At 35.4% G+C, this 144,179-nt stretch overlaps 1 protein-coding gene across 2 annotated transcripts; it reads left to right on the top strand.

The window, feature by feature from the left end:
* The first annotated feature begins 39,537 nt into the window (after positions 1-39,537).
* On the top strand, positions 39,538-114,938 carry CDH17 (cadherin 17). 2 transcript variants are annotated; one of them, XM_051970851.1, is made up of 18 exons: positions 39,538-39,634; positions 50,822-50,892; positions 70,152-70,253; positions 73,030-73,164; positions 74,969-75,107; positions 75,786-75,944; positions 76,104-76,303; positions 79,534-79,665; positions 80,951-81,101; positions 85,855-86,070; positions 86,814-86,890; positions 92,438-92,629; positions 96,778-97,022; positions 103,616-103,746; positions 106,379-106,618; positions 107,878-107,994; positions 108,579-108,695; positions 113,902-114,938. In XM_051970851.1, exons 2-18 carry the CDS (start codon positions 50,842-50,844, stop codon positions 113,994-113,996), a joined length of 2,499 nt encoding a protein of 832 aa, XP_051826811.1. In that variant the 5' UTR covers positions 39,538-39,634; positions 50,822-50,841; the 3' UTR covers positions 113,997-114,938. The 2 variants fall into 2 exon arrangements, with proteins under 2 accessions (XP_051826811.1, XP_051826812.1); XM_051970852.1 differs by lacking the exon at positions 39,538-39,634 and having other exon boundaries at positions 49,052-50,892.
* The last annotated feature ends 29,241 nt before the right edge of the window (positions 114,939-144,179 follow it).

Here is a 144,179-nt window from a genome sequence, read left to right as displayed (position 1 = left end):
TTAATCAAAAATCATCTTTTCCTTTCTTGGAATCTTTAATGATCATTTATACTTCTCTAAGTTATAATTGAATTAAATGTTGTTTAACAAATGTTTATTTTGTATCATGATTATACTTATTATCTGTTTTACTTCCTTGGGCCCAGTTGCCTCATTTTAGAATGGGAACTAAATAGCCTTGAAGTTCCTTCCACTACCACTTCTATGTTACTATTTTCTAGCATAGAAGTATGCTAGACAGAGTACATTTTATTTCCATCAGTTGTTAAACATGCATTCGCATATCTATTACTTAATAAAATATGTTTCTGAATTTAACATTCAATACTTAGTTTAAATATTAAGTATTGGATGTTAAATTCAGAAGCATATTCAGAACCTTGAAGGATCAATTTGAATAACTCTTCTAGATGTTATAGGACAGGGATAATGGGGATTAAAAAATTTTTAAATCTCCATCAACTATGCCCAAAGGGCATATCCTTTGATCCAGGAATACCACTGCTAGTTCTGTATCCCAAAGAGATTTTTTAAAAGAGGAGGCTGAATCTATTTGCACATAAATACTTATAGCAGCTCTTGTGGTAGCTAAGAATTAGAAATTGATGAGATGCTATGTATGTATGATGTAATGAAAGATTATAGTGCTATAAGAAATGACAAACAGGATAATTTCAGAGAAACATGGAAAGACTTACATGAAATGATGTTGAGTGAAGTGAGCAGAACCAGGAGAACATTGTATATAGTAATAACAATATTGTATATATAATGAAGAACTGTGAATAAGTAGTTATTCTCAAATATACAACAAACTAAAACAATTCCAAAAGATTCATGATGAAACCTTCTATCTGCCATCAGAGAAAGAACTGATATTATTTGAATATAAATTCATGTTCAGTGCTCTTCAACTGTATTATCTAGCTGCTCCTATTGTTATTATTTTAAAAAATAATTTTCTCCAGTACACATATTTGGAAAAGACTTTTTTTTTAAATCACCGTAGGGGATGTCTATTGTGGGAATTTCCTCTGCCATCATAGGGCCTATTTATGGCTTAGTAGATAAGTCTTGAGGAATGGCTTGAGGAAAATCAATATTGAGTGACTTGCCTAATAACACAATAAATGACAAAAGTGAGAATTGGAACCAGATCTTTCATAGTATAAGATTCTATCCAGTAGGCAATTCTGCCTCTATGTCTTATAAATAATAAAGAGTTTAAATATCAGTAGTATTCTATAGCCATCTCAAGTTGGTTTGAAGAGCTTTTGTTAAATTTGTAGTGCAGACTAAAAAAAGTGATCAAGAAAATATTAATTATATAGATTAAACTTACAAGTATGTCAGCTGGATCATCTAGATGGTGGAGTAGATAGAACACTATTCCTGAAGTCAGGAGAACGTAAGTTCAGATCTAGCCTCAGACACTTAACATTTCTAGCTCTGTGACCCTAGGAAAGTCACTTAACCCCAATTACCTAAGGGCCAGGTGGGAGGTGGGGGAGAAGTATGCTAGACAGAGTACATTTTATTTCCATCAGTTGTTAAACATGCATTAGCATACCTATTACTTAATAAAATATGTTTCTGAATTTAACATTCAATACTTAGTTTAAATATTAAGTATTGAATGTTAAATTCAGAAGCATATTCAGAACCTTGAAGGATCAATCTGAATTAGTCAATGCAGTGCAAATTTTCATCCAAAGTCAAAGAAAAATAGAGATGAGATGAAAATTCTTATTTTAAAGTAATATTATAAATTTTTTTTGGATCAATTGATGTATCTAGTCCATCTATGGTGAAGGACCAACTATGTACCAGGTATTGTATTAAGTGCTGAAGATAGAAAAAGAAGGCAAAAAATAATTCTACTATCAAGGAGCTCATAATTCAATGGAGAAAAAAACAAAACATGCAAACTAGTATATAGAAATAAGATATAACTGGTGATTGTTATCCTTTCTATCAAAGAGGATCAAAATGACATAACTATGTAGGGGTCAAGGTGCAGTGTGTCTGACAGTAGCTTGGAAGGCTTGGAAGGCCCTACCATGGGTTGGGCACAAATAGTTCATCTGAACATTTAGAATAGAAATGGCTTTAAATGTGCACATCTCTTGTTGCTTTGGAGCTCCTGCAATTCTGTTTTGTTCATAGAGCATACTTCCTTTGATGTGGATTCCCCAATCATGTGGGTGATCTTGTGCCAGGGTCTCTCATATCTCACAATCAATTTCAAAATTCTTCAGAGAGACTTTGAGAGTGCCCATGTACTCTTTGTTCTGAGCTTTTAGTGTATCCTATGAAAAAAAGAGTTGGGATTGGTTTGAGATGAACTCTTCATGATGAAGCCTTATTGCTACGAAATGATCATGTCATTTTATTTTTTTTATCATTTAATGTTATTTTATTTTTTCTAATTACATGTAAAGATATATTGCAACATTCACTTTTATAAGATTTTGAGTTTCAATTTTTTTCCTCCCTTTTTCCTCTCTCTTATCCCCAGTACAGCAAGTAATCCAAATATAAGCTACATATTTACAAGCCTTTTAAACATATTTCCACATTAGTCATATTGTGAAAGAAGAATCAGAACCAAAGAGAAAAACCACAAGAAAGAAAAAAAACTAAAAAAGTGAAAACATTTTTCTTTGATCTGTGTTCAGACTCCATAGTTCTTTCTCTGGATGTGGAAGGCATTTTCCATCATGAATCTTTTGGAATTATCTTAAATCATTGTATTGCTGAAGAGAGCTAAGTGGATCAAAGCTGATCATCACACAATATTGTTATTACTAGATTATGCCAGTTCCATAAGATCTTACAGACAGAATTTTGCTAGGAATGAGTCAAACTCCTCTAAGCCAATAGCTTTTATTCTTTTTTTCCTCAATAGTATTTTATTTTTCCAAATCCATATAAATATAGTTTTGAGCATTCATTTTTATAAGATTTTTGTGTTCCAATTTTTTTCTCCCTCTCTCCCTCCTTTACATCCTTCCTCCTCAAGACAGCAAGAAATTTCATAGATTAAATATGTGCAATCCTTTTCAACATATTTCCATATTTGTCATGTCATGCAAGAAAAATCAGACCAAAAGGAAAAACCATGAAAAAGAAAAAGCAAACAAATAAATAACAAAAAAGGTGATACTATACTATTCATATTCAGTCTTCATAGTTCTCTCTTTGGATGTGAATCTCATTTTCCATAAGTCTTTTGGAATTGTCTTGAATCACTGAATTTTTGAGAAGAGCTAAGTCTATCATAGTGGATCTTCACATAATCTTGTTGTAATGTGTACAATGTTCTCTTGGTTCTGCTCACTTCACTCAGCATCATGTAGGTCTTTCCAGGCTTTTCTGAAATCATCTGAAATCATCAATCCTGCTCATCATTTGTTATATTACAATAATATTCCATTACATTCATATACTATAATTTATTCAGCCATTTCCCAACTGATGGTCATCCACTCAATTTCCAATTCCTTGACACTACAAAAAAGCTGCTACAAACATTTTGCACATGTGGATTTTTTCCTCTCTTTTATGATCTCTTTGGAATATAATCCCAGTAGAGACACTGCTGGAAGAAAAGGATGGCATAGTTTTGGAGCCTTTTGGATCCCTTTTGACAGTTCCAAATTGCTCTCCAGATTGGTTGGACCATTTCACAACTCCATCAACAATGCATCAGTGTCTTAGTTTTCCCACATCCCCTCCAACATTTATTACTATCTTTTCTTGTCATCTTAGCCAATCTGAGATGTGTGAGGTGGTACCTTAGAGTTGTTTTAATTTGTGCTTCTCTATTCAATAGTGATTTAGAGTATTTTTTCATATAACTATACATAAACCAATAGTTTTTTTAAAAAATAAAACTTTTTTTTTCCTCCTGTATTATACCCATTTTTCTCTTAGGGCAAGCATCTCATATATATATTTTAAATTTTATTTTATTTCACATATATATTTTGATTGATTCTTACATCAATATTTTTAGTGCACATCACAAATATACATAAAAGGTACAGAGCTGACTTCATAGCAAGGAAGACTTGTCTTCAAGTCTTACCTATGAGACACAACCAATTCAAACATGTTATAGATGATAGAAATGCTGGAGGCATAATTGACAAGATTTGACAACTCATTATATATATGGATTGGAATCAGGGAATATTCAAAGTCTGAGAAAACATCAAAGTTGTGAAAGTTGGGTGACTTGAAGTAACAGTGACAGGGAAGTTTGGGAGAAGGATGTGTACAGAGAAAGCTAATGCAATGATGTTTGTAATCTATAACTGATTCATTCTTACTCATACTATGTGACTCATTCTGTCCAACTCAAAATTAAAAGGGGAGGTAGTCTTATTCTTTGGATTCAGAATTACAAGAGCTACCTGATGCAGCCACAAGATGATGGGGAGGGGATGGAATGGAGGAATCATTTCCCATTGATATCTCAAGAGATAGTATGACTAGTAGCTAGTTTAGAAATGCTCCACAAGATTGGCACCTTATTAAAGACAGTAGGGTGAGAGCTTGCACAGCACTAGGAAACAAAGGAGTGCAAGAGGGATAAGGATATATATCCATTGTGTCGGAGTCACATTCCACAATTAGCTTTTACAACAAGGGAAACTGTCCTCTCACCCTCACATGCCCCCTGGAGTGACATTGCATCCCCTATGGTGACTCACTTGGATGACCACTGTCTGTAGTACCAGCCTCATCAGATCTCTGTGGGTAGTTTTCTCCCTAATCCTCTGCAGTTTAAAGCCCTCTTGACTTGATTCCCAAGATCTTTAGTAATTTTTTTTTTACCAGCTCTTGTTAGGGACCATCCATCCTGGACAAGAGCCTCTCATTCCTATGTTTTTATTTTTATCTGGAAATCCTAATCTATATCATACTTAGTCACCATGTCTTTAACCAGCTTCTAAATCCCCAAATGTGCCTTTTTCTGCTTAATTGCATACCTTTAATCTACAGAAGTGATTATACCGATACCTGTGCCCACAAGGTCTTTGGGGTTTTGTTTAAAAAAATTTTTTTGCTTATTTGTTTTTTGTCCAGGCACTTATAACCCCTACTGATATTTTCTAATCCTTTTTTTTTTTCTCATGGTACTATGTGAAATTAAACATGGTAATTTAGCCTCTCTGAGTCTTGGATTTTTCATCTTTTAAATAAGAATACTAATACTTTCTTCTTCACAGATGATTGTTCACAATATGCTCTGTAAACCATAAGGTAATGTAAAAATATAAAAATTGCTATTGGACAATAGTTGGTTCACCTTTCCATACATGCACATAGTGTTCTTGCCATCCCAGTTTTTCCATTTTAGCTCAGAAATGTGCAGTAAGGATCTGGGAAATAATCCAAAGAGTGGAAAAACTTTTCAGTTATCACTCTTACTGAGGGGATCTTAATTTTTCATTTGGGCTTTCTTATGTCACTCACAGTCTCTAACAGTAAGGATCTGGGAACAAATCCAAAGAGTGGAAAAACTTTTCAGTTATCACTCCTACCAAAGGGATCTTAATTTTTTATTTGGGCTTTCCTACAGCACTCACAATCTCTAATCTATAGAGCCAATAATTGGGCAGATTAAATTTAATGAGTCAATATCCATTGGGGGAAAAACGAAAGGCATCTACGGCTGAATTATGTAATCTCCAAAAATGCTTGGTTGTTATATACTGCCAAAGGTGATGATTTGGAGGAGGAGAGTTGGAAATCAGCAATGATACTTGTTCACCTGATGCTAACCTCTTTAATTTTGCTTTGCTCATATAACATATTTCCTTCATTGATGCAGACATGCCATGCTGGGTGGCCGCCCATGTCTCCCAATCATTTCAAAGTTCTTCAGAGAGCCCTTTAGTGTGTCCTTAGATCCCTTTTTTCTGACCTCCATGTGAGCACTTGTCTTGTGTAAGTTCTCCATAAAAGAATTTTTAGGCAAACACATGTTTGACATTCAAACAATATGGACAGCTTCCTGTAGTAGAGATTGAATCTTTAACAGATAGGCTCAAAAAAAGACCTCAGTTTCTCCATCTCCTCTTGCCAGGTGAACTTGAGAATCTTCCTAAGAGTTAAAATGAAAGTAATTCAGTTTTCTGGCATGCCACTGGTATACAGTCCATATTTCACAGACATACAACAATAAGGTTAGCACAACGGATCTGTAGAACTTCAGTTTGGAAGACAGTATAATACCTTTTCTCACCCACACTTTCCTTTAGTAGTTATGGCAATGTACGTGTCAATCTGATTTTTAGTGTGCACACCCCTGAAAAATAAACTGTCAATTTAAGTGAACTTATCCACAATATTCAAAATTTCTCTACCTGTTGTAACTGATGATTCCATGTATGGATTGTGTTGGTGCTGTGTTGTTTTCTTAAGGTTAATTGTTAGACCAAAATTAGCACAAGCAGGAGAGAATTTATCCATATTTTGTGGTATTTTGTCTTTGGAGGCTGCATTGAATACATATGAGAACAAAAAATAATGTACCAACTTTTCCTCTACTTTAGTCTTGGCTTGTAGCCTTTGCAAGTTAAAGAATTTACTATCAGTAGCTGTTGATGCCATTTTCATTCCTTTGAAGGTATCTGACAACATTACTGAAAACAAGTGACCTGGGTCTAGCAAAAGTGAGTTCAACATAGTCCAACAGGTAGGAGGACAATCAGAAGACAAGTGTCATGGAAACCCAGAGAGAAGAGAATATGAAGAAGAGGGTTATTAGCAGAGGCAAAGGCTGTAAAGATAATTAGATGGTGATAGAATACCGAGTTTATAGTAAAGAAGATCTGAGTCCAAATCCATGGACATGTCAGCTGAAATTTGTCCACCTCAATTTCCTTAACTGTAAAATGAAATAATATTATTTGAAGGCTGATGTAAGGATTAAATGAAATAATATTTGTCAAGTATTTAGCATGGAACTTGGAATATAATTAACATTTAATAAATGTTTATTTTCTTCCTTCTAAAGAGCTCAAAGATTATGAGGATTTAGATAAGTCAATAAACAGATAGATCATTGGTAACTTTTGCAAGAGAAGTTTTCAGTAAAATAACAAAGTTGGAACCCAGACAGAAGAGATCAAGAGAAAAGGAAGTAAATGTATATATTATAGGCAACCTTCACAAGGAGTTTGAGCTGAGAGAGATATGGGAAGACTCTTAGCCAAGATGGATGGATTAAGGGGTCTTTCATTTCCCAGCTGTTAGAGTACTTCTAATATGTAATAATAAAATGGGTGTTCACTTGTTAGAGAATTAATAACTCCTTGGGAGATGACCTTGAGGCATGCCTTAATTTGTCTCTAATCTGCCTTTTTAGCATTATTTCACTGTTCAGCAACACATATTTCTATTTATAAGGTAAATACCAGTGACAATTATAGTTACTGAGTGGACTCTCTTAATCTATATATTCTTTCCCAGTGCCATCCACATTCAGAGAGAGAGAGAACTACAGAAATTAAATGCAGATCAAAGCATGGCATATTTGCCCTTTTTTGTTTGTTTGCTTTTTCTTTCTCATAGTTTTCCCCCTTTTGGTCTGATTTTCTTGCACAACATGATAAATATAGAAATTTGTTTAAAAGGATGTTTAGCCTATATTGGATAGCTTGCTGTCTTGGAAAGGGAGTAAGGAAAGGAGGGAGGGAAAAAAAATTTGCAACACAAAATCTTACAGAAATGAATGTTGAAAACTGTCTTTACATATGTTGGAAAAACAAAATACTCTAAAGAAAAAAATATTCTTTCCCACAGGTTTGGGATGATGTTTATGAATATAAATGATCACTGTACTATGAGATCATTTTCCAAAAGATGGAATGCCAGATAAAATTCTTTAACTTCTATGCACTGTTTACCACAGATAGGAAAGACTGCATTAAAAAAATTATTTGGTATCACTACTAGCTTTGCACTTTGCAAGTATCAGTAGCTTGTTGCTGATAACACATAGTGAGCAAAAGGGGATTTATTAAATGATCTTCCTGTTTACTCACTGTCTATCAACCAGGGAGGATTATACTGCCTTCCACCCACACAGGGCTGTGGTGAGCCAGAAGTCCTTTCTTCCAGATGCAGTCAGGGAGTAAACAAAGGCAACGTCACGGGTGGCTGAAAACTCATAGGTCTTCCGTAACTAGGACACTCATCACTTATGGGATCAGCAAAGTTGCCTCTACAGCATGAGCTGACACTGAAGAGCTCCTAAGCATTATATGTTTCCTTCCTGGCTCCTGAGGTGACTGATGTGGGCATTTGCAAGCACTGGAGCTGATATTTATATAGTGCTGCCACACAGTCCTGGGTCACATCATAAAACACTCAGAATAATTAATAAAACACAGTCTCCCCAGTTCCTTCTCCTTAGCTCTCCCAGCTATAGGTAATTGAATATAGAGACTATAGAATATATCATGAGAGAGAAAGGAGTGTGTAATGAGTGAATGAATGTGTAATAAGTATAATAGGGGCTCTATTCAGGAGTCTTTGCTGACCTGGTGGACTTAGAAATGGGTCCAGTACAAGGTTTATACTAGAAAGTTAAAATAAGCATAAGATGAAAAAGGATGGTAGACTGATGGTAGCCTAGAGGGCTTTTACCTTACAATAAACAACCAATGAATCAACAAGTACTATTAAGGACTTACTATGTACCAGATACTTTGCTCAGCACTGGGGATAAAAGAGCAAAAATGAAATTGTCCCAGTCCTCAAGAGTATTACATGCAAGAAATTTCAAATTATTTCACTGGAGAGCATTCGATGACGATCAATGAGGGAAGACACAAAAGTAATTTTGTCATTGGGGGATACCACAGACCACCTGGGGAAAAGAAAGAAATGGATGAGGAGTTCAGAATTAAAAAATCGCATACTAATGCAGAAGTATAAGCTTTGGAACACTGATTTAGAAGGCAAAGGTTCTGGATTCAAATCTCACTTTTGACACTACTGGTTTGGTCTTGATTATTCACCCTTTGTTCTAGAAGAGGACCAATGATGTAAGGAGGGTTTTGTCTTGACTTGCAAGTGAATTGGATTTTAAATGAGTCAGAGCTTTGCAAAGTCATCACCACGCCCTTAGGCTGTGGTCCCTCCTATCACTAGATGTGTGATTTCATAAGTCTCATAAAGAAGATTTCAATTATTCCAATAGGTTCTGGAGAACAGTGATTATTCTTTCCTAGAGTTTGTGATAAATAGGGGAAATCTGAATTTAGGGTGACATGTACCTTAGATTGTGAGAGGAGAAATTTCAATGGCTTCAGGAGGAAGCTAGATAAGCTACTATGGGCTGGTATTCTACAGAAGAGATAGCAAGCTCTTCACAATAAAATCTTGAAGTCATAAAGAGAAACAATTCCAATAAATAGGGAAAATGGAAATTGTCTGAAGAGACTTAAATGGATACACAGTGAATCCACTTACCAACATCAAATTTTAAAAGATGTGTACAGAAATTTAAAACAGGAGAAGGTAACAGGATGAATACAAATGTGACTGAGTCCTGTAAAAATAATTTCTTGTTTTTAAGGCTCAAAATGGATTGATAAGCAAAGGATATGAGAAGATGTTTTTGTTTTTTTGTTTTTGTTTTAGCTGTATGGGGAAAGGTAAGACTTGAGAGATGGATAAGATAATGTTATTGACACAGAAAATGCAAAATGTCCATTTCTTGTTTTGTTTATGGTTTCTCCACTAAAGTCAAGGACTTTTGTGCTAGAAATGACAGCACAAACAACTAATAGGGATTTGATTTCCAAGAAAAGTATGAAGACACTAAAAGAATATCTAACTGTTTTTGATTAATTCAAGTCATGCAGCTCAGATGCACTCCTTCTTTAGGTCTTTCAAGACAGGTACTGTGATCTTAGAGTCACTTTTACTGATAGATGAAAGACTGGAGAATGGAAAATATTGAAGGACTAGGAGAAAAAGGGAAGAGTTTGCAAATTATAGGTCAGCAAGCTTGATTTGGACTCTGGGAAAAAGTCTGAAATGGATCAATTAAGGGATGATTAGTGAACATCTGGAAAAGGAGATAGGGACTTGCAAAAGACCATATGACTTTTTAAAGAACAAGTCTTGCCAGCCTAAACTTATTTTCTTTAAAAGAAAAATCATCAAATTGGTAGATCACAAGAATTTTGTAGATTTAGTTTCTTCAGAAACTAAGGAAACTTGTAGGATGGGTTTCTCCTCTTCAAGGTATTCAGTGAGTCTACATTAAAAACCATAGCTCACAAGTCTCCATTTATATGTTTATCTTTAATAGTCTGAGGACAAATTTAATTAAAAGCAAAGGTATTTAATGGAATGGCAGAATAGGAAAAAGAGCAACTAAATGTTCTCCAACAGATATGGGGTAACTGTCTCATAAATTAACATTAGTGGAAGAGTGAACATACATGTACAGAAGCACATGTGCCAGGAATAAATGTAGCCATGGTGCACACAGAGGAGACATGAAGATGGAGACATGCACATGAAGGAAAGATGAGGGTCTAAGGTGTACGTGCATCTCACATATCTGACAGCTGCAGAGCCATTGGTTGTGTTCTGATGATATTATTATCCTGCCCCCATTCAGCTCACCTGGAGCCAGTTGTTACTCTGTAGGACACCACTCTTTCCAGTTTATAGTTCAGGTGACATCCTTGGCTATCTCTTTCTCCAGGGAAGAGTGGATGCTATCTTGCTTTTTGAAATTAAAGCTTAGGGCAGCTATAGGATACAGGGGTAGAGCACTAGTCCTGAAGTCAGGAGGACCTGAGTTCAAATCTAGCCTCAGACCCATAACACTTTCTAGCTGTATGACCCTGGGCAAGTCACTTAATCCCAATTGCCTCAGGGAAAAAAAGAAATTAAAACTCCAAGACTATTTCCAACTCTTTTAGAAAAAGCAAAAAACTTTGCCAGGGACCAGAAAATAATAACAACAACAACCTTTTTCTGGCTCTTTCAGTTTTGTTCATTCATAATATTGAGTCTCTCAGCTCACCAATAAGAAGGCATCAAGACATAAGAAAACCAACAGGGCTTTTCCAGGTACCCAATGGCCCAAGTTTTTAACTTTTCTGTTGCCTTTTCTTCTAAAAAAAAAAAAAGAATCATCTTTCCTCCAATGCCCTCCTCCTTTCCCAAATTCCCTTCTGTTGCCAATGGGGCCACCATCTTACTACTCACCTAGGCTTGTATCTTTGGTATCATTTGTGACTTCTCATTTGAACTCTTCCCGCATATCTGATCTGTTGCATGATGCTGTGAATTCTACCTTTTTTTCACATATACCTCCTTCTCTTCACAGATATTGCTACCACCCTGACATAGATCGTCATTACTTTTTTCTTAGACTATTGTAATAATCTGTGGTTGATCTTTCTGCCTTATTTCCTTCCCCCAGTCATTCTCCACTCAATTACCAAAGTGTTTTGACTGATGTGTGGTTTTGATGATGCTACCTCCTATTGAATAAACTCATTGGCTTTTTATTACTCATGAGATTAAATATAAAATTGTCTGTTTGGCTCTTGAGGTCCACAAATTGACACAACCAATTAAAATCTATCTTAAAAATCAATTTCTCTGGTATATTGCAAACTTATATACCTACAGTTTAAAGTCTTGAAGAGAAAATATTTTTAGAGTTCCCATAAATGAGAAAGGCCTAAATTTAGCAACTTGGTTTCTCTCCTCTCTCTCCCCCCATCTGAAGGGCAGAGCAATTTTGTTTTACCCCTCAGGGTTCTATGGTATCTCAGGAGTAACAAGGGACCTCTTTTCTTTGTCATTAGTTTAAAGGAAATAGTTCTATTTCCTTATTTTTAGAGTTTCAAGAACTAGCATCTCAGTTGAATTTAATCACTTAATATTTTTTAGACAAACATACAAATATTTCATTCCAAACCTCAAGGGTATGACCTACCCTCCTCCCATTAAAAAATTATTAAAGCTTTTTATTTACAAAATATATGCATAGGTAATTTTTCAACCTGACTCTGGCAAAACTTTCTGTTCCATATTTTTCCCTCTAGATGGCAGGTAGTCCAATACATATTAAATATGTTAAAATATATGTTAAATACAATATATGTATTGGCAAGTAGTCCAATGCATGTTAAATATGTTAAAATACATGTTAAATGCAATATATGTATACATATTTATACAGTTATCTTTATTGCACAAAAAATGGATCAAGAAGGAAGAAAAAAACTGAGAAAGAAAACAAAATGCAAGCAAATAACATTAAGAGTGAAAATGCTATGTTGTGATCTACACTCAGTTCCCACAGTCCTCTCTCTCTGGGTGTAGATTGCTCTCTTCATCAATGAACAACTGGAACTGGTCTGAATCATCTCATTGTTGAAGAGAGCCATGTACATCAGACTTGATCATCATATAGTCTTGTTGTTTCCATGTATAATGATCTCCTGGTTCTGCTCATTTCACTTAGATGACTAACAAATCATCTCTGCCATTTTCTGAGAGTTAAACAGTATCAGTAATGTTATACATTTGGAAAGAAGAAGGATGCGATACTTTAGGTCAATGCAACAAATGTTTGCAATAAAAGAATGTTAACAGCACTACGGAGAAAGATGTAGACTATGTTGGAATGGATATAATAATCTGTTCAGATATGTAGAGTAAAAGAATTCCCAATTTCTTATTTGGAATTTTGGAAAAGAGGTATTTTTGGTAGTAAAGTGGCCCAGTGGTAGCAGTAACTACTGTTTGTTTGACCTCAGACATTTCCTAGCTATGTGAAGCATATCAAGTCAATTTGCCTCTGCCTATCTCAATTTCCTCAGTGTAAAATGGAGATCATAATAGTACTCACCTCCCAAGATTATTGTGAGGATCCAATGAAATAATATTTTTAAAGCACTTAGCACCATCCCTGGAATACATTGTCTAGGCATTTAATCATATCCAAGTCTTCATGACTCCATTTGTAATTTTCTTGACAAAGATATTGGAGTAGTTTACTCTAGCTCATTTTAGAGATGAGGAAACCAAAGCAGACAGTGTTAAATGACTTGTTTAAGATCACACAGCTTTAGTAAATGTTTGAGGTCAAATTTCAACTCAGGCAGATGAGTTTTCCTCATTATAAGCCGGCACTCTATCCATTGTACCATCTCGCTACCTGGCACATAGAAGAAAATAAATACTTGTTCCCTTTCCTTTTTTTTTAAACTAAAAAAAAACTTTTATTTAATCATAATAGTTTTTTATTTTTCAAAACACATGCAAAGATAGTTTTCAACATTAATCCTTGCAACCTTGTGTTCTAAATTTTTCTCCCTCCCTCCTACTCTGCCCCCTCCCCTGGACAGCAAGTAATTCAATATTCTCTTTTCCTCTTATGATAATCATCTGGGATATATCTTTGAGAGACAACAAGCCTTGCTATCTTTATCATGCTTTTCTTGAATGCATCAAGTCATATCCACAGTGTAGCTGACAGGATCATCACTGTGGCTAAAAAAAACCTGACAATTTGGTATTTTTCTCATGAAGAGAATGTAGGATTTCTAAGTCACATTTCCAGATATGACTAACAAGTCATCTCTTTCATTGTTCTGACAGTTAAATGGTATGGGTAATGTTATGCATTTAGAAAGATCAAATGAAAGTTGCTATTGGAGTTCGGAGAAGAATATTATTATATCTTTTTTTTTGGTCTGGATTTATGATTTTGTTGGCAAAGGGAAGTTAAAGTAGGGACATTCCCTTTATCAACACAAATCAGACCCATTCTGCAACTAACAATATTAGGGAGTTGGCTGGAACACTGAAAGATTGATTTCTTAAGTGAATGGCCCAGGTTCACACAGCCAATTTGTTTAAGAAGAGAGAATTGAATCTAGGTTTTCTTGGCTCCAAGTCTAGCTCTTTATCTGCCACATTCTGTTGCCTATCACATAATTAACAGTTTTTGTTACTACACAACTAGTGTATTTTAGTCTCAAACTAGAAATGTCAGTGTATTTTGTAAAAAAAATTCTTAATATGCAATGGTACTGTATTGAGTCTAATAGATTAGGGTTAGAAAACTCTTAATCATTGGCTGAATTAGAGTAGTTCAAGTGAACAAAAATTAATGCTGACTTCTAACTCCTCATCTCCCAAAACATCGCCTTTGGTATTAAATGACGACAAAACATTTTTTGAGGAATACATAGTTCAGATATTAATGCCTCTCATTTCTCCCTCCCCAATAGGTTGTCTACTCAATATATTTAATCTATTCATTTATTGGACCTGTATATTAGAGATTGTGAGTGACATAGGAAAGCCCAAGTGAAAAATTAAGAACCTCTAGATAGAAATGATAACTAAAAAGTTTTTCTTCGCTTTGGATTATTTCCCAGATTCTTACTGCACACTTCTGAGCTAAAATTGGAAAATGGGTTGGCAAAAACACTATGTACATATATGGAAAGGTGACTCAGCTATTGATAAACTATTATCCAAAACCAATTACTTATATTTTTATATTACCTTATAGTTTACAGAGTACATTCTGAATAATCATCTGTGAAGAAGAAAGAGCTAGTACTCCTATTTAAAAAATGAAGGACCCAAAGCTCAGAAAAGCTAAATTATTGTGATTAATTTCACACAGTACCACAAGAAAAAAGATGAGAAAATATCAATAGGGATTATGGTTCCTGGACAAAAAACAAGCAAAACCCTAAATACCTCATGGACATAGGTGGTGGATCACTTCTGTGGATCAATGGCAGATAATTAAGCATAAAAAAAAGCAGATTTGGGAATTTAGCAGCTGGTTAAAGATATGGTAACTGAGTATGATATGGACTAGGATTTCTAGATAAAAGTTTAAAATATAGGAAGGAGAGACTCTTGTCTAGGATAGATGGTTCCTAACAAGGGCTTGTAAAAAAAACACCAACCAAATAAACATATTTACTAAAAATCTTGGTAGTCAAATTGAGAGGGCTTTAAACTGCAGAGGATTTGAAGAAAATTACCCATAGAGATCCAACCAGGTTGGTACCACAAGCCAGTGGTCATCCAAGTGAGGCACCATAGGAGCTATAATGTTGCTCCAGGGGGCATGTGATTGACCAATCAGGGGTTAGATGAGAGGTTGTATTCCATTCTTGTTGTGAATGTCAATTGTGGGGTATTACTCCTTCTTTTAATTCCTTTTGCCATGCAAACTCCCATTCTTCTCCTTCAGGTGCCAGTCTTTCATTGAAGCTCTAATGAAAACTAATTGCTACCTATATTTCTGCAGATACCATTGGGAAATGATGTACCTATTCCCTCCCTTCCCCCCATCATCTTGTGGCTGCATTAGGTACTTGTAATTCTGAGTCCAAAGAATAAGATTATTCTCCCTTTTAATTTTAGATTGGACAGAATGAGTCATAGAGTATGAGTAATAATGAATTTGGTTATAATATAGATTACAAATATCATTCCATTAGCTTTCTCCCTAAACCCATTCTTCTTCAAATTTCACTGTTACTATTAAAAGAACCACCATATTTCCAGAGAATCAAATTTCACAACCTTGGTGTCTTCTTAAACTTTGAATATTGCTTATTTCAATCCAGGTATTTAATGAATTGTCAAATCTTGTCAGTTATTTCTCTAAAATATAGATATGAATATCTATAAATAAATCAATATATTGACTTATATGTAGAGAAAGGACTTCAAGGTTTGCAAAAAAAAAAAACAAAAAACCAAATTGTACATATATTATCTAGTTTGATCCTCATGCCAACTCTGTGAGGTGCTGTTATTATCCCTATTTTATTGAGCTAACTGAGGCTAAGAGAGTGATGTGACAATAGTCACACAGGTAAGAAAGTATTTGAGGCAAGATTTCAGTTGAGGTTTTCCTGATTCTAGGCCCAAAGCTTTATCTTTTGGGCTACCTAGCTTCTCAATGACTATCACACACATCCCCTTTTTTCTTCCCACTCTACCTTTATATTAGTTTAGTTATCATTTCCTCTTGCTTGGACTATTGCAATAGCCTTCCAATTGGTCTTCCTCTCTATAGTCTCTTCAAAATTCAATCTATCTTCTCTATGGCTGCTGTCAAAAATGATTTTCTTAAAGTGCCAGACTATTTAATAAAGTTCAGTGGCCCCATATTCATTCTAGAATAAAATATTATTTTATCTTTGCTTCTTCCCTTTAAAATATCTAGTTTGGACACATTTTTATGTACATGATTATTAGGATAAAAGCTAATATATATAATTTGTAGGGACAAAGACTGACCCTATGATTTTATTGATGTGGGGACCTCCCGGGTGAGGAAACTCTTACCAATTCAGTTTATCACTTTCTCTGTAACTTAGAATCTGAGAGAATTTGGAGTAGTTAGGTCATTCACTCAGAGTCACACAGCCACACACAGTCTGGAGTAAGACTTGAAACCAGGTCCTCCTTGCTATGAGACCTGCTCTGTATCCATTATGCATATTTGGGGTGTGTACTCAATAATACTGATAAGGGAATCAATCAAAAATATTTATGAGACCATTGCCCTAGAGAACAATGGTTACAACACAGGAGTAAATACAAATATTCCACTTTAAAAAAATGTTATTAGTTTGGGAGAATTTGACTTACTCTTAGAAAAATTCTTGAATAATAAGATGACTGTCAGTGAGCCCTCGGATTTAGCAAATTCCTGACAAAATATATAATGCTTTGCTTGTGGACAAAAAATGTATTCTTTGGACTAGATAATAAATGAACTAGAATCTCAAAAGGATGAATAACCAGAATCCAAAAATAATAAGTTGTGGGACAAAGCGAACTTGAAAGAGAGCCTCTAATTCAGTGGTTATGGGAATTCTCCATGGCCTTGGGCTATTCAATATTTTTATTCTTGATGTAGAGGAAGCTATAGAAAGCATATTTGCTTATCTGAGCTGCTATTGACATACAGTTGGGACACTTAAGCTAATGTTTACAATATCAGAGTCTATAACCTACACATTGGTTGGGCTAGAATCATGGGATAAATAAACTAAAATGAAATTTGGGGGATAAATGTAAAGTTCTGCAGTTAGGTTAGAAAAGTTTCTTAATGCACAAAATGGAGGAAGACAGCTATTTTATAGATTTTGTGGACAAGACCTAGATATTTTGTGCTTTACAAACTCAATGCAAGTCCATATGATAGCCAAGAAAACTAAATGAGCGCTCAGGCTTCATGGTAAAAGGAGTGCTGTGCAAAATGAGGACAGAATAATTCTTCTCTACTTTGCCTTAGTCAGATTATACTTGGGACCTGTATATTGTGTCCACTTTGGGGAGCTACATTTTAGGAGAGAAATAGAATAACTAGAGTGTGGCCAGAAGATGGGAGGGGAAGAAAGGGAGATAGTGAGAGACAGAGAGAGAGAGAGGCACAAAGGAGAGAGAGGGAGAGAGAGAGAGAGAGAGAAAAAGAGAGAGAGAGACAGAGAGAGACAGAGAGAGATAGACAGACAGACAGACAGGCAGGCAGACAGAGACAGAGGCACAGAAACAGAAAAAGGAGAGACTGGCAAAGATAGACAGAAAGAAGAGAGAGAAACACAGAGATAGAGAGAGATAGAGACAGAGAAAGAGACACATAGAAAGAGACAGAAACAAAGAAAGGGAGAGAAAGAGATAGGACAGAGACAGAGAGACAGGCAGGCAGCCAGAGACAGAGACAGATTGACAGAAACAGACAGCACAGGGACAGAGAGAGACACAGACACACAAAAAGGAGAGAATGGCAGAGATAGAGAGACAGAAAGGAGAGAAACAGAGAGATAGAAACACACAAAGACAGAGAAATAGAGACAGAGAAAGACATACATAAAGAGACAGAGACTTAAAGAAAAGGAGAGAGAGAGAGAGAGAGAGACAGAGAGAGACAGAGAGAGACAGAGAGAGACAGAGAAACAGAAACAGAGAAACACACAGAGAGACAGAGAGACTTAAAGAAAAGGATAGATAGAGACAGTGAGAGAAAGAGACAGAGACAGAGACAGAGCACACAGAAAGTGAGTAGGATTGTGAGAAAACTAGAAAAATCCCTGGATTTTGAGTAACTAGAGGTTTTAGCTTGGATAAGAGAAAACTTGCTCCCAACACATATTACAATAGTCATTTAGTCTATCTGCTCCAGGTCTCTCCCCACACTGTACATCCTTCACTTAGCTATTAAAGTGATATTGCAGAATTGAAAGTTTGATCATTTCATGTCACTTCTCTCCATTTAATAAAGTCCAGTGAATATTCCCTATTATCTCTAGGATAAAAAATTAAATTCTCAATTTCACTTTTTAAATCTTTCATAATGTGGTCCCTTCCTATCTTTATAGTTTTCTTATACCTTATTTATCTTTATGTACTCCAAGATCCAGTGACACTGCCCTGCCTTGTTCTTCCTGCCATATAATACTTCAATAATTAACTCCATGAATTTTCACTGGCTGTCCTTATGTCTGGAATTCCCTCTTTCCCCATGTCTTCGTCTTGGCTTCTCTGACTTCCTTTAGATTTTAACTAAAATCTTACTTTCTATGAGAAGCCTTTCTTAATGTCTTTTAATGGTAATGTCTTTCTGCAGTGATTATATATAAATATATATAATGTATGTGTATATATATATATATATATATACACACATGTATACGTACATATGTATCTTTTTGAGTAATTTTTTATTAATGTTTTTTGTTTATTTTCATCCTACATGGGAAAATTATACCTACATGTTAGATTTTTTTTCTTTTTATATTGGTATAGTGATTGTGTAAATGAAGTTTTCTGTTTTAACAGTTTCTTATAGAAGAAATTGAGCATAAGCAAATTTAAAGTTCAGATTATGCTCAAAATGTTTCTAAATACATCAGTTGAGTTGGAGCAATTTTGTGTTTTCAAAGCATATGCTATATGTATATATTATAGCAATTAGCATTATATATTGCATGTTCTTTTTTTAGGGTTTTCTTTCTTCACTTTGCATCAATTCGTGTATCTTTCCTTTTTTATTATTTTTTTCATTTTTTTCATGTATCTTTCCATCCTTCTCTATATTTATTACATTTGTTACTTCTTACTGCACAATAATATTATATTACTTTGTTGTACTACATTTTGTTTAGCTATTTCCAAATTGATGGGGATTTACTTTGTTTCCAATTTTTGATCATAAAAAGTACTGCTATAAATATTTTGGTGTATGTGGGGACTTTCTTCTTCTCTATGACCTCTTTGGAGTATAAGCCCAGTGTTAGATTTTATGGATTGAAGAGTATGGACCCAGTCACTTTATTTACTTTATTCCAAATTGTTTTCCAAAGTGACTGTACTGATTCACAGTTTTACCAGCTGTGCTTTAATGGACTCTATTCCCCCCATAATATCTCCAACATTGTTTATTCCCATCTTTTGTGATCCTTTGGTAATTCATGGGATATGGTGTGAAACTTCAGAACTGTTTTGATTTGCATTTCCCTTAATTTTAGTGATGTGGAGCATTCTTTCCTATGTTATTAAAAGTTTGAAATTATTCTTCTGTTATGTGTTTATATCTTTTGACAACTTCTTTTTTGGGAATTTCTTATTGCACATAATAATTTGTATGTTGTCTCCTCCATTAGATTGTAAGTTCCTTGAGAACATGGACTGTTTTTGGCTTTCCACTGTGCTTACCACTTAAAGGTTTTAGCTTGATAAGAGAAAACTTGCTCCCATCACATATTGCAATAGTCATGTTGGTTTATCTGCTCCAAGTCTCTCTATCTGGCACATAATAGTCACTTAATAGATACTTGTTGACTTGGATGGGTGAGTAAATTATAGTTGTCTTGAAACATTTAAAGAGTTGTCATAGGAGACTTATTCTGCTTGGCCCTATAATGCAGAACTAAGAACTCTAGGTAGAAGGGCAGTTAGAGGCAGATCTTGGCTTGAAGCAAGGAAACATTTCCTTACAGATAGAACTCTCCAAAAGTGAAATTGATTTTTTGGAACTTAGTGAGTTCTCCTTCTATGAAGGACTTTAAGAGGCTAGAGTACAAGTCATTGGGGACATTCACTGGGGAATAGTTTCTTCACCTAGTACAGTCTGTACTGGATGGCTTCTGAGATCTTTTTCAAATGAGAAATTCTGTGAATTTGTGAGTATAAGTGGTAAAACTGGAACTTTATTCCAGATACTTTTTCTCCAGTTCCACTGTTCTTTCCATTACACACAGCTGACTTTTGTGAATGTGGATTTATGAAGCTGCTGTCAAACAGAAAATCTGGAAATAGAAATAATTTCTAAACAAAAGATGAGCTTTTTTCCGGAATGGTTCCGCGTTATGCTTGCATTTGAAAACTTAGAGGAGAAGTGATGACTGTCTTTAAATATTTGAAGGGCTGTCAAATGGAAGAGGGATTCAAATTATTCTACATGTCTCTAATAGATAGAACTAATGAGTGAAATCTACAGGAAGGCAGCTTTCCATTGACTCTAAGAAAAAAATTTCCAAACATTTAGAACTGTCCAAAAATGGAATGAGTTGACTCTAAAGGCAGTACATTCCAAGTCATTGGTATTCAGGCTGGAGGATGAGTTGCTAAGAATGTTGTGGAAGAGAGTCAGACGTAAGACAGGAGGTTAACAGATACACAGCATCACAGAATTGTAAGATATCTACTTAAGAGATTTCCCAATACAGACTGCTGGAGTACCCTCTTCAACATCTTCCCAAAGTAATCATCATAATAATTTATATTTATAATATGACAAGGTTTACAAATTTCTTTCCTTAGGAAAGCCCCTTGAGATAGTTAGATAATTAGGTAAAACTTTCTAAATCTAAATTTAAAGAGAGATAATTAGATAAATACTATTGTCATTTTGCATAGGAGAAAAATGAAGCTTTGAGAAGTCAGTTATCTTGTCCAAGGTCACACAGCAATTAAATGTCATATTAAGGATTCAAATAAAATTTTCTGATTCTAAGTTCAGCACTATAGCATATTTTCTCTTTAGCCTTCACTTGAAGACTTCTATTGAGGAAAAGCTTATTATCTCCTGAGGTTATTCATTATGCTTTTAGATAGCTCTGTTAAAATGTTTTCCCTAACATGGGGCCAAAAATCTCTTTCTTCATTTTCTGCCTGTTGCCCTTAATTTTGTGTTCTGTTATCGAGCAAAACAAGTACAACCTTTTTTCCACATTTAATACTCCCCATCCCCCTTTTCCCAACCTCACAAATATTGGCAGGTTGGGTTGCTAGAGGGAAGGAAGTGAGCACTCCTGTTCCTCTCATGTTGTTAGGGGAAACCCTGAGGAGTCACACATTTTCACTAGTATTATTACTTACAATTATGCTCACATTTAATCAGCTAACATTTACTCTAACCAAAGAACAGGTCAGTTAGCTTTCATCGATAAAGTATAACAAAACTGAAGTAAACATTCTCCCTTCCCCAAATCAGGAGGTGGATTCTCACCTTTACATATTTGCTGGAGCACACTCTTCTTCCTGACTACATACAAGGCCCTGGGGCTCAAACTTGAAACCTAAAAGCATTAAGACACATACCCTGTGACCATGTGTGGATGAGGGTTACTTCTCAACTCTTGATCTTAGGAGTATTTTATTTTTCTTTGAGGAGTCCCCACTGAGTTCACTTTGGGACAAGGTGCTCCCTTCTTCAGCTGGGCTTTCTCCTTGAAATACATGGTGACTCAGAAACTTGGTCAAGCTACTGTTGATTTGGGTCAAGTGGGTCATTCCTCAAGGAATGCTATTTGCTGGATTCAGCTATAATTTTGGCAATATCTGCTACTGACAGGAACATTGCTTTGTCATGGTGAAAGGGCTTGCATAGGTCAATGAAACTATGAGCTATGCTGTGCAGAGTTACCCAAGACAGATAGGTCATAGTAGAGAGTTCCCAAAAAAAGGTAATCCACTGAAGAAAGAAATGGCAAACCTCTCCTGTTGCCAAGAAAACCTCACGGATAATGCTAAAATGACAAAAAGAGATGACATCAGAAGATGAGCCCCTCAGGTCAGAAGATGTCCAAACTGCTATTGGACAACCATGGAGGATGACTGTAAGTAGCTCCAGAATTGATGAAATGGCTGGGCTAAAGCCAAAAGAAAGCTCAGCTGTAGTTGCATCTGGTGAAAGTCCAACTTGATAAAGATTAATATTGCACAGGAACCAGGAATGTAAGATCTATGAAGTGAGGTAAACTGACTATACAGGAGATGGATGTGACTAAATAGGAGATCAATATTGATATTTTGGGTGTCAGTGAACTTAGATAATTGGGAATGGGTGAATTTAATTCAGAAAATTACTATATATACTACTGTGGGCAAGAATCCCTTAGAAGAAATGAAGTAATCATTCTGGTCAATAAAAGGGTGAGAAAAGCAATAATAGTGTATAACTTCAAAAATGACCAAATGACATCTGTTTTAATCCAAAGCAAACTGTTCGACATCACAATAATACAGGTCTATGCTCCAATCACTGATGCTGAAGATGCCAAAACTGATCAGTTTTATGAAAACCCAAACATCTTCTATTTTTTTTTTAATTTTTTATTTAATAATTACATTATATTGACACTCATTTCTGTTCCGATTTTTTCCCCTCCCTCCCTCCACCCCCTCCCCTAGATGGCAAGCAGTTCTTTATATGTTGGATATGTTGCAGTATATCCTAGATACAATATATGTTTGCAGAACCGAACAGTTCTCTTGTTGCGTAGGGAGAATTGGATTCAGAAGGTATAAATAATCCGGGAAGAAAAACAAAAATGCAGATAGTTCACATTCGTTTCCCAGTGTTCTTTCTTTGGGTGTAGCTGCTTTTGTCCGTCATTTATCAATTGAAACTCAGGTCTCTTTGTCAAAGAAATCCACTTCCATCAAAATATGTCCTCATACAATATCGTTGTCGAAGTGTATAATGATCTCCTGGTTCTGCTCATTTCACTTAGCATCAGTTCATGTAGGTCTCTCCAAGCCTCTCTGTATTCATCCTGCTGGTCATTTCTTACAGAACAATAATATTCCATAACATTCATATACCACAATTTACCCAGCCATTCTCCAATTGATGGGCATCCATTCATTTTCCAGTTTCTAGCCACTACAAACAGGGCTGCTACAAACATTTTGGCACATACAGGTCCCTTTCCCTTCTTTAGTATTTCTTTGGGATATAAGCCCAATAGAAACACTGCTGGATCAAAGGATATGCACATTTTGATAATTTTTTGGGCATAATTCCAGATTGCTCTCCAGAATGGTTGGATTTGTTCACAACTCCACCAACAATGCATTAGTGTCCCAGTTTTCCCGCATCCCCTCCAACATTCATCATTATTTTTTCCTGTCATCTTAGCCAATCTGACAGGTGTGTAGTGGTATCTCAGAGTTGTCTTAATTTGCATTTCTCTGATCAATAATGATTTGGAACACTCTTTCATATGAGTGGTAATAGTTTCAATCTCATCCTCTGAAAATTGTCTGTTCATATCCTTTGACCATTTATCAACTGGAGAATGGCTTGATTTCTTATAAATTTGAGTCAGTTCTCTATATATTTTGGAAATGAGGCCTTTATCAGAACCTTTAACTGTGAAAATGTTTTCCCAGTTTGTTGCTTCCCTTCTAATCTTGTTTGCATTAGTTTTATTTGTACAAAGGCTTTTTAATTTGATGTAATCGAAATTTTCTATTCTGTGATCAGTAATGGTCTCTAGTTCATCTTTGGTCACAAATTTCTTTCTCCTCCACAAGTCTGAGAGATAAACTATTCTATGTTCCTCTAATTTATTTATAATCTCGTTCTTTATGCCTAGGTCATAGACCCATTTTGATCTTATCTTGGTATATGGTGTTAAGTGTGGGTCCATGCCTAATTTCTGCCATACTAATTTCCAATTATCCCAGCAGTTTTTATCAAATAATGAATTCTTTTCCCAGAAGTTAGGGGCTTTGGGTTTGTCAAACACTAGATTGCTATAATTGACTATTCTGTCTTGTGAGCCTAGCCTTTTCCACTGATCCACTAATCTATTTCTTAGCCAATACCGAATGGTTTTGGTGACTGCTGCTTTATAATATAATTTTAATCAGGTACAGCTAGGCCACCTTCATTTGATTTTTTTTTTCATTAGTTCCCTTGAGATTCTCGACTTTTTATTGTTCCATATGAATTTTGTTGTTATTTTTTCTAGATCAATAAAATATTTTCTTGGAAGTCTGATTGGTATAGCACTAAATAAATAGATTAGTTTAGGGAGTATTGTCATCTTTATTATGTTCGCTCGGCCAATCCAAGAGCACTTAATATTTTTCCAATTATTTAAGTCTGACTTTATTTGTGTGGAGACTTTTTTATAATTTTGCTCATATAATTCCTGACTTTCCTTTGGTAGATAGATTCCCAAATATTTTATGGTATCAACAGTTATTCTGAATGGAATTTCTCTTTGTATCTCTTGCTGTTGGGTTTTGTTGGTGATGTATAAAAATGCTGAGGATTTATGGGGATTTATTTTGTAGCCAGCTACTTTGCTAAAATTATGAATTATTTCCAATAGCTTTTTGGTAGAATCTCTGGGGTTCTCTAGGTATACCATCATATCATCTGCAAAGAGTGATAGTTTGGTTTCCTCATTGCCTACTCTAATTCCTTTTATATCTTTCTCGACTCTTATTGCCGAGGCTAGTGTTTCTAATACGATATTAAATAATAATGGTGATAGTGGGCAACCTTGCTTCACTCCAGATCTTACTGGGAAAGGTTCCAGTTTTTCCCCATTGCATATGATGCTTACTGATGGTTTTAAATATATGCTCCTGACTATTTTAAGGAAAAGTCCATTTATTCCTATGCTCTCAAGTGTTTTTATTAGGAATGGATGTTGGATTTTATCAAATGCTTTTTCTGCATCTATTGAGATGATCATGTGGTTTTTGTTTGTTTGGTTATTGATATAGTCAATTATGCTAATAGTTTTCCTAATATTGAACCAGCCCTGCATTCCTGGTATAAATCCTACTTGGTCATAGTGTATTATCCTGGTGACAATTTTCTGTAATCTTTTTGCTAATATTTTATTTAAGATTTTAGCATCAATATTCATTAGGGAGATTGGTCTATAATTTTCTTTCTCTGTTTTCAGCCTACCTGGTTTAGGTATCAGTACCATATCTGTGTCATAAAAGGAGTTTGGTAGGACTCCTTCAATCCCTATTTTTTCAAATAGTTTATATAACATTGGAGTTAATTGTTCTTTAAATGTTTGGTAGAATTCACATGTAAATCCATCTGGTCCTGGGGATTTTTTCTTAGGGAGTTGATTGATAGTTTGTTCTATTTCTTTTTCTGAGATGGGACTGTTTAGGATATTTACTTCTTCCTCTGTTAGTTTGGGCAAGCTGTATTTTTGGAGGTATTTTTCTATTTCATTTAAGTTGTCGAATTTATTGGCATAAAGTTGGGCAAAGTAACTCCTAATTATTGCTCTAATTTCCTCTTCGTTAGTGGTGAGTTCTCCCTTTTCATTTTTAAGACTAACAATTTGATTTTCCTCTTTCCTTTTTTTAATCAGATTTACTAAGGGTTTGTCTATTTTGTTGGTTTTTTCATAGAACCAACTCTTAGTTTTATTAATCAATTCAATAGTTTTTTTACTTTCAATTTTATTGATCTCACCTTTTACTTTTAGAATTTCAAGTTTAGTGTTTGACTGGGGGTTTTTAATTTGTTCCTTTTCTAGCATTTTTAATTGCAAACCCAATTCATTGACCTTCTCTTTCTCTATTTTATACAAATAGGCCTCTAGAGATATGAAATTTCCCCTTATTACCGCTTTGGCTGCATCCCATACATTTTGGTATGATGTCTCATTATTATCGTTTTCTTGGGTGAAGTTATTAATTATGTCTATGATTTGCTGTTTTACCCAATCATTCTTTAGTATGAGATTATTTAGTTTCCAATTATTTTTTGGTCTACTTCCCCCTGCTTTTTTGTTGAATGTAATTTTCATTGCATCGTGGTCTGAAAAGGATGCATTTACTATTTCTGCCTTACTACATTTGAGTTTGAGGTTTTTATGTCCTAATATATGGTCAATTTTTGTATAGGTTCCATGAACTGCTGAAAAGAAAGTGTATTCTTTTCTGTCTCCATTACATTTTCTCCAGAGATCTATCATATCTAGCTTTTCTAGTATTCTGTTTACCTCTTTGACTTCTTTCTTATTTATTTTCTGGTTTGATTTATCTAATTCTGAGAGTGCAAGGTTAAGATCTCCCACTATTATAGTTTTACTGTCTATTTCTTCTTGCAGCTCTCTTAGTTTCTCTTTTAAGAATTTAGATGCTACCCCACTTGGTGCATATATGTTTAATATAGATAGTGCTTCATTATCCATGCTACCCTTTAGCAAGATATAGTGTCCTTCCTTATCTATTTTAATTAGGTCAATTTTTGCTTTAGCTTGATCTGAGATCAGGATGGCTACCCCTGCTTTTTTGACTTCACCTGAAGCATAGTAGATTTTGCTCCAACCTTTTACCTTTAACCTGCATGTATCTCCCCGCTTCAGGTGTGTTTCCTGTAAACAACATATTGTAGGATTCTGGCTTTTAATCCATTCTGCTAACTGCTTCCTCTTTATGGGGGAGTTTACCCCGTTCACATTTATGGTTAGAATGACCAATTCTGTATTACTTGCCATCTTGTTAACCCCGGTTTATGCTTTCCTCCCTTCTTTCCCCTTTCCCCCCCTTCCAAGTATTAAGCTTGTGAGCACCCCTTGCTTCTCACAGCCCTCCCTTTTTAGTGTCCCTCCCCCCACCTTAGAGTTCCTCCCCCTATCTTACCCCTTTCCCTCCCAGTTCCCGTATTCCCTTCCGCTTAGCTTATTCCTTCCCTTTCCACTTTTCCCTTCTCACTTTTCAATGAGATGGGAGAAGTTTCACCATAGATTGAATATGTCTTAAGATTTTTCACTTAAAGCCAATTCTGAAGGCAGTAAGATACCCACTATATTCATCCCCCTCCATTCTTTCTCTCAGATATAATAGGTTTCCTATGCCTCTTCATGAGATGTACTACCCCCACTTTACCCTTTTTCTGGTACAATGTCCTTTCCACATCAATTTCTAGAACAAGGTATACATGTATTCTTTATGCATCTATATAGTCAAAATATAGTTCCCAAGATTAATCTTTACCTTTTTAGATTTCTCTTGAGTTCTATATTTGTAGATCAAACTTTTTGTTAAGTTCTGGTTTTTTCATCAGAAGTAGATGAAATTCGCTTACTTCGTTGAATGTCCATCTTCTTCCCTGGAAAAAGATGCTCATTCTCGCTGGGTAAGTTATTTTTGGTTGCATACCAAGTTCCTTAGCCTTTCGGAATATCATATTCCAGGCCCTTCGATCTTTTAATGTGGATGCTGCCAGATCCTGGGTGATCCTTATTGTGGCTCCTTGATACTTGAATTGGGTTTTTCTAGCCGCTTGCAATATTTTTTCTTTCATCTGAGGGTTCTGGCATTTGGCCACTATATTCCTTGGTGTTTTGATTTTAGGATCCCTTTCAGTGGGTGATCGATGAATCCTTTCAATGTTTATTTTTTCCTCTGTTCCTATGACTTCTGGGCAGTTCTCTTTGATAATTTCCTGGAAGACAGTGTCCAGGCTCTTTTTTTCATCATGTTTTTCTGGGAGTCCAATGATTCTCAGATTGTCTCTCCTGGATCTGTTTTCCAGGTCTGTTGTCTTCCCCAGAAGGTATTTCACATTTTTCTCCATTGTTTGATTTTTTTGGATTTGCTTGACTGATTCTTCTTGTCTCCTCGAGTCATTCAATTCCACTTGTTCAATTCTGATTTTCAGTGAAGTATTCTCTTCACTCACTTTTTTAAAATCTTTCTCTAATTGTCCAATTGAGTTCTTTTGTTCTGTGGAATTTTTTTCCATTTCGCCAATTTTGTTTTTTAGAGAGCTGTTTTCTGTTTCCAGTTCACTAATCCTATTTTTCAAGGATTTTACTTCTTTATCCACTCTCTCTTTAACTGACTTCTCCAGGCTCTTTTCCCATTTTTCTTCTAGCTCCCTTGTGAGAGCCTTTTTAATCACTTCTATGAGGTTCATCTGTGCTGAGGAACAGATGGTCTCCTCCTTTGGGGATTCACCTGGGGACTGCCTGTTTTTAGTCTCCTCAGGATTTAGAGTCTGCTCTCTATCTGTATAGAAGCTGTCAAGGGTTAAAGTCCTCTTCAGTTTCTTGCTCATTCTGTCTATTAATCAGAGACAAACTACCAAAGAAAAACAGAAAAAACTGGAGTCTTTCTTTGGGGGGGGGCTGGGTGTGTTATCGAGCTTCCTCTACAGACTGCAGGGGGCAGCAGTGAGGCACTAGCAGGACTGTGCTGCGCCTGCGCTCTGAGATCCCAAAGCGTGCTGAGTCACTGAGGGGGGGAAGGGAGGGGCGGCCAGGTCCTGAGAGACTCCAGCTGTTTGGGGTTGTGTTCTTCAGCCCCGGTGTTTTTAGCTTCTCTGCTGGGCTGTTGACTTGCTGCAGGTTCCAAACCTGTAGCGAAGCTCTCCCCGCAGAGACGGCTACGATCACTCCCCACCCCTCTCAGCTCTGCTCCCGTGCTCTCACTGTCGCTGCCCTCAGCCTGCGCCCGATCTAAAACCGCCCCAGCCCTCCAGTAAAGACAGACCTTTCTTGGCGGATCTCAAGGATGGCTTCTCTTGGTAACTATTTGTGGGTTTTTTTCAGTCAAGCATTGATTCAGAGGCTTGTAATGAAGTGGATAGTGAGAGAAAGCGCGGAGCTTATGCAACTGTGAGCCTCCGCTCCGCCATCTTCAACCCAAACATCTTCTAGAAAGTAACACTCTTCCCCCCAAAAGTCACATTTATAATAGGGGGTTGAAATGTTTAAATAGAAATCAAAAGATAATTGGAATATTAGGCAATTTTGGTTTTAGAGCAAAAAATGAAGCAGGACATAGAGTAATAAGAGTTTTGTTAAGATATCTCCCTGGTCATAATAGACCCTATTTTCCAACAGCTCAAAAGCTTGACTCTATACATGGACATTACCAGATGATGATTATAGAAATCAGACTGATTATATACTTTGTAGCCCAGTCAGTTAAAACAAGATGTGAAGCTAAGTTCCAATCACAAGTTTCTTATTGCAAAATTCAGACTTAAATTTAAGAAAGTAGGGGAAATCATCAGTTCATATGCACATGACCTAAATAATATCCTTTATGAATAGGAAATAGATTTAAGGGATTAGATCTGTTAGACAGAGATAGCTTGATGAACTATGGAGAGGTTCAAAATATTGTATAGGAAGCAACAACTAAAAAACATTTCAAAGAAAAAGAAGAGCAAGAAAGCAAAATGGCTATCTGATGAAACTTTGCAAATAGTTGAGCAAAGAAGGAAAGGGAAAAGGAAAGGAGCAAGAGAAAAATAAACCTAATTGAATACAAACTTCTACAGAATAGAAAGGAGAGATAAGGTTTTCTCAAATGAGCAACACTAAGAAATAGAAGAACACAGCAGAATGGGAAAGGCAAGAGATCTTTTCAAGAAAATTAGAGATATCAAGGAGAAGTTTCATGTAAAAATGGGCATGACAAAAGACAAAAATGGTAGAGATTTAATAGATTAAGAAGAGGTAGCAAGAAAACAGAAATATATTAACATCATCGATAACCACAATGGTGTAGTGATTGATCTAGGGCCAAGCATCTTGGAGAAGGAAGTCAAGGCATTCTTAGGAAGCATTACTAACAATAAGAGTAGTGGAGCTGATAGAATTTCAGATGAGCTATTTAAAACCTAAAAGATGATGCTGTAAAAGTACTACACTCAATATGCAAGCAAATCAGAAAATACAACAGTGGCCACTGGATTGGAAAAGATCAGTTCACATACCAATCCTAAAGAAAGTGCCAAGAAATATTTAAATCAGTGAATAATTGCACTCATTTAAAATGTCAGCCAGATTATATTTAAAATTCTGCAAGCTAGGCTCCAGCAATACGTGAACTAAGAAATACCTGAAGAATAGATCAGTTTTCCGAGTCAGAATGAATAGAGACTGAATTGCCAACTTTAACTGGATTATGGAGAAAGCAAGGGAGTTGTAGCAAAACATCTAATATCTGCTTCATTCACTATACCAGAGATTTTTAAACTTTAATCCCTTTTCACCCAAGAAATTTTTATGTGATCCCAGGTATATAGGTATATAAAATTAAATCAAATATATACTGAAAATAAATCAAAAAAAAATTTCACTTTAAAACAATTCTTTGGCTTACATATAATTTTACCATTTATTAAATAGGAAATCAAATTTGTATACTAATGAAATAGATGTGCTTGTTTATTTTTACATAAAGAATTACATTTTTGAGGAATATTTGATACTTCTTCCAGTTGCCAGATTCTTTGTGACCCACAGTTTAAGAAGCATTGGACTACATTAAAGCCTTTGATTATATGGATCACAATAAAATGTGGCAAATTCTCAAAGAAATGGAGATGCCAGATCATCCCCTGGCATCTGTTTAACCTGTTTCCTGTCTCCTGAGGAACTTGTATGTAGGCCAAGAAGCAACAATTAGAACCAAACATGAAAGAACTGATTGGTTTAAGGTTAGAAAAAGAGTACAGTAAGGCTATTCATCTTATTTATTGGACTTATATGCAGAGTACATAATACAAAATGTCAGGCTAGATGAATCAAAAAGTGAAATTAAGGTTGATGGCAGATCAGCTATGCAGATGATACTACTCTGATGGCAAAAAACGAAGAGGAATTAAGCTTCTTGATGATACACATTAAAAAACCCTTTAATATCTTATAACTAGTTTCATCATTTCCTGGCAAATAGAGGGAGAAAAAATGATAGCAGTGTTAGATTTTATATTCGTACACCCAAAGATCACTTGCTCCTTGGAAGAAGAGCTATAGCAAAATTGGTCAGCATACTAAAAAGCAGAGACATCACATTGCCAACAAAGATCCATATAGTCAAAAGTTATCTGTTTTTTCCAGTAGCAATGTATGACTATGAAAGTCAGACAATAAGGAAAATTGAGCACTGAAGAATCAGCACTTTGGAATTGTGGTATTGGAGAAGAATTTTAAGAGTCTCTTAGATGGCAAGGAGATCAAATCAGTCAATCCTTTAAAAAATTAATTCAGGCTATTCACTGAAAGGTTAAATACTGAAGCTGAAGCTTAAAATCATTGCTCACACAGTGAGAAGATGAGACCCATTGGAAAAAGACCCTGATGTTGGGAAGGATTGAAGGCAAAAGGAAAAGGGAACAATGTAGGGTGAAATGGATAGTATCATGGAAACAACAAAAATGAACTTGGACAGACTTTGAGAGATAATGGAAGATAGAAGGACCTGTTGTACTATGGTCCATGAGGTCACTAAGATTTGAACATGACTGAATAACTGAACAAGCTAGTGACGATTGCTGGGGTGGGGGGTGAGAAGGATGGATTCTGATTGTTCCTATGGCCCTTCCAAACTCACAAGTTTATAACTTGATTGATTCTATTCCAGATACTCCACCTATTATCGGGAAAGAATAAGCAGCAAACTGACAAGAGAAACAATGGTGTCATGTGTTCACAGACACAAGGAAGCAATAGTCCTTCTTCCTTGAAAGCTTCAATGCAAATGTTTCAAGCATTCTCTCTCTCTCTCTCTCTCTCTCTCTTTCTCTCTCTCTCTTCCTGTCTCCCCCCTCCTCCTCCTCTTCTCTTTCTTCTCCTCCTCCTTCTCATCTTTCTTCTCTTTCTCCTTCTCTTCCTTCTCCTCTTTCTTCTCCTTGTTCTTGTTCTTCCTATTTTCTTCTTCCTCCTCCTTCTCCTCCTTCTTCTTCCTTCTTCTTGTTCTTATTCTTGATTATCATCATCTTCATCATCATCTTATTCTTGTTTTTCTTTTTTTGTTGTTGTTGTTCTTTTTCCAGAGATGCTTTAAATTTCAGTGCCTTTTTGGGTTGTCACATCATGATGCTTTCTTAAATTGAATTTAGAGATTATTAAAACTCCAAGATGTCTTTTGTGTGGAATTTTGTTCCCTTTAACTTATACTTACGAAATTGAATTTTTGAACCCAAATATAGACTTTGCATTGATCTCTATTAAATTTGAACCTGTAAACTTTAGTTCACTGCTCTAGTCTGTCAACAAGTTTTTTGATCTTAGCTCTATCATCCTACAAGTTTGCAATATCTTCCAGTTTCATGTCATCTAAGAGTTTGCTAAAGGCGGATTCTATCCCTTCATACAAGTCCTTAATAAAAATAAATATAAAATAAATAAATGCAAAAAAATAATTAATAATAAAAATAATAAAAGTGTTGAAAACCACAGAGAAATGAATAGCTACCTGGATCATGCCATTATTACTCTTCCTCCAACTTGCCATAAATTCAGTAGTAATTGCTCTTTGGGTTTGGTTATTGAACAAGTTCTGAATCCACCTAAATGCACTATCTCCTAGCCCAGGAGTTCTTAAACTTTTCCTATTTGTGACCCCTTTCCATTTGAGAAATTTTTACATGACTGCCATCATATGGGTATACAAAATAGTTAGAAACCAAACATTTACTGATAATAAATCATAACTTCTTGACCTCCACATTCAGTTATGAGACCCCATAGGGGGTTGTGAACCACAGCTTAAGAAGCTGGGTCTTAGCCTACAGCTCTCCATATTCTGAGCAAAGATAACATAAGAAAAATTTCCAGATGATTTGCTAAAATCTAAATTAACTATAATTATATATAGCATTCTCTTGATTCACCAAACTGTTTAAAAAAAAAAGGATATTAATTAAGTCTGGCACAATTTGTTTTTCCTGAAATCACACCAACTTTTAGTAAACTTCTTCTAGTTCATAAATAGTTTCTTACCAATAAGTTCTAGGTTTTTCTGGGAGTCACAAACCTATTTTTCCATAGGCTACTAACTCTAGTCTCTTCATTATTGTTATTTTTAATTAAGAGGATAGTTGACTTTTTCTAATCCTATGACACCTCTCTTTCCCTAGTCTTTCAAAGATCATTGAAAATAATTCAGCATTCAGATGTGCCATTTTTCTTACCCTGGGAAATAGGTGATCCAAGTCTTAGAAAAGAAGATCTTTCTGCTCCATTTCAACTCTAAGATTCTCTGTTTCTACGAATAAGAATTGTGGAAAATAAACTAAGCCTGATAAGAAAAACTCTTTAATTCTCTACCACAAGGTCATTTCATTCAGTTCATTGAAAAGGGTGAAATTAGAACAATTTGGGAAGTTCCTGGCTTCACTTTACTTAATTTCACTAAATGGAGAAGCTTTTACTATGATGCAAATGGAATTGAGCACTTTTTGGACTTCCTGACCTCACTTTTATGCTAATTATTGAATAAATGACTTGACAATTATGTACTCAGGGTTTCCAAATACCACTTGGCACAAACATAATCCTTCCCTCCAATTCCAGAACCACATAGGAAGAGCTGGCAAGGAGTGGGGGGTACACTTCAAGATGAATGGATTAATTTTTCTACACATTCTTTGTGAATATTTAGTGCTAAAGAGGGCAAAGGGAAAATGTCATCGTGGCTCTGAAGGAGCTTAAAAGTGAAATTGCTAAGTCAGACAAAGAAAGCAAAAAGGCAGAAATATACTGTATATCACTGCATTGGTTTCCATTCTCAGTGTAAGCTCCCATAATTAGAGGATAAAAATTTCCAAAAGAGGAATCTCCTAAGACTTCTACCCCCTTTCTCATTTTAATCTACCATTTTTGTTTCCACTAAGATCTTATCCTAGTGCCTCATTGTGGCACTAAATGTATCTCTGGGTTATTGAAATCAACTGTGTAAAGAGCAGATTTTAACAACCTTAGTGGGTGCTATTGATACAGTGGATAGAGCACTGGAAGATGAATTCAAATTTGGCTTCAAACTTGCCAGTTATGTGTCTTTAGGCAAATCACTTAACCCCTAAAAAAAATTGCCTCAATTTCCTCATCAGTAAAATGGGGATAAATAATAGCACCTATCTCTATGGGTTGTTGTGAGGATCAAATGAAATACTATTTTATAAAAGTGCTTAGCATAGTGCCTTGGATATAGTAGCTACTAGACAAATACTTATTCCCATCTATCATGCCAGACTGGTTTTGAATTTGGCTCACATTGATTGTATCTTTTGCTTCATTTAAGGAGAGAAGTCAACTCAGAAGTCTCCTCATTTCTTACCTGGCTTCATTACACTGATAATTCACAGGACTTCTCTACCATGTCCCAGAAAGTTCATTATTGATATAACCTCATCATTTAAAAAAGATTTTCCTCAGCCTTTCTATTCTACCTCACCACATGCTCAAGTAGGTACCTCTTTGCCCTGATTACAGACCCCCTCCCTTTCAACTTTCTTTTGTGTATTACTTTCCCCCACTAGATTGTAAGTTCCTTAAAGGGAGCTTTTAAATTTTGTTTCTCTGGTCCTTAGCACAATGTCTGGAATATAGTAGATACTTAATAAATATTTATTAACTGATTGACTGAGGACCAATCCGCTGATTGATCACTAAATGAAGGAACAACAACAACAAAAATAAAAAGTCCTGAGCAGTCTCCTGATTTTGTAGAGTTGGTGGTAAAAAGGAGAAGAAAAGAACAGAGGTTGCTAAGAATCACCTAGTTTATACCATGCATCAATATTAATTTAACTGAAGATAGCACTAAATGTAAAATCTTTTGCCTAGTGGCCAATTCAATTCAGACAAATGAGTTGATATTCTGCAGCTGGAGATAGTAAACCTGCCCAATATTGACATTTTCATTAAACCAGAGGACATAAATGAAACTATAGCTCAATGGAAAGACAGCCCTTAGGTTCTTGGAAAAGTGACAGGAGTGGATAGAGCCAGTTTTATTATACACTTTAAAGCAACAAGAAACACACCTTACTCAGTTTGCTTTTTAGTTGTGAGAATTAATCAACAAAAGAATTATCATGAAAAAATGTCAAAATTTATGAATTAGTATCTATTACAAAGAATAAAATAGATAAATTATACCAAGAATGTTATGTTTCTCCAAACTAAGGTCAACATATAGCTTGATAATCAATGGTACCAATGCAAAAGTAAGCATAGAGAAGGATGCCAAAAATGATAATGGAAAAAATCCAAAAAATTTAATTGGAATTAAGTTTTAAAAAGTTTCAAAAGCTTGTAGATTCCCTGGAAGGCTCACACCTGTGGATCATTGACACTTTCTTCAAGAAAAGAGTTGGAAGGCATTATACTTGTTAAGCATTAAATAACATCATAAAAGTGAAATTTGCTATAAGAAACTGATTCCCATTGTGTCATTTTAGAATTACTTGTCTGTGTCTGCTCAATCAAATCCATGACTGGTAATAGCAAGAGTAAAAAGAATATTAACAATTATTTTTAAAGGGGGATAAAAATGAGAAGACTATGCAATTATAAGAATTCTTAACTAAACAATTCAGACTGCTAGCTTGGAAAAATGGGAAATGAATAAAAGAAAAGACATTTTGATGATGTTATTTCTTAAGGAGCCACCCAAATCACCACAACTAAAATAATATTCACTCTCTTTGTCAGAAGGAGAGGGATGATAACCAGGAGTAGCAACCGAGATTACTTGCAAAATATTATGGAAGAGGAGCATGGAAGTTTTTAAGTACCAGTATTACCTCATAAAGCTGAGAAGCATTAGTGTGAAACAATTATAATAATAGCTGACCTTTATAAAGAGCTTTTAAAAGTTTGCAAAGCATTTCACATTGGAATCTCATATCAATGACCTAGTAGGTAAGTACCATAGGTGTTATTAGCCACATTGTATTGATGAGGAAACTAAGATTCAGATAATTAAGTGACTCACTCATTGTTTAAAAAATAGTCTATTAAAGTAGCAGGAACCAAATTATTCCTGATATTGAGCCTTGTTCTGTACACTCTACCACACTCCCCCTCTACCTAAAATATTCTCTAACTCAACTAAGATCAAACCAATCTATATTCATTGTAGATGAATATAGAAGGAGGAACACAAATAGGTGGATGCCTAATGGAACAAATTTGTCAGGATTTCTATAGAGACAACATTGATTATATTGGAATATTTACAGCATAATAGCTTAGCGCCTAATGTGTTTACTACTGATTATTTATTATCATATTTATATGGGGAAAAATTTGTTACTTAAATTTGTTATATAAATATAAGTAAATATATTTATGTTACAACTCATAAAATTTATTATTGAGATGACAAATATGGGGAGAACAGGTAGATCTGAAATAATTGACATTATTGTTGCTGTTCAGTTGTGTCTGACACTTTGTGACCCTATTTGAGGTTTTCATGGCAAAGATAATAGAGTGGTTTGCCATTTTCTTCTCCAGCTCATTTTACAAATGAAGCAAACAGGATCAGGTGACTTGTCTAGGATCACACAACTAGCAAATATCTTAGGCCAGAATTGAACTCATGAAAATAAGTCTTTCTGATTCTAAGTCCAGAGTTCTAAGTCCAGAGAGCTATCCTACTTAGCTGCCCACAATAATTCATAGAGGAGAAATTTATTCTGGAGGCAACATATTTTCAAAGGGGTCAATTTTTAAAATATTTATGAAGAAAAAAATTACAAAAGAAGGAAAAAGATAATTCCTATCCCCTAAAGAAAAAAAGTTAATGAAAATATATGAGCAACTATTGAACTATAAGTTTATTTTCTCATCCCTATAAAATATTTATGAAAATTATCTGTCAGGATATGAATAGATATCCTGGGACTGGAGTCAGCAGTATCTGAGTTCAAATTTGACTTCAGATACTTGCTAGCTATGTGACCCTGAACAAGTCACTTAATTTCTGTCTGCCTCAATTTCCTCAATTGTAAAATGAGGATAATCATAGCACCTAACATCTAGGTTTGTTGTGAGAATCAAATGACATAATATTTGCAAAGGTACTTAGTATATGCTTAGCTCATAGTAGACATTATATAAATGCCAACTATTATTATTATCTACAATTTATCTCCATCTATTTACTTTGTTGAATATTTTAAAATTATTCTTGTTGAAAATATCAGAAAGGTTAGACAAGCTTGGGAAAATGGTGTGTTGTTTTTTAATAGTGGATCACATTTTCAGTCATACTATTAAGTGAAAGGTTATAAAGAAGGAAGAAAACAAGCACTAATTTAGTACCTACTATATGCCAGGAACTCTACAAATATTTTCTCATTTAATCCTCACAGCTCTGGGTGGTAGATACTATTATGACTCCTCCATTTTATAATTAAAGAAAATGAGGCAGATAAAAGTTAAGTGACTTTCCAGATCCTACAATCAGTAAATATCTGAGGCTGGATTTGAACTCAGTTCTTTCCTGACTCAAAATTCAGAGCTCTTGCCACTCTTCTACTTAGTTCAACTATATTATATCTTATTAAGTTTATTATTTATCGATGACTTTAAAAACAATTTGTTTTAGAAAAGGAAAATGCAGCTATAAAAGTCTTCCTTCAATGAAATGTTAGCATTAAGGAAAGCATCATGGTCACATCAGAAGAAATACTGAATTTGTAATTAGAGGGATATGAAATGAAGGCTTGGATCACATGGTCTCTATGGTCCTTTCTGGACTTAAATATATACTTCAACATCATCCAGTGATTATTTAAGTGAAGCATTAAATAAGAAGGCAAATAAATTTGCCAGTCATTTGGAATAGACTACATAGAGTCTAAATGGAAGTGAGATTTCTTATGGCTAATAAGATTCTTTAGATGGTAGTATTAGTGGCCACATTTTACTAATTCCATTAGACTTTAAGAATAAGGTTTTGCCAGTGGGAACCATTGCTATTCAAAGGAAAGTGACTTAGCAATTCACACAGCAAAAACCAAGTGGATAATGACTATATATTGCCCAAATTATGATGTGCAATTGGATAGACAATCTTTTTAACTAGTCCATCAGTACAAACATCTTGTATGATTACTAAAGATGGATGATGAACTAGGTCCAGTTTTGAATTTTTTAAAAAAGTACTCTAGATTGCATCTTGGAAATTGTGCAATAATTTTGGTCATCCTAAGCTGCTTCCTGATACAAAAACTTCATTTTTTAAAAACTAATATCCTTCCAGTAATGTTATCTGGCTCTGAGTCATGGAATATAATGATTTCTAAATACGTAAAAAACAGTGTGTTGGGGGGGAGGGGAAAGAGGGTTGGAAGTAAGCTAAAGCATATGACAAATAATTACTTATATAAAAGAACTGTCATAAGTGACATCATCAATAAAATATGTGAAAAGGAGGTGAGATGATTATATTTCAAGAGCAAGCAAGAAGAGATGACAAAATATAAGCTTCAATGGAAGGCCTGTCCCACACTAGGTAGAGAATACTCTTTGGGAAATTTATGGGAGCATGAGAATGAGAAAAAGCACATAGAATGAAGTCTTCTCATGTTTTGCTGGAGAAAATATATCCATGATAGACATCAAGGAGTCATATAACACAGATTCTATTCTGGTTGGTCACTTTCTAAAAGCACAAAAATAAATACATTAATATAATATGTGGGAAGTGTTCTATTTGTCTTTCTTGCTGAGAAAAAAAATAAGTTCTCTAATTTTGCACACATTTGGGGATGGGTAGTCTTATCTGAGTAGACATGCCAGCATCAGATACTCCTCTCCTTTCTGAATCATTTTACAACTCTTTCGCTAATCAACTATCTCCCTGCTGCTGTTTTAGTCTCTGTTTCTTTCTCTCTGTCTCTGTCTTTCTCTGTCTCTCTGTTTTTCTCTGCCTCTGTCTCTCTTTCTCTTCTTCTCCTCACCCTTTCCTTCTCTCTCCCTCCTTTTCTCTCTCTTTTCTGTTTCCTATTTTTTGAAGTCAAGGATATATCTGCAAATTTTCTGGACAATCCTTGTAGAAAAAAATTCTCAATTCATCTGGATCTTTATAGAAAAAATAAACTTTGAACTTTTTTATCCCCAAAATTTTCTTCCTTGTGGGGAGCCACAAATAATATCATTATAGGGAATTTCCTTGCTTTGTTTATCATTGATCCATTTTGGCATAAAGACAATTAAAATTGGTGCTTGCAAAAATATGAATTGTGATCAAAAAGTAAGAAGCATATTAAGTGTAATTTACATTTTTCTTTAATACAAAATCATACCTTCATAGAGTGAATGTAATGCATCATTTATGACCCTACATACATTTTGATAATCCCTGAAAATCAATAAAAAATATAGTTAATGTTTGACCAAAACGTACAGGAAGAAGCTAATGAATCAGAAACTGTTCAGGAGAGGCTAGAAACAGTTCAGAGGGAGGATCACAGGAAGAAAGTAAGCAGTCTTAAGACAGTAATAGAAGAAAATATATTTTAAGGAGTCTTCTGTTCATTCCTCAATGAAAGGTAAGACTTGACCTCTCTAAACTATATAGATAAAATTTTAGTGACTGAAACATAAAAGTGAAATTTGTGGTGGAAATTCTAGAATTAAATAAATTCTAGAATAAAATTTTAGAATTAAATAAATTCTAAAATAAAGCTTATCAAGCTTTTAGAATTGGTCTATGGAGAGTAAATGATAGCATTGTTGGGAAGGGTGACTTATTTTTGAGTTAACTAAATTTTATTTTTTATTCAAAGAGGTTTTTGCTTGTTTATTTTTGCTTCATTATGCCTTGCTATTTAGTTTGATTTTTAAAAATTCATTTGAAAAGGTAAATACTGCTAAGTGGAAAACTCACGGAAGTGTTTTTCTTCTGTTGGAAGCTCAGGACAAGTGTTCAGCCATTATTAATTAATTAATTGATTGATTTTTTTGCTATATATCTGAAAGTTAAAAAGATTCTGGTCTTAAGGTGTGAGGGAACTCTTGCCATTTCTGAAATATGAATACATATCTCCTTTTTAGCATCAAGTAATTGATACTAAGCTAGAAACCTCTGCAAAAACTGAGAACCCCAGGGCTTGTCAGAAAAGTAGAAACTAGGAATGATCATCAATTAAAATTGCCAGAAGCTGAAAGGACTTCCTGATGTGAAGAGCTTCCTAATATGAAAAAAACTTTGTAAAGGAAAATTAAAATCCAAGGGGAAAAGACACATATGCATTGGAGGGTGGGGGAGAGAAGAAAAAAATATACTAAGAAATTAATGTTAGCCTAATTCTTTAAATATCTACTGTACTATCTACAGGTACTCAAATATCTAGTATTCAAGTATCTATAGTTAGAGGAAATGCAGTTTGCCAATGCTTTCCTAAGGTTTGAAATTAATTGTAATTCCATAGCTTCTCAGATCCAAAATCAATTTTTTCTTTTTCCTGCTTCCCCTTCTTCTCCTCCTCCTTTTCCTTTCCTTCCTCCTCTTCCTTTTCCTCCTGTTTCTCTTCCTCTTCTCCCTCCTCTCTTCCTCCTTTTCCTTTTCTTCTTTTCTACTTTCTCCTTCCATTCCCCTTCTCCTCCTCCTTTTCCTTTTCTTCTTTTCTACTTTCTCCTTCCACTCCCCTTCTCCTCCTCCTTCTTCTCTTCCTTTTTTCTTTTCTTCTTCCTCTCTACTTCCTCCTCTTTTACCTCCCTTCTATTTTCTCTTCTTTCTCCTCAACTGCCTCCTCTTCTTCCTCTCCTGTTTCTTTGTCCTCTTTTTTTTTTTTTTTTTTTTTTAATGAGAAGACCTGCATTCTGTTCCTGGTTCTTCTGCCTTGTTTCATAACCTTGGAAAGGTCACTTTAATGGTATGGGTGTTGGTAGTCTTATCTGTAAAATGAGAGGGTTGGATTGGATTGCCTCTAAGCTCCAGTTCTAACAGTCTATAATTCTACAGAAAAAGTTATTTCTCATGTAAGGAAACACAATATATCCTTCACAAAATATACATGTGCCATAAAAAAAAATTAAACAGGTGGCTCAGATTTTGAGCCCACTTCTAGAGAGAGAGAAGTTCATATGACATTAGTTACAGCCTCCTCTATCAGGAAACACAACTTCTCAAAAATATATTTATTAAACCATTTATTATAATGGATACACACAGTACAAGTACACACCCAGACCAGGATACAGAGCTCCAAAATTTCTAGGACATGAGTGGAAAGGAAAGGTCACTAATGTTAATGGCATCACTCTACCCCAGATAGGACGCCTTTATTCCCAAAGGAAAATTAAATAAACGTTTGATGCTATTTCTTTCTGATTTCAATGCCAAAGTCAATTTCCAGAGAGCACAGAAGTAATCTACTTTTCTTTTACTGTGAGGGAAAATAGATTAGGAAAGAGCCAAGAAGTCATCCCACTTATTTCTTCAGAGATTCATCAATTCATTCACTTATTCAACACACAAACTTATTAAGCACCTAGTTGTTTTCAGAACATTATGCAAGGTACTGAGGGAAATAAAAAGATTTAGATTATACATAGTTCCTACTCTCATGGAGTTTTCACTTCAGTCAGAGAATAATACAAAAGCACAATTAACTATGATAATGAATATTATCAATTCTGTGGAAAGTTAAAAATAAAATTTTACTGTCTGCAACATACAAGGGGGAAGGTTGTCATTAACTAGTGACAACAATCATTCACTTATGGATTAGAAATCTTTAAAGTATGGGTAGGGATTTAGTAGGAGAATAAAAGGAAGCAAGGTGATCCAGGAACAGAGAACAGCATGAGCAATACCATGGAGAAGGCAGAGCTTATTTAGGAGCAGAAAGTAATCCATTTTAACTGGAATACCGAGTCCTTGAGCACTTGAATCAGATCTATGATATCATTCATATATGCTCCTCTGACAGTCAAAAAAAAATTCTCACAATTCAAGAGATCACTTTTAACTTAATTGCTATCTGTGGTTAAGTTTCTGTTTAGCAAGAGGAAACCTGTGGGCTAAACACTCACATTGAATGAAGCCTTGCTGCGTTCAAAGTTCAAGCCACAATGATACTTTTTAGGTTAAAAAAAACTTTTTTGGCTCTTTCAAAGCCACCTCGAAGACTTCCCTGGATGGGGGTCTAAGTTGTAAATTCTTTATTTTGAATTTTATTTTCAGCAAAAAAGCATCATAATGAAACACCAGGACATTAACAAGAGTTTATGACCTTAACAAAATTCTTTTAAGCACACTATAAAGGCTATTTTAAAAAGCACTTGTAAGAATTTATGCAAATAAATAACAAATTGCACATGAATATTTAAATTACTCAATAAATTATAAAATTCATTTAAAAACAATGAAACAATGATTCTAAACTGTTTCTTTGGTCACTGGTATTATTAGGCTTCTGAGGTTGGAATAGAGAAAATCCTTTGTTTCCCTTTGAAACTTTCTCAGGTCTTCTTAGAGAATGTACTCAAATCATTATTCTGATATCATTCTTGAAAATCCATATGCTTTACCAGTTGGGAAAAGGTATTCATGATACAAAGATTAAAAATTGAGAATGCAAAACTGGGTTGTGAGTCCTGACTACCTGGGTTCAAATTCCATTTGCAACACTTACCTATGATCATGGACAAACTATATACTTGCTCTGAGTGTTAGGGAGCTAAAATGGAAAATCAGTAAAATGATTTCTGTAAGATTATCCCTATAGAGCTCCTTAAGGACCAAACAAGAAAATATAGAATGGCCCAAAAGTCTGAGTGTCGTCTTAAGCTAATAAATCTAAAACAATTTAAGCAATTAAATTTTAAAAAAATACTAATAATTTGGGACTTTGAAATTGCCTGATATGGTAGTTTAAAAATTTAAATCTTTTAAAAAATTTTCTAAGAGAGCTGCTATGTAAAGTTAACTTGTGAATTCTTCTGTAAATTGAATAATCCCCTATTTTCTTTTTATGCAATTTCAAATTTTTAAGCATTGGGATAACTTTCATATCTCATTTTGTGAAATTTAGCGCAAATTCCCAAAGTGTACATATCTCCTTCCTTACTTTCTCTTTCTGCTCTCTTCCCCATCTTTCTTTCTTCTTCCTTCCTTCCTTCCTTCCTTCCTTCCTTCCTTCCTTTCTTTCTTTCTTTCTTTCTTTCTTTCTTTCTTTCTTTCTTTCTTTCTTTCTTTCTTTCTTTCTTTCTTTCTTTCTTTCTTTCTTTCTTTCTTTCTTTCTTTCTTTCTTTCTTTCTTCCTCTCTCTCTCTCTCACTCCCCACACCTTTCTCTTTTTTTAACTCCTTCTTCTTCTCCTTCTCTCTCCCCTTTTTTTCCCACTATCAACAGCTCATAGAAAATAAGCCATTCAGTTTCATTCCCTTCTCTTTAGGTAAGATAATATTGCCGTGAGGAATAGTATTTCCCTTCCTTCTTCCTTTCTTTCCTTCCTTCCTCCCTCTTCTGCTCCCTCTATGCCTCTCTCTCTCTCTCTCTCTCTCTCTCTCTCCTCTCTCTCTCTCTCTCTCTCTCTCTCTCTCCTCTCTCTCTCTCTCTCTCTCTCTCCTCTCTCTCTCTCTCTCTCTCTCTCTCTCTCTCTCTTTTTCCCTCTCTCTCTCTTCTTCTCTCTCACTGTCTCTCTGTCTCTGTTTGTCTCTGTCTCTGTCTCTGTCTCTTTCTCTCTCTCTCTCTTTCTCTCCCCCCCCCCTCTCCCCGCCTCTTTCTTCTTTGATTAGGTCTCTTAGTCAGGAGTGCAAATTAGTCAAATCTTTCTCTGTCTTAATAATCCTTATATAATATAATTGGTGCCAAAACCTTCTAGCCAAACTAAAAAAAGATGTGCATGTTTTATCTGAAAACCACTTATAGAAGAATGCTGTGAGCAGAGTTTTAATTTGATCTTCATTTATATCTGACCATGAATCCTAACTTGGGCTTGCTGTGCCAAATTAGTGCTCTCCAAAATGGAACTAAGATAATTGTTGCCCAGGGCACCTGTGGTTGTTTCATCCTGGTGAGTGAAACCTGGCTTTCCAGGTGTGTGCAACCTGGGTGTGCTCTCCATAGTGTTTTAAAATAGCCACTCCAGTCATTCATTCTGGGATTTATCAGCTCCTTGGCCATCAGCTCTTTAGTGCAGCTGACTTTGCCATAGTGGTAGGCATTAAGTTCAAAGCACTTAAAAATATCAAGAGAATAGGTTGTGATGAATGATTTTTAGCTTCCTGTAATTCACCCGTTTGTCAGCTTCTTTCTGTAGGAGAAAAGTACTTGTCTGTTGAGTGATTCACAGACTTGGAGACCTGGAGCCTAGAGATTCACTGTATTTACTGAGATAAAGGAAGATATGACAAAAGCTCCCTTTAAGAGAATTTGTAAAGAGTTCACATTGTTACGTTTTTGTTCTACTCTGAAAATTTTAAAAATCCTTTTAAGTGCATTGGAGCCCCTGTAAAGAATGAATTATCCTCGATGAGTGATTTCATTGGGATAGTTTCTGCCTTGCATGATTACAATATAAAGAGTTCAATACAAAAAGATTCCTAAATAGGGGTGTACCGGCTCTGAGAACTAATACATTTTCAATGTGAGTATTTAATCAGGGCTTGATTTCTTGTTTTGTGGATTGTCTAGACTTAAGAGAAAAGGTTAATAATAAACTTAAAAATGTGTCCTGAATATATTGCCCCCCACCCCTGTTGGTTCTTAAATACTTACCAGCATACCACTGCCCCAATCTCTAGCCTCTCAAGTCTCTGTTTTGGCAAGATTTGAAGTTCATAATGTAATTTACAAATTAGAAGGTAGATGTAAAGGGTAGAAGGTGAGGAGAGGCTATGTTTTCCTGAAATATAATCCTTCTTTGGAAAACTCAAAATGGCTGCTGAAGAAAGAAGAGTTATTTTAGTGCCAGAAGCTGACTTTGAGAACATGAACTGTATCCCTCGAATTACTTCTTGAATAGAGACAGTAGACATTAAGTGAAGGACACTTAAAAAACAACATAGAATGTACTAAACTTAAAATGTGATGAGGAATGGTGGTTCATGATGTCTCTGGTACATGGCAGGACTTCAAATGAATCCAGAACTTTATTTTTTTTAAATGTCTCAATATGAGGAAGGGTATCAGTGTTGCTACTAATGATATAGTTCTTTTGATTATGAAGTCTGAATTATCCTCAGGACAAACACTATTTGAGAATGAATGTTTGAAACAAGATGCCAGCAAAACAAGTGTCTAGAACTAAAGAGATATGGTTTTTCATTCAAACAAAATGGAAGCCTAAAGACTTTCCAATCATGAATATGGACTTTAAAACTTTTTTCCTGTGTCCTCAGGATTTCCCAGTTAGTTGCCATGGACAATATTTGGTGCTTATATGTGTATATATAATATATATAATGATTAGATTAAAAAGAGATATATGAAAGACTTTCAGGGTTCTGCTTCAGAAAAAGGGGGAAATAGTAGTTTAACAAAAATTGACAGTTTCACTCTTCAGTGGTCTGCTATCCAGACAGACCCTAGAAAAAGATAGAGTACTTATTTTTGGTTTGGATAATTTAGACAAAAATATCACTGAAATTATCTGGAAGTTTCCTTCAATCCTCTTCTAAATATTGTCTTGGTAAAACTAAAACTATATTGTAAGTCTTTGTCAAAAGTAATTTAAAACAGAGTGTACCTTGCCTATCATTAAAAGGACTTTATGACTCAAATTCAGAGGCTTGTTTATGACAATGTTCAATGTAACTGATTTCCATGCAGAGAAAAAGTTTAACAAAGCCTTGCTGGAGAGGTTAAAGTTCATATTTTATATAATCCTGGTACAAGTAGGGTTTTTCCTCTTCAATGAACTATGTAATTCTACTTCACTTGGTCATGTGAGATACCTCTGTGGAGATAAGGATTCTGTTTATGGAGGGAGTTTTTGAATTCTAAGTTATGAAAGGAGGAGTGGTATTGTGCTACTTGAAAAGGTCTCAACTGACTAATAGGATGGCAAGATAAATTAGGATCCTAGGAGCATAGATTAGAGCTGCAAGACACTTCTTTATTTAACAAAAGAGGTAAATGAAGCACAGAAAAAGTTATATAATTTACCTAAGGCTACCCAGATTACAAATATTACAGATGGGATTTCAACCCGGGTCTATCCTGATTCCAGGAGGAGAGCTCCATCTTTTAAAAAACATTGCTCCCCCACTTCTTCTCAAAAGAAAGCCTGTAAAACACTTGAATTCAGAACTAATACATTCTGATTTTGGCAAAAAAAAGATCAACAATTGGATTAAAAGGAAAACTAAGGTTGCAAATTATTTTGTCCCCAAGTACATGATAGAAGGCTGGTAATAGCAATGAACAAAGATTACTTATTTATTCGTTAAATTCACTTATTTTGCTGAGACAATGGGATTAAGTGGCTTACCCAGGGTCACATAGCCAGGAAGTGTCTGATATCAGATTTGAACTCAGGTCCTCCTGAATTCAGGGCAGATGCTCTCTATCCACTGCACTACTTAGCTGCCCCCAATGATTTATTCTTAATAGAACAGAATAAATGTGACAGAAAACATGCATCATAAACTCATCCCTGTCTTTATTTTCTGGATTTACAAAAATAGGAAATGGCTTCCCTGAATATCAATCTAAAATAAAAATACTTTTTTGATCTATTTGATATTTTATTTTTATCTCTTCTCCATTTGAGTCCAATTTCAATTGAGTTCAATGGGAGACCAGAAATGCCACCAACATTACTTAAAATGAAGTGGTGACCACTTCTTGTCCAATGCTGCCCATCTATTTACTGAGAAATAGAAATCATTAGTCTGTTTGAAATAACATTCTTTGCTAACAATACAAGTTTAATTAAATCCAAAAATAATTCAAAAGGCTTGTTTTTAAAAGCATTTGTACTTTCTAATGCTTTGAGAATTAAAATGTGTCAACCTATTTATAGTATGTCAATTTTAAACATTCGAAAATGTTTGGCAATAATCAAATTCCATTCATGAAACTGAAATATTTAAAACTCAGAAATTTGTGTTTCATTATATAGCATGATATCACTAATGTATGTTTATTAAAGTAACACTCCTAAAGCACAGGTCCTAAAGCAGGTCAATTCCCTGCTCAACATCAGTGGCTTCTTGGAACCACTAAGTCAATGATGTGTTTCTTGTTGTTTGTTTTTTGTTTTTCAACTGTGTCCAGTTCTTTATGAACCCTTCAGGGATTTCTTGGCAATGATAACAGAATGGTTTGCCATTTATTTCTTCAGTTCATTTTTACAGATGAGAAACTGAGGCAAACAGGATTAAGTGATTTGCCCAGGATCACACAGTTAATAAGTGTCTGATGTTAGATTTAAACTCAAATATTACTGACTCCAGGACTGGTGTTCTATTTACTATATCACCTAATAGCTCTATTTGATAACTGGCTGTCCAAACTGTATCTAAGAAATATTTTAAAATTTAATCTGTATTATTAACATTTTATCCATCACTTTCTTAAGTCTAGACAATCATCAAAATAATAAATTCATCCCTGATTTGCAGTGTTTGCTGATTTCCTCATACAAATAATTTGAGTTATCTTTTGTGTACTTCTTTCAAACTTCTTTGTTACAGCCCATTCACAGCCTGCCTCCTACCTATCTTTCCAACCTTATTATATTAGTCTCTTTCCTTTTATTTATGGTCCAGTCAGCCAGATTTCTTAGTGTTCTTATAGGCCATTCCATCCTTTATCTCCTTGTCTTTTCACAGTCTGTCGTCCGCCTCAGGAATGTACTTTATTCTCACTTCATTTTTTAAAATCCCTAGTTTTCTCCAAAGTTCAGTTGGTACTATTTATTAAATGAGGGCTTTCCTGATTCTCACAATTGTAAGTGTTCTTTCTCCCTAATTACCTAATTTATGCTGTTTATATCTCATACACACATGCATATATATGTAGAGAGAGAGATATATGTCTATCTTTGCACTCTATCTTTCTATTATATCTATCTATCTATCTATCTATCTACCTATCTATCTATCTATCTACTCTCCTTAGATAGTCTATAAACTTTTTGAGGGCAGGAACTGTTTCATCTTTTGGGGGATATCTCTGGTATCTAATGTAAGACTGACACATGATAGATGCTTAATAATTCTATGCTGATGGATCAGTTAATATGGTCATTGTATTTTGTAGGCATTAGTGTGCACTGGGCATTTACATTTATGGGTTTAAAGACATGGCACAGTAGATAAAATGCTGGATTGTAGAGTAAGGAAACCTTGATTTTAATCCTACCTCTGATATTTACAGATTCTGACACCCTGGGCATGTTGTGTAACTTCACAGAACCTCAGTTTTCTCATCTGAAGAATGTGCCTAAGAATATTTGCACTACCTATTTTATAATTTTTTTGTGACCAAAGTACTTTATAAACCTTGAAAGACTATGAATGCTGAAATGTGAATTGTTAACTCATAGTATTAAAAATACCAAACAAAAATAAGATGATTCATAGAATTTATTTTTGTTTAATAGAAAAATAAACCCAACCTCTGTTTTTTTCCAGTGTCTCATTGAGTTATAACTTCTTGCTGGCCAAGCCAACAGGTTATAATAAGCACTGACAACTTTATGCTAGGCTGGAAAGAAGGCTTTTAATATCATCTTAGTCATTTCTATTGTCTAGGGATTTGCTTAATTAATAGTCTGTAGAGAATGCTCACCAAAATATTGGCCATAAAGTAGTTAAGAAAAATTTTTTTACATTAAAGTATCTGGAAAATCCATCTACCAAAGCAAGAAGGGATTTCAGGCTGCATTGATGATGGAGGTATTCAAATTAATGAACTAATTGATCTTTCAAAAAGATAAAATAAACTGAGTTTAATTTGACATCTAGATACATTAGTCAAACTGATTCTAATGGGAAAGTGACTTTTTAAGCATTTGAAGATTGGTAATGGCAGATAGGAGACTTGAAAGTCTCTAGGTGGGGCCCAGAGAGTCTGGGCCTTTGTGTCTAGATCTCCAAAACGATGTACCATATGGCACAGTGAATAGTTCAAATCCATCCTCAGACACTTATTAGGTGTATGACCTGGGTATTTCACTTAACTTCTGCTTGCCTCAGTTTCCTTCCCTGTAATTTGGGGATATAATAGCACCTGACTCCCAGAGATGTTGTGAGGATTAAATAAGATAAAACACTTTGTAAACTTTAATATGCTATATATACACTAGGCATTATTGTTGCTGTCTGATATGACTTCTAAAACGCCTTCTAGCTCTTAATTTTTATGCTTCTCTGATTTTTCATGCATAAGAATTTTCAATTAAGAGGATAAGCCTAGGGCTAGAAGTGAGTCAACCTAGATTCTGGACCTGGTTTTGCCAATTAGCTAAGATCTGTGCTTCATTTCCTTGCCTGACAAATGGGGATAATAATCCCTGCCTCAGCAGCCATACAGGCTGTAGAAAGATAATGTGATTGCATCATGAAATCTTTGGCTTTTGTAGTGGAATGAATCCCAGAGGATCAAGGAAGTGAAGATGTTTTGAGTGGCTGATAGCATTATACACCCTTATCATAAAAATTATTTAGAGGAATTGACTCTAAATAGTGTTGCATCTAAGCAGCAACCTTCCTTTTCAGATAATATGGAACGTTTCTCTCAGACCTTAAGAGCAGTTATGAATTGTCTTGAATTTCATCAAAGGAATCCAGGCTCTCAGACTGGAAGGGGTGTCAGGGGCCATCTAGGCCAATCCTTTTCTTTTATAGATAAGAAACTCAGGGCTAATTAATGGACCTAAGGACACAGGAATAATGTATCAGAGGTAAGATTTGGTGTGACAACGAATAGGAGACAAAGCAAGGACCTGGACCAATTTCCCATTTGTACACTTATAGGATTAATTAAGACTAATTTCTTTCTCCTGGAGGCTTAACTGTTTGTAAAGCACTTTCTATACATATCCTCAACTCAAAGGGGGAGAAGGAAAGGACAAAGAGAAAGAGTGGGCCTATATTCAACTAATGAGACAATAGAGTATGCATGCAATAGATCCTGGAAATCCTGCAAAAATGTCCTGGAAAAAGAAAGGAAGAAAGAGATAAAGAAGGAAAGAAAGAAAAAGGAAAAGGAAGGAAAGAAAGAAAGAGGAAGAGGGAGAAAGAAAGGAAGGAGGAAGGAAAGGAAAGAAAGGAAGGATGGAGGAAGAAAGATAAAGAAAAGAGGAAAGAAAGAAAAAGAAAAGAGGAAGGGAAGAAAAGAAAGAGGGAAGGAAAGGAAAGAAAATGGAATGGAAGGGAAGGAGGCAGGGAAGGAAAAAAGAAAAGGACTGAAGGAAAAAAAGAAAAATTAGATAGAGAAAGAGAGAAAAAGAAAGAGAGAGAGAGAGAGAGAGAGAGAGAATGAGAATTCTTTAGAAAAATCTCATTTGAATCTCACCACAACCCCCCTCTAAGGCAAGTTATTGTCTCCATTTTAAAGATGAGGCAATTGAGGCTGAAAGAAGTGAATTAACTTGCTCATAGTCACTATGCAATTAAGTGTTGAAGACAAGATTCACACCTATGTGCCTGACTTTAAATCAAGCCCTGTATTCTTTTTTCCTGGCCTTAGAAAAAGAAATAAAATATTGATCTTTTATAAAAGGAAAAACTGATGGTTTGAAGAGTTATTGATTTTTTTTATCTCTGGTTTTTCCACAGGAGTTTGAATCAAAGAAAACATGCTGACTCAAGCCTCCTTTCAGTCACTGTTGCTTCTTTTACTTTATTTGGTAAGATCCGACAGTTTTCCTTTCTATTTTTTACTAGACAATGTGCTGACAACTTAAGTATTTTGTGTCCCTTTCTTGCTCCCCCTTCTGCCTTGTTTTTCTTCCCTCCTCTTTCAGTGGATTCCCCAAATTTCCTTTCTCTTTTTCTCAATCTTTAGCAGGGGGATCTTGTCAGGGAGAGCCAATCAGAGTAGAATCCCTGTTTAAAAAAATTAAAAAAACAAAACAAAACTTTCCTGTAGAACAAATGCAAATCCAAACCTGGGTCAATATATGGGGAGGATATAAAAGATCCTGAGTGGGTAAATGATTTGGCCATAGCTGTACTGTCAGGATGTGTCAGAAGGGAGATGTACTCCTTCTCCACTGCATTATACTTTGCTAAGTCAGAAGGTGGGAGTTCCTATCTCTTGAAACCTTTCTTTCTTCAAGACTCAAATCAAGTTCCTGTCCCCCAGGTGTGTTACATCGCCCCCTCCCCTACTTTGCATGTGCTTTGAATATAGCTATATATGTTGTATGATGTTGTCTCTCTCATTAAAATGCGGGAATTTGTTTACTTTTGTTTTTGTGACCCCAAAACCCAGCACAATACCTGGCATATAATACATATTTAACAATTTTTGATTGACTGATTCCTTGAGCTTAAGGATTTGATGATCTGTTAAAATGCAGGGAATATACTGAAGTTTTATAGCAGAAGACCTTTGTACTTTATCAGGAATGTTTTCCTGATCCTTTACAGGAACAAGATTAGAAAAGAAATGAAAGGAGAGAGCCTGAGGTCACTGGGCTTTGTAGACAGTGGATGAGGCTGTGGGTATAGAGATAAGCAGAGTAAAGGTACATCTCAAGGCATCACTGACAAACCTCACTCCTTCACAGCTTTTCCTTAGGCTAGTATACAATTCACATTAAACTCTGAGGAGCTTTCCCTGGTTTTGCCATAAGTATGGCAAGCCTGCCACTGCCAGTTGGTCACTGGTTTAATTTTTGCTATCCACCCTCCACTTTGGATGCTAAATTCAACAGAAATATGCACAAATAGAGTTTGGGGAGGTTCCCACTATTTCTGAAGAAACTCTTAGTGTCTTATCACAGTTTATGGCAGTTGGCTTGTTCCTGCCAACCCTGGATATATTAACTTTAGTGACTCATAGAGTGTACAAGAGTTTTGAAACTTTTATAGCTCCCTTAGTAATTTTAATGGACAGGAAGAGAGATCAATGGCCATGATATAAAACCTGAACTTTGAACCCTGAAGTCAAATACCATACTTCTGTAATTATTTCTTTATAGTGAAGCCGCCCTCTATATGCTGGGAAGAAGCTGCTATTATTGGTGGGACAGTGATAATGATATAATGGGGGAAAGTCATAGTACCATGCTAGGTGGAGAATTAAAACACTTGGGCCTGAATCCTGATCCTGATCCTCATTAGCTGTGAAGTCGTGAATAAGTTTTCTCTCTCTGAAGCTTAATTTCAAAATCTTCAACGGGAATAAACAATTAATTGGTAAACATTTATTAAGTAATGCCTCTGTGCTACATACCCCAGTAAGGGATAAAAAAGGGAAAAAATGACAGTTTATACCATAAAGAAGCCTATGCTTTACTAAGGGAAGACTACATGTACACATATAATAGTTAATAATAGCACTTACATCCCTCTTAAAGGATTTATTTTAATAAAAAAAGATTTATATGTGCTTTGCCTAGGCTATTATGAGATTGCTGTTATCTTTGTCCCCATTTCAATGAAAGGTTAAGGGACAATAACACTATCTGGGCAGGATTTAAACTTAGATCTTTTTGACCCTACCTGGCATCAGCAGTTAAGAGAATCAAGAAAGATCCATGTCAGAAGTGGTTGATGAGCTGTTTTTGAAGGAAAATAGAAATTGTGAGAGGCCAAGGTAAGGGAGAGGTTAATTTAGAATTTAGAATTTAGACTGACTACCTAGAGGGAACTAGATGGTATGATGTATAGAATGCTGGGGGCTGGACTTAGAAAGACCTGAATTTAAAGCCTTCCATACTTCCTGGCTGGTGACAATCCTGAGGAAGTCATTTAGTCTCTGCCTTCTTTTGTTTCTTCAACTATAAAATGGTGATAACAATAACCCCTACTTTCCAGTGTGGTTTTGAAGATCAAATAAAATAATATTTGTAAAGTACTTGGCAGTGCCTGCTACATAGTAGGTGCTTACTAAACAATTATTCTCTTCTTTCCTTACTTTACAATATTGTCTGGAGACATAAATTAAGCCTTCAAATGTTATATAATCATGAGTTAATTTTATCATGATATTCTCACTCATATGAAAAGTGGAATAAATATTGATAGATATCAGGATGTGTTTCTTACAATCCATATCACCCTTCAAGATTCAGTTTGGGTGCTGCTTCCTACGTGAGGGATCTCTTGCTCCATTCCTCCTTTCTATCTAATCCCACTCAGTGCTCCCTTCTGAAATATGAATTTACTTTAGATGGCTATTATATTTATCTATTTGCGTAAGATCAACAAGGTACACGATGTCACCCTTCTTTGTTATATAGGTTCCTGGAGGAGAGAGACTGTTTCATATCTATCTTTGGTTTACACTTGCTGTTCAGTCATTTCAGTCATATCCAACTCTGTGAACTTATTTGGAATTTTCTTGGAATGGATTGCCATTTCCTTTTCTAGCTCATTTTGTAGTTGAACTCACATTTATTTACCATTAAAACTTTGGCAAATTTCTTTATAGACATCTTATTATGTCTTCCAACAATCCCATGAACAGACTTGTTGATTATCCCTTTAGCAAATATAAAAATTGAGGTTGAGAAAATTTATACAATTTGTTCAATGTCACAAAGTTAGTAAGAGACTAAAAAAAGAATTTGAGATAGAGTTTTTTCTCCCCAAGTCTAGTGATCTACTCACTGCATCAGCTGTTGCAGACTAGGTACTTAAGTGTTTTATGAACTGAAGAATTACAAGGTTATTGTACCATTTATTGTCCCACCCAGCTTTCTTTACTTGAATAGAGGGGAACTGAGAATTCACTGGAGAGGGACTCCTTCCAAATCAGAGCTTCTCTACAACTTCTAGGGTTGCTGTAGTAAAAACTCCCCTGGAATGTAGTCCCTCTGGAGGGAAGCCTTCAGGAACTTTGCTAATGTGGTCTTGCTATGTCACTAGATCTGTATGAAAAGATTTCAACTTACTAGTTACCAGAGTTTATTTGCTTCTTTGACATAGCTTTCAAGACCTTCAGAGGTCTTGAAATCAGAGAAGGTCTTTAAAGGACAATACATAACCAACTTAAAAAAAGATAAAAGGGGGAAGAAAACTGAAGTCATGAAAGGTATATCCATAAGATAAACATCCATTCTGGAATATTAGAATACTCTAATAATATTAGAATATTAGATATCTCTGCTCAAACTTGGAAGAAGCTTTTTTTTTTAAAGCAGAAAATGCTATCTTTTTTTCTTTTTTTATTTTTTCTCGTTTCAATAGGATGTTTTTTAAAATTTTTATTTAATAATTACTTTATATTGACACTCGTTTCTGTTCCGATTTTTTTTCCCTCCCTCCCTCCACCCCCTCCCCTAGATGGCAAGCAGTCCTTTATATGTTGGATATGTTGCAGTATATCCTAGATACAATATATGTTTGCAGAACCGAACAGTTCTCTTGTTGCATAGGGAGAATTGGATTCAGAAGGTATAAATAACCCGGGAAGAAAAACAAAAATGCAGATAGTTCACATTCGTTTCCCAGTGTTCTTTCTTTGGGTGTAGCTGCTTTTGTCCGTCATTTATCAATTGAAACTCAGGTCTCTTTGTCAAAGAAATCCACTTCCATCAGAATACATCCTCATACAATATCGTTGTTGAAGTATATAATGATCTCCTGGTTCTGCTCATTTCACTTAGCATCAGTTCATGTAAGTCTCGCCAGTCCTCTCTGTATTCATCCTGCTGGTCATTTCTTACAGAACAATAATATTCCATAACATTCATATACCACAATTTACCCAGCCATTCTCCAATTGATGGGCATCCATTCATTTTCTAGTTTCTAGCCACTACAAACAGGGCTGCTACAAACATTTTGGCACATACAGGTCCCTCAGAAAATGCTATCTTACAGAAAAAAAATGTTAGCAACCAGTTATCTTAAATGGAGGGATAGGCTAAAAATACAAATAGGTTTTAGGTTTGTGTAAATTTTAGAGAAATTAATGCTGATAGAGTCATCATTGGTAAATAACTAGAAGGTAGGAATAATGAAAAGCAGAAGTAGAAAACAATCTAATACAAGTGAATTATTATTAAACTAAGGAGAGCAGTCTAGGATTTCCTTCCAACGGAATTCTAGGACATGGCATTCATGCCTACTGGTCATCTTTAAGATCCCCCAGGAGAGAAACTGGAATGTTGAACTAGCCCCTCACCAAACATGCCAGCGTTGTCACCCAGGACAGCAACAATGTTAAGCAGCCTGGACTCCGTAGGATATTTCCTGTGTCCTCTTGAGCTTTTGAAAACATATTTCAACACATTCTGCATGGTTGCTTTAATACAGCTAGATTCAGTGCAACAGAGATCATACCTTGATTTGTAACAGCCTTGTATGTCAACAAATGAGACAGTTATGATTTTGTAGAGAGTGGGCTGGATTTTGGAAAGGTAGAACTGGGTTCAAATCCTGCCTCAGATACTTATTAACTTTGAGATCTAGGACAAGTCTCAATTTCCAATTTCATTTGTAAAAAAAGGATAAAATATATGCAATACCTATTGTAAATAAATAATAAATATATATGTATCTATATTTTATATTATATGTGCATATATGTATGTACATATATGTACACAGTTATGTGTATTTTATATTATATGTACACCAACATTTGAGTATATACATATACATGTATATATGTGTACATGCACAAATACACACATATAGAGGATGTATAAGAAGTAAAATTTGTACTAAATTAATCGGTCAATTCTCTATTCACTTTGTTATCTCTCATTAATTGATTATGAAGGGTTTGAAAAAATGCTTTGATGATTATCCCCACAATATGAAATATTATGAACTACAATTTGAAAATATCAAGTTCATCAGAATCAAGTTCTATGAGCCTTTCCCTACCAGAGCATACTTAAGTTTCCTCATTCATAAGGTCATGGACTCACAAAATCTTTGAATTAAGAAGGAATCACAGAGACAATCTTGTCAAACACATATATGAAAAAGAAAACCTTCTACAAGACAGCTGATAATTTAGCAACTAGCATGCATTCACTTTTTTTTTCCAATTTTAAAAAAATATTTTATTTTATTTTATTAAAGGTTTTTATTTACAAAATATATGCATGGGTAATTTTTCAACAAGGACTCTTGCAAAACTTCTATTCCAAATTTTTCTCTCCTTCCCCCCAATACCTCCCCTAGATGGCAAGGAGTCCAATACACGTTAAATATGTTAAAATATATGTTAAATCCAATATATGCATGCATATTTATATAGTTATCTCAGCATGCATCCATTAAGCACCTACTGTGTAGGAGGTACTGTGATAGCCAATGGGGATAGATACAAATATGAAAATGAAACATTTTTTTCTCAAAGGCTATATGTATATTAGTGTATAATTGTTAATATTATTATTATTATCCTAGCAGGAGAGAAAGAATCTTTGTAGATGAAAGTGAAGGGGAAGTTAAAAGGCTCCATTAAAAAAATCTTTAAGTGTAAAAAAACAATCTGACCTTGGATGGAGTGTTCTTTAGTTGATATAAAATTCTCTCTCGTGCTGTTGCTATTGGACTTATTTATTGAAAGTTCAAGAGGTTTTATACAATCACATTCATTTAGAAATCAGAATCAATAATTAGGCATTCAGAAGTTAGCCATGTGGCTTCCTCATAACTATCCCAGCACTGACATTCTTTCATGTGTACCATATCAGTCTCTTAAAATATTAAAAGCAAGATCTTCCCGAAACATCCTGGGTTTATGAAGTGTCAAATATGAATTTAAAGTCAGCTTTACAAAGCTGAATTTACCCTTCAGTTTTAAAAACGACTTTGAGAAATAGTCTGAGAGCAAAGGAAAGTCTGCACAGTTTGTTTACTAAGCAGGGTATCTGTAACTCTCAAGGGATTATGACTTGATCACAATCAATCATCTGAAAATGCAGAACGTTAGACCTCTTGGTCAAACTACTTTCTTTAAAGGATGGAAAAATGAATGAATACTCAGAGAAACCTAAGATCACATAGAATTCAAGGTCTCTTGAATTCTGGTCCACCTATTTGCTATGTAACCCTGGACAAATCACTTAACTGAACTGAGCCTCAGTTTGTTATTGATGCCTTTAATAATTACTTGCATAATACTGCATTAGATATAGGGAAGAAAAAAAGTTTATCAAAAACATAAACTGATCCCCTTCCATCTACCAAGACATTTACAATCTAATTAGAGGAGAAAAAAACACTACCATAGACAACTACAATGAGGGCTATGCTGTTTAACACTTAGCATTTACTTCTCTTTTAAAAAATGCACATGGGATATATTTTTAAGTTTAATATGCATTATTTATGCTTTCTCCATCACTTTCTTAAGCCTAAACAGTCAACAAAACAATAAATTTGAATCTGATTTGTAGCATTTGTCAATTCCTGAGGTGTAAATGTCACTCTGAAATTTTAACAATTGGCTCTCTCAGACTGGTACAAGGTGACTCAGCAAACTTTTGGATAATACCAAATAACATATCACCAATGAAATCTGAAGGGGAAAGCTAATAACAAAATTGCAGATCAGAGAATACTTCATGGAGGAGTTTGCATCTGATTTGTAGGAAAAGAAATTGTATTTCCCCTAAGAAGACAGCGTGCTAGGAAGGCAGCCTTCTTAGTGGGCAGGGAATAAGCAAAGGTGAGTTACACTGAGAAGAAGATATCTTCACCAGTGGGCAAGGTCCTGTTTAGGATGTTTGTGAAGATTCGGGGTTCAGAGTTAGATCCCTGGATGCCTTAGAATCAGCCAGAGTCAGGATAAGCAAAAGTCCTTGATCTTTATTCTTGGTCTTTAGGGGTAGAAGGGAATTGAATGGATGCAGTTCTCCATGACCTCTCCTCTTTGTCTCCCACCCAAAAGTGACTCTGGCTAGTCTTATCCCACCCCCTAGTCCCTCCTGCAATTCTCTGTATATACCAATAATCGAGCCAACACAGAATAGTGGGAAGGGCCATTTTCCAAGCATATGCTTATAGAGTATTGTCCAATCAGTAATTAGCATTAAGTGCTTGGTTGTCCAACCTCAGTGCATCAATTCAAGAGTTTCAGCTCTTTAAAAGACAAAGCCCTTGTCTTTTATTAGTCATTTGAGGCTTGAAGTTTCAATTCAATTCAAAATTGAATGAGATTATTTATATTTATCTGGGAGCAGTTTGAGCCAATCAATAGAGGACTATCAGGCTGAGATCTCCAATTGAATGAGATTACTTAACTTGGAAAGGATGTAGTCTGGGAAAGATGTGCTTTTCCCAGGGGAGAGCTTGAGACCCCAAATCACCCTTTTTTCACAGATTAAAGGGGACACATTTTAAGGGCCCCACAAAAGGTTAAAGGGGACACAATTTACATCATTTCCTCCCTCAAGCAGTCCATACCCAAATTCATTTGACGAAAGTCTCATTTTCTGTAACTGCTTCAAGTTGGGTCATAGAGCTGTCCCTACATTCATTGGGGGTCTAAGCCAGGAGGGGAAGTGTGAGATCTGGAGATTGCAGCAACTCAGTCCAGGAGATGTGGAGTTCCAAGATCTTCAGGATGAAGGAGTAATTAGAAGTTTGTAGTTTAGAGCCTGGAGGAAACAAATCTCAGGAGCAGATTAAAAGTGGGGTGTTATCTAGGGTAGACATGGTGATGTTTGGGAATGGACCTTTGCAAAAGGTCCCATCTGTTGGCTGCCTTAAGGATGCTGATTCCTCCCCCCACAAGAATCCTGAACGCCACCACTGCCCATGAAGCTCCCTAGCCTTTCAGCTAGCTTTCAGCCGAAAGCAGTTTGAACCCTCTGCAAGGGGCACATGTGCAGACCCTTTGCAGGAATCAGGAGTTGGGGAATTAAAGTTGCCATGATCGGGGCAAACAATCAGCAACATGGACAACTGAACCATAAGCCTGATTCCCTTCACCTGGAGTGAATTCCCCTTCATTTAAAGAACAATAGCCTCTATGAATAACGTCTTCTGATTGAGTGTTTTCAGGGAGCAGGATGGCGGAGTTAAGGGAATGGCACACCGGGAGAGTCAGGTCAGGAGTATCTGGCAGGAGAGCCTGATATCTAACTATCTTCCCACTCTTGAGCCACTAGTGGCCTTTGGCTTCTAAAATGCTCTGAACCTAAGGGGGAGGTTAAAACCTCTAATGGCTGTTCCAAGGTTAATTTTGAGCCTTCTTCAATTAAAAGAGCCGTGGCAGCCACTGCTTTAAGGCAGAAGGGTCATCCTAGAAAACTGAATCCAGTTTCTTTGAGAAATAGGGGACAGGTCTGGGATCGCCCCGGCATGGTCCTGCCTTTTGGGACTGTACATCAAGATAAGAAAGCAGTTAAGTGGCTCCAAAAGTTTGTACTTAAGAAATATCTCAATCCTGGCTTAGACTGGAGTAGAGAAATCTATTTTCTCCCAGATTTCAATATGGGAGATCTTTGGGAGCAGCACAAAAAGGTCATCTGGAGGTCTGAGAAGAGAAAATTGGGTCCCCAATTTCACTATTAATCTTGCCCCAATAAGGGATCAGACTAGGAGGGAATAATAAGAAATGAGCATTTAAATGACAGGTCATTTGGGGAGGCAGAGCAAAGGTGTCAAGACAGCTTTTAAGTTCCCCTGTAATCCCCACTCTATGGGGGGAGGGATAAGTGAGAGCAGAGTGCCAGAGTGAGAATGAAGAAGTCCTCATAGGAAAGAGAAATTCAATTGTCTTATTGGCCACATCTGGGGATAGCCAAGGTTCCGATGTTGTGGTGGAGGGGGAGCTTGATCAAGCCCCAAACTCCTGCTGGAGGACAGGGCACTGGGGGAGGGCAGCTTGTTCCCTGTAGGCAGAATTTCCTCCAGTGCCCCTCAGGGCAAGGACTGGGGAGTTTCCTGGGACAGTTTCCATGAAAGCAGGAACCTCTATAGTTCCTGGAAATGTCAACAGGCAAGGGTAGGGACTTTTCTCCAAATCTTTCTTTAATTCTGTGGCCTCTCTCCTCTGCTTTAGTTTGATCCCCATCGTTAAAGACTCCAAAAAGTGCTTCTATCAGCTGAGGGAGAAATTTGAGGGCCCCAAACTGGCTTCTGCAGTTTTCTTCACGTGTCTAGGGCAGATTATTTAATATTAACATCTCCCCAAGAAAGATCAAGAAGGGCATTGGCCTTGGACCCCTCAAAAAGCTGGGTGGGTTCCTCAGAGTAATGGTCATGTTTTTCCTTAGTCTAGGAGAGATTTGACATCAAAAGAGGCACCTCTGCTCTGAGTGTCTCCCTGAGAGTTTGCTGCTTCTCCCAGGGGGAAGAGATTAAAATCAGTATCCTGAGGAGAAAAAAGAGTCAGGATCTGGTTCAGGTGAGGGAGATAGAGCTAAAGAGATATTGCCAGACATAAGGTCTTGTTCTGGAAGGGATTCAGAAGCCTCCTGATAGGGATTGGATAGGGATGTCCATTTCCCTAGAGGAGCAGGAAGGAGGGAGTTTGATTTCTTTTCAGCAAGTTTAAGCAGCATCCTGCAATGCTGTTTTAATTTAAACTTTATTTAGTTTTGAGATCTTTCAAGCCAAATTTGTCTTTGTTTTTTAAGAGACTTCCTAAGGAAGAATCCTTAGAAATGGAGGTATTCTGTCCTATTTTGCCACAAGTCTTAGTTTCCCTGATTCTATAGTTTCTCATTCTTCTCTAGGCGTCCCTAAAGATGAAGAGATGATGAAGTGCTCCCTGGTTAAGGGAACTTTTGTCAGAAAATGCAGGAATTCATTTCAGGCATCCCTGAAAGAGCATTCTGCCTGAACATGGAGCTGCAACAATCCAAATTTTCCTGGGAATTTGGATCATCCTAGCTATAGAATAGACAACAAGAAAAGGCTTTACCTTGTCCAGATTCTTGGGGATTCCCAGCCAAGGAACCAAATGATGAGGTGCAAGAACTGGGGTGAGAGATCCTCTCTGGTCAGAGCTGCAGGTCCTATGCGAAAGAATTCACAAATTCAAAATATGTGGCAAAAGGAATTTTATTTCCCCTAAGAAGACAGTTTGCTAGGAAGTCAGCCTTCTTAATGGATAGGGAATAAGCAAAGGTGGGTTACACTGAGAAGAAGATATCTTCACCAGTGGGCATAATCCTATTTAGGATGTCTGCCTGATTTAGACTTTAAAGAGTAGGCATTCAATAGGCAAAAGAGTAAAAGGAGAACATTTGTGGCATAAGGGACAACTAGAACAAAGACAGATGGGGAAAATGCAGGACTTATTGATGGGATAAAGAATAATTTAGTTTGGAGAGAGCTCATAGCATGCTGTGGAGATTAATAATGAAAGAGATTAGAAACAAAGGTAGGATGACACAAAATTGGGAAAGTAGGGTAGTGGAAAGGCTTTGAATTCCAGGAAAAAAAGAATCAGGATATTATTTAAATAGCAGTAAGAAGTTTGGAATATTTAAGACAGTTTTGACATGACTAAATCTGTGTATAAGGCAGATTATTCTCTTATCGAGTAAACTGGGAGGTAACAAAGGGAAGAAAGTCTGGTAGGAGGATAGTAAATAGCCCAGATGAGTAGTATAAGTACCTTACGAGGGTAGTGATGATAAGAGAGATGGTTTAGAGCTGAAAATGACAGGACTTGGTAACTGATTGTATATGAGAAAGGAGGCAGAGGAAAGCATCATAGATCATAGGACCACAAGCTTAGATGTAGAAGGGACTTTAGAGAACCTTTAGTCTACTGTCATTTCAAAGATGAGGCAAATGAAGACCAGAGAAATTAAATGATTTGTTTGTGTTAATGCAGGTTAACATGGTAGAGTTAGGATTCAAATCAAGGTCCAATGACCAAAAATCCAGTACTTTTCCCACTTTACTATAGAAATAGACCATGTAATTTCTACAAGGTTTTTTGAATATATGGTCCCTTGTGAATATTAAAGAACATTTTCTAGCATTGAGACTATTCAACTCAGGAAAATTGATAATATTAAAAAAAATAGGATTTTAACATCAGAAGAAGAAGAAATGTTTTGTGGAAAGAGAATAAACCCGATTGGAGCACATTGAATTCAAATTTCATCATTCATTTCAAGATAGGTCATGCTAAGTAAACTTCATTACCATTTTTGACGGGATTAATTCAGTGGACTGAATTCAGTGGAGAGACAGATATAGTTTAGCTAGATTTTAGTGGCATCTGACAAAGTATTTCATGATAATCTTGTGGATAAGATGGAGCAATGGTCTAAATCAGTGGTGGCAAAGTCAGAAAGTAGAGCACTAAATCACACTTAAGGGCCCTTGTGGGGCACATTTTTTCTTAGAAACCCACAAATTAAACTTATCTATTTTATTTTATTCACTATCTATTTATTTTTGCTTATTTTATTAAATATTTCTCAATTACATTTTAATCTAATTCTGCTGCATTCTGGAATGTCTGTTTGACAACTTTGGTCTAAATTTTTGAATTGCTTAAATGGAAATGGTCAAATGATTGTATCTAAAACAAGACAAAAGCAAGAAAACAAAACAAAACAAAAAAAAAAAAGATCAAAGTATTAATGGCAACCTAAAGGAAAGTTTCTAGTGCAGTATTCCAGCAACATATTATGTTCCATTTCCTATTTTTACCAATGACATGGATCAATGTATCAATGGCATACTTTTTAAAATTTGTAGATGGCAGAAAATTTGGAGAGATAGCTAATGTGTTGAATGACAGCTTAAAAAATCTCCATAGGCTAGAATTATGCTTCTTAATCAAATAAGGTGAAATTTAAATTTACAAAAATAATAATAAAATTGCATTGCTTGTCTGTTTCCTTCTTTTCTATTTTAAAATTTTCGATGGTCCTTTCTTTTTGTTTTTTTTTCATACTATTATTATCTACTAATTCCCCTTCCCTTTTCTTGTAACCAATAAGAAAATGCCTACACAGTAGCTATGTCTAAAAATGTTGTCTAGCATCCATCACTTCTTTATCAAAAGGTGGATGGCAAGCTTTGGCATTAGCCTTTTGAAGTAATAATTAGCCTCTATCTTGATGTGAGTTCTGAAATCTTATAAATTTATTTTCTTTTAAATTACTGTGGTCATTGTATAAATTGTTCTCCAGATTATGCTCACTTCATTTAGCATCTATTCATAGAGGTCTTCTCAGATTTTTCTTGCAGTACTTCCCTCTGGGCTAACTCTCCCATCTTTTACTTGATTGGTAGATTGGCTACCTAGAGGGACAACTACTACCTATACGTAGGTATCCTCTTAACATAATAATTCACAAGCCCCAATCAATGTTCTTCATATTAACAATCAACCAATAATTTCCATTAGCTTGTTGAAAAAAGGCTTTTACTAAAATACTATGGCAATTATCCCCTTTCCACATCCCTAAAAAACAACAACAATCTGGGACATACTTTCATACAAAGAAACATAGAATCTGAAATAGGATGGGAGAATAGACATGAAATTAAAGTACAATGGTAGTGAGGTTCACATATAAGAGATACACATAGCCAAGGCAAATCACAACTATAGAAAGGCAGGTCTTTGACATTCTTTTTTTTTCTGAAGAGTCCTCATAAAGTTCATTATGGGGAGAGACATCAGTGATGGACATCACTCTTTTTTTTCTTTTTTAAATTTTCAATAGTAGTTTATTTTTGCAATTACATGTAGAGGTAATTTTCAACATTCATTTTTGTAAGATTTTGAGTTCCACATTTTTTTCCCCTTTCTTCCTTATCTTTTCCCTTCCCAGGACAGCAAGCAATCTGATATAGGTTATACATGTATAATCATTTAAAATATATTACCATATTAGTCATGTTATGAAAGAAAAATCAGAACAAAAGGGAAAAACCATGCAAAAAAAGCAAATAAAAAAGAGATGAAAATAGTATGTTGAAATCTACATTCAGTCTCCATAAGTCTCTCTGGATATGGATGACATTTTCTATCCCAATTCTATTGGAATTGTCTTGGATCATCACATTGCCAAGAAGAGCTAAGTCACTCATAGTTGATCATTACACAGTCTTGCTGTTACTGTATATAGTGTTTTACTGGTTTTATTCATTTCACTCAGTCTCAGTTCATATAAAAACTTTCTAGGCTTTTTTTGAAATTAGCCTCATCATTATTTCTTAGAGAACAATAATTACGAATGAGTCTCTCTTGATCAGGCTGGCTTTTCATAGAGTGTGCAATCTAAGCTGGATAGATTGTTGAATTCTTAAACTATGTTCTCACTAGGATAGGCTATTGTCAAGGTGGAAAGGGCAGGACACAGCTATTGAACTGCCTCAATTAGGTTTGAGTTAGGTGATTCACTTTGATTCTGTCCAGTGGCTGATTTTAGACTGAGCCAGAAGGTTGCTGAACCACTAGGCTCTTCACAAGGCATTTCATCTTATGAGTCCTCCCACACACCCTTTCCTTCTATTCCTCTTTACATGTAGTCTTTCTCCACCAGAATGTAAGTAGAAATGGTTTTATTTGCTTGGCAGAGTGCTTGGCACATAGAAATAGTAACAGTTTTGTTATCATCATTTTACCAATGAAAGTAGGAGAAATTAAGCACACTCAATGTTCCATAACCAGTGATGTGTCAGAACTGAACTAGAACCCAAATCTCAAAGAATGATGGTTTTTTTTAATCCTTTGTTAATAGCCTTTCTTTATGTACAATATCTGAATTGCAGAACTGAATTCTTCAAACCAGTGTGAGTCAGATTGCCATTTTTAACTTAACAAATGAGCAAAAATAATATTTTTGTGTTAAAAAAATATTAGTAAACTGGATAATGAAGCTGGCCTTTCAAAACACATTTGTAAGAGCAAGAGTAAGTGAAGATTTATTTGCCCTTATCTTTTATTTAACAATTGACAGCAGGCTAGCCAAGACTAGACAAGCCTAAAGATATGTTTATTAGACTTTCCTTTCTTTATTCTCATGTTATTTGAAAATTCTGACACTATATACACAATATATATATATATATATATGTTTATACATATATGTGTGTTTCTACACACACGTGTGTGTCTATTTTTTAGCCACTATTTAATGGTTTTCATATGTATGAATGTGTACATTCTTGACTGGGGAAAAAAATCTCTCTATTGCACATGACCTGAATTCTATCCTTTTATAGGTTTATAACTGTTTGCTCTTTTTCAGAAAAGCTCTTGGCAGCTATTGATGTTCTGGTTATAGTGACCTCCTTCCTGTTTCTGTTCTTTCCCATCCTTGACTTCATCCCAAATATTACCATATTCAGAACTCTTCAGCAAAAATAAATTGTATTACTATCCTTTTCTTTGTGCAACACCAAATCCACCTCTGCCCTTTCTCCAACAAAAGAACTACAACTATAACAAATATACATAGACAATATGTATATAGTTAAGCAAAACAAATCAACACATTTGCCATGTCCAAAAATGTATACCTTATTCTGGACCTCTGGTCCACCTCAGCTTTTTGCTATGATATTCTAGGCAAGTGTCACCCTCATCCTTCTACTATTAGGTGATACAATGATTATATGTACCTCAAATTAGGAAGATCTGAATTCAAATCCTTCCTCACATACTTACTAGCTATATGACCCTTAGCAAATAATTTAACCTCTATTTCAGTTTGTCATCTATAGAATGGGAAGAATAATAGTGGTTGTTTTAAGAAATAAGTGAAATAATATTTATAAGGCACTTTTTGCAAACATTGAATTGTTATATAAGTGCTAATAGACTTATTCTGGTTATGATTGTTTACCACATTAGTCAATGTTGTTCTTTTTCAAATTATTCTGACTCTAATCTTTATATAGAATGAAAGAAAAATACCTTCCATTTTAAAATAACCACAGAAAAACTTCCCTAAATAAATTTACTTTACTTTGTCTTCATTGGAATGATTATGGAATCATAACTGTGGAGCTGGAAAAAATATGGAGGGCAGGGACTGTCCTTTGCCTCTTTTTGTATCCCCAACACTTAGCACAGTGTCCAACATATAGTAGGAAATTATCATGTGTTTATTGATTGCTTAGAGGGAATCTGGTCCAGCCCCCTCATTTTACAGATTTAAAAAATGCCTTCCATGCTCATTTCTACCACTCTAAGGAGAGAATAATATTTGAAAATCATTCTCATTATTATCATCACCATCACCACCACCATCATTTCCATCATTTCATTTATCTTTATCTATTTGGGGGAAGTGCTCAATGAGGAACATTCTTTATATAGATCTAGGGAGAAGGAAGGTGGTAGGCACTTCTTTTAGTCTATCATTTACCACACTGTGTCCAACCTTAGTGGCCATCCATTGGAAGTTTGTTCACAGGAAATTGGTAGACTTTGACATTCAGGGTCTTCATATCCTAAAGCTGCCACATGAAACTGTTTGAAATACCTGCTTTACTCTTACATGTATTTTTATAGGAATGTCTCTCTCAACCCTCTTCTATAAGGAAATATAGACTTTCTCAGATTTTACATGACTTTTTTGACTGTAAATGTTGTGATCATATCAGGCTAATCACTTAATTATATGATATTTGTTTTCTTGTAAGAAATATTCAGATCACAAGGAGACTATGTAAACAATATAAAAAGAAATAAAAATGTTAATGTCCATAATAGAAACGTTTATTTTTTTTAAAGTTTTCAACATTCATTTTTGTAAGATTTTTCTTCCAAATTAATCCTTCCTTCTTTTCCCTCCCTCTTCTTCAAGACAGCAAGCAATCTGATATAGGTTATACATGTGCAATCATTTTAAATATATTTCCATATTTGTCATGTTATGCAAGAAAAGTCAGATCAAAAGAAAAAAATGAGAAATAAAAAAAACAACAAAAAAGAGGTGAAAATAGTATATTACAATCTGCATTTACTTTGCATAGTTCTCTCTCTGGATGCAGATGGTATTTTCCATACCAAGTCTTTCAGAATTATCTTGAATTACCACATTGTTGAGAAGAGCTAAGTCTCTCATAATTGTTCACCACAAAATCTTCCTGTTATTGTGCACAATGTTCTCCTAGTTCTGCTCATTTCACTCAGTATCAGTTCATGTAAATCTTTCCAGGCTTTTCTAAAATCAGCATGTTCATCATTTCTTATAGAACAATAATATTCCATTACATTCATATACCATAACTTATTCAGCCATTCTCCAAATGATGGGCATCCATCCAATTTCCAATTCCTTGACATTACAAAAAAGAGCTGCTTTAGAAAAAGCATTTGATAAAGTCCAATATCCATTCCTATTAAAAATATTTGAGAGTATAGGAATAAATGGACATTTTCTTAAAATTATTAGTAGCATCTATTTAAAACCAACAGTAAGCATCATATGCAATGGGGACAAACTGCAACCATTCTCAATAAGATCAGGAGTGACACAAGGTTGCCCACTATCACCATTACTATTCAATATTGTATTAGAAATGCTAGCTTTGGCAATAAAAGTTGAGAAAGAGATTAAAGGAATTAGAGTAGGTAATGAGAAAACCAAATTATCACTCTTTGCTGATGGTATGATGGTATACTCAGAGAACCCCAGAGATTCTACTAAAAAGTTATTAGAAATAATCTACACCTTTAGCAAAGTTGCAGGATACAAAATAAACCCACATAAGTCATCAGCATTCCTATATATCACTAACAAAGCCCAACAGTTAGAGTTACAAAGAGAAATTCCATTTAAAGTAACTACTGATAATATAAAATACTTAGGAATCTATCTGTCAAGGGAAAATCAGAAACTTTATCAGCAAAACTACAAAACACTTTCCACAAAAATTAAGTCTGATCTAACCAACTGGAAAAATATTAAATGTTCTTGGATAGGGTGAGCAAATATAATAAAGATGACAAAACTACCTAAACTATGTATCTATTTATTTAGCACTATACCAATCAGACTCCCCCAAAACTATTTTAATGACCTAGAAAAAATAACAACAAAGTTCATATGGAAAAACCAAAGGTCAAGAATTTCAAGGGAATTAATGAAAAAAAAATCAGATGAAGGTGGAATAGATATACCAGATCTAAAATTATATTATAAAGAAGCAGTTACCAAAACCATTTGGTATTGGCTAAGAAATAGACTAGTTGCTCAGTGGGACAGGTTAGGTTCAAAGGACAAAACAGTCAATAACTTTAATATTCTAGTGTTTGACAAACCCAAAGACCCCAGCTTTTGGGATAAGAACTCACTGTTTGACAAAAACTGCTGTATGGCAGAAACTAGGCATAGACTCACATTTAACACTGTACACTAAGATAAGGTCAAAATAGGTTCATGACCTAGGCATGAAGAATGAGATTATAAATAAATTAGAGGAACATAGGCTAGTTTACCTCTCAGACCTGTGGAAGAAGAAGGAATTTATGACCAAAGAAGAACTAAAGATCATTACTGATCACAAAATAGGAAATTTTGATTATATCAAATTGAAAAGTTTTTGTACAAACAAAACTAATGCAGACAAGATTAAAAGGGAAGCAATAAATTGAGAAAACATTTTTACAGTCAAAGGTTCTGATAAAGGTCTCATTTCCAAAATATATAGAGAATTGACTCTAATTTATAAGAAATCAAGCCATTCTCCAATTGATAAATGGTCAAAGGATATGAACAGACAATTTTCAGACAAAGAAATTGAAACTATTTCTAGCCATATGAAAAGATGCTGCAAGTTATTATTAACCAGAGAAATGCAAATTAAGAAAATTCTGAGATACCACTACACACCTGTCAGATTGGCTGACAGATAATGCAAAATGTTGGAGGGGATATGGGAAAACAGGGACACTGATACATTGTTGGTGGAATTGTGAATACATCCAGGCATTCTGGAGAGCAATTTGGAGCTATGCTCAAAAAGTTATCAAACTGTGTATACCCTTTGATCCAGCAGTGTTTCTACTGGGCTTATATCCCAAAGAGATTTTAAAGAAGGGAAAGGGTCCTGTATGTGCAAGAATGTTTGTGGCAGCCCTCTTTGTAGTGACCAGAAACTGGAAACTGAGTAGATGCCAATCAATTGCAGAATGCCTGAATAAATTGTGGTATATGAATATTATGGAATATTATTGTTCGGTGAGAAATGACTAACAGGATGATTTCAGAAAGACCTGGAGAGACTTACATGAACTGATGCTGAGTGAAATGAGCAGGACCAGGAGATAATTATATACTTCAACAACAATACTTTATAATGATCAATTTTGATTGACCTGGCCATCTTCAGCAATGAAATGAACTAAATCAGTTCCAATGGAGCAGGAATGAATTGAACCAGCTACACTCAGTAAAAGAACTCTGGGAGATGACTATGAACCATTACATGGAATTCCCAATCCCTCTCTTTTTGTCCACTTGCATTTTTTATTTCCTTCACAGGCTAATTGTACACTATTTCAGAGTCTGATTCTTTGTACAGCAAAATAACTGTTTGGACATGTATACTTACTTTGCATTTAATTTATACTTTAACATATTTAACATGTATTGGTCAACCTGCAATCTGGGGGAGGGAGTGGGGGGAAGGAGGGGAAAAATTGGAACCAAAGTTTGGCAATTGTCAATGCTATAAAATTACCTATGCATATAACTTCTAAATAAAAAGCTATAATAAAAAAAGAGCTGCTTTAAACATTTATGTACATGTGGGTTCTTTTCCCTCTTTTATGATTTCTTTGGAATACAGTAGGAACACTGCTGTATCAAAGGATATGAACAGTTTTATAGCTTTTGGGACATAGTAACATGGAAAAATTTGTGACAGAGATGAACTTTGTATTGGTAATCAATCCATGATTTTAGTCTGGCAGATCAACTCTGTTTAGAGTTTTAGTCCTGAGCATCATTTCAAAAGCCAGGTGGAAAAAAAGGGTAAATTTTTAGGAAAGATGGCCAGCATAATTTCTGTTCCTTTTCTTTCTTCACAGGTGTCTGGATATGGTCAAGATGGGGGATTCAGTGGACCTTTGAAACCCATGACATTTTCTATATTTGAAGGAGAAGAAAAAAGCAACCAAATTATATTTCAGGTAATGACTATCTTTGAGTACTATACAGTCTATTTTAATGAGTCCTGTTACATAGTGGATCTTGATTTCCTTTATCTAACTAAGAGAACAGCCATATCTGAATTAAAATGGTAGACTGAGAAATCCTTACAAAAAATTTTTAGAGAACAAATTCAATAGAGGGAAACTATCATTGAAATAAAATTCCTATGCTTTAAATATTCCTCAGAGTGGGGAACAGAACTCCTACCACTCAGAATGAAACTTGGACTCCTTTTGGAAAAGGAGACAATTTGGTATATCTAGATAATTAGTGCTCAAGTTTGTTATATGTTCCCGTGAGGAGGCAATGTGGTAGATTAAAATTCAAATTCCCTGAAAGTCAGTCAGTTTGTTTTTTTTTTTTTTTTGCACCAGAGGCAATTCTTTAATTCATTTCTACCTCAAAGCTTATCTCCAAATTCTTCCCTATGATTTTCTTACGACATCAATAGAAACAATGACACTGGAAGACATATAGGAAATAGAGAAGTTAGTGTGGGTGGCCAGAGGGGCAGTAGTGGGTAAGCTTGTACATGAGTAGATGTGTGTGTGTGTGTGTGTGTGTGTGTGTGTGTATGTGTGTGTACGTGTGTGTGAATGTCTTGTATGACTTCAATTTTGGATAGAACCACTGGGAATCTTTGTCTTGAGTAATATCTGAGTTTCAGCAAACTGGTGAACAAAATTCAAAATGATACCTATAGGTCATGAAGCTTTTGATATCTTTTGTGTTGTAGATCCTTTTGGTAGTCTGGTGATACCCATGAACTCTTTTTCAAAATAATGCTTCTTGCTCATGTGCATAATTTTAAAAATTCTAAATATTGGTTAGAGATTAGTGAATAAAGAAGTAATTTGTTTCCCATTCAAGTTTGTGGTCTTTCTGAATAAAAATAGCTAGCATTTATGTAGCACATTAAGACTTGTAAAATTCTTTATAAATATTATCTCATTTTGATCTCATAACAATCCTGGGAAATAGGTGCTACCATTATGCCCGTTTTACAGGAGAGTAAACTGAGGAAGACATTAAGTGACTTGTTCAAGGTAACGCAACTAAATTGTATCTGAGAGCAGATTTGAATTTAAGTGTCATCGATTCCAAATCTAGTGCTCTATCCATTATGTCACCTAGCTGCTTTAATGCTTGGGATATCTCTGGAACCCAGATCAAGAACTTCTGCTTTAGCATGTAGATTTAATGTTATTTGACTTGGGATGAAAGGGAAAGGGGAAAACATTGTGACTGGAATCTGTGTAGGGTATTAAAAAAGAATCCTAAGCTAAGAGTCAGGAGAGCTCTAACAATGAGTATGAGTATGAACTTGGATAAGACATTTAATTTTCTCAGAGCTCAATCTCTTCATCTGCTCTAGTTCTCAAATAAATTTAATTGAACAATTATGTAAGTACCTGATAAGTGGTAGGTACTGTTTTAGACATCAGCGTATAGACAACAATTAGTCCTTGCTTGGAAGGAAATTACATTCCAGTAGAAAGGGAGTGGGGGGAGGATGCTAGCCAGTAACACAGTATATACACAGGTAGGAGATAAGAGATGGAAGATGGAATTTTGTGCATGGAAAATAGGAAGTTGGCTAGTTGGATTAAACTATAACTATAGCTACATACATACATATAGATATATATATGTAAATGCAAATTAATATATATGGGGGTACAATTCACTGTAGAGTTCATGAGGAGGCATAATGTATGATTAGTCTGGAAATATAGGGATAAGAATTGCCAGTTTGTAGCAGTAAAAGGAGTTTCCTCACCTGGGTTCCCTAAGTCAATAAAATCACAGATATGGACCACTCTCCTAAAACCTCTCCCCATCAAAGTCCTGCAGTGTAGTGTAATGAAAAGAATACAGGGCTTAGAATTCTTAAATTTGAGTCCTGCCTCTCCCACTAACTTAAATGTAGAAACTTCATAAATCAAACAATTTCTTTGGACCTCAATTTCCTCATATCTGAAGTTAAGGTTTGGTCTGGATAACTTCTAACCTTTCTTTTAATTCTAACATTTTATGAAATATTTGAATGCAATAATGATGCCCCCCCCTTGAGTCTTCTTTTTTTCTAGAGTAAATATCCCCAAATTCTTAAAAACTATTGTTATAGATCTCCCTTACTGTCTTTTGTTAGAGAATATTATAAATAGTAAACCTCCTGGTTCCAAATTTGGAGTCTTTCCCCATTAGGATGAGAGCTCCTTGAGAACAGGGACCACTTTTCTGTCTTTGTTGCATTTCCAGTAGAATGCCTGGTATACAGTAACCACTTAATACATGCTTATTGACTCAGTGTTGACTGATTGGCCACTATGAGCCTCGGTGTCCTCAGTGTCTATAAACTGAATGAGACTTCTGGGGTCAACTTTCAGCTCTTTATCTATGACTCCAAGATCATTATTAGTCCTTTTTCTTTCATTTTATCAAAAAATCAGGAGTTATTCCATCTTCTTTTTATTTGGTACATATAAGATATCTAATAAATCCTTTTTAATTTAGTGATTGATCCCTATCTTTGTGTCTTTGGTCATTCTTCTATCTAGTCTAAAGAATTTGTATGGTGATACATATTGGAGATAGAAAGACAAAAACAATGGAGTGTTTAGTTTCAAACAGCTTATATTCTTTTACATTTTATGTGTGTTTATGTGCAGCCTGTGGAATTCTTTGAACTTCCCACAAAACCAACAAATTATTCTGCTATATCTATTAATTTTGTTTGTCTTTCCTTCACAGTTTAAGTCTGATGCTACCAATGTGAAATTTCAATTAAGTGGTGAAACAGATGATACTTTTTATATCCATCCAGATGGAATATTATATTATTCTGGAATCCTGGATAGAGAAAAGAAAGCTGTCCATAAACTCCAGGTGAGTAGAAACTATGCCTTGACGTCCATGTCATACTCTACTATTCCTTACCATTTGAAGCATCATAGCAATTCAATCATTGGTAAAGACTTCTTTTCTGCTGAACACCAGCTCTTCTTTCCCTGGTCAAGTAGTTTGTTAAGGTTGTTTTCATTTTAAACTTATCTATTTTGTGTGTGCCCTACTGTGGAAAAACAGAAGTAACCTCTCTCTCAGACTTTCTCCTTGAGGGACTCCTAATCTTATGATAAAATTCTTCACTCAGGAATGCTTATCCAAATGCAATCATTTTAGTTATTCTGAAAAATCGTCTCTTATCCAAAGACAAAATCAATCTACTCTTCTCAAAAACCAATCATTTCTCATACCCACCTTGATACAATACAATACCTGTTTGAATGCAACTCTTAAATATGCCCAAGGAGAGCTAATATTGGATTAAGAAGAGTCCTTCCTTCCTTCCTTTATTCCCTGCCTCCCTCCTTCCTTCCTTCTTTTCTTCCTCTCTCCCTCCCTCCTTCCCTTCCTTACTCTCTTTCTCCCTCCCTCTCTCCCTCTTTCCCTTCCTTCCTTCCTTCCCTCCTTCTTTCTTTTATCCCTCCCTCCCTCCTTCCTTCTTTTCTCCTTCTCTCCCTCCCTCCTTCCCTTGCTTCCCCTCTCTCTCCCAACCTCCCTCCTTCTTTCTCTTCCTTCCTTCCTTCCTTCCTTCCTTCTTTCCTTCCTTCCTTCCTTCCTTCCTTCCTTCCTTCCTTCCTTCCTTCTTCCCTCCCTTCTTCTCCCTTCTTCCCTCCTTCTTCTATCCCCCTCCCCCATTTTCTTCTATGGGCTTGCCTATTGTTGGTATATTGTAAAGAACATGAGAAAGATAAGCTCTGTATATCAATCTCATTTCTTACACTGAATTATGTCAGGCTTTCCCTGCATCTCAATGCCTTCAGGTACAGAATAGAGAATGACAATCCAGATGTGACCTACTTCTTAGAGTTGCTGTGAGTCTCAAAGGAAACAATCCATATCAAGCACCTATTGTTTGATGAAGTGTGTATCTGTGATCTCATCATTGGTATAGTCCTTCCACTAACACAGATCACTACCTATTCATGTCTTCTTATTCTGGATATTTCTTGTTTATTTCCTTCTATGTAACTTTTAATGAGGAGATATTGGATATCTTCCACAGAGAATAGTGCAGTGTTCAAATTGCCTACCTGTGATTTAAATTGTTCTTATGGTTCAAAGTCCGTGTTGCTGTTGCTACTAATATTGTTAACTATTATTGCTATTACTATTAACAGTGTTAACTTTTGTTGCTGCTACTGTTACTATTGTTACTATTGCTGCTTCTGCTGCTTCTGGGACTACTCCCACATCCATTATTCCTGCTGTTACTCCTAATTCGTCTATCTGCTTTTAGAGAATGCTCCCATAATGCCATATTCCAAGTACTACGGTTGCAATGAGCCTGGCCAATAAGAATAGTTAAATGGCATTATTTATTTTTATTGTGCATATTCTATCATAGTCAGCCTATGTTAGTAGTAATCAATTCCAAAATTGATAATGAGATCTCTATTGCCATAGAAGTTGTAGTTATTTTTGTAGAATCCACAGATTTGACTAATTTCTTTCCCTTGCTCTCTAGGCAAATTATTCCAACTTAAAAGATCACTCTTGCCTACCTTTCATAGTCATTGAGAAGCTCAAATGCGACATGTACAACTCTCTGCAAGCCTTAAAGTGTTAAACAAATGCTATCATTATCATTATTGTTAATGCTATTTTAAACATTTATTTTCTATATCAGGTAGAAGTCTTGGATGCTGGAGGGAGACGAATAGAAGGCCCAGTTCCTATCACAATTGAAATTAAGGACATTAATGACAACCGTCCTATCTTTCTCCAAAAATATTACAATGGAAGTGTAAGGCAGAGTTCACGTCCAGGTAACAGATGAGGACAATGTGAGACAAAATGGGTGGGAAGATTGGAGAGGCCTGAGAAGCCACAAAGATGGAGAAGAGGGGGAGGAAAAAAACTTATTTCAATCCAATTCTGATTCTGGGAACAGTGACTGGAACTAGGAGATAAAAAGAAAAAAAAAGCATAAGTCCTTCAAAATCTCAAAAAACTTACCTTTTCTTAGATGATGAGGAATAGAGTAAGGAGCAACGTGTTCATTAATAAGTAAAGGCAAAATATATACAAGATAAATGCAAAATAATTTTTTTTGCCTCAAAACTGGAAGAATCATGGTTGGTCTCCTATAGAATGAGGTCCTGGAGCTGAATTTTAAAGGAAACTGAGGATTATAAGCAGTAGAGACAAGTAGGCTTGGACCAAAGAGGATCCTTAGTCCTCGCATTATGAATTGCGCAAGAAAACAGCACTCTTCTAATTCGCTGGTTCCCCCCCTCCCACTTTCCCCACTTCTTTTGGATAGCATTAAAAAACAAAACAATACACTAGCAATATTGTGTTTCTATAAAATCTTGTATTAGCTTTCTTTCTTCTTCATTGCAGTCATTTAGGAAATGCTTGTCAAATTAATGAATGAACTGGTTCCTCAAACTGAGGCTGATGACTTTACATATATATTTTTTTTTTATGTTTTTGCTAAATAGGAAAACCCTTCATGTATGTCAAAGCTACAGACCAGGATGATCCTGCCACTCCCCATGCCCAACTTTTTTATCGAATTGCTGTCCAGCTTCCCAAGATAAACAATGTGATGTATTTTCAGATAAATAACCAAACAGGTGGAATCTCCCTTACCTTAGAAGGTATGAAAAGTATGCCAGTTGTCTTTTTCTTAAGCCTAAAAAAATTGAGACATGAATACTATATAGTTTTCCCTCCTTCCACCTACCCAGCTCATATGAAATCAGCGAAGTGGACACAGTGACACTTTTCTGTTGTTTCTCCCTTTCTCCCCTTTCCAGGATCAAAGGAATTAGATCCATTGAAGAATGCGCATTATGACCTGGTGGTTTCTGTGATGGATATGGGAGGTCAGTCAGAAAATTCTTTCAGCGATACAGTATCTGTGAATATCATTGTGGAAGAAAACATTTGGAAAGCACCAGGGCCTGTCACCATTAAGGAAAATTCTACTGAGCCTCATCCTCTCCCAATTACTCAGGTAATAGTAATAGCAGATAACACTTACATAGCTTTTTAATATGTGCCAGATACCATGCCAAATGTTTTACAAACTTTATCACATTTGATTCAATCCTGGAAGGTTGGGGCTTTCATGACTTCTATTTTATAGAAGAGGAATGAAAGGTTGTGACTTGCCTAGGATCATACAATTGGTAAGTGTCTGAGGATAGATTTAAATTCAGGCCTTCCTGACTCTAGGTCCAGCACTCTTACCTACTATCTTACCCAATAGTAAAAAATATCTCATTACTTCCCTCATCTCCATATACAGAGGTCAAAGCATCAAAATAAGTGAAGCACATGCTGTCTCCTGCCCTTTGGACATTTATATAGTATAGCAGAGGTAAGGTGGGAAGATTCTCATCCCAATACTCACTCCCACTGATGAGTCAGGTTCACAGGACTTCTGAGTTCTAGGGAGTATCCCTGAAGAGTTGAGAGGAGAGAATAAATCTCTAATGCCATTGACTCAAGGCCTGACTGGTATGCTTTCACCCAAGATTATTAGTTGAGAATCAGTTGAGTCAGCTAGACTTTGGAAAGTTTTAAAAAGTCAAATAGCTTTTAAAAAGAGGTAATTATGGGGCAGCTAGGTGGTGCAGTGGATAGATCACCAGCCCTGAAGTCAGGAGGACCTGAGTTCAAATTTGGCCTCAGACACTTAACATTTCCTAGCTGTGTGACCCTGGGCAAGTCACTTAACCCCAATTGCCTCAACCAAAAAAAGGGAGGGGGAATGACTAATATGGTGTAGTAATAATGGCTGGAACAAAACATTTTTTCCCACCATCCTGATGCCTGAGCTACACTTTCTCAAGAATATACAGAGACCAGGAAAAAGTAAACTCAAGCTTGGAGAACACATATGGCAACATGGATGATTTATATTTATAAGTCTTGATGAATGGAAGTCCTTTTCTCCCATTCATTCAGTGTTCAATAAGTTCCCTTTAAGCATGATGAATCTATATTGAGTTTGTCTTTGGCTTCCAATCCAGCTGCCTTCATGATCTGATCTAGTAGTTTTGTTAAAATATCAACAGGAGAATAAAAAATCTTACATCCTCTGCCTTTTTTTGAAGCTCAAAAGGTCCTCCTCTTACTATAGAGTAATAGATAATGAGACTACTAAGACCTTTCCTTTCTTACCTTTTTTTCTCCCCACCCCAACCCTTTGTGATGCCTTTTTATGGTATACTAGAAAGCCATACTGGCTCCAATTTCTCTAATTCTTGGGATTTCATGTTATAGGGGGTAATGAAACCCCAAAGTCAGACTTCCTATTTGATATCATTTAACTTTCTCAAGAAGTCTTTCAAAGACTTTCATACTTGGTATAAAAGCTTATGATTGAGATGGACTGACCACTTAATTCAGATAAGATATAACTTGATTGAATAAATAGTGCATTACTCAGCTTTCTGTTCTAATGTGGTGCCATTACCTTCATGAGAGCATGTCCATTCCATACAGTGCATACCTCGTGATGATGTTTTGCTTTTTGACAACAATTTTAGCTTAGAGTTATGCTTTTTCTACAATATCCATTGCCTTTGTTTTGGACATTGCACCTTAGACATGCTTCTGATCTTGTCAAGGGATAAGGTCTGTAAATAAGATTGAGTGAGAACCCAATTGTAAATTTTTTTAAAAAATTCTTTCACTTGGTTTTTTGTTCTAGGTACCAACATCTATTCTAGTATCTTCATGTTGCCACTGCAGCTACATGATCCCACCATATAATGCCTCACCCCTATTTGCCACTCACTGGCAAGGATTCATAATCTTTCCACCAAAGTTTCAGTCAGTGAACTCAGAAGAAGGGATTGGGATAAGCCAAATGAATCACCAACAATTTCAGTGTTAATATTTTTAAAAGTGTTATTTATTGCAGGAGAATTTTCCAGGTAATTAGAAAGAATAGGTTGGTAATATAATGACAGAAAGGACAATTATTAGTCCAGCAAGTCTTTTGAATATATAGAATATTTCAAGGTCCATGACTAACAGACCAACTTTGCTATTGAATTTTCTTATCCATTTCAAAAAACCTTCTCCAAAATTTGACATGCACCTTATCCCTAACATTTTCAAAACTAAACATTTTGGGGACAGATTTGTATTATTTACAGAGTCATTAGGTTCCTTAAATATCTCCCAGAAGAACAGTTCAAAGTGTCCTCTGTTGTTGTTTTTTAAAATTCATCTTCTGTGGTGAATTTTGGAAGCTTGTAGTAAGCCAGTGCTCCAATCCTTAAATTTTGTCTGTCACAACGAACATTTTGCCTCTTATATGGATATCAGATGGCTATAAATCCTTGAACATCAGTTAGAAGTTTCAACATAGAAGAATGGGGTGAATGGGAGACAGGGCAAATACTACATGTTTTAGATGAGTCAGATAATATTATTTTGTGAGAAAAAAATAATTTTGAAAACATACCCATTCCTGCCATTCTAACAATTTAAACTGAAAGGTGAAAACTTTTCTAAGTCATTCAACCAGAACTTATTAACTACTATATACCAGGCACCGAACTCAGTGCTGGAACACCTGTGGTTAGAAGTTAAATGTTCAATTGCCACTACATTTGTATACACATGTAGACATAAATATATAAGTTATTACACATAAAACCATAACAATACTATAGCTGTTCAATTTTTGAAAAAGCAAAATGATTAGGCAATAAAGAAGTATTTACTACTTGTTCCTCCTGTATTCTAAGTTCCTATATTCTAGGGACACAAAAATAAAAATCAAAACAGTTTCTGTCCTCATGGAGCTTATATTCCATCTGAAGGGATATCACATTAAAATATTCATGTAAACAAAGTAAATGCTAAATAAAATACAGAGCAAATACAAGATAGTTTGAGAGGAAGGGCATTAGTAGATGGAGAGATAGGAAAACCTTTATATAGAAAAATACTTGCCAAACTAAAGTTGCAGCTTTTCAGTTTAAAAGGTGACCTAGTGTGATGGAAACAGTGTTTTATTTGGATGGAATTAGAGAGTTTGGCATCAAGTCCTGCCACTGCTGCTTGGTACCCATGCTATCTTAAACAACTCACAAGATCTCTCTGGGTCTTGGTTTTCTCATCTCTAGAATAAGAACTCTAAGATCCCAAACATCTCTAAATTGATAACTATGAACCTTTGTTTACATTTCACAAACCGTCTTTTACTGTTTGGGGGGGTTCTAGGTGCAATGGAATGAACCTGGGGCTCACTATTCCTTAGTTGAAAAGGAGAAGCTACTTCGATTCCCATTTTCCATTGACCATAATGGAATTATTTATGTGACTCAACCCTTGGATAGAGAAGAAAAGGAATCGGTAAGTGGGAAATGGTTGTCCATGGCAAGACCCCGTTTTAAAGAGTGCACAGATGATAGCAACAAGTGATTCAATAAACAAAGAAAGCATTCTATATTCAAATAAACAATCATAGGATAGAGTTTGGGACTTGGAATCAGGAAGATCTAATTTCAATTGTCTGACTTCAAACCTTAGACAACTACCACCTAGTTGACTTCCAGAAAGTCATTTAACTTTTCTTTTCCTCATCTTCTTCCTCTGTCAAAAGAAGATAGCTCCTTGTTGTAAGGCTCATTGAGGAAAACACAAATAAAGAAAGTGCTTTGCAAACCTTTAAGTACTATATAAACTGAAGTCCTCCTCTTTCTTCTTTTCCTTTCTTCTCCTTTTTTCCTTCTTTTCCTCCTCCTTCCTCCTTTTTCTCCTCCTTCATTCTCTTCCACTCTACTCCTTCTCTCTTCCTCCTTTCCTCCCTTCAATTCCATTCTTCTTTCTCCTCTTCTTCATAGTGGGCTTTAACTTTTTTTTAAAACTTTTTATTGACAGAACCCATGCCAGGGTAATTTTTTTTACAGGATTATCCCTTGCACTCACTTCTGTTCTGATTTTTCCCCTCCCTCCTTCCATCCCCTCCCCCAAATGGCAAGCAGTCCTTTACATGTTAAATAGGTTACAATATATCCTAGATACAATATATGTGTGCAGAACCGAACAGTTGTCTTGTTGCACAGGGAGAATTGGATTCAGAAGTTATAAATAACCTGGGAAGAAAAACAAAAATGCAAGCAGTTTATATTCATTTCCCAGTGTTCTTTCTTTGGGTGTAGCTGCTTCTATCCATCCTTGCTCAATTGAAACAGAATTAGCTCTCTTTAACAAAGAGATCCACTTCCATCAGAATACATTCTCAAACAGTATCATTGTTGAGGTATATAATGATTTCCTGGTTCTGCTCATTCCACTTAGCATCAGTTCATGTAAGTCTCGCCAGTCCTCTCTGTATTCATCCTGCTGGTCATTCCTTACAGAACAATAATATTCCATAACATTCTATACCACAATTTACTCAACCATTCTCCATCTGATGGGCATCCATTCATTTTCCAGTTTCTATGTGCTATTAACTTTCAACAAGCGTGTTTTCTTCAAAATCAAACCTTTTCATGTGCCCTTCCTATTGTCCATGACTAAGAAAACAGCATCCAAATGGATAAAAGGAAATAGGCATTTACTTTGCTATTCAGAATGAGTTACAAGAATGAATTTTGGGTATTTTCCCCTGACTTTTACTTTCCTGTTTTAGTATGTCTTCTATGCAGCTGCAAAGGAAGATAATGGACAGTTACTAGCAAAACCACTGGAAATTCATGTTGCAGTTGAAGACATTAATGACAATCCCCCTATTTGCCCCGCTTCAGAGACAATATTTGAAGTCCAGGAGAATGAGAAAATAGGTAAGGAATGACCGTTATTTTAAGAAGGAAAATCACATTTAATTTCTTGGTCCCTGCTAAATTATTTGCTATTTTCACTTACAGTTTCAAATTCATGGGGAAAATGGTGTGATAGAAATGTACCTGTAATAGAAAATGGAGTAAGATTTTGGTCCTTATAAATATGATCCATCCTTTGGTAACTCTAAAATAGTTTTCTTTAAGTATTTTTAAATGATTTTTATGATATCTTTTTGCTTTGCATCAGCTATATTTCCCTACATATCTCTCCTTTTCTCCTTCTCCCAGAGAATTATTCCTTGTTACAAAGAATTCTATGAGAAATATAGTTGAGTAAAACAAATCAAAACATTAAAAAAGCCTGACGTTGTATGTAGTGTCCTATATCCAGTTACTTGTGCAAAGAAGGCAGTGAAGTATCATCTCATATCTCTTCTTTGTGGCCAAGCTTGATCATTGTAATTTCATAGCATTTGGTTTTGGTTAACTTGTTATTCTATTTTCATTGTTGTAAACATTAAGTATATTGTTTCCCTGATTCTGTTTACATCACTTTGAATCAGTTTTCATAAGTCTTCCCATGCTTCTTAGTATTAATTATATTTATTGTTTGATATAGCACAGTAATATTATATTATATCTATTCACTATTCCTTAATCTGTGGATTAAAGAATCAACTGGATAGTTTCCAGTTCTTTACTGTAAAATATTTCTCTTAATCATAGAATTTCTACCCTTCAGTTTTCTGTCAACATCACAGTTAAATCATTTTAGGCTATTAGTTTAACAACACCATCATCAACAAAAAAGATTCCTGTGAAAAACAAATCTATTCCTTCTCTTTGCTCCTACCTTCCCCCATGGCATTATATTGTACTGTTTTATCAACTCCTCTGAAAAAAAGCAGAACAGTTCCATTCTCTAGAGGAAATTAGGCAGTAGGTTTATGTTCAAGTTCTGATATGATGTTGGATTCTGAAATTGTTGTAGGTCTGTATAAGAAATATTTTCTCATCAATTAACAAAGGAGTTATTTACTTTTTGCTTCCTATCTTACAATCCCAGCAAAAGCATGTATTTTGTAAAGAGCAATCAAAAACAAAAACTTGTCATAAATTGCTTGTAGACCTGGGATTTTAGTGGATGTTGGACTATACAGGCACCACATCAATTTGATTTTGTGATCATTTGTTATGGAATATCAAAACTTTCAATTGACACATTTTTATTATGTGTTCTTTTTCTTTAAAAGAAAGGGTTTTTTTTGTGAATACAGAATAGTCTTGTGTTATTTCAATTTCCTTTCCTTTATGTTTTAAGGTCTTTCTCTTGATGACTAACAGAATTTGTTGTTTCTCAATGGAATTGTTTAGTTTAATCCCTATGTATTTTGTAGTTTGCAGCTTTGGATTTTTTAATCCTTGGGAGTGATCTATGGATTCTTTTGATTTGCATTTTGATTTTTGTGTTTGAAAGTTATGGATAATTTTCTTGTATTATCTTTCACATTATGGTGTTCAGATTAATTTTTTTACTTGTCCTATTCTTCTATAATCCTTAAGTTGTTTCTGAGCATTTTGTCTTTGAGATCAATGTGTTTTACATTTATGGAGAATGTGTTACTTTTAATTTTATTACTTTTTATTTTAATTTATTACTTATTATTCTCTTTTGTGTCTTTGGTGAGACTTTCCATCACAGATTCAAAATTTTCTATTCTACCAATTACTTTTTTCCTATGCAGGCTGTACATTATACTCTTTTTTATTATAGCTTTTTATATACAAAACATATGCATGGGTAATTTTTCAACATTGACCCTTGCTAAAAGTTCTTTCCCTCCTTCTCTCCATCCCCTCCCCTAGATGGCAGGTAGTCCCATACATGTTAAATATGTTAAGGTATATATACATTCTATTCTTACAATTATTGTCTTTTAAACCAGGAATATTATACTGTGGTTCTATGCTCTTTTCAGAATCTACAGTCTTCTGCCTCAATATTAAATTTTGTTTTTCAGCCTTTCCCCTTATTTTTCTCTTTTGCTCACTTTATGATCCAGTCTTCTCTCATGGAAGTTTTCCTGGAGGCTAGTTCTCTCTCTCTCTTTTTTTAATTTTAAAATAACTTTTTATTGACAGAACCCATGCCAGGGTAATTTTTTACAACATTATCCCTTGTACTCACTTCTGTTCTGATTTTTCCCCTTCCTCCCTCCACCCCCTCCCCCAGATGGCAAACAGTCTTCTACGTGTTAAATAGGTTACAGTATATCCTAGATACAATATATGTGTACAGAACTGAACAATTCTCTTGTTGCACAGGGAGAATTGGATTCAGAAGGTAAAAATAACCCGGGGAAAAAAACAAAAATGCAAATAGTTTACATTCATTTCCCAGTGTTCTTTCTTTGTGTGTAGCTGCTTCTGTCCATCCTTGATCAATTGAAACTGAGTTAGATCTCTTTGTCGAAGAAATTCACTTCCAAGAATACATCCTCATACAGTATCATTGTTGAGGTATATAATGATCTCCTGGTTCTGCTCATTTCACTTAGCATCAGTTCATGTAAGTCTCTCCAAGCCTCTCTGTATTCATCCTGCTGGTCATTTCTTACAGAAAAATAGTATTCCATAACATTCATATACCACAATTTATTCAACCATTCTCCAATTGATGGGCATCCATTCATTTTCCAGCTTCTAGCCACTACAAACAGGGCTGCCACAAACATTTTGGCACATACAGGTCCCTTTCCTTTCTTTAGTATCTCTTTGGGATATAAGCCCAGTAGAAACACTGCTGGATCAAAGGGTATGGACAGTTTGATAGCTTTTTGAGCATAGTTCCCAATTGCTCCTGGAGGCTAGTTCTCAAAGAAACTCAAATTTCCTTCCATACTAGGTTAGTATCATACTAGAATTGTGCTCTAAATGACTTCTGGAGTGACCCAACTGGCTTCAGCTGACTGTTGGACTCTTTCCCTCAGGCTTAGTGGAGTGCCACCTCACTATTCTCACCCCACCATGTGTTCTGCCCCTAGTCTTTTTATTCTTTGATCCAGTTGCACTGATCACTTTCATGCCACTATCATAGCCTGAGTAAAATATCTACCATTTGAAATTTGAATGTCCATGGCATTTGGGGTAGGAGTCAGCACATAGAATTTTGCTTTAATATAAAATTTAAATCTTCCCTTATTCCCTTTCTTCTTCCATTCAGGATGAGTTCAGTTGTAGCACAGAATGTTGCCACTGGAGCTATCATAGCTTGAGAAAATTTATGCTACTTAAAGTTTGGTTTTCTGAGGCATAGGAAATCTGCATCAGGGGAAGGATGAGGGAAAAATGCAGAGTTGAGTCCTGTTAGTGATCAGCTTGTGCAGCCTTGCAGCTGGGATTGTGGTGGGTAGTGAGGGGAAAAATGCTGAGTAAATGCTCCTTAAGGATTAGGGAATAATTCCTAATGTCTAATGCCTTCTCTGCTGTTAGTCCATTGAATTTTTACCTTTTTATTTCTTAGTATCCTAGACAATGGTGACTGTTGAAATTAATATATCTCTGTCGCAAATTCCCATTTTGGAGAGATTTGAAAAGATTAGAGAAAACATTTAATCTTCTATTTTGTTGGTCACTTGAACTAGAAATCCCAAACTAATTTCCAATATTTTCCAAATATTTATTGCTTCAATTTAGTTCCACAGTTTGGTATACACTATTAAATTTTTTAAAATTTCATTTATTTAAAACTTAAATACAAAATGGAAAAAATGGCACTTGCACAGCAGAACATAAAAGAAGATTCAAAATATAAGGCAATAGATTTCCATTTTAAGAAAACTTATAAATTGTAGAGGGCTGAAACTATTGAGTCAATGCACTGAAGTCAGGACTGCTGAGCACTTGAGGCTAACTATTGATTGGACAATAATCTATGGCATATGCTTGGAAAATGGTCCTTCCCACTATCCTGTGCTGGCTCAATGATTGGTGTATATAGAGGATTGTAGGAGGGACTAGGGGGTGGAGTAAAACTTGCCAAAATCTCTCTTGGTGGTAGAAGAGGGAGAAGGCAGTTGCAGAGATTCTGCTTCCATCCTGTTCAATCCTGCATCTAAGGACCAAGAATAAAGATTAAAGACTTTTGCTTATCCTGACTCTGGCTGATTCTGGGGTGTCCTGGGTGCTAGTATGGTCATCACAATAAATACTATACATTGTGTTCAGAGCTGTCTACCTTTGCTTCCTTATAGGTTTTCTTTTGTCTTCTTCTGTGTAATTTTTACTTGATTCTTCCCCCCTTCCTCTCCCTCCCAACAAAGTTACAATTATGTGCAAATTATATATGTGTGTACATAACACACATATATACATATATATACACAGATAGCTATAATAATATACATACATTATGTGCATACATATACATTCATATATGATATATATTCATATATGTGTATGACCATATTATGCTTGTCTTCTCTTTCTCTGAAGATGTATATTTTCCTTCACAAGTCATCTTTCCTATTCTACAGCAATATTTCAATCTTACACTGTCTAATTATTTCAAATAGTCTAATGCAAAATCAATTAATATGACTTACATATAGTATAGTCTCCCTAATTTTTAATTTTGATTAAATATATTTTGGTTTTGACTTTGAGAATATCCATTATATTTATAGGTAAAATAGATTGGTTTTCTGCCTGAGACGCACTCCAACTGACTTATTCTGTCTTTTCTTTTCTATAGGTAACAATATTGGAGTTTTCTATGCCTATGACATGGATCAAAATGGCACTTATAATAGTTTTTTACAGTACAAAATTGTGGATCAGAGTCCTTTGCTTCCAAGTAACGATCTCTTTCTTATACAACCGGTTGATGGAATTATCCAGCTAGGCAAAACATCTTTAAAAAAGCAAGACACACCTCAGTATCATTTGAAAGTTCAAGTGTCAGATCCAGGTTAGTACCTTCTGACCCATAAATCCAGAAGAGAATTCAGAGGCAGTTTCCTGCATTGATCTGATTGTGAATGGTTTGTATTCCTTGTCACATTTGTTCTGTGATTTTTTTTTAATAATTGAAGAGAATGATGGCTCACAACATAAATGCTATTCTCAGAGCGCAAGGGAGAACGAACAAAAAGTCAGTCATTTTGTCTAGTTTTTCCCTTTCTCGTCAGGAGGAATATCCTCTATGAAGAAAGAGATATTTCTCCTTGCTTCCCTATTCTCCTTTTGCAGACCATCAGGAAGAATTCCCTAACTTGCATAGAATAGCAGAAGTACTCTCTCCTCACTATAAACAAAGACAGGGTTACCTCTTTAGATTTACTAATGCTATCACTCCATTTCCTGGGTCCAATTCTCCTCCTCATGTCATTAATATCAAATTGTATAAATGGGAAATGTGAATTTATTTTATTATAGTTCTCTTGCCTCACCCAGATATTGGGTGAAACCATTCTGACTATGTCCAACATCCAGAAATTCTGAGTTAATTTGTGAATTGCCCCAAACACTTTTGTACTTAAAAAGAGCTTATAAAAAGTTTACACTGTGCCAAAGGAACACAAAATTAGTGTTGCCTGTTGGTAAGAAGTTCTGTTAGTTTCTATACCCTTGTAGTCTGGTTGTTCCTTAATGGTTAGGGCAAAGGGATTTTCAACAGAAATTTTAGGTGATGTTGCTTTGTTTGATTTTCAGCTTTCACAACAATCTGTGATGTGACAATAAACGTTATTGATATCAATGACCAGATCCCCATTTTTGAAAAAAATGATGTGAGTATTTGCTGGCCCCTATCTTTTTATTAACTCTTGACAATGATTTTTGGAACAAAATGTGGGATAAAGAAACATCCTAAAGCCACACACACACACGTATGCACACACATAAGAGAAAACCCAGATATAGCAGTTAACTCTAGTAAACACACCAGGAACACACGAATTCTTTTCAGTGGAAAATTTGGTGATCATTCTTTTTTGATAAGAAGTACAAATACAAATTCAAACTGGACATGCTTTTAATTCCAACTATTAGGGAAGCTGAGGTGAGAGAATCTTAAGTTCAAAAGTTGTAACCTGCAGTGAGCAATGACTATTAGGCGTCTGCACTAAGTTCAGCATCAATATGATGATAGTGTATCACTAAATTTAGGTCACCTAAAAAGAGGTAAACCAACCCAAATTAGAAATATAGCAGATCAAAATCCAATGACAGTTGAACTTGTGGTAACTCTTCTAATTCGATTCTAGGGGAGATGGGGAAACCTAGTCTTAAGAAAACTAAATTAAACTAAACTAAAACACAATCAAGTCCAAAACCATTGTGCTAAATGCTATTATATTACACAAAGAAGGATTCTAATCACTCTACTGGAATTTGAATCCATTTATTTCACAGACTAGCTGATAATACAAAATTCCACCATAATAGAAGACTAGAACAATCACTTACAGCATGTTAAAGATTTTGAGCTATATTGAAATATCTATATTGTCAATGTGTTTTAAATAAGCATATATAGTGCAAATTAAAATGAATAAAATAGTCTTTATTCAGAAAGCATCATTTTTGGTAGACTTTAAAAGAATATCATCTATACAATGGTAAAATAATTTTATTTTGCTTTGCAAAATTACTGTAAATTATGGTAAGAAATAATTCTTCCTATAGAACACTGGCAATTTAAGCCCATTTGATAATAACTGTTGTGTAAGAGAAAAAAATATAAAGAAAAACTAATAATCTTATGGCTTAAAAGAAATTATCCATAAGCCATTTGCAAATTTTTGTAGAAATGGGTGCGATGAGAGAAAAAACAAAAAACAAATTTAATGCTTCTAGAAAAATATAGATGATTATTTTTATTCTTAGTAGATTTGAAACTTGATTTTATTCAATATTTCATTTAAATGATCTGTTGACACATCATTTTAAAAAGCTGTTTAGGGGGCTCATTTGTTATATTTTGGGGTCATAGTTGAACATATTTCTTTAATAAATGACAGGAAGATCACAGATGAAAAATTTAACAACTCCACTTTATCAAAATTAAAAGGAGATTTTAATTTTTGAGAAGTTTTGTAGTAGTTAGAAATGCAACTGAATTGATTATAGACTAGACACAAAGGATACCCTGATAAAAAATAAATAAAACTTTCTGTCTCATTGACTATCCAATCATTTGAGGTCAAATGACAGTCCTAGGATTTGGATTGAGATTCTTATCCTGGATCATTTAGCTTTTTCATTATTTATTTATTTTTATTGAATCATTAGTTATGTCTCTTGTCTTCTGAAACCAGTGAGGCAAATTTTTCACTTGGAAATTAGTAGACTTATTATAATCCAAACCACAGCTAAACTGAACTAATCACCTGACATTTTCAGGCTTTTCAGGACTTTGCTCTTTCAGGAATTCTCCATCCCCATTTCTCCCTATTGAAATTTTACCCAACTCTCAAGAAGGAGCTCAAATAATATCTCATTCCTGATCCTCCATGTTAAAAATGATATTTCTGGAGGCGGAGCCAAGATGGCAGAGAAGGCACACTCGACTTTCTAAGCTCCTCTCATCCCCTCACAACCAACTATTAAATTCAGCCTCAAAAATAGCACTTGACTGTTAAAATTCATGAAGATAGACACACACAATTTACCAGCTGAAGATAATCTGGAACATCACCAGGAAAGGTTTGTCCTGAGGGGCCAGGAACAGATCAGCACAGGCAGGGAGAGACTAGCATCCTGAGCAGACCAGGGGCGGGGGTGATCTCTGTGGCTAGAGAAGTTATAGAGATGACTCTGCTATAGGCTAACTGTTCTGCCTTGATTACAAAGCAGTAAACCAGCAGAGAAATTTAGGCTTTAATTAATTAATTAATTAAAGCCTAAAACAGAGAGTACTCTAAAATTTACCAGAACCCAACAAGATCTGGCTCTAACCACCCAAAACCAGAAGTGACTCAGGTAGACCTGTAACACAGCTCTGCAGCCACATTCTACAATTCAGGGCTTTTATGGGGCAGTTACAAATCTGCACAGCAGGGGGAAACAGCCCTGGGCAGCCTCTAATCTGCATGGTGTGGAGCTCGGCCTGGGGTAATAGAACTTTCCCAGCACAACTGTGCTCCCCGGGGCAGAGATATTTCCGGTCCCTGCAGGGCTATTCACTGGTCAGCCACTGATACCCAAAGCCCCAGCACAGGCTTTGGCTTGGGGTAGTGAAACTTTCACTGCTCGGTATCCCAGGTGTCCTCAAACTTTTAAAATAGGAGGCCAGTTCACTGTCCCTCAGACTGTTGGAGGGCTGGACTATAGTAAAAACCAAAAACTTTGTTTTGTGGGCCTTTAAATAAAGAAACTTCATAGTCCTGGGTGAGGGGGATAAAAGTCCTCAGCTGCCGCATCTGGCCTGTGGGCCCCAGTTTGAGGACCCCTGGTAGCCCCAGGGTGGTCATTAACCCACACAGCAGGGTTCTTTGCAGGGCACTTTTCCAGCTCGGCCCAGCAGGCCTGAGTTACTTCCCAGTGGGGAACTCTTTCCCAGGGCACTCCAGTACCTCTCTGCTCTTTGTAGCTGGTTGGCAGGACAGCTATCCATCCATACACCTATCACGGCTCTGCAAAGAAAGCTGATAACCTCCTGGGCCTGAAGTTAGACCCTACAAGCTTTAAAAAATGAGTAAAAAATCAAAAGGATGATCGATAGCTTCTATACAGAAAGAGAGCAGCTTTTTAACCCCGAGGAGACTAATAGCAGACAGTCTCCAGACAACTGTTGGTCCCCAAAACAAAAGGCTCTCCTAGAAGAGACTATTAAAAACCTTAAAAAAGAACTAGAAGAAAAATGGAGAAAGGAAAGAGAAACAATTTCCTGAAATATGAATTGGAAAAGGTAAAAAAACTCCCAAGAAGTGCAAGGAAACAGAATTTGTGAATTGGAAAAAGAAAATGACTCACTTAAAAAAAAAATAATGAAATGGAAAAAAATTCCATAGAGCAAAACAATGCATTTAAAAACTCAATTGGACATATACAAAAAGAAGTAAAAAATCTAATGAAGAAAATAACTCACTAAAAATCAGAACTGAACAAATAGAAATGACTGATTCATTGAGACATCAAGAATCAGTCAAGCAAAACCAAAAAAATGAAAGATTGGGAAAAAATGTCAAATATTTACTTGGAAAAACAACAGACCTGGAAAACAGATCTAGGAGAGATAACCTGAGGATCATTGGACTACCCGAAAATTATGATGAAAAAAAGAGCCTAGATACTATTTTATAGGAAATCATCAAAGAGAGCTGTCCAGAAGGTAAAATCAGTGTTGAAATCCATTCCTATTAAAAACACTTGAGAGTATAGGAATAAATGGAGTTTTCCTTAAAATTATCAGTAGCATCTATATTAAAAACCATCAGTAAGCATCATATGTAATGGGGACAAACTGCAACCATTCCCAATAAGATCAAGAGTGAAACAAGGTTGCCCACTATCACCATTACTATTCAATATTGTATTAGAAATGCTAGCAATAAGAGGGGAGAAAGAGATTAAAGGAATTAGAGTAGGCAATGAGGAAACCAAATTATCACTCTTTGCTGATGTTATGATGGTATGCTTAGAGAACCCCAGAGATTCTACTAAAAAGTTATTAGAAATAATCCACACTTTAGCAAAGTTGCAGGATACAAAATAAACCCACATAAGTCATCAGCATTCCTATATATCACTGACAAAGCCCAACAGTTAGAATTACAAAGAGAAATTCCATTTAAAGTAACTATTGATAGTATAAAATATTTAGGAATCTATCTGCCAAGGGAAAATCAGAAACTTTATGAGCAAAACTACAAAACCCTTTCCACACAAATTAAGTCTGATCTAACCAACTGGAAAAATATTAAATGTTCTTGGATAGGATGAGCAAATATAATAAAGATGATAAAACTATCTAAACTATTTATCTATTTATTTAGTGCTATACCAATCAGACTCCCCAAAAACTATTTTAATGACCTAGAAAAAATAACAACAAAGTTCATATGGAAAAATCAAAGGTCAAGAATTTCAAGGGAATTAATGAAAACAAAATCAAATGAAAGTGGCCTAACTGTAACAGATCTAAAATTATATTATAAAGCAGCAGTTACCAAAAACATTTGATATTGGCTAAGAAATAGACTAGTTGATCAATGGAATAAGTTAGGTTTAAAGGACAAAACAGCCAATAACTTTAATAATCTAGTGTTTGACAAACCCAAAGACTTCAGTTTCTGGGATAAGAACTCACTATTTGACAAAAATTGCTGGGAAAATTGGAAATTAGTATGGCAGAAATTAGACATTGACCCACACTTAACACTGTATACCAAGATAAGGTCAAAATGGGATCATGACCTAGGCGTAAAGAATAAGATTATAAATAAATTGGAAAAGCATAGGATAGTTTACCTCTCAGACCTGTGGGAAAGGGAGGCATTTATGACCAAAGAAGAACTAGAGATTATTATTGATTACAAAATAGAAAATTTTGATTATATCAAACTGAAAAGTTTTTGTACAAACAAAACTATTGAGACAAGATTACAAGGGAAACAATGAGATCTAACTCAGTTTCAATTGATCAATGATGGACAGAAGCAGCTACAACCAAAGAAAGAACACTGGGAAATGAATGTAAACTGTTTGCATTTTTGTTTTTCTTCCAGGGTTATTTTTACCTTCTGAATCCAATTCTTCCTGTGCAACAAGAGAACTGTTCAGTTCTGTACACATATATTGTATTTAAGATATTCTGTGACATATTTAACATGTATAGGACTGCTTGCCATCTGGGGGAGGGGTGGGGGGAGGGGAAAAGTCAGAACAGAAGTGAATGCAAGGGATAATGTTGTAAAAAATTACCCAGGCATGAGTTCTGTCGATAAAAAGTTATAATTATGAAAAAAAAAGAAAGCACAAGAACTAGATAAAAAAAAAGAAATATTTCCTTCCATTGTATCATAGCTAACACCTTGTTTTTCTCTTGAACCTATGGTATTGTTTACTTTATAGTTATTGTACAGTTGTTACATATTCATTTATGTATTATATTTCCCCTGGCAGAGTGTAAGCTCTATATACATTGAGATCACATGAGTCATATTTTTATTTCTTTTTTAGATCCTATTTTAACAGTGTCCTAGGACACTGCTATGTAAAAGTTGGGGCATAATAAAATGGTTGTTGAATGCACGAATTAGTGCACAAATATAGTATCTTCTGTCATGCTTTCTGTGAGCATTCTCATGTGTTTATCTTTCTTTCCCCCCTAGTATGGCAATCTTACTATTGATGAAAACATTGCTGTTGGAACAACAATTCTCACCATCCAGGCCACAGATGCAGATGAACCATTTACTGGGAGTTCCAAAATCCTATATAGCTTTACTAATGAAGACTTTGATGGAAAACTTGTGATTGATACTGATCCCATTACCAATGCAGGATATGTCAAGATAAATAAGGTGAATGATTTACTTTCATTGGGTCCAATTGTTTTCATGGTTGAATAGGTCTATCTTTTTATTGTAGTAAGAGGAAATATTGTGTCATGGGGAAAAAAAGAGAATTTGATTTCAATAAACCTGAATTCACAGCCTGATATTTAATATGCTACTTCATATGACCATGTCCATATTATTTATCTTCTCTGGATACTAATACTTGCACAATCCACTTTTGTTTCAAAATGTGTTACAAACCTTAAAGCACTAGATTTTGTGAGTTATTATTGTGGAGAACTGTGATCCACTAGAGCAGAAAATCTGCATTATAGTAATGTCTTCACTGTAAAGTAGTATCACAAAATCTGAAAAAGGATAGACCTTAACATTAGTTCTAGGCATGGTTTCACTATATATTTCCCCTTTTGTCTATTTACTCTACTGATAGTTAAGGGTAAATCGCAGCCCATTCTTTCCTGGATAGGATAGACCAGTCTGATGGTCAACTCTCATTGTAAGCCATCCTTCAAATGGATTAGATAGTCAAGGACCAAGTTCTGATTGCCTCTGTTCCCCACAAAGTACCTATAAGATGGGAGAACCCCACATGGCAACTTTATTTTTCAAGGCACACTGAAGACATAGCATAACTATATTGGACCAGTGACATCTATCCAAAATGAGATATATATTTCAGAAAAACCAGAAATTAGGGGTTAGGGACTAAGAGGATAGGAATCAGTGACTTAAATCCTAAAATTAATTATTTTTAATCAACTGGCATAGACCTGCAATGCCCACCAGGGATGCGCTGCTAATTCCCAAAGCAATAACTACTCACTGGTGGGCTGTTCTTTTGAGAAGTTCTCTCGTATTGTCACAAGGCTCAGGCATTGGAATGACTGAGGAGAGAGCCCTTTCAGCACCATGGCTAGCAAGTTTGATCAGAACTTTAGATTTCTGATAGTTGATTATGCTGTTGTAATTTAAAAAAAAAGTCATTTGGCTTCTCTTGAATTTAGTTTCCTCATCTGCAAAATTATTGTTTGTCCTTTGTTTTTGAAGAGGATTGATGAGATTGTGGGTAATGTCTTTACTTGCTTATGAATTGGATTTAACCAAAGCAGAGTTGCTTCACTCTTCAGTCTTACTTTCTCTTCCAGAATCATTGAAATCTAGTGGCAGGACAGTGGCAATGGCCCAGCATGCTGTAGATGACTTTGGCATCTTTGATGTCTAACTAAGCTCTAAGAGCTCTGTAGCACCTGCTTCAACTGCCTTCATGGCCATTGGAACAAACTTTTCTCATCCACCCATCCATCTATTCTACTGGAGGAAGTCTTCATATACTGGGGTAGACATCCCTCTAATCCATTCAACCTGGTTTAACCCCTCTGAAGAAATAGTTTACTAGGGTGGTCACTGCACATGCTACAATTCTTAGAGTTAGAAGTGAGAGTTGAGTGAATCAGATAAGGTAGATAAGCATCTGTGAAAAATCCTCACACTACAGATGAACACAACCCATCCATCTCAGCAATCAACCAATATAAAAAAATGAGACAGTACTTGAAGTCATCAATCCACTGAGTGCCTGAGGTTTTAAAGAGTTTTTATTAGGAGTTAGATGTTATAATCCTTGTGAGTTCAATCTCCTTCTCCCATCAAAACTGCAGAACTGTAAATGAAGACATATCGGGGTGCAATATGTGGTACAGAATCATGAATTTTTATTCTGCATTTATTAGCTATGTAACTCTGAACATCTCTCTGAGATCTCAATTTCTTTATTCAAATGGAGATTATAATAATCTTTAATTTACCTATTAGCAATTGGGAACAATAATTGCCTATTTCACAAGATTTTTTTTATGCTTTGGGCTTTTATTTATTTATTCAGTGGAGCAGCTGAGTAACAGTGGATAGAGCACCAAAACTGCAGTTGGAAAGACTTAGGTTCAAATCTGGCATAGAGGTTTACTAGCTGTGTGAGGGACAAGTCACTTAATCCTATTTGCCTCAGTTTCCTCATCAGTAAAATAAAATGGAGAAGAAAATGGAAAACCACTCCAGGGTTCCTGCCAATAAAACCCTACCTGCTCCAAGCCAGGCACTCTGGTAGCTGCTGGAAACATGAAGAAAAACATACCAAAATAATTCCTTCCTTCAAAGGAGTTTACATTCAATGGGGGTGGGTGGGGTGGATGGGAACAATATGTTCAAATAATCAAATTCAAACTACTTATCAGAAAGAAGTAATTTTGGAGAAGGGGCACTAGCTACTGAGGGATAAGGATAGATTTCTATAGATGGGAAAGCTCATACAATTTAAAAATGAAATTTAAATGTGTTACAATTATTGATGTAATAATTATCAATAATCATTTTCTCAATGTGTCTGTTTTTTGAGTTTTCATTTTATTTCTCAGGGTCATAGTATTTTAAAAGTTGGGTGAAATTTTTTTAAAATAATTTTTGGATGAGATTTTATAAGTTGTTTAGTCCAAAGCCTTCCTGTTTTCGACCAGCTATGTGTTGTCTATAAAAATAGTGATCATGTTTTCCATTTGGTCACTTCTCAATTGTTGAAAAATGGCAGAATACCAAAGCCAGAGTCAACTCCTGGAGGACATTATTTGTCACACTTCTTAGGTGACTCTGGGCCATTAATTATAATGATTGAATTGACCTTTCAAACACCTGGGTGCAGGATAGGAGCTGTGGCAAGACCGTAATTTCACTTTTTATGCAGAACCAACAAAGTCGGTATAAATTTTCTCTCTCTAGGTAGATCCTTGCCCAGGCTTGTTTTTCACAAAGTCATGCTGATTGCCCCTTGATGCCTTGTCCTCTCAAACTTTTCCAATGTATTTTGTGTTATGTGCTCTTGTTCCAGTATTTTTCCAGGTGTGAAAGTTAAGCTTTCAGATTCATAGGTTCTGGGATTGATTTTTTTCCCCTGTTTTAAAAACACAAATCACAGGTCATGCAGTCCTTCCCAGAGTTTCTCCCACTCTGATAAATATCAAATTAAAAAGAAATTTTTATGATTTGCCATGTTGTTTTCACCCATAAGCATGCCTATTTAGAACACAATCTAATTAACAAGAGTGATAATAGTTTTCTGTTTAAATGAGGACCTGTACCCAATATCTTTCCTCTTGGATTCCCCCCTCCAATTCAAAGTATTGGCAACCTTTTACAGAGTGATTCAGAAAAAGAAAGGTGATTTCATTACTAGGAGAGAAGTATTGGTGTGGGAACTACATTTACTTATGGTCATACAGCCAGTACATGTAAGAATCCAAACCCAGAACCCTATCCACTATGATTCACTACCTCTTGACTTCAATGCTGATAATTAAATCTTATTAAATTATAACTTTTTTCATGGACTTCATTTTCCCTTTAAAGCAATTCAGAAGTTAATTGTTGCATTTTAAACTTCAGTTTTCTCATCTGTAACTGGATGATCTCTTAATTATCTTCCAACTCTGAGTCTGTGATTCAAAATCCTCCACCAGTGCCTTAATATAGCATACAAGTCCCTCAAAGTTCTCAAAGGTTGTGCCAACAAAATACAATCTCTACTAGCGTTTGATAAACTATAAAGATTTTTATTACTACATTAGATATGAATAGTAGGGTGGCAATCCAAAGTCAAAACTAGCTAAATTCAGAGAGGTTTGGGATCATGAATTTTTTGGCAACTCCAAAAGATCATTTACCAAGGTATAGAGGGGTTGCAATCTGTGTTGGTGGAAGATATATCCACATTCATGAAATTACAGGTCCCTGAAGTTCACTAGCAATGGCAAAATTCATTTTACTTCTTAATATAGGGCTATTATTGTTGTTTTTAATAAACATGATGTGATTGGTCTTGATTGTTTTAGTGGGACATGATATACTAACATTAAATCTTTCTTATCTTTCATCCCCTCAACATCCCCTCATGAATTCTCGGAAATGACATGATATAGTTTCTACTTATTAAGTTGTATCCTAAGGAAATGAATCCCTGAATAACTTGAGAATGTTATATGATAGTATAATGTTGTGTGATATTTCTGAGCAGAACAAGGAAACTTTGAATCTTTCTGAAGATAGTCAACTGGAAAAAAAACATAAAATAACTTTTGTTGTTGTTGTTGCTTGTTTCCCAACAGCCTCTTGATTTCGAAACGATGCCAGTATACAATCTCATAATCAAAGCTGAAAATCCTGAGCCACTTGTTCGGAGTGTATATTACAATGAAAGTTCCTATGCAAAATTTATTCTTATGGTGTCAGATGTCAATGAAGCTCCTGTATTCTCCCAGGCATTGTACCAAGCACAAATATCTGAAAATGCTGAAATAAACACCAAACTGATTACAATAAATGCCACTGATCCTGAGGGAGAGGCAATAAGGTAATGAATAGTTCTTCTTTCTCTAGGTCAGACTCATTCATTTTAAAGAAAGAGACCAATTAGCAGTTTGGGATTGGAACATATTTTCCTATATGAAACAAATAGGTAGAACATATAACTCTTCTTTCAGTCTGATCAGATATACTATGACTAATTTGATATGCCTGATGATTTGAATGTATTTGGGGAGCGGGGCTGAGGCAATTGGGGTTAAGTTATTTGCCCAGGGTAACATAGCTAGGAAGTGGTAAGTGTCTGAGATCAGATTTGAACTCAGGTCCTCCTGACTTCAGAGCCGAGGCTCCATCCACTGCACCATCTAGCTGCCCCAATTTATATGTATTTTTAAGGAAATTTGTAGTGTTCTTCTCTTCTCTAAATTATAATGTTCTCTGTGAGCAGGTTTCTTGGGGAGTTTCTGGAGGTAGCCTTAGTTTCAGTTCAGAGTAATAATCACCCCAAATGTAGCCAGGAATTTAAGTCCAGCCCTTTGTCTCCTTCAAAATAGCCCTATTAGCTTTCTTAGAGGCCTCTCTCTTTCCTTGGTTCCAAGAGCTCCTGTTGCTAGTACTTTTGCCTCTGCCAGCTTCAGCCTCCAGCTCTCTCTGAATCCTTCATTCTGCCCAACTGAATCCTGGCTTCTCAGTCTCCCAAAAGTCTCTCCCAAAATTCTCTAGTTGCTTGTGGGAACTCCTTATATATGATCTCTTAAAGGTGTGAACTCAAACAGTGATTCCCCCTCCAAGAGTAGGATTGTGGGAGCTGTGACTTGTGAAGCTCCTTCACTAAACTTGTGAATCTCCTGGACTTGTGAATCTCCCAAAGTGCCTATCAATTCTACTGACTTTAGCACCTTGTAAGAGTCCTAACATCTAAATTAGCTAATTGTTTAGATCATGGAATAAATAGATTGCTACACTTGGAGTCAGGAAGATCTTAGTTCAAATATAGCTTTATAAAATTACTGGCCAGGTTGCCACAGGCAAATCACAACTTCAAAGTGCCTCAATTTCTTCATTATTTCTCATAATATGAGATCTAGCTCCTAGGATTGTTGCAAAGATAAAATGAGATAATAACTGTAAAACAATTTGCAACCCTTAAAGTGCTATGCAATTTCTTATTTTTATATCTGCATATGATAGCAACTTATGACTTTATAGTTTTCATATGGAAGATCTCATTTGTGCCTCACACTATTCCTATGAAATGAGCATGAGCACCCCTGTTTTATAGATGAGGAATCATTGGCTAAATAACTTTCTCAAGATCACTCAGGTATGAAGTAGTAGGGCTGGATCTAAAACCTAGGTCCTAATTTCTTTCTTTTTAAAAAAAATTTATTTAATATTTTCCCCAGTTACATTTAAAACATTTTTTTAACATTTGCTTTAAATTTTTTTTGGGTTTCAGATTCTCTCCCTTATTCCCATCTCTAGAGACCATTAAGAAAGCACATGTGAAGTTATGCAAAACATTTCCATATATCATGTTGTGAAAGGAAACATGGATTTCCCCCTCAAAAAAAACACTCAAGAAAAATAAAGTACAAAAAAGGAGAGAGAGAGAGAGAGAGAGAGAGAGAGAGAGAGAGAGAGAAGAGAGAGAGAAAGGGAGAGAAAGGGAGTAAGAGAAGGAGAAAGGGAGGAAGAGAGGGAGGGAGAAAGAGAGAGAGAGAATATGCTTCAATTTGTATTCAGATAAAATCAGTTTCTTCTCTGGATATGGATAGGATTTTTCATCCTAAGTCCTTCAGAGTAGTCCTAAATCATTGTACTGCTAAGAATAGCAAAATCATTTACAGCTGATCATCCCAGAATATTGCTATTACTTTGTATATAGTACATTTCACCTTACTTGAGTTTATGGAGGACTTTCCAGGTGTTTTTTTTTCTGAGAACATCCTGCTCATCATTTCCCATGGAACAATAATATTCCATCATAGTCACATACCACCATTTATTCAGCCATTCCCCAATTGATGGCCATCCCTTCAATTTTCAATTTTTTGCTCTGAGAACAGAGCTGCTATAAATATTTTTGTACATATAGATCCTTTTCCTTTTAAAAAAGAATCTCTTTGGACATAGTACCTTAAGGTTATTTTTAAAAATAATTTTGACTCACTTCTCTCATTTGAGAAATAAGGCCATTAAAAAACTTGCCTGAAAATTTTTTCCCCATTACTATTGCTAACTGCCTCACTTTCTTCGTTATTCCTCATGATATGAGATGTAGCTCCCAGGATTGTTGTAAAGATAATAATTGTAAAGCAGTTTGCAAATCTTAAGGTACTATGTAATTTCTGACATTTTTATATCTGCATATGATAGTGAAATGTACTATTTTCCCTCATTGATTCTATTCTCTCTTTCCTTTCACTCTCTCTCTCCTCAAAAGTGTTTTACTACTGCCAGGTCCTAACTTCTAAATGCCCTTTCCATTATGGCTTTTTGTTTCTAAATGCAATATCAAGGACCTTCTATGATGCTTTTAGTCTTTTACATAGTTTCTGCTAATAAGCACTAGGGTTCATTGGCTCTGCCTATTGCTTTATTATTTTCACTTCCTATTCTCTCATCCTGGATTCCTGTTGTAAAGGGATTTTCTTTTTGGAATATCATAGAGGTGGAGTGGTGTTAGCAGCTCTGGAGTCTATTAGTTCAATCTTGACCAGGTTATAAATATTTTCCATCTCTGTTTTTTGCCCTGCCTTCAGGTCTGAAGCTTCCTGACTTTGGGAAGGCATTTTTGCTCTGGCTGACCTTCCAAAAATTCCTCCCATGGAAGTTAAATTGACTAACAACAATCTCCCTTCACCCTCTCCCAAAACAGGCATGTCTATGGCTTCCTTACTTTGGCTTTTTTAAATGAGAAAAGGCCTTTAAAGATAACTTCTTTAATTTGGGGGAGTTTCCTTCATTCTTCCTGAGTTCTCAGTACCAAAAACTCCTGAAGTTCTAAACCACTGGGGATGAATACATTTCTCTCTGACCTCAGTATGCCTGAAGCAGATCTAGTGACTCATTATGCCTACACTTGCCATTTGAGTGTAATCTGGCTTTTCTACCTATTAAACCATATCAGCTTCCATGGTCTATGTTCTCTGGAGGTCACATGAAAGGGAACCAAAGAAAAGTCCAGGGACTGCTAAGATGCCTCTTCCCCGGTTTGTGATTGCCATGCTGCTCTCAATGTGTACACAACTGACAATTTTTTTTTCTGTTCAAGGGATTGTCTTTTTTGAAAAATGAGAAATTTAAAGTAGACAAGAGCTCCTCAAGCACCAGGTCTATGATTCTGTGACTTACCACCAAATTCCTATTTTAGTTATATCTTTAATTCCCAGTTCAGTGGCAAAGTTGCATTAAATGACACAGCCTCGGAGCAATGAGTATTTCAGAACTGCCCCTGTATTTCTACTATTAGCTCTATCCAGTTTCTAAGCATTCAAGTGGGATCATGGAATTATAACATGTCCACTCACCAAGTTCACTTCTAAATTTGGGATCACTGATAGGTGAATTGTTATAGCTTCCTATTGGTTGTTGTGATTGATTCTTAGTGAGTTCACTTTGAACTTCAATCTTCATTTAGATTTATTTAAACAGAGGAGGGACTTTAGAATAATCATGATAATGGCTAACATTAAGGTTTCCAAAGTCATCAACATGTTATCTTATTTGATCCTTCCTTATAACATCCCTGATGGAAGATTCTATTATGAAGTCCCTTTTACAGATAAGGAAATTGAGACTGAGAGAAGTTCAGTGATTTTGCTCTGGGTTACACAGCTAGTGAATGTCTGAGGCTAAATTTGAATTCAGGTCTTCTTGAATCTGTATCCAGCATTCTATCCATGGTATACTTAGCAAATCCTTTAGAAGCCATCTCATCCATTTCTCATTTTATAGATAAGGAACTTTCCCAAAAAAAGTTAAATTATCTTTTTTGGACACAAGGAAAAAGTGACATAGTCAGGATTCAAACTGAGATCCTCTGATTCCCTATATTCCAAATCCATTGTTTATTCTAGTATATATTTCACACATGACTTATTCTTTGGTGCCCATCCTCCCTTTAGGGAAATAATTCCATATTTGTATTAGAAGTTTACGAAATTTACAAATTTACAAGTTTACAAAAGGACTCCACACAGTAACTGATCACAGTTTTTATCACTAACCAAGGCAGTTTTATGGTAGTATAATAATAGATAGACACAGTTTTACTGGCCATTTAGAAGAAGAGAAAAATTCGGTCAATGATCAAGATGTTTCCAAATATTATAATAATTATCATCACAAGGACAAAGCAACTAGATGATTGATCACATAGTTTTTAATTTTTAATGGGAGTAGTTCCATCTAGCTACAGATACAATTCAGTGGAGTTAACTTTTATATTAGTTCAAATTTCAGATTGTAATTAATAACATTTCTTTAACAGCATGGCAGAATTGTCTTTCCAGTGTTATTGAGCATTATTTTCCATTCTGAATTATTCCCTTTTCTCTGTTCTTCCCTCATGGCTCCCTATAGCCCATTTCCATTCTGTATTTCTTCAGCATCTAAATATAGTACATGGTACTTGGAAAGTGATTAATAAATATTTGACTGATTAATAATAGTTGAAACAACAAAATTATATTGCTTCCTTGTCATAGATGTTCAGATTTTAGTTAGCATAATACAAACCACCCTGCCCCTTCCATTACCGGAATACCTGGTGAGTGAGATGTTATCATTTCCCCCTTTTCCCAGGATTCTCTGGTACCTATAAGAAGATGTTTAGGGGGTGTATATCTGTAAATGACTTCAACTCAAACCAATATGCTGTCTCAATTATAGGAGGCAGCTCCCTAAACCCCTGTTCCATTTAACCACTGATAGTCATATTAGCTTTTGACAGAAATATTTATTTCAGAAGGTATAATCACAATGATACAAATTTACTGCCCTAACATGCAGGAAGCATAATCCTCCAACCCTCTTGAATCACCTTAGTCTCTGAGAAGGGGAAGAACATTAAGCCTATTATTTAGCTAAGTTTCATAGAGCACAGTCTCTTTTCCAAGTCTAAAATCATGATGGGGCTTGAATCCCAATCCCTGCTCTCTCAGGGCTCCTAAATTGGTTTAACTGTACCAGTCCATCTACAATCCTGGCTTCAAAGTTAATATGCCTCCCAGTTCAGTGCTGATCACCTCTGGCAACTGAAGCTGAGAAAGACAAATAACTCAGAAGCCAAATAAAAAAGTTCATGGTGTCCCTGTAATGGGTGAATAAACAATAAGAAACACAGAGAAATGAATAGCTTGGTCTCACTAGTTTTAAAGATGCAGGCAGCCAATTACAGAAGGTTACCTCCCCCTAGTTGTTAAGGGATATAGAGATTTCAACAAGCAATCAAGATGTGTTTCAAGAGCCCCTCAGGGACACTTCCATCTTAGACTAACTGGACATGCCCAGACATTCCCAGATTATATCACTATGCTGTTTCCCCACCTTCACTCCCCAAGATACCTTTATAAGAAATAAGCCAATGCATTTTATTGTAGATGACAGGGACTTAATGAGAGAATGATAATAATAATAATAATAATAATAACTAGCATTTATATGGTGCTTTAAAGTTTGCGAAGCACTATACATGTTGATTTCTTTGATTCTCACAATAGCCTACCTGAGAGCTAGGTAGATGATCCCCATTTTACAGAAGAGGAAATTGAGACTGATGTAGTCTGTGATCTGCTTAGGGTCATATAGCTAGTAAGTGTCTAAGGAAGGATTTAAATTCAGCTCTTCCCAATTCCAAGTTCAATGCTCTTCAATTAGACTACTTTTTCTAATTGTATTTTCATTTTCATTTCCAAATATTTGAATAGAACTTTAGCCTCTGAACTGCCAATCAATGAGTTGTTCTGGATTAAGCTCAAAGATCAAATGTTCTGTTTGGATATCAGTGGTATGTTTGCCATATTCCATCTTCATGTTTGGAAAGTCCCTTGCAAAGCTCTCTCTCCTAATCTGTGTCTAAGAATCTTTAGCTTTCTTTAAGATTCAGCTCTTAGTCCACTTCCTGCAGGAAGTCTTTCCTGGTGCCTAAAGCTACTAGAGGCTTCTCTACCAAAGCTACCTTTCATTTGCTCTGTATTTATGTTGTATGAATTGGTTTGCATATGTGATATTACATCCATTAAGCACCTCCAATCAGGAACTGTTTTTATTATTCTTTTTATCCCCACTGTTTAGCATACACTTTCTTTGGTTTCATGATGAGAAACCAGATAGTGAAAATAAAACAGATGTACGACTTACTTTTGAAAGCTAGATAGCACTACAGTGGTAGTACCTGAAATAATTAAGACTTAAGTTTGAATCCAGATTTGGAACACAAAGTTTTGCAAAGGTGAATGTTGAAAACTACCTGCATATATTTGGAAAATAAAATACTATTAAAAGACATTAATAATTAAAAAAGAATTTAAATGGTATCTGGTTTGATAGTAAATGACATAAATGATAGTGCCATTAAAAATTATTTTATGTAAAATAATGTAATGTTTCTTTTACTCCATTTCCTTTGTGAAGTTACTCCCTGAGTGGGGACACCCGAGGCTGGCTGAGAATTGATGGAGTCACTGGTGAGATCTTTACCATGAGATCCTTGGACAGAGAAACTGAAAAATACTATCAAGTGAAAGTAATAGCCACTGAGAAAGGTGAGCAATTATGTGGATTTTCAGAAACAGATCAATAGCTAATGGTAAAAGGGGCAAATAGAGGCAGAAAGAGTAATTTATTAGCTATTTGGATTAAATATGAATGAAGTGAGCCAAGTACTGAGCTAAATATTATGGAAGCAAATACAGAGAAACAAGATAATCTTTCTTCAAGAATCTTATAATTGAAGAAAAAACACACATATAGTGGGGAGAAAAGTGGTTTTGATCAGGGAAGTCACAGATCTGGTGAGTAAAATCATAAGGAAGTTGATTGGCACAATCTTTCTAGAAATGATTGCTTCTCTCAAAGCTAGAGGTTCAAATCTGGTAAGGGGAAGGTTATTTGATGGCACAGAATAAAGTTGGCTGGCCATGGAGAATCCTGGTGGGAGTGAATTGGGACTAGATATGGTGAATATTCACTAATCAGGATCCCAAGACAGGATCTGGAGTGCAAGGTAGATGCTGGAAGTTGAAGCATAGCAACATGTCATGAGGATGTCCAGAGATCCAAAATCTAATGGAAAGTCTTTTCAATGCTATATATGTACTTATTTTATTTTCAATCTAGCTCTGTCCTAGTATAATAAGAAAGAAGGGATTTAAAATAAAAGAAAAATTTGGTCTCAGTTTATCTCTTTCTAGGGTTCTCTAGATCTTTTGGGCCCTGCTAAAGTAGGAAACCTGACTTTGGAAATACCTGTCCTCCCAGCAAATGCTCTGGTTAAAGTGGAACACATGTGGAGTCTATCTGGGCTCCTTGACAATACTCTCATTCCCTTCCCCTCTTCATACTTGATATAGCCTAGAGTTTCTTTCAGTAGGAAGGATATGATCTGCCACCAATATCTGTCATCCAGAGACTTCTAAAGGTAGTGTGAGCTGAGAAATGCCATTATAAATTTATTTAAAACTCAATAACATCTCATTACTTTGCCTTATCTCCTGAGACTTCAATTTTCTATCACTGAAGCATTTGAAAAGAAAATGAAAGGTTCTACAATCCACCTCAGTTACTGGCATGAAGATTCTTTTTGATACTTTCAGAAATAAGAATAAAAGACAAAACTACTACGAAATTCCATTGTTGTTCCCCAGACAGCTGATACCAACAAGAGAAATTACTATTGACCCAACTACATTTTCAGTCTCAGTTCTCTTGATCTTTCTGAACCTTAGTCACCTTATCTGTAAAAAGAGAGGATTAGAATAAAAGACCTCCCTTTCTATTCTAAATTTATGGGCTTGTGAGATACAGAATATATTAATGAAGCTAAGTCAGAGTTTACATAGACTAGGTTGTAAATGGGATAGTATACATATATACTATAAATGGATCTCAGACTTATGAAAAGTAAACATCACCAGTTTCAAACCTTTAGGAGTGGGAGAAGGGGAGGAGGAGGGAGCCAGGGAGACAGGGAGAAGGAGAGGGGGAGGAAAAGGGGGAGGAAGAGGGGAAGGGAGAGGGGGAGGCAAAAAGGGAGGGGAAGACAGGAAGGGAACAGGGAGAGGGAGAGAGACAGAGAGACAGAGAAGAGAGAGAGGAGAGAGATCCAATTGTTAGTCTAGGTATTTAAAATACTGATCACCTTATCCTCTCAGAAGTTTTATATGATATTTAAGTTAAATCATAAATCCTTAGTATCTTTAAAGTTAGAATAATCTTCAAAGACATTTACTCTCAGTTTCTTCCAAATCATAAATCTCCTTTATACCACTCATGACAAGGGCTGAGCAAACCTTTCCTTGCAGATATCCTACAATGGGAAGATTATACACCAGAGGCATCACAAGGGATACTTTAGCTTGCTTTTACAATGGGAGGTATCTAAGTGCATGTTAAGATAAATAACTGAAATGAATAGTTTACTGTAATTTCACAAGCTGAGATTATTCTAATATTTAAATGGATTTATATTCAAAAGTTCTACTCTTTGATTAGGCTTCAACTTATCCATCCCTGCCTAGCCTGAACAATTCTTGACCATGGCCTCCCATGTGATCATCATAGAAGGTGCATCCAGTGTGTTAAGGGTGTTCCTTGCCTTCTCCTGACATACAAAGAAGAGTTGAATTAATGATGAAAAGTCTAAAGGATTCAACTAAATTGAAATTGATGTTTATTACACCTACCCTCAATACAACATGAGGATTAACACTCAACTTTGATCATATTTATAATTGCTACCACTGATGGAAGTATTGTGAATCTTACCCAAGGTGCAAAAATTCACTTGGTTCAAAAATGACTATTTCTAGCCTTTACTACTCGAGAGGAACATAAGAATAAAATAACAAGGAAAATCTTGTTATTGTTGTCATTGTTAAGGTAAAGTATAGACAAGAAAATATAGAATAAAGATAGAGAAATCCAGCAGAGAGGACAATAAATATTTATTAAGTTACTGTGTGCCAGATATTGTGCTAAGTTCTGGGGCAATGGAGAAGCATAAGAAATCTAAGCTTACTCCTTTAGAATCAGGCAGATATCAGGTGAAAAAATAAGTAGAAATAACTGTGGCCAAATTTTTTGAAAGAAAGGAAACTTCTTTCATTTATTTATTTATTTTTGTCATGAAGGAAAATATAGAAATACCACACTGACTGCAAATGTTTTTTCCTTTAGGTGGATCCCATCTGACTTCCTCAGTATATTTCCACTTAGCCCTTCTGGATGTAAATGACAACCCTCCTCGATTAGTGAAAGACTACACTGGTTTATTCTTGTGCTATCCACTTTCTAAACCAGGAAGTGTCATTATTGAAGCTACTGATGATGATCAGCAACCAGCTTGGGGTCCACGATTTGATTTTTCCCTTGGCAATAACAAGTTGCAGAATGATTGGGAAATTTCCAAAATCAATGGTGAGTTGATAAGAAGATTTAGCTTGTAGACTACATTTAGAACTTGGTGAAATATTTGATTATATTTTCATAAACTTGCAGCATTAAACTAAGGGTGACTTTCTACTTGTTGATAGGATGTTAGACTATTTTGAACTTAAAGAAGCTACTGCCAGGAGAATGTCTTGAGTGTTAGAAGAATGAAGAAATTTCAGCACAAAAGATATTTTCACCTAAATAACTTTCTTGACTTGGGATAGAGAAGGAATTGAGCTCACAGAACAACATCATTGACTACAGTTAGATTGGTGGTTGGTGGTCATGAAAACCATTTTCAATGACTATTCACTAAAACTACTTTATCTTTATTGATACCTTTTGTTTTATATAATTCATTTCTGAATATATCATTTGTATTTTCCCCCTCAGTGTCCTTTTCCTTGTAGCTTATTGGTTATTTTTCTATGCCATATCTATGAGTCAAGATAGAGGACTTCTACTTGTCTAGGCAGACAAGGGAAAGAATAAGTGAGTTGTTGTTGTGTGAAGAGAATAAGTAACAAGTATGAGTTTTGGAAATCTATTAATTTTATTTAAAAAAAATAAAGAGAAAGATTTAAAAAAGAAACTAGAGATATACATTTATGCTTGATCTATACTAGGAGAGAGGCTTTGTGGTAGAGTGAAAAAAGCATCTTTAAGCTGTTATTTCTATTATTGTTAATATTTCATAATATTATTATAAATATGTGATTAATTATCTTTAATCAAAACATTTAATCACATAATAATGTTTGTATTATTAATAAGTTAATGCATATAGAAACATTATTTTGAGAAGGGATCCATAGGCTTTGCCATATTGCTGAAAGGATTAAAAAAGTTAAGAATCTTTAGGATAGAGGGGCTCTAACATTCCTTCTAATTCTAAATCCATGATCCTAAATGGAAGAGTGTTAATAATAAAATGCTTTAGTCATTCTGATCCCAAGAATTTAGGGGTAACATCTTCTTTCTGCTTTGTATAACCTAATTCCCATGCTACATAAATGTGACTACTTATTTTTAGTATACAAGCAAAGCTGCAAAAGACTTTGAAACCAAGTCTTTGGTTTCACACCCTGATGGGTGTGCTGTCTGCTCTGCTTGCCCATTGATTTGGACCTTACTTTAAAGATGGGAAAAGTGTTCCCACAACAGAGAGTTTAAGGTACCAGACCTTAACTTGCTTCTGGCTCATGCATCCCTTTGAATCTTTGTCTAATTTCTCCTTTTGACAGGCACCCATGCTAAAGTTTCCACAAAACATACAAATTTCCAAGAGAAAGTATATGAAGTTTCAGTAAAAATTAATGATGGTGGAAAACCACCCTTAGAAAACACTGTCTCTTTCCCAGGTAAGTTATATCTCAGTCATATATATATAATGTTTACTGGTTAGAATAGCTTCCTGGGAGTCTGTGCTCTCTCTTCATTTGTTTTATAGAGCTAGTCTATCAATGAATATTTATTAAGTACCTGTTAAGTGTTAGACACTAGACCAAGCGCTAGAGATACAAAGAAAGGGAAAAGATAGTTTTTGCCCTCAGCTTACAGACTAACGGTCTAAAGGAGAGATGACAAGGAAACTGGAAAAAAAAAAAAAAGAAGGGAGAGTTTGAGATAGTACTGCAGATAGAGAACTGGCCTCAGAGCCATGAAGTATTGTGTTGGAGACTTGTTTCTAATAAGTGCTGACTGTGTGAAGGAGTAAATCAATCTCTAAGCTCTCCAGGCAACTCCCCAAGATTAGAAATTATATAGTAGATCTATATCTGCATTGATGAGTTTCTTCATTGAGAGTTCCCTATTCTAGGGAATTCTCAAATCAGGACATAAAAGAACAGAAGAGATGTCTTTGTGGAGTAGAGGGACAGGGAAGAAGGATCTTTTTATCTCAAGGTAATAACCCACACTAAATAACATTTGTTTTGCTTTTCAGTCATTATATGCAAGTGTGCTAATGATGGATGGTGCTACCAGGAACCAGATTCTTTTTCTGGGATGCCCACCGTGGCCATGGCAGTTGGCACATTCCTAGTAACGTTCTTGGTCATTGGTGAGTGTCATTTCTTAGATCCAGATGTGATAGCCCTTAGTCTAAGAAGCAGTGTGGGGCTTGAGCTAACACCTGGATCCATATGCCATTAGCTGTGCTGGTAGCAAGTAGGGCTAATTGTCATGAACAAGACATGTTAGTAATATCAGCAGCTAAAATTTGTGTCACATTTTGTTATCTCATTCCATCTCCCAAGCAAATCTGTGAGTTGTGTGGGCCTAGAGTATATTGTTATCCTTGTTTTACATGTGAAGAAACTGAGACTGGAAGAGGATGAACTAAGTGACCAAAATCACACAATGAATGTATGCTGGAGACTCAAACCCAGGTCTTTTGATCCTAAAACCTGTGCTCTTTCAAAACACTGAGCCATGCTGCCTTTCACTGAAGTGGAGCATAGAACTTATCTTTATCTTTTTTTCCTTTTGAGAGCAGATAATTTCAATATGTCCCAAATAGAACTTGCTTTCTATCTGTCTTGCCCAATGTACCATTTTTCAAATTTGACTCTGATCAGTCTTCCAGTCTTCCAAGTTCACAGTCTTACTCCCTCCACATACTCCTTTAATCTTCTTAATCAATCATTTCTCTTATCTTATCATTTCTATTTCCACATTTCTTGTATCCAATCTCTTCTCCATAGTCACTACTCCTATCACCTTAGCTCAGGATGTCTCATCTGAATTTTTCTAATTCTCAGTGGCTTCCTAATTGATCTCTTTGCCTCATATCTCTCTCTACTCCAATTCATCTGCCAGACAGTTGCTAATCTTGAACACAGGTCTGACTATTTTACTTCCCTACCTCAATAAACTCTAGTCGTTCCCTGTCAGTGTTAGGATGAAATATGCCTATTGGACTTTTAAAGCTTTTTCTAATCTTCTCCCCACTTAACTTTCCAGTCTCATTATATATTACTCTTCTTCCCACATTAATCAATCTAGCCAAATGGGCTATTCATCTCCCATCCCCATACCTTACCATTGTTCATACTCCATATCTGGAATGCATTTACTCCTTATTTCCAATTTTTAGGATTCTTTTTTTCTTCAAGACTTGACTCAAATACCATTGTCTACTGAAGCCTTTCTCCTGAAACTTCATGCTGTTTGTGCCCTCCCTCTCCAAAAAATCTTTATATTTATTTTTTGTATATTTTGTGTGTATATATGTGTGTATCAACACACACACACACATATTCATGTTTATTTTAGTTTTTTTTAGTTGTTTTTCATTTGTACCCAACTCTTGTGACCCATTTTGGGATTTTCTTGGCAAAGATACTGGTTTATTTGCCATTTTCTGTTGGAATCCTTACTAACTGCTAAGTAATTAGAGTTGATCTAATCTTACAAGAAGTTGTTTTGGCCAGAACCTGAAACAAGGTACTAAGTAGAACTAATCAAGACAAGGCTTGTGTTCCCACCTTTACTCATTGGACTCCACAAGTATGCTAGCTTCACAAAGTACACTTTCTAACTTCAAGAGAGTTCACACCTCCCTTAAAGTCATTGGGCCAGAGAACACTATGGGAGAAAACCCATAATCCCATTCTCTCAGAAGAGGCAGATAAAAAGCCAGCGATGAAGGATCTATGGCAGAACACATTTTTTCCTCTTGGCTGGCTGATCGCGCTAGACTCGAGAGAAACGACTCTGCTGCAGAGAACACTTTTGGGATTTCAGTGGAGCTACGCCAGAAGCCCTCTCTCCGTGGCAAGTTGGTGCTGGGCTCCCCAGAAGGAGATAAGAGAGATCTTCCATCTCTGTTGGAGGCAGAAGAAGGCAGAGGCAGAGGCTGAAGGACAGAACCTTTGGATTTGGAGACATCCGAAGGGCTCTAAGCCTCTAAACCAGCTGTGCCCTGAGAAGAACAAACTCCAACATTTGAACTCTAACATTTGGCGCCCGGGTTCATGTCCCTGTTCGGGCGCCAAATGTTAGAGCCCATATTGATGGATTTATGTATACCATGTATATCTGTTACAAAGTTCTGGCCCATATTGATGGATTTATGTGTACCCCCTCAGAAACCCCCTATGTTTTAAAACAAAAGAAAGGGGGAGATGTTGGAATCCTTACTAACTGCTAAGTAATTAGAGTTGATCTAATCTTACAAGAAGTTGTTTTGGCCAGAACCTGAAACAAGGTACTAAGTAGAACTAATCAAGACAAGGCTTGTGTTCCCACCTTTACTCATTGGACTCCACAAGTATGCTAGCTTCACAAAGTACACTTTCTAACTTCAAGAGAGTTCACACCTCCCTTAAAGTCATTGGGCCAGAGAACACTATGGGAGAAAACCCATAATCCCATTCTCTCAGAAGAGGCAGATAAAAAGCCAGCGATGAAGGATCTATGGCAGAACACATTTTTTCCTCTTGGCTGGCTGATCGCGCTAGACTCGAGAGAAACGACTCTGCTGCAGAGAACACTTTTGGGATTTCAGTGGAGCTACGCCAGAAGCCCTCTCTCCGTGGCAAGTTGGTGCTGGGCTCCCCAGAAGGAGATAAGAGAGATCTTCCATCTCTGTTGGAGGCAGAAGAAGGCAGAGGCAGAGGCTGAAGGACAGAACCTTTGGATTTGGAGACATCCGAAGGGCTCTAAGCCTCTAAACCGGCTGTGCCCTGAGAAGAACAAACTCCAACATTTGAACTCTAACAATTTTCTTCTCCAGCTCATTTGACAAATAAGGAAACTGAGACATACAGTGTTTAGTCACTTGCCTAGGGTAACACTGTCTGAGGTCAGATATAAACTCAGGACATCACTTTGATGTCCAGGGACCATTTAAGGATTTCATAATAGATACAAGTGGTATAGGCAGTAGTTGCAATATCAATGTTAGAATATTTGAAAATTACAAAGCTACCCCATGAAAATGCCAGTGTCTCTTGGTTAATTTCCTTTATGATGGTGGCTATATTTTAAGTCAGAGCCTAGATGCTGAGTAAAAATTTGTTGGTTATTATATCTGGAGTGGGAGGAATTATGCATTTTTCCTTGGTCTTCTTTCAAGGTTGTGGTCTCTCACACTCTATTTTATCTCAAAAAAAGCTTTGTTATAACCCAGGAAGAATTCTGTTGGAGTGAATTTTTCATAGTAGATGACAGGTCCTATTATTTTAATTATTTTACAGGTTCCCTCGTTCCCAGAAGACTTTGGTAGATAGCTAATTGATATCCTAGCAGTTCCTTTTTAAAGTCAGGTAAAATTAAAGCCTGGAAAAGAATAATCATGCTCTGAATAGAAGCCAGATGAAACAGCTGTTTTAGGATATATAGACACTGATTGAGATGTAGACTTGATAAAATCTCAGATTGAATCCTTTCAAAGTGATTATGGAGAAAAGGAAGGGCTTAGGTTTTTGCAACAGAATATTAATCAGTATTTCCACTAATCTTACTACCCATATATTCTGGATATAGATAAATTGATATCTTTATATCTTTTTATAGATATATTGATATATCTTTAATATTTTATATTTTAACATATAAACTTATATATATATATAAATTGAAATATGGGAGTGGTATTCTGGACCTCTGATTTTAGTAGTAGAATCTATGGAAACTCCTTTCACTGTTACAGATTGGACCTGTAAACTCTATTTTAGTAGTTCAATGGATAGAATACTGAGTCTAGAGTCAGGTAGACTCTTCTTCCTGAGTTCAAATAAGGCTTTAGACACTTACTAGCTGTGTGATCATGGGAAAGTTACTTAATCCTGTTTGCCTCAGTTTCCTCATCTGTCAAATGAGCTAGAGAAGGAAAGGGCAAACAAACCAGTATCTTTGCCAAGAAAACCCCAAATAGGGTCATGAAGAGTCAGACATGATGGAAAAAACCAACTCAACAATAAAAAGTTTTTTTTTTCTTTTTAAAAAATTAAATAGGCATTCATGAATGATAAAATTCAATTAAAGCTATGTTAGTAATTAAAATTTAAAAACACATAATATATGAATTTAAAAGAATGATAAAACATAACCTCTTCAGTTGTCAGAGTCAAGAACTGAAGGAAGTATAATGTGCTAATAGTTCAAACTAAGGAAAATATTTCAAAACACTTTGCCTTTTCAAAGTCTAATTCTTGGTCATTCAAACCAACAGGTGCGCAAAGCACCTGGTGGAGCTAAGCCCAGGAGTGACTCTGAACAGCTGCACAAGCCTCTGGAGCAAATCCAGGCTCCCACCCTCTACATATCTCTTACAGATTCTTTTTGTATATTCTGTGATATCTAGCATTGTGTCAAATGTGTCAGGTTCTGGTTACATTGTTACTGACTTGTTGAAAATGAAATGTTAAGATAGCTTCTGTCTTATTGAAAACAAATCACAAAACTTCTATCCCTTAAGCTATTTCTTTTTCATTAAGCCCTAAGAAGAGTGTGTGTTATTTAATATGAATGGTTGAATGTATTATGAAAAGACAGTGTGGTTTATTGGACATAGAGCCTACCTTCAGATCTTGTCTCTGAGCCTTGTTGGCTCTATGACCCTGGAAAACCTCTTAACCTCTCAGCACTCTAAAACAACTCTCTCTATATATGTATCAAAGACATAGTCAGATGGCAATATTCCTGAGTGTGTCCCAAATCCAGTGAAAATGTAGCTGGGAAATATTTAATAAAATATTTTAAAATAAATAAAAATATGTAATTATAAATATAAATAATATATGGATATATATTATTATATAACATATAATATTATATATAAAAATATAAATATTTTACAATATAAATATTATAAATTATAAAAATAAATAAAAGTATGGATTATATTACACTTTAAAACTAATTCAATACATCCCAAGAGAGATCTTTATGCATGGATTAATGGTCTCATATATCAATGAAATCATTTGTTGTTCAGTCATTTTAGTCATGCCCTACTCTTTGTGACCCCATTTAGGGTTTCTTGGCAGAGATATTGGAGTGGTTTGCCATTTCCTCCTCCAGCTCATTAGACAAATGAGGAAACTGAAAAAAGAGATTCTATGACTTGCTCAGGATCACACAGCTAGTAAATGTTTGAAGCCATATTTGAACTCAAGAAAATGAGTCTTCCTGACTTCAGGCTCCATATTCTGTATGCTATTCCACACTTGTGTTGATTCATATGAACCTTTTGCAAACATATTAAATGACAGTGTATTTTTTTAATAGCAACTATTTAACAATGGATTTTTCTCTTTCAGGTGCGATTTTAACAGCTACATTTATCCATTTGAAGAAAAAGAACAAAAATTCTAAACTTGCTCAGTCACCTGAAAATGTACCACTAAGGATATGATTTTGGAGGATGGATTTTTAATCTAACTACAAGATGTATATTTTACTAGCATGACTTTTTGTTTCACCATTGTGTTTTTGGAAAAAATGCAAACATTTAGGTCTATATCTATTCTTTCAGATTTTTGACAGAAATTTCCTCTCACCTAATCTTTACTTACTTTAAAAATATTATACATGCACATACTTTCCATTCTTCCATAACATATGCTGCTTCTGTATTGCCTTTTCTTATTTATCCAAGAGCACTTAGACCCAAGAGGCCTGGTTCTGTAGTGGAAAGAGTACAAAGTTAAGAGTCAGGAAGAGATGGTTCAAATACTGTCTCTAGCATAAAGCAGTTTAAATGACAATGATCAAGGCAATTCCCACTGTGAAAAAAATCACAGATCCTCAATTATTTGTAATCAGGACTTAAAAATTGTCATTTATTTAATACCATTGCAGAAAACAATACAATCTCTCCCCCTTCCCCCCATATTCCTTCTCTCTCCCTTCCTCCATGAACCATTATTACATTTGTATGGAAAGTTTATAACAGAAGGAAAAGAGCAAAACTGGGACTTAAAGGGGATAATAAAGACTGACCTGCCTTGTGTTGTGAATAATAAGAAATTCAAAGTCATTAGTTTTTTTATTCCCCTCAGCATGATTTGCTAGATTTCCCGGTTTTAAAATGGTCTGAACCTGGTATTTTTAACTTGCAGCTTTCCTATATTTTAGCCATGGTTCATGGTGTAGAAGTTCAACAATTAACATTCCTTTTACAAGTATATCATTGTCATCTTGGACTACTAGTTTCCAACTTTGTGTGCTTCTTGTATGTGTATTTTAAGAGAGTTTTGGTGGTGTGTGGTGTTTTTTTTTCATTTTTTTCTATGTAAGAAAAAAAAAAAACCTGAAGAAGTATTGATGTGAAAAATAAAAGTAAAATTGTCTTGTATGGATTTGTTTCTTTGTTCTTCTACTTCCATTTTTAGATCTTGTCATTGGTTATGGAGAGGCACTTGGAAAAAAGATAGCCAAGATGATCAATGAATTGATTATCTATGAAATATAAAAGTCTCTTTTTTTCAGCATTAGAGGAACCTGAAAGGAAAAAAAAATTAAAGTGCTATGAATCTTAGCTAACCTAGCCATTAGGTTGCAACTTGCAATGGCAGATTATCTAATTTTTAAAATTTTTAAGAAAGTAAAAAATCAACCATCTATGTACCAAATGACTTTGTTCATTCACTCTTTTAGATGTGTTCCTGAAAAGAAAAGCTCATTTTGGCTATTTCTGTTATCATTTATGTTTTCAAAATTTTACACTTAAATTTTTGCTTGCTGCATGATTGATCAAGTCTTAATTAATCAATTAGAAGAAGCTGAGTCTCCTCTATTTCTCCTTGTTGATAGCATTCTCAAAAAACCTTAAATTTCTCACATTCACAGTCCCCCATCCCTGAACATAATCTCCACCACTTATTCTCGTGTTCTAGAGGCTCAAAGGTCTACAAGCAAGTAGCTTGTGAAGTCTGACTTTTTTCTTTGGGAGTCAATTTTATCAAGCATGAGAAATGATTGAGTGGCAGAAGTGGGATACAGGCAGGGAGATGTTAAAAAATTCTAACAGGCATGGTAAAAGTCATGGGGTATTCTAGGGAGAAATTCCCTTTAAAAATATTTATTAAGTCCCTACTACATGCAGGCAAGTAGGTTTCTCACTGGTTAGAGAGGCTTCAGGAAGACCTGAGTTCAAATCCAGCCTCAGACTGGGCCAGTCACTTAATCTCTGTTTGCCTTACTCCACTGGAAAAGGAAATAGCAAACCACCAGAGAAGTCTATTAGGAACTTTTATTGCCCATTAGGAATCCTATTATCTTGGACAATAAAATATGAAAATTTTCATTGAATTTCTTTCTTCTATGTTCAGCGTTAAGAAGGAAATCATATTTTAGATCACCACATGCTAATTCCATCCTCAACATATTGGTTGCATTCCATCCAAAAGTTTATTTATTCATGTGATCTTCATTAAGTGAGGGTAGGGTTTGTCCTTCATTCAGAAAAAAGACTGTGACATCAGGGGTGGGAAAATCAAGCAGAAAGGGAAGAAAAAGGTGGAAGGAAAAGCAGAAAGAAGTGGAATGTACGTTCATCTGATGTTTTCTCATTTTTTCCATTGCTCAAAATGGATGCTGACATGTAAGGCACAAGATTTGAAAATCTACTTTTGGACAAGTTGGAGGAGAAGGCATAAAGGCACGTGGAAGAAAGAAATAAAAATAGTTGGTGTGTTTACATAGCATTTTTTAGTTACTCTTGAATATAGTACAGGATTTAGAGGAAACATTGTTTGGTCCCACGCTTTACAACCAAGCCTGTCTGGCTCTCTGCCAGCAGAAGCTCACTGAAACAGGACTGCCTGAAGATGTGGCCCCAGGCACCATCAAAACCAGAGGAATTGCCTCAGTTTCATGAAGAATGGAATGACCATCTGCCCAGGGAGGAGTTCCACAAAACAGCAAGTTAGCTGATGGGGAGGAGAAAGCCAGCTCCCTTCTCCTCTCCCCAATAGCATTGTCCACAGGGTTTTCCATGACCTCTTGCACAAGGAGTGGCCAAACGTCTCCAAAAGGGAAGCAGCCATCTTGTACAGTGGGGTCCCTTTCTTTTGCCCTTGGGAATTTAATTGGCTCTGCATATACCTCTGGCATGTCAGTACAGCAATGCCAGAGCCTGGAGACAGGATGGAATTCCCACTATATTTGACTTCCTCTAGGATGGCTCTGCATTTTATTAGCTCATTTTACTCTTCTGTCCTTACTTTTGTAGTCCTTTTTTGGAAGGGGATGGGAAAGGAAAAGTGGCAGAGTCAAAGATAAGGTATGTTAAGAAGGCGTGGGGGAGGACAATTGGGAAATGATTGAAAATTAGTGCATTATCCTTTGACCCAGCAGTGTTACTATTGGGCTTATATCCCAAAGAAATTTTAAAGAAGGGAAAAGGACCTGTATGTACATGAATATTTGTGGCAGCCCTCTTTGTAGTGGCCAGAAACTGGAAACCAAGAGGATGCCCATTAATTAGAGAATGGCTGAATAAATTGTGGTATATGAATATTATGGAATATTATTGTTTGGTAAGAAATTTCCATCAGGATGATTTCAGAAAGGCCTGAAGAGACTTACATGAACATCTGATGCTGAGTGAAATGATCAGGACCAGGAGATCATTATATATCTTCAACAATAATACTATATGATGATCAATTCTGATGGATGTGGCCCTCTTCAACAATGAGATGAACCAAATCAGTTCTAATAGAGCAATAATGAACTGAACGAACTACACCCAGCGAAAGAACTCTGGGAGATGACTATGAACCACTACATGGAATTCCCAATCCCTCTATTTTTGTCTGCCTGCATTTTTGATTTCCTTCACAGATTAATTGTACACTATTTTCAAACTCCGACTCTTTTTACACAGCAAAATAACTGTATGGACATGTATACATATATTGTATTTAACTTATACTCTAACATATTTAACATGTATTGATCAACCTGCCATCTGGGGAAGGGGTGGGGGGAAGGAGGAGAAAAGTTGGAACAGAAGGATTTGCAATTGTCAATGCTGAAAAATTACCCATGCATATACCTTGTAAATAAAAAGCTATAATGAAAAAAAGAAAAGAACAGAAAAAAAGAAAAATTATTGCATATGAATGTAATGAAATAGCCTTATACTATAAGAAATAATGGAACAGACAACTTCAGAGATGCTGGGAAGATTTGAAGGAACACATGCTGATGAAGTGAGAATCAAGAAAACAATTAATGTAGAAACAACATGGAAAGACTTAAATAGTATGACCAACAAAATAACCACCTGAATCTCCAGAAGATTGATGATGAAGTATGCTCTTTATATCATGACCAAGAAGTGATAAACTTAGTTGAAAGTGAAAGATACTTTTTATGAACATTGCCAATGTAGAAATTTATTCTATTTGACTATGCACATGTGTTATAAAGCTTCTCTCTTTTTTCCCTCAATGATGAAAAGAGGTGGGAGAGAGATAAAATAGATTTGTTAATTTAAAAAATTTAATGTCATGGAAGAAAAGCATGACTAATAGAATTGTTGTTTATACTATGTGCTATGGAAAATTAACTTTCCAACTGCTTGGATACCTTCCCTGATCATCAATTATTATTTCCTTTAAAATGTATAGGAATATCCAAGGTACCCCCACCAAGTATATAATATAAACATATTTATAAACATAAAATTTTATTTTACTTATATTCATTTATTTATTTTATTTATATTTGTAAATATAAATTCTTATAATGCATGCCAAATATATTATATATATAATTTTAAGCAATCCCTTGTTCTATTTCCAAACTGCTTTTGAATACCTCACAATGAATGAGATAAACTGAGTGAAGACCTCTCATAAGAATATGGCCTTAATCTATACCCTAATTGTGACTTGAGACTTTGCAATAACAAATTGAACTATAACTAAAAGCTGCCGGTTTTCGATTATCTTAGATAAACAATAACACACAGCTCCCTCCACTTCTTAATTAGAATTTAAAAACTTAATAGGTAAAGAGTTTATTATTTACTAGTATTCTTTTGTTTCTGGGATAGATCTCAGAGTTTAGAGTGTAAGCCTGGATTCCCCTAGACAATGAGAGAAAAGGTCAGAGGGAGATGGGGGCTTCTGGTTAAGGTCTTTATAATCTTGTGTTTTGCAGTTTGCATTTTGCATTCCTCTACTGCTGGGAGTTGCCCTTTCTCACGAGATCAGAATAAATACTTCTTTTTGCTTTTTATCTTGAGAGTCTCTGATTTTAATTTGGATTGGGGTCATAGCTGTCCCAACAACAATATTTTGCAGATTTCCATCAGGCATCTATTAAAGGTAATTTTCTTTCTCGTGATTCTCATTTTACTTGTAAGCTATTGGCTCTGTTGTATGAAAACAGATTAGTCAGTGAAAAGGCAGAAAAAGAATATTTTTGTAGGTAAAACCAATACAATCTGCTTGTGAAGAAAGACTCTTAGGAAAAAAATGTTGAGACTTTTCTGAGGATTAGATAGAAAGAGCTGACCCTCAGATGAATGTCCTGAAAGCCATTGTTTGAAGGCAGAGAAATGACTGAAGTAATGATTGCTATGGGGTAGGTAGGGGGCTCCGTGGATAGAGTTGGGCATGGAATCAAAAAGAATTGAGTTCAAATCCAGCCTTAGACATAAGCTGTGTGATTTTAGGCAAATCACTTAAATATTTCCTTCAATTCTTCACCTGTTAAATGAGCTGGAGAAGGAAATGGCAATTCACTTGAGCATTTTTGCTCCCCCAAAAACCCAAATAGGGCCACAAAAAATCAGACATGACTGAAACAATTGAATAATGATTACTATGATATGTTGTGGTCTATCGATTCATTTGCAGGTGACTCTTTCAGAGTTTTACCATAGTGAGGGGTAAGATTTAGCTGGGTGGTTGCCATTCTTCTCTGAGAACTCTCTTAAACCTGCCAGAATCTGGGAAGGAAGGAAATAAACATTAAATATTTCCAATGTGTCAGGCAATATTCTGAGCTTTACAAATATTATCTCACTTAATCCCCCAACAATTCTGAGTGGTAGGTTTATTAGTATCACTATTTTACAATTGAGGAAACTGAAGCAGGCAGAGGTTAAGTTAAGTGACTTGTCTAGGGTCACACAGTTAGTATTTGAGACTGGATTTAATCTTTCTAAAACAGAGCTTTCTAAATCCAAACTCAGCACTTCAAGCAAGCCAACCCAGAAAATTAATGTGAAGATACACATTAGATCCAACCTACAGAGGAGGAATTTGGTGTGTACTGGGTATTTAAATTATTTGTCCGGCAAGATGAACTAGGAAGGGGACCCAGGTCTTCTAAGAGTACAACTTACTTTGCCAATTTATTTCAACAAGTATTTATTGAATTCTATGCCCAGTACTTAAGTATAAAGACAAAAATGCAACAGTCCCTAAACTAAGAACTTAAGTTCCACTGATGGGAGACAGTATATACATAGAAAATAAATATAAAATAAATGCAAAGTTATTTCAGAAAATGAAGGAGTACTTGCAATCATGGATATCAGGCAAAGTCTATAGAAGGTGGTACTTTATTTGAACTTAGAAGAGAATTACAGGTTTTAACAAACAAAAGTAAAAAGAGAAGGCATTCTAAGCATGGAGCACAGCTTTTAGAAATGTGTAATATGGGGGAAGGAATATGTCTATAGGGACAACCAATTTTTCTGGTTCCAGAGTGGTTGACTTATATACCTTACAACCAATTCTCTGCCTTCCTTGCATAAGGAATCATAATGCTAAGGTATTTTTTTGGTGAAGAGAAATTTCTTTATGGCCTGAACTAGGCTTTAACTTAATTGGAGTAATATCATCTTGCCTATTATTGGACATTGGTAATATTTTCAAAAGCAAAAATATGGAAGAACTGATTAAAAATATAAGTTAAGCAAACAAACAAAAGAGACCATTTAAAAATGCTTTTGGACGTTTCAGACAAATGAGAATACTAATCCCCACTTCTCTGCCAAGGACAACAATGTGCATCTAGCCCAAGGATGAAGTCACTGGGATATGTCGCCTGGATCTGTTCCCCTGGGTGGCTGTCTCCCTGAACAGGCCTAGCTCTTGAATATAGTCCTATAGGGAGCAGTGGCCATGACCTCTGCAAAAGTCATGTTTGAAATGTAAAGCAGAACAGAAATACTTCATTTCATTTGAACAAACATTTATTAATATGCTTGTGGTGAAAAGAATGACGAATATAGCACTGGGCTGCCTTTCAAGGCAATGGGGCACTGACCAAGGACCTGCACAATTTGTACTTTCTGGATGAGGTGGGAGAATGAAGAGAGTAGCAATGTCCCAGAATTCCCAGAAGTTTGTCTAATGAAGTGATACCAGAGATAATGTCATTCCTTGTTCTGCTTTGTGAAGGTCCAATGCAAAAGGATTAGGAAATAATAATTTTAAATTTCCTTCCTTCCTTCCTTCCTTCCTTCCTTCCTTCCTTCCTTCCTTCCTTCCTTCCTTCTTCCTTCCTCCCTCCCTCCCTCCTTTCCTCCTTTCCTCCTTCCTTCCTTCCTTCTTTGCTTCCTTCTCCTTTCCCTTTCTCCCCCCTCTTCCTTCCTTCCTTTCTCTCCCTCCTTCCTTCCTTCCTTCCTTTCTTTCTTCCTTCCTTCCTTCTTCCTCCCTCCCTCCCTCCTTCCCTCCTTTCCTCCCTTCCTTCTTTCCTTCCTTTCTCCCTTCCCTTTCTCCCCCCTCTTCCTTCCTTCTCTTTCTCTCCCATCTTTCTTCCTTCCTTTCTTTCTTCCTTCCTTCCTTCCTTCCTTCCTTCCTTCCTTCCTTCCTTCCTTCCATCCTTCCTTCTTTTCTTCCTTCTTCCCTCCCTCTCTCCCTCCCTCCACTCTCTCTCTCTCTTTCTTCTTCTTTTTCTCTTCATATCTCTATCTGCTATCTGTCTCTTTTCTTTCCTCCCCTTAATTTTTTCTATTCTTTTCTTTGAAAGTAGCAAGTAGCCCTTGAACCTGGAAAGTATATTTGGATCTAAATTCCTTAGGAACTCTTTATAGTTAGTGGTTTTCAGGCTGAAAGTTTTCTTGTTCTGTATACAGAACATTGCTATTAGACCCAAGTTTAGAATCACAAAATGCCAAAAACAACTGAAGTCCTGAGTGTGCAAAAGATGTGGGTGTGGTGGCAAATGTAGCATCCATATTAATCCTATATTTATTAATGAATAGGGACTCAGAATTTCCTGATTCTATTCCAGTCTTGGCATTTGAATAATTTTTTTCCCAAATGCTTGAACACCCTGTAACTGAGGTTCTTTGTTTATAAAATGGCACTATGCTTTCTTCTTTTACACTCAAAACCTCCTAGGTTAAGTATTAATAGAGATAGCAACTAGTCCTGTGAATTATTGTAATAAGTAAATCTTTGATAAGAAAATCCCCTCTACAAATGCAGGCCATCACCTTATAGTTTTAGAATGTTGTTTACAGCTTTGAAGAATTAGATATTTATACTGAATCCCACAGATAGTATGTGTCAGAGGTCAGAATTTGAATTCAGATCTTCCTGGTTCCAAGGATAGTTTGCAGCATTATATATCTCTCATGAATTAATTTTAAATTTTTTAATAACTTTAGCTTCAAAGTATAAAATATCATGAACCATTTATTATGTGAAAATAGTAAGTGAAGCCAGAGCAAAGTATATTGGACTCTCCATACCCTACTCCAAAGTAGATCTCAGTTTCTTCATTTGTATAATCATGAACTTCAGCGCCTTATATTTAAAAGAAATCAGAGTATATAAAAAACATATGCAAATAAAATATTTATTTATAGTAAATCATGTTTTTGCAAACCCCACATTCAGTTATTCCATAGGTTAGGAATAGGGAACCTTTTTTCTGTCTTAGGCCATTTGTGTATTTATAATATCATTTTTGGGCTGTAAAAAATTATCAACTTATAGAACTCAAACAATAGGAGGTTGTTACACTTAGCTTTAAGTTTATCATCAAATCATGCAAATGATTTCATGGGCTACTCATATATCATTTTTTTAAAGTGGGTTGGATATTCCCCATTCCTGACATATGAACATGCCATGAACATGTTTTTGAACTTAATTTTTGAAAAAAACATAATAGTACATGAAAATTTCTTGAATGCTAGGGCAGAAGCAAAACTCAGTTTAAGAAGCTGGACTCTAGGCAACTCTGTAAGTCCACTCTAGCCTAACTTATTTTTATACAGGCTATTAAGTTAAGAACAGTTTTTATATTTTATACTTACAATTTTACATTTTTACATTAAATTTGTAAGAGCCTGGCCTTACAAATTCTTAGTTGCCTGGTCTGGGCAAAAATAGGCAAGATGAATTTAGTACAGGGGTGATGTTTACAATCCCCTGCTCTTTCATCTGCATTTAAGGAGGGAGATTGTTCATTGAGGAAGAAGTTCAAATACTAAGGAAGCATAGTAGATCACATAAGATTTGGAAGGTTCTGCTATTTAAAAAGTAGAGATCTTAGAATACAATCATTCAAAAAATAGAAGATACAGACTTAAAAGCAAGAATAAAATGCTCTCTCAAGCTATAATATTACAGGGGAAAACATACTTTTAATGCATTTCTGTTCAAAATAGTAACTCAATAGACTCAAAGACCAAAATCAGAGATTCCAGCTCCATTTGTAAACTTTCCTCTTTCTTTCTTTTTTTATGCCCTTTCTTTTTTTCCATTACTCATAGCTTATTCTGAATTTTACTCTGCTATATTATCTACAGGATCATGCTACTCTTTTATATTTTTCTTGATATCTGATCTTGCTTCCATGAATTTTTCATGTACAATTATGTTTTTTAAAATCTAAATTGGTCAATGAACTTCCTGTTCCTGACAGAGACAGAGGAACTAGGGTCACATTCTCCTGTGACATTTACCACCTATGTGACTTTAGGTAAGCACACTCACCTCTCTAAGTCTCAATTTCTTCATTAATATGCTATAAGGAGGTTGGAATAGATGCAGGATCTGGCCTCTTTCAGTTCTAAATCTATTATTCTATTAACTTTTCATTTTCCTACTTAGGAGAATTGTTTTCCTTTCTGTTTTTAGAATTTTTTCCTTGAGAACTTATCATTCCACCTGAACTGACTTACCCTTGTAGAATACTAGGCTATTTTCTCCTAGGTATACTTTCTCTGAACTCTTTGAAGTTTATTCTCCTCAAATCTATGTGTCTTAAAATGCTCTGTTTTACACATGGGTGGGAGTTTATATCTTGGAAGCTTCTCAATAAATATACTCATTGGTTTGCATCACTATTCAGGATTATTTCTCCAAGGAATAAATGGCTCATTTATAAATCTTGCTTAGGAGTATTCATGTGTTCCTTGCTAACTAGTGAGGCTAATAAGGCATTAAGATAAATAGATCTATTAAAGTACATATAAAAAACCTGGAAATAGGTTTTTAAAAAAAGTATTTTGAGAATCATTGAATTCCCTAAAAAATAGATTTGAAGGTCTTAACACTATATTTTAAGAAAGTGGAAATAAAAAAAACTACCCACATATATTGGAATCAGAAGACATTTTGATATACAAAGAATCAGCTCTCACCTCCTGAAAGAAACTTCAAAAGAAAAAGTCCCAGGAATGTCATTGCTAACATCCAGAACTTCCATATCTAAGAAAAAAATACTATATCTTTCAGAAAGAAGCTCAAATACTAAGGAAGCACAGTAGATCATATAAGATTTGGAAGGTTCTGCTATTTAAAAAATAGAGATCTTAGAATACAAACATTCAAAAAATAGAAGATACAGACTTAAAAGCAAGAATAAAATGCTCTCTCAAGCTATAATATTATAGGGGAAAACATACTTTTAATGCATTTCTGTTCAAAATAGTAACTCAATAGTAACACAATATTCACATAAATCTAAAAATGTAAATTTATTTGGGCTATTGGAAAGTGACTTTCGATTCTGTGGTTTGGGAGAAAAGTTTACTGCATTGTTGAATCTAGTCTTGTGTGACTCAAAGACCAGATTTGTTGCTTAAAGATCAAACTTTTTCAACATTCAACTCATGACTTAGACTGAGCCAAAAAAAAACTTTCTTGGGGAACTGATTAGTGATTCAAGGAATGTAACTTGTTGTTGTTGCTATTGAATAACTCAATCATGTCTGACTCTTTATGCCATGAACCATAGCATGCCAGGCCCTTCTATCCTCCTCTATCTCTCAAAATCTAGTCAAGTTCAAATTCATTATTTCCATGATACTATCTATCCATCTTACCTTCCATTGTTCCCTTTTCCTTTTGCTGTCAATCATTCCCTACATCAGGATCTTTTCCAGTGTGTCTCATCTTCTCATTATGTAACCAAAGTATTTTAGTTTCATCTTCAGTATTTGACCTACTAGTGAATAGTCTAAATTAATTTCTTTAAGTATTGATTGATTTGATCTTGTTGTCCAAGGAACTTTCAAAAGACTTCTTCATCACCATAATTCATGTCAGTTCTGCAACGCTGAGCTTTCCTTATAATCCAACTCTCAGAACCATGCATTACTACTGGAAAAATCATACCTTTGATTATAAGGATCTTTGTTGGCAATGTAATGTCTCTTTTTTAGTATGCTGCTCAGATTTGCTGTAGCTTTCCTTCTAAGAAGCAAGTTTTTAATTTCATTGTTGCAGTTACCATCTACAGTGATCTTTGAGCTGAAGAATATAAAATCTGACACTGATTCCATTTCTTTTTCCTCTATTTTCCAGGAAATGATGGGACAAGTTGCCAATTTTAGTTGTTTTTTTTTTTTAAGTTAAGCTTCATTTCTCTTTAACTTTTGTCAAGAAGCTTCTTAATTCCTCTTCACTTTCTATCATCAGATTGGTATGATCCGCATATCTAAGATAATTTATATTTCTTTCAGTAGTTTTCTCTCAAACACCTACATGTTTTATCCAGAGACGGCCTCTGTACTGTCCAAGGAAATTGTTCTTTTCTATTTCCTTTGTTTGACTCTATACAATGTTTAAGCCATAGAAGTTCAGAGGACCAGGTTACTTTTTTCACGTCTTTCCTCTGCTAGATGACTTAGTAAAATATCTATCTAAAAAATTTTCAATCCTGGCTTTATTCTCAGCCAACAAGTGTTAACATTATAAGAGATAGGAAAAGAAAAAAAATATTCCTTCAGGAGTGTCTTCCAAAAGTTAAATAAAAATAGCAAAGGTTCTGGGGGTAAGGGAATGGGCTGGTTCTAATCTGAGAATTTTAAGAGGGGAGAGAGAAGGAAGGATAAAAAGAATATGCCAGTTTAAAAAAAAGGAATAACTTGCTATTTCTCATATTAAGACATATAAGGAGAATATAAATATGTTGTGTAAAAGATGGGGTGTAAAGTGTGGGAGAAATGGGTGTCAGATGAACTTCTTATCTAAAATGGACAAAAGGATGGAACATCCATATAAATTAAAAAAAAAACTGTTGCCAAACATTTTTTAAGTACCTATTATGTCTCAGGGACTGATAGGCACTAAACCTACCAAGAAAATCTCTGCTCTTAAAGACCTCACAATTGATGGGAAAGAAAATATGCAAATGTCTATATACAATCAAGTTCATACATAATCAACTGGGGATAATCAACAGAAAGAAGACACTAGCATTAAAGGGAGTCAGGAAAGATTTTTTTTTTTGTAACAGATGAGATTTTCATAGAGACTTAAAGGAATCATAGAATGAGAAAAGAGAGAGATAAGGATGGAGAATATTTCAGGCAAAGAAGACAGTCAGTGAAAATGCTAGAAATCAGCAGATGGCGTATCCTTTGTAAGGAACAGCAAGGAAACCAGTATTACTGAATCCCAGAACACATGGAGGGTAGGAGTGGTAATATAGTGTGTAAGAATACTGCAAAGGTTGGGAAAGCAGTTTGTTTAGGACTTTATATGTTGAATGGAAAATTGAGGAGGGATAAAAGATTTGGAAGAACAGTTATGATGAGTATAATAATGTATTAATTAGAGAGCTATATAAGAATTCTCTCATAGGCTCAGTTGAGATTATGTAACATAGATTTGCAGTGGACTCAGTAACCTCAGCAGGGGAATAAGAAGGAATAGAGGGAATTAAAGAGGAAAAGGCAAACAATCTTTTAATTATAGCAAGAGAATTTAAATGGTTAAAAAAAGAACAAAAAAGAACTAGACACTAAAGTAATACTCATAAATTGGTGAATGACTGAATAAATTGGGATATCTGAATGTAGTGGAATATTATTGCACTGTAATAAATAATGAAAGAGATGATTTCTGGGAATACCAAATGCACTGCTACAGAGTGAAGTAAGCAGAACCAGAGGAACAATTTATGTGAAGATAGCAACATTGTAGAGGAAAAACAACTTTCCCAAACAAGGAATAGAGAGGATTACAGAAGAAAAAAATGAATAATTTCCATTACATAAAAGTTTTTGCATAAACAAAATTAATACACAAGATTAGAAGGGAAACAGATAAAAAGGAAAGGGGAAGACTATACAGCAAGTTTCTCTGATAAAGATTTCATCTCCAACATACATAAGAAAGTGATTCAAATTTATAAGAATAATTGACAAATGGTCAAAGGATATGAATACACAGTGATCAAGGGAAGATATCCAAGTCATAAATAGTCACTAATAATTTGAAAAATGGAAATTAAAGCACCTTTAATAGTCTACCTTGTACCTATCCCATTAGCAAACTTGACAAAAAAGAAAATTATAAATGTTGGAGTGACTATGGAAAATAGGTACAAGAGTGCATTATTTGCAGAGCTGTGAATTGGTATAGCCATTTTGAAAAGCAAATTAAAACTCTTTCCTTAAAATGACTAAATTACATACTTTTAATTCAATAACAATACTACTAAACCCATATCCCAAAGAAATCAAAGAAAGAGAAAAAAGGCCTTTATATCGCTTTAGAGCAACTCCTTTAAGTGATGGCAAAAAATTAGTATCCATCAATTGGGGAATAGCTAAACAGTTTGTGGCATATGGGATATTATGCTGTTGCAAAAAATGTTGAATACAATTTGAGAGAAATTGGGGAAGACTTACATGAACTGATGCAGAATGAAGTGAGCAAAACCAGGAAAAGAATTAATACCTATACAACAATATTGTTAAAAAGAACAATTCTGAAATTCTGAAATTAATGAAATTATCAAGTATTATTCTAAAGTGTCCACGATGAAGCCTGCTACCTATTTCCTGACAAAGAGTAATGGACCAGATGTATAAAATGAGACATACATTTTTCTAGGTGTGGTGAGTATGGGAACTTGTTTTGCTTGGTTATGTATATTTGTTTCAAGAGGTTTTTTTTCCTTTCAAGAGGGATAATGGAGGGGAAGAAAATAAATACCTATTAATAGAAAAATATGAAAATACTATTTAGGGAGCTTAAATGCAGAATTAAAAAATAAAAATTTTTAAAGCTTTTTAGAACAAAATATAGGAATTCAAAGACTGTTCCTTTATATTGAAAGGTACAGATAAAATAGACACTTTCAGTTTCAGCCTCTAGAAACCTCTCAAAAGTTCTTAGGCAACTAATTGACACAATGGAGAGAGTAATGGATGGAGGTAGGAAGACCTGAGTTTAAACCCTATTAGACAATTACAAGCTGTGAGAGATCCTAAGCGAGTCACTTAACTGCTCTCTGCCTCAGTTTTCCCATATAAAATGAGGACAACAATAGCACCTACTCCACAGGATTAATGTTTGGATGAAATGAGATAGCATATATAAAGTGATTAGCAAATTTTTATTGCTATATAAGTTATTTCAAGGAATTTTCTTATTATTTTGCCCAGAAACTAAGATCAAAACAAGTCTTGAGGGAATTTAATTTTAGCATTTCCCTTTATATTAGCTTCTGTAAAGCAGAACCCCTTATTGGACATTTTAAGCAACTCTGGTATCTTCCCAGAGTCTACATTTTTTGTTTTTGTTTTTATCTGTGTATGTGTTTTTTTAAGTGTTGCCTTCCATCAAATGAATGGAAAGTCTTAGAATGTAGCATTTGTTTATTATGGCCTCCTCCCCATCTCTAGAATTTATTCAGGATCACAGCTTGACATTAAGATTTTTATCTGTGAGAGGAAATCTAAAGAGAAATAATATTTCCTTTCTTCCCTATTGCAAAGACTTTACAAAGTTATAGGGAGACCAGTGCCAGCAGTGTTCTTACCCACTTCCCAGCAACTAGGACCATGCCGAGTGCATGCTACTGAATTCAGAAAACAAGGTTAAGTGCACCAGTACTTTGGAGAGGACCCTGAAATGTTCTAATTATTAAATTACCTAACTTCAATCACTTTTAGAGGAACAAAAGCAGAATAAACATTAGCAGCTCACTTTCTACACATCTATGTGTTCCCAAGGCAGAATGAGAAATAATGAAACTCAAAAGGGACTCTCTTTGAGCTTTTGTTGGAACGGTTTGTCCTGCTTCTGCTGCTTCTGCAGGTGTTTGCAGGACACGTGCAAGCAGAGGAGATCCAATAACTCTTCCAGTGAGTGTGCTCTCTGAGCTGACAGACTGATCTGAGGACACGAGAAGGGGAAACAGCACATGAGCTCAATTTCAATGAGCTTTTATCCAGGGATCATTACAGTGAATTAAAGTGTAAATGGGTTGCTATAGCACAGCTCCTCAAAGTGCTTTGTAAGTGTTTATTCCAGTACTTTTTGGATGGACAGAGTGTATGGATAGATAGAATAGAGTATTCTTTGAATTAGGCTTATAGACAATATTAATGACTGGTCAAAAGTTTTGTTATATAGCAAAAATGAGAGTCTATCAATGAGCAGTCCATATATGCTATCAGCAAACGTACAGTGTCTTAAGATCACATTAGCTGGTCTCTTGGTGTAGATTCATGGGGCAATTGGGATAAGAGCTGTGCAAAATGCGTAGTCATGAGTGGGTTTTGCTCTTCATTGTGGGAAGGAATGCATGAATTCATATCCATGAAATCACAGAACCATCAGAGGATTCAAAATAAAAATAGATACAGTGAAGAGGAAAAAGCAAATTTTTTTAAGGTTATACATATACATTCATTTTTAACATATTTCCATGTGAGTCATGTTGGGAAAGAAAAATCAGAACAAAGGGGCAAAAACCCTAAGAAAAAAAAAACTAGAAGAAGAAAAAAGAAGGTGAAAATAATATATGTTGATCTACATTCAGTCTCCATAGTTCTTTCTCCTGTTCGTGGATGATAATTTCCATCCAAAGTCTATTGGAATTGTCTTGTATCACTATATTGATGAGAAGAGCTAAGTCTGTCATAATTGATCATCACATAATCTTGCGGTTACTGCATAGAATGTTTTCCTACTTCTTGCTTCACTCAGCATCAGTTCATATATGTTTTTCTAGACTTCTGAAATCAGCCTATTTAACATTACTTATAGAATAGTAGTGTTATAGAATATTATATTATATATCATAGCATACATAATATATGTATTATAATATATTATATTTTATAATAGTAGTATTCCATTATATTCATATACTATAACTTATTCAGCATCCATTCCCTCAATTTCTAATTTCTTGCCACCACAAAAAGAGCTGCTACAAACATTTTTGTAATGCAGATTCTTTTCCCTTGAAAATAAAGTTTTTGCCCTTTTTCTTTGCAATATAACTTTAGGAAAAGTTTCTTCACCTACTTAATCTCATGGTATCTCAATTTTTTAATGTCTAGAAAATGCTAATAGTAATAACAACTAATCCCAGGCTGACTGTAAGAATGAATACCATAGAATCTGAGAGACCACTGGGAAGGGAAACAGTGCCATCTTGATACAGAAAGTAATTAAACATCAGTATACTCAAATCTGAGGCCAAGGTCATCCTGAGTTGCTTAACAGAAGTTTGTGAATTCATGGCTTTAGTCTCTACATGAAAAGCATCAGTGGTTTTGGAGACAAGAAGAACAAAACTGATCCAAATCTGAGCCAAACACAAGGTAAATCCAGTGACTGACTTCCTCCCTATCAGAAACACATGTTGAAAATTAAAACAAAGGTTGTTGGAAATTTAAATATAGTATTTCAATGAAGAGAAATTTGCCTCTGGGATCAGTTCTGTAAATCCTATCTGCTCCATACTTGTTCATAAGAACTCCCAAAGCTCTACAAGGGCAGTCCATGCACAGGACAGATCCATCAAGCAAGTGAAGAAGAATTCTGCTTATAAATAGAATTGTCGTAGGGAGATAAGTAGCTAGGGGAAATCATGTGACTACATGGGAACTATACCTATGCTTTCATAGGTACAGAGAACTTTCTGATAAAGAAAATGCCTTTACTGGGTTTCTCTGTACCAAACCCTTTCCTTTCTCTCTTTTCAATTTCCCTTTATGTGTTTTCCATTTTTATTAGAATGCAAAATCTTTGGGAGTAAGGATTGGCTTTTTTGTTTGTATTTTTTCATCCTAAGCCCCGAGTACATTTCTAATAAGCACTTAATAAATACTCTATCTAGATTTCTCTCACCAACATTGGATGCCATCTCTGCAATTTTTCATTTTGGAGAGCTGTCTTCTGCAGCAGCATCAAACTCATAGAAATGGATCCTTGCCCTCAGTATATTGATTTAGAAAACCTCATATTAACATTAACTGTACCATATAGTATTTTTATTTATTTTATTAAACATTTTCCAATTATATTTTAATCTGGTTCAGACTGTGGGTTTGATACTCTGGCCTAAATTGATGTCCCAGGGGTTAAGTAATTTGCCAGGAGTCACCCAGATACTATGTGCCAGAGGTGGTATTTGAACCTAGGTACCTGCATAGGTGGAAAGCTAGTTCTCTATCTGTTAACCTAAGCTGCCTCTACGACTATTAATATTGAGATAAAATTCCTCCATTTGGGGGATGTACACGAGTAACTGAGGGCAGCTAGGTGGTGAAGTGGATAAATTTGTGTGTTTGGAGTCAGGAAGACTCAAATTCCTGGGTCCAAATCTGGCCTCAGATACTTACTAGCTGTATGCCCCTGGACAAGTCCCTTAGCCCCATTTGTCTCAGTTTCCTCATCTGTAAAATGAGTTGTAGAACAAAATGGCCAATCATTCTAGCATTTTTGCCAAAAAAAAAAAAAAAAAAAAAACCCAGATGGAGTCACAACTTGGGTATGACTAAAATGACTGAACAACAAAGCAGGCAATTAACATATACCTGCCTGCCCTACTTCAGTGGCTCCTGATCCTGCCACCTACCTCTGCATGAACAAGCCACCAGACAGATTACGCATCCTCCTTTCCTGCTGGGAGGATGTCACCGTCATTCTTGGTGTTGCCTTGGCAACCCAACAACAGAAACTTGCTGAGAGAAGGAGAGGGAACATAGATAAAAGAACAGACAATAAGCAGTCTTTACAGGAAACCAAACTAATGGAATAATCAGGGTCTGGGGTGAGTAAGCCAAAGACGAACAGGAAGGAGCTTCAGGGAGATATTACAAAGCAATGAACTTGATCCCTAGCTCAGGCAGCCTGACTGAGGCAGGCAGCTAGCCCAGGAAGTGGGGTGCCAGGAACGGCTCCCGGGAGACTGAGAAAAGGAAGGCCAACAGATTCTGAGAGATTTATTAGTTGAAATGTCACTGGTGACTCTGCAAACGTCACTTTCAGATTTTTTTTCAAATATCTTCTTCCTCAGTTTTGATCTTTGTCATGGCTCAAAAGCAGAGATGCTTGAGACATCCTCCTGCCCCTTAGATAACCTCCTCTGGCTAAAGCTGATTCTTACAGCAGATTTTCCATTCCCCTGAAATGTTTGAGACTTATGTTCATCTTTTTCCAAGAATCATTTCCAGATTCATACTTTTATTTTCATTAATATATACACACACATTGAGTTTCTATTATATAATAATATACATATATGTGTGTATATGCATACATGCATATTTATACAGACATTATAGAGAGAGATAGGTAAATATACATATTTGCTGACTTTTTCCTTTCATTATTTTTAATAAACTTCTATAGACATGCTTCTCCCCATCTCTGGTCCAGTTTCATAAATCTGTTCTAATCCCTGTGCTGCCACTAATATCTGTATGACTTTTGCCACATCCCAATATCCCTGGACCTCCATTTTCTCTTCCGTAAAACAAGGTGAGGGGGGAATATGGACTAGATGATTTCTAAGATCCTTATCAGCTCTAAGTCTATGATTCTATGGTCCTAATGTAAGATCTGAGATCTTCCATCCACTTAATAAATGAATAAAATTTCATTTTGAAGGTTTATCCTTTTATTTCATATCATGCATCTAAAAGAGACTTCAGAGGCTATGGAGTACATTTTACATGTAAAGAAAATGAGTTGTAGAGAGGTGAAACGATTTTCCCATGGCACATGTTGAGTAAACAATTAGAAGCAAGGATATAAACCTACATCTTCTGGCTCCAGAACCAGGGCTTCTTCCAAAACTTGTGATGTCATTAGTAAAAAACATGAGATGAGAAAATTGAAGCTCATAAGAGTTAAATGATTTGCTCATGATCCCATCATTGGCAATAATCAGAGACAACACTGTTCTTTTCGGCAACTGCTTCCAGCTGACAGTCTCCTCCTCATCAACTATGTGGCGTGCCCTAACTAGAAGCATTTCTCAGTGCTCTGATGCTTTCCCTTAGATCTTCTCTCTTCTATTTCCCATTCCTCTTTTCCATTCCTTTCCTCTCCCTTCTCTTTTCTTATCCTCTTTTTTCTTTTCCTCCCTTGTTTTTTTCCCCTTCTTTCCTTTCCTCTCTCTTTCTTCCTACTTCTCTTTCCTCTCTCCTCTTATCTCTTCCTCCCCTCTCCTCTTTTTTTTCCCTTCCTTTTCCTTCATCTTTCTCTGATCTCTCTTATTTGGTTAGTTCTCCTATGCTCAACTACCATCTCTATGTAGAGGACCTCCAGATCTAAATATACATCCCACATCTCTCTCCTGAGCTTTAGTATCATGTTAGCAACTATCTACCTAAATATTTTTGTAAGCATCTCAAATGCAATATATTGAAAATGGCCTCATTATCTTCTTCCTGAAAACCTTTTCTCCTAAATCCTGCATTTCCATTGAGCTAATAACTTTCAATTACCTAGATTTATGATTTAAAAGTCATTTTTGATTCCCTTCCTGCATAAATTGTCACTTCCCTTGACAGAATCTGTTGCATATCTGTTGCATTCATTCTCATTTCCCTGCTGATACTCGATTGCATGGAGTTTTTGAGAGTATACAAATCATAGATAGGTACATTGAGCCTAAATTCTGCATAGACAAGCTATTATAAGTGCCATCTTATCTTCCTGTTGAATGGAGTATGCAGAGAAATTCAGAATATCTGCTGAGAACTTGGGAATTTAGTAGGACTTTGCTATAATCTTATCCATGTAACTTAAAAAAAAAAAAATGAGGTCTTTCTGCTTCCCTACAAATGTTTCCAAAAATAACGACATAGTTTCTTCTGTTCCATTCTTAAAGTTAGTTTCCACATTAGAAGATTATACCTTTTAAGACCTTTATTTTTCAATCTCTAAAAGTACATTTAAATCAAATGCCTGTATTTGAGAAAGTGGATTCCCTCATATTCCTGGTTGGGATGAAAATGAAAATTTCTAAAATGAATTTCCAACTTGGTCCAGCCAGATACCACTCATTTTGCCTTCTGCACTCTGGTGTTTGTTTGTTTTCTTTTTCCTTTTCAGTGTCTGCTGTTTCTTTTTACCATTCCATTCCCATTTCTAAAAGACTGGAAAATCTTTTTTAACAATAGAGCATTTATATAAGAGCTTTAAATTTTGCAAAGCACTTTTCCACAAGAACCTGGCATGTTATTATTATCCCTACTTTACAGATAAGGAAACCAAGGCCCAGGGAATCTTCTGCCCAAGATCACCCAGCAAAATGAGGATTAGACTTTGAATTCAAGTCTATCTGATTACCAATCTGTAACTACTAATCTGGAGTCATGTTGCCCCATATAACTCTCAACTCTGATTACACAGCCATCAAAAAGGTCAATTTGAATTTAGTTATTGGTTTGGAGGAAGGAGATTTCATCTCATTTTTTTCTTTTCCAGTTTTATTTTGAATGTAAATACTAAATACAGCTTTACACATTTATATATTATAGCAGCTCTTTTGTGGCCAAAAAAAAAAAAAACCTAGAAAAAATGAAGAATGACTGAATAGATTGGGTAATATGAATGTGACAGAATATTATTGTGTGGCAAAAAAAAATGAGGAAATAGATGATTTCAAAGAGACACAGAAAAACATATGTGAAATGATACAGAGGAAAGTAAACCAATCCAGAACAATTTATACTGTAGCATCAACAATATTATAAAAACAACAATCTTGAAGGCTTTTGTAAACTGATGAAAAATAAAGTAAGCAGAGGCAGAACAATTTATAGAATAACAACACTGTAAAGACAAACAATTTTGAAAGCTTTAAGAACTAAGATGAACGTTTCTCTCATGAAGTGGATAGCATGATTTTAGAGGACCAATAAGGAAGCATGCTTTCCATTTCCTGATAGAGATGATGGATTTAGAGTGCTGAATGAGACATATATTTTTGAACACAACAAATGAGAGAAATCACTTTGTTTGACTGTGCAAATTTGTTAAAAGGAATTTCACTTTTTCCATTTCCCCCCTTAATAATTTAGAAGATGAAAGAGAAACCAGATCTCTGTTTATTAAAAAATAATATACTTTTAAAAAATAGAGATGTTGGGGAAACTATAGGTATGAAAAGCTGCATATACTTTCAGATGAGGTTACTACACCATTAGTTTTAATTAAATGTTTTACAGTGTTACAAATGACTTTATATGAAAGTAGGGGTAATGTGGAAATATTTGTAATGTAAAAATAAGATATGTCAATAAAACATTTTAAAAATTCTAAATACAAAACTTTGGTGTAAAGTAGAAATCAACATATTTCTAGTGGAATGGCTTCTGAGTGAGAAGATAAAGTTTGACTTTCAGTTCAGCCATTTATTAGTCTTGTAACCATGTCACATCACTAAAACTTAGTTGACTCATCAATAAAATAAGAATGACAGTATTTCCATCACCAACATCATGAGGTTATAACAAAGCTTTTACAAATTTTAAAGCACTATATAAATGCCAGCAATTATTCCATTTGATCCATGATCTCATGGGAGTGGGTAAGATCCCCCACACAATATGGATTGTAACCTATTTATATCTACTCATCCTATGATATTTTCATTCATGTCCTCTTATAAATTTGCCACAAAGCATCCCTTGCACTGTTCTGTAGCCTCTTTCATGTTCTCTTGGTGTAACTTGAAAGCTAATGAGCATAGAGATGTCCAATGGCTATAGATCACTTTATATGACCAGTTCATATTTTTTGGTGAGATCTTATATTTCTTTGTTTTAATTAATTTCTTTAATGGTTTTGTACTATTTTTCTTTCTTTTTCTTTTTTCTTCTTTCCTTTTCTTCCTTCCTTCCTTTCCTTTCCTATTATAGAGATAAAATATCTTCTTCCCTCCCTTCCTTCTTCCTTCCCTCTTTCTTTCTTAATTCTTCCTTCCTTCCTTTCTTCTTTCCCTTCTTCCTCTTCTTCCTCCTTCTTCTCCTCCTCCTCTTCTTTTTCCTCCTCCTCCTTCTTCTCCTTCTTCTTGTTCTTCTTCTTTCTGTTATTCACTGTCTTTGTTATCTCTTCCAGTTTTGAATCATCTAAATATTTGGTAAGACTGTCATTATATCTTTATCTAAGTCACTGATAAATTTGTTTGGGGATTGGTTATGTTCAGTGAAGACTAGTATCTGTGCTGTGAGTGCTAAGCTCTTTTCAGGGCTGCTTTTCATCTGATCCACCTAACTCTCACCCGTGGTTCCACTAAGCTGTAGTATACACAGTGACCATACCCCAATAAATTCTTTCAACAGATGAGCCAAACCAGGTTAAGGGCACCTGAGGATCTTAAATTTGTTGGTGAATTAGTGAGGTGTCTACCCTAAGCATGTGAAGATTTCCCTGGTGGAATGGGTGAATAAGAACAATTTTTTTTCTTTTTTCTTTGTTTTTAACAATTTTAGTGCAATTTTATTTTTTTCTAACTCTTATATTTTTTTATTAAAGCTTTTTTATTTTCAAAACATATGCATAGATAATTTTTCAACATTAACCCTTACAAAATTTTGTGTTCCAATTTTCCCCCTTTCTCCCCAACTCCCTACCCTTAATGGCAATTAATCCAATATATGTTAAACATAGTAAAAATATATGTTAAATCCAATATATGTATACATTTACAATTATTTTGTTGCACAAGGAAAATCAAATCAAAAGGGAAAAAATGAAAAAGAAAATAAAATGCAAGCAAACAACAAAAAATGCTATGTTATGATCCACACTCAGTTCCCACTATCCTCTCTCTGGGTGCAGATGGCTCTCTTCATCACAATGTCATTGAAACTGTCTTGAAATCATCTCACTGTTGAAAATAACCACGTCCAGAATTGATCAGCATGTAGTATTGTTGTTGAAGTGTACAATAACCTCCTGGTTCTGCTCATTTCACTCAGCATCAGTTCATGTAAATCTCTCCAGGCCTCTCTGAAATCATCATGCTGATTGTTCCTTATAGAACAATAATATTCCATCACATTCATATACTATGACTTATTCAGCCATTCTCCAACTGATGGGCATCCATTCAGTTTCCAGTTTCTTGCCACTACAAAAAGGGCTGCCACAAACATTTTGGCACATATGGGTCCCTTTCCCTCCTTTAAGATCTCTTTGGGATATAAGACCAGTAAAAAGATTGCTGGATCAAAGGGTATGCATAGTTAGATAGTCCTTTGGGTCCAAATTGTTCTCCAAAATAGTTGAATCAGTTCACAGCTCCAGTAACAATGCATCAGTGTCCCAGTTTTCCAACATCCCCTCCAACATTGGTCATTATCTTTTCCAGTAATCTTAGCTAATCTGAAAAGTATGTAGTGGTACCTCAGAGTTATCTTAATTTCCATTTCTCTGATCAGTAGTGATTTAGAGCACTTTTCATATGACTAGAAATGGTTTTAATTTCTTCATCTGAAAACTGTTCATATCCTTTGACTATTGATTGGAGACTGACTTGAATTCTTATAAATTTTAGTTAATTCTCTATATATATTAGAAATGAGGCGTTTATCAGAACCTTTGAATGTAAAAATGTTTTCCTGGTTTATTTCCCAGTTTATTGCTTCCCTTCTTTTCTGTATTGGTTTTATTTGTACAAAAACATTTTAACTTAATATATTCAAAATTATCTATTTTGTGTTCAATAATGAACTCCAGTTCTTCTTTGGCCACAAATTCCTTCCTTCTCCACAGATCCGCAAGACAAACTATCCTTTTTTCTTCTAATTTGCTTATAATATCACTCTTTATGTCTAACATGAACCCATTTCAACCTTATCTTGGTATATTGTGTTAGGTGTGGGTCAATGTCTAGTTTCTACCATACTAGTTTCCAATATTTTCCCAGCAGTTTTTGTCAAATAGTGAGTTTTTATCCTAAAACCTGGGATCTTTGGGTTTGTAAAATACTAAATTATAGATTATAGATTATTTTGTTCTGTGAACCTATTCTATTTCTTAGCCAGTACCAAATGGTTTTGATGACCACTGCTTTGTAATACAGTTTTAGATCTGGCTCATCTAGGCCACTTTCATTTGCATTTTTTCATTAATTCCCTTGAATTCTTGACCTTTTGTTCTTCCAGATGAACTTTGTTATTATTTTTTTCTAAATCCATAAAATAATTTCTTGGGGATTTTATTGGTATGACATTGAATAAGTAGATTAATTTAGGTTGTACTGTCGTTTTTATTATATTCCCTAGGCCTACCCATGAGCACTTGAAATTTTTCCAGTTGATTAGATCTGACTTTATTTGTGTGAAAAGTATTTTGTATTTGTGTTCATATAGTTCCTAACTTTGTCTTGGCAGGTCAATCCCAAATATTTTATATTATCAACAGTTATTTTAAATGGAATTTCTCTTTGTATCTCTTGTTGTTGGATTCTGTTGGTAATATATAAAAATGCTGATGATTTGTGTGGATTTATTTTCTATTCTACAACATTGTTAAAGTTATAAATTGTAGAACAATTTTTTCCAATGACCATGAAGGTAACTGAAGCAGGTTCTATGGAATGCTTACAATTTGGTTAGACATTCAAGATGCCAAGGTCATCCCTGCTTCTTGAGCTATCATGAGTCTTGATTCTGTCCTGCCACTGGACTGTGATGACTCTGGAAGAGAGAGTAAAGTCAACAACTTTCATAATTCTGTCTCACTTAAATCCAATTTGTATATGAATAAAAAGACATTGCCTATATCATTTTACCATTTTTACCTACCTCGAAGCCCTGTAGTGACAGGCAAGTGATGAAGCAATAGGTATAGATACACTGGGAGCTGTAATCACAACCCTGAAGATATGTGGTCATCTTTTCACAAGGAGTAGCAATGGAATTCAGCAGCCCTCGATATTTGAATAACCTTTTAAGGATCGCACTGCTCAACTCTTAGTATAAGGAAAGGGGTAGAAAAAGTGCCTAAAAATTATCTGCTTACCCAATACTGAACTGATTACTGCAGCAGCTACAATCTCATACCCTGTGGTCAAAACACACCAAAAAAATGCACAAAAATTTCTGCACAGATGATTTCATTCACCATCAGTACATGGAATGTATGCTCACTTAGAGACAACACAAAATCCAGTAGATCTGAAAGATGAACATCTCTTGTTGTGAGAGGACACAACATGTATCACATCTAAATAGCAGCCTTAAGTAAAACAAGGGTGGCAAATCTTACTGAAGTGGGAGCCAGATACCCATTTTTCTGGAGTGGTCACACTGAAAGGGACCACTGTGAAACTGGGGTAAATTTTGCAATCAAAACTAATCTAGTCAATAAGCTTGTACACCTATCAAAAAGGGGTGAACAACAAGCTCATAACAATCTGATTGCCACTTGCAGGAAAACACCATACCACCATAATTAGTTTCTATGCTCCCAGTAGGATGAACCTGATGAGAACAAAGAAAAAATGTTTTATGAAAACCTGGAGTCTTTTATCATTGATGTGCCAAAAAAGGACAGGCTTATAATTCTGGGTAACTATAATGCTAGAACAGGCTCAGATACCCAAATATGGCAGGGAGTCTTTGGAAGGAATGGATATGGAAACAACAATAGCAATGATCACTTACTACTGAAGACTTGTATGTCTCATGACCTTCTCATCACCAATACTCTCTTCCTTTTCCCTAAATTCAATAAAGCTTCATGGATGCACCCTTGTAACAAATATTGGCATTTAATAAACTATGTGATTGTAAGGAGAAAAGATAGGATGTTAAGAATAATGAAGGCAAAGTATGGCACAGAGTGCTGAACTTATCCTCTACACGCTAAATATTTCCATTCAGCAAAAGCAGCAGCCTCAAGGCAAAAAGACAACCCAAATTTAATGTCAACAGATTAGCGTGCTTCTCTGAGCTGGAGACAATTTGTTGCTAACTTTGAAAGAAAATTGAGCCAACACAGAGTTGGCAACAGTGGAGCAGAAAGGGGGTGAGCAGTTTTCAGAAATTTGATGTATAGCACTGCATTTCCTCATCTGGGGTGGAACTCTCACAAATATCAAGACTGGTTTGATGAAAATGATGGGGAAATTCAGAAGCTGCTAACTGAAAAATAAAAACTCCAGAAGGTTTGCTAGCAGGATAGTTCATCCTTGTTTAAGAAGGCAGCATTTAATTCCATTAAAAGAAAAGTATAAGCAAAACTTAGATGCAAGTTTCTTGGCTCAATATATACCTAAATTGTTTTTCATTCTGTTCTGTGGAATCAGAGCATTTTTGATTCCTTTTTAACCATGTCATCCCCTTAAATCTTTGAAATCCATTATGTACCTCCTAAATTGTCTCTTTTCTATGTTGAATATTCCCAGTTTCTCTCTCTCTCTCTCTCTCTCTCTCTCTCTCTCTCTCTCTCTCTCTCTCTCTCTCTCTCTCTCTCTCTCTTTCTCTCTCTCTCTTTCTCTCTCTCTCTCTCTCTCTTTTTTTGGGGGGTCATAGAATCTCACACTTATTGGCAGGGTGGTGAAAACTATAGGCCCCTTCTCAGAAGAACATCATTAAATGTATAAAATACTGTTATAAAAATAATTAAATAAGACAAGTTCATGGACCCTAGTTTAAAACCTCTTGTTCTAACTAAATCTTCCATGGCATGCTATCAAAGCTTTTTTCAATATAGTTCTTCCTCTGAACCCTTGGATTTAACTTAGCTTTCAGAACTAGACACAAAGGTGTTGATCAAGAACCAGGTGGTAAGGATCAAAAACTAATACTTGCTCAGAAGTCAAATACAAGGTTAGCTCTAGAGTAAAAGATGGGAGATAGGAGCAAGGTTTGTTTATATCCATGCTTAAGGAACAGACATTCCCAGAGCAGAGAGCCAAACCAAACTTCAAATGCAAATTGTGAAAGGAAAAAACTGATGCTTTGAGAATGTGATAGTTCAAAAGATTCATTTCCTATGTTTAATTTCCTCCTTTCCCCCCTACATTTACTTTTAAAATTAAACAGTACTATTTGTTATTCTACTTACCCATATAATATTCTCATAAATGTCAGGCCTGGTGGAGATGCATGTGAGTAAAGGATCCAGAAATTGTGGAAAGAGGAGACAGTACCAGATAGTATTAAGTGTTCTTTGATTATGTCTCTCTGGCTTTATCCTATTCTTACCTGTTCATCTGAACTTTGGTGATTTCTCTAATAATCCTGACACTGAATTTCCCTCTGCCTGCTTTTGGCTTAGCAACCTATTGCTGGAAGCCTCTTATATTCCTGATCTCTCTCTTTATTGGTTATATCTGCTTTACCCCAGCTGTAGGTCATAGGTTTCTATGGTCTTAACATTCTATGGTTCTATAGAACTTGTAAACTATGGCTTTCTGATGAACTTTTATTAACACTTGAATTAATAAAACCACAAGCATTTGTCAAGTACTTGCGAGGTGCAGTGCCAGGTATTGTACCAGACACTAGAGATATAAAGACAAATTGAACATACCCTCAAGGCACTTGCATTATATTAATGCGTAACCATTTGGTGACAGGATTTAGAGGTTTAAGGTCAAAAGTTAAAGCAAAAAGGTTCTAACTTCCTCCTCTGGCTTTGGAAAGCCAATATACTCACTTCCCAAACCATACTGTTCTCCCACTGGGTGGACCTATTCTCTAGTCAATAGGAGAAAACATAATGGGTCTCCCACACATCTTCTCACCAGACCATTACATCTATGGGGCTGGTGGTTTTAAGCTGAAGAAAAATAAAAAGAAGAACCTGGATCCTCATGCCTTAATCTTTTTTGCTAGAGAGATTATGAGTTATTTTTTTTAAGCAAATGAAATTAATAAAGCCAAAACCACAAGATTTTCTCATGATCTTAGCTCAGGAACTCCCAGTAGAAAAGGGTTTGAATGGAAAGAAAAATGTTCCTTCTACCCTGTCATTTAGTGCAGGTACTCATCACTTCACACTCTGATTATTGCAATAGCCTGCTATTGGGTCTGTCCACCTCAGGCCTCTCTCTGTTCCAATCCATTTTCCATTCGGCTCCTGAAGAGGTTTTTCCTAAAACACAGATCTGACATGTTATTTGCCCCACTCAATAAACCACAGTGGCTTCCTATTGCTTCCCGGAGCAAATACAAAATGCTCCATTTGACATTCAAAGCCCTTCAAAATCTAATTTCTATTTCTCCAAATTTCCTACCCCTTAATCCCAGTCCGTATTCTTTGATACATTGATGCTGACCACCTAACTGTTCCATAAATAAGACACTCCATCTCTCAGTTCTGTACATTTTCTCTGGCTTGTCCCCATGTCTGAAACTCTCTCCTTCCTTTGCTCCACCTATTGACTCCTTGGATTCCTTTGAATCCCAATTAAAATCACACTTTCCACAGTGCTTATCCTATTTTAATTATTTCCTATGTATTTTATATGGCTTACTTTGTATATTTTTGTTTGCATATTGTCTTTCCCATTAAATTGGAAGCTCTTTGATATAGGATCTGTTTTTTATTTCTTTTTGTATCCTCGAACCTTAACACGATGTTTGGTACATAGTAGCCACTTAATAAATGTTTCATTAATATTTATTTCTGTGTACCACAAGCAAATCAGACTTCCTCTTACCAGCCTCTGTTTACTAATAAAGCATAACCATTTATTAGGAATATATAATTAAAGAGGTAAAGGAAGAAACCACTAACATTTCCTAGTCAAGAATGATGTTTCATAAATGAATAAATGAAAAGGAAAAAAGAAAGAAAAAAAGAAGAAAAAAGAATCATGATTCAAATCTTAGAAACTCTTGAATATATAGTGGTATTAAAGGATGCAACTACATGTAGTAAAGTGTAGTAGTAGTAGGAGAAGTAGTAAAGATAGTTTTGGTATTATCATTGCATTATCATTGCTCAAAGGAAGCTCAGCATACCTCAAAGTGAAGAAAATTACATAAAATGAGAATGTGTACATTTGGTATGAATAGAAGATATCCTCTTAAGGTTATGATTAGATCATTTAGAAGACATTACTAGAATTGACATTAAGTCTGGGGGTAGTTCTTTAAAAATATTTTCAAGATTTTTAGCCAATTTTGGAATTTTGAAGTTCAGAGCCCAATCCCAATGACATTGCCAACTGTAAGCCCAGGCAAACACTGGATCATGGTGATGGTTGAAGTTGGAGTATGGGCTAATAAACTCTATCCTTCCCTCACAAAGCAGTTATGACCAGTCATAATTTTATATCAAAAGTAAGAGGTTTTTTTTTTTTAAGGTAGCATGAAAATCAGAAATTATGAACTACTTAAGTAATAGTGAAAAATTCACATGGATGATTGCTGGCTATAAACAGAGGGGGAAGAGAAGAGAATGAAACCGTTCACTATCTTTTAACTGTCTCCGCTCTAGGCCATTTTAGCAACACCCATTCTGAGACATTTGACTAAATGGAGTCAGATCAACCTATCTTGAGATACCTCTAGACTTTGTTCCTATCTAAAATGCTTTCTAATAAATTGATTCTTTGTTTCCTGTCTTTTTGTCTCTCTTCTGTCTCTGTATTTGCCTTTCTATCTGTCTTTTTATGTTTCTGTCTGTCTCTCTGTGTGCCTGTCTCTCTGTGTCTCTGTCTTTCTGTCTTTGTAGCTCTGTCTCTCATACCACTAGTTAATAGTCCACTATTACAATGTGAATTGCCATTTACAGTTTCCTCTATTCCTTTGCCCTTCCTTTCCTTCTTCTCTCATGCTTACCATCTTTTCCTTCTAGTTTCCTTCTAGGGAAACTAGATAGGCATGCCAGGATTTCTTCTAAGAGGGGACTCAAAACTGTGAGTATGAGCCTTGATACTT

This window comes from Antechinus flavipes, chromosome 1 (genome assembly GCF_016432865.1).
Source record: "Antechinus flavipes isolate AdamAnt ecotype Samford, QLD, Australia chromosome 1, AdamAnt_v2, whole genome shotgun sequence".
NCBI lineage: Eukaryota > Metazoa > Chordata > Mammalia > Dasyuromorphia > Dasyuridae > Antechinus > Antechinus flavipes.
This window is presented reverse-complemented; position numbering and strand designations above follow the sequence as displayed.

What these genes read in the sequence shown, in the direction of transcription:
- CDH17 (XM_051970851.1), top strand. Translation starts at nt 50,842, where the DNA reads ATGCTGACTCAAGCCTCCTTTCAGTCACTGTTGCTTCTTTTACTTTAT. An exon ending in AAGGCAGAGTTCACGTCCAG is followed by an intron (nt 75,108 to 75,785) that starts GTAACAGATGAG and finishes TTTGCTAAATAG; the next exon opens with GAAAACCCTTCATGTATGTC. An exon ending in GATATGTCAAGATAAATAAG is followed by an intron (nt 92,630 to 96,777) that starts GTGAATGATTTA and finishes GTTTCCCAACAG; the next exon opens with CCTCTTGATTTCGAAACGAT.